The sequence below is a fragment of the Biomphalaria glabrata genome, chromosome 10 (assembly GCF_947242115.1).
Source record: "Biomphalaria glabrata chromosome 10, xgBioGlab47.1, whole genome shotgun sequence".
NCBI classification, from domain to species: Eukaryota; Metazoa; Mollusca; class Gastropoda; family Planorbidae; genus Biomphalaria; species Biomphalaria glabrata.
This window is the reverse complement of record NC_074720.1, coordinates 27149397-27293575: the sequence shown is the minus strand read 5'-3', so window position 1 is coordinate 27293575 and position 144179 is coordinate 27149397. Positions and strand designations below refer to the sequence as shown.

General features: G+C 36.5%; 7 protein-coding genes and 1 long non-coding RNA gene across 18 annotated transcripts; 6 read left to right on the top strand and 2 right to left on the bottom strand.

The window, feature by feature from the left end:
- Positions 1-3136: 3136 nt before the first annotated feature.
- Positions 3137-11984, top strand: LOC106063347 (procathepsin L-like). Of its 2 annotated transcripts, none has more exons than XM_056043366.1 (7): positions 3137-3295; positions 6340-6567; positions 7987-8260; positions 8633-8733; positions 8857-8961; positions 9052-9218; positions 11723-11984. In XM_056043366.1, exons 2-7 carry the CDS (start codon positions 6340-6342, stop codon positions 11820-11822), a joined length of 975 nt encoding a protein of 324 aa, XP_055899341.1. In that variant the 5' UTR covers positions 3137-3295; the 3' UTR covers positions 11823-11984. The 2 variants fall into 2 exon arrangements, with proteins under 2 accessions (XP_055899341.1, XP_055899342.1); XM_056043367.1 differs by lacking the exon at positions 3137-3295 and adding an exon at positions 5305-5444.
- A 31222-nt stretch (positions 11985-43206) lies between these two features.
- Positions 43207-47935, top strand: LOC106052443 (procathepsin L-like). The gene is made up of 7 exons (XM_056043368.1): positions 43207-43363; positions 44523-44750; positions 45187-45460; positions 45640-45740; positions 45910-46014; positions 47288-47454; positions 47710-47935. The coding sequence occupies exons 2-7, from the start codon at positions 44523-44525 to the stop codon at positions 47807-47809; spliced, it is 975 nt and encodes a 324-aa protein (XP_055899343.1). The 5' UTR covers positions 43207-43363; the 3' UTR covers positions 47810-47935.
- A 4162-nt stretch (positions 47936-52097) lies between these two features.
- On the top strand, positions 52098-76936 carry LOC106062833 (ethanolamine kinase 1-like). Of its 2 annotated transcripts, none has more exons than XM_056044429.1 (9): positions 52098-52683; positions 61602-61753; positions 68686-68945; positions 69189-69335; positions 70562-70704; positions 71325-71408; positions 71534-71706; positions 74453-74526; positions 74673-76936. In XM_056044429.1, exons 2-9 carry the CDS (start codon positions 61625-61627, stop codon positions 74746-74748), a joined length of 1086 nt encoding a protein of 361 aa, XP_055900404.1. In that variant the 5' UTR covers positions 52098-52683; positions 61602-61624; the 3' UTR covers positions 74749-76936. The 2 variants fall into 2 exon arrangements, with proteins under 2 accessions (XP_055900404.1, XP_013076593.2); XM_013221139.2 differs by having other exon boundaries at positions 52098-52924; positions 74673-76934.
- LOC129928725 (uncharacterized) lies at positions 68796-74435 on the bottom strand. The gene is made up of 4 exons (XR_008780213.1): positions 72330-74435; positions 71617-71723; positions 70208-70581; positions 68796-68932 (listed from the first exon to the last, which is right to left on the bottom strand). It is a non-coding gene; the product is annotated as an uncharacterized LOC129928725 (long non-coding RNA).
- Positions 76937-84768: 7832 nt separating the features above from the next.
- On the top strand, positions 84769-98708 carry LOC106062835 (ethanolamine kinase 1-like). The gene is made up of 9 exons (XM_056044092.1): positions 84769-84882; positions 88919-89061; positions 91404-91663; positions 92794-92934; positions 93975-94117; positions 94982-95065; positions 95155-95312; positions 96193-96266; positions 97620-98708. Exons 2-9 carry the CDS (start codon positions 88939-88941, stop codon positions 97690-97692), a joined length of 1056 nt encoding a protein of 351 aa, XP_055900067.1. The 5' UTR covers positions 84769-84882; positions 88919-88938; the 3' UTR covers positions 97693-98708.
- A 1530-nt stretch (positions 98709-100238) lies between these two features.
- Positions 100239-108036, bottom strand: LOC106062832 (mitochondrial inner membrane protease subunit 1-like). 2 transcript variants are annotated; one of them, XM_056044093.1, is made up of 6 exons: positions 107889-108036; positions 106935-107082; positions 106063-106151; positions 102211-102325; positions 101444-101554; positions 100239-100653 (listed from the first exon to the last, which is right to left on the bottom strand). In XM_056044093.1, exons 2-6 carry the CDS (start codon positions 107034-107036, stop codon positions 100564-100566), a joined length of 507 nt encoding a protein of 168 aa, XP_055900068.1. In that variant the 5' UTR covers positions 107037-107082; positions 107889-108036; the 3' UTR covers positions 100239-100563. The 2 variants fall into 2 exon arrangements, with proteins under 2 accessions (XP_055900068.1, XP_055900069.1); XM_056044094.1 differs by having other exon boundaries at positions 107800-107914.
- Positions 108037-112526: 4490 nt separating this feature from the next.
- LOC106050367 (calumenin-A-like) lies at positions 112527-123782 on the top strand. Of its 6 annotated transcripts, XM_056043805.1 has the most exons (9): positions 112614-112794; positions 114437-114556; positions 114930-115060; positions 115365-115558; positions 115894-116060; positions 118469-118529; positions 118988-119218; positions 119835-120043; positions 120416-123782. In XM_056043805.1, exons 2-9 carry the CDS (start codon positions 114443-114445, stop codon positions 120518-120520), a joined length of 1212 nt encoding a protein of 403 aa, XP_055899780.1. In that variant the 5' UTR covers positions 112614-112794; positions 114437-114442; the 3' UTR covers positions 120521-123782. The 6 variants fall into 6 exon arrangements, with proteins under 6 accessions (XP_013060778.1, XP_013060775.1, XP_055899780.1 ...); XM_013205324.2 differs by lacking the exon at positions 119835-120043 and having other exon boundaries at positions 112527-112631; positions 118988-119214; XM_013205321.2 differs by lacking the exon at positions 119835-120043 and having other exon boundaries at positions 112555-112666; positions 118988-119214.
- A 1060-nt stretch (positions 123783-124842) lies between these two features.
- LOC106053944 (kelch-like protein 24) lies at positions 124843-142305 on the top strand. 3 transcript variants are annotated; one of them, XM_056044801.1, is made up of 12 exons: positions 124843-124958; positions 127422-127662; positions 129617-129814; positions 131670-131810; positions 131925-132077; positions 134837-134991; positions 135223-135352; positions 137659-137775; positions 138570-138675; positions 139013-139182; positions 139295-139453; positions 139659-142305. In XM_056044801.1, exons 2-12 carry the CDS (start codon positions 127441-127443, stop codon positions 139806-139808), a joined length of 1701 nt encoding a protein of 566 aa, XP_055900776.1. In that variant the 5' UTR covers positions 124843-124958; positions 127422-127440; the 3' UTR covers positions 139809-142305. The 3 variants fall into 3 exon arrangements, with proteins under 3 accessions (XP_055900776.1, XP_055900775.1, XP_055900777.1); XM_056044800.1 differs by lacking the exon at positions 124843-124958 and adding an exon at positions 124996-125777; XM_056044802.1 differs by lacking the exons at positions 124843-124958; positions 127422-127662 and adding an exon at positions 124997-125777.
- Positions 142306-144179: the final 1874 nt, after the last annotated feature.

The following is a 144179-nucleotide window of genomic DNA, read 5'->3' as shown; positions in this document are numbered from 1 at the left end:
AAATATGTCTATTGTTTCAATCCTGTCATCCATCCAAACATGAACAGCTTAACTAAACCTTTTTTTTTATCTCTCGATTTCTGAATGAACTTGATAATAAGTTTAATTTTGTTTATCAATACAACACCTCGTGCTACCTTCATCGTGCTACCTTCTCAGTTCTACAACTTTCTACCCACGAAATTCTCAGGTCACTTGAACCTATGTCTGCAGTCAATGTCCGATGTACACACGTGAATGCAGTCAATGTCAGATGTACACACGTGAATGCAGTCAATGTCAGATGTACACATGTGAATGCAGTCAATGTCAGATGTACACACGTGAATGCAGTCAATGTCAGATGTACACACGTGAATGCAGTCAATGTCCGATGTACACACGTGAATGCAGTCAATGTCCGATGTACACACGTGAATGCAGTCAATGTCCGATGTACACACGTGAGTGCAGTCAATGTCAGATGTACACACGTGAATGCTGTCAATGTCAGATGTACACACGTGAATGCAGTCAATGTCAGATGTACACACGTGAATGCTGTCAATGTCAGATGTACACACGTGAATGCAGTCAATGTCAGATGTACACACGTGAATGCAGTCAATGTCCGATGTACACACGTGAATGCAGTCAATGTCAGATGTACACACGTGAATGCAGTCAATGTCAGATGTACACACGTGAATGCAGTCAATGTCCGATGTACACACGTGAATGCAGTCAATGTCAGATGTACACACGTGAATGCAGTCAATGTCAGATGTACACACGTGAATGCAGTCAATGTCAGATGTACACATGTGAATGCAGTCAATGTCAGATGTACACACGTGAATGCAGTCAATGTCAGATGTACACATGTGAATGCAGTCAATGTCAGATGTACACACGTGAATGCAGTCAATGTCAGATGTACACACGTGAATGCAGTCAATGTCAGATGTACACATGTGAATGCAGTCAATGTCAGATGTACACACGTGAATGCAGTCAATGTCAGATGTACACACGTGAATGCAGTCAATGTCAGATGTACACATGTGAATGCAGTCAATGTCCGATGTACACATGTGAATGCAGTCAATGCAGACGTGATGTACATTACTTTTTAACCTATTCTCTAGACGTGATAATGTTTTAGTTCATTAGAATTCAAAACCCTAACCATAATTACAACTACCCAAGTGTGAGTGAAGAGAAACATATTTTTATTACCCTAAGATATTTCTACATCATTTGAAAGATCTTGTAGACATACTTTTACATAACTAACCAGTGAAGTGTATTTACTTTTGAAATCTACCAAGTTTTAATCATCTAGGCAATACGTAAGCAATAATTTTGGAACGAAATATTTGGTTCTAATTTATTTAATTTGATGACCCACAGAGATTTACAATGTAAATAGTAAAAGCTTAGTAATAAGGAGAGAGAGAGAGAGAGAAATATGAGAGAGATCTGTTGAGAGGGTGAGGGATGCGTATGTTAGGAATAAAATTATACATAAATATTGAATTCTAACTATGACAATGCAACTTTATTTTGGTACAACTTTTGTTCCATATTAATCTACGTACATCATTTGATAACACTTTCGTCCAATGTTACTACAGTTAATGTGATTTAATTGAAGGCTACTGCATAGGTCAGTGTAGATAGTCTTTATGTTTGTAAAGTCTGTGCAATTAACAACTAAAGGCTTCAAGTCCAAAGAACAGCCTAGAGACAAAGCGTGAAGTATTGACGCCCCGATGAATGTTGACATGTAATATACTAGCCTTACCCAGCCGTTGATTGACTTTTTCCCCTCCAAATGATCACAGTGTAGACTACTCATGTTGGTTCGGAAACCAATTCGAACAGAATTCTATCTCTCTTAATGGGTTTATTGCAAGCATTCCATTTAATAAACAGTATTTAGTGTGTTTCTCCATGGAGTAGTTCTGTACACACATGTCTTATCATCATTCAATGGACATCTCTGAGGAGAACGTTTAGTCTACTAATTGGACCTGATGGAAGGGATTGCTGAGGCTGGAGCCTCGCTGGAACAAGTGCAGAGGATTAGGTAGAGACACTCAATTGAAAAACAAAAAAAAACACGTTTCATTGTTAGGTCAGACGCCATTTTGCTCTCATTGGCATGGAGGAAAGGATTGTCAGCTGATGGCTTCTGAAAAAGATACCTGGAGAGCTCTTACGAACAGTGCTGGATAAGCAGCATTAGCTCTAGCTCCGCTTGCTTGGCCCCGCCCCCCCCCCTCGAAATTGTTAAAAGGATATTTTCAATCTATTTGAAGAAAGAGCAAAATGAAAAAAAAAATTGAATAACAAAAGGCCTGATATCTCTGATAGTTTAGTGTCTTAGCTTAATCCGGTCCTGCTCACGAATGTGGCGGGACACACTTTGGAGATCCAAAGAAGAGTTCTTGCAGAAGACAGGCGCAGATGACGACAAAAAAAAACCTAGTGTAAAGACGCCGCTGTCTGCATTAGATGTGTCAAATATACAACTGGATGTGTGTAGTCATATGAAACACTGGGTTTATCCTTAACCTTCGAAATAGAAGACAATGTCTTATTGTTGGATATACATCGTCGAATTTCTGGCTTATTTAAGACATGTCAGAATATCAACAAAACCTTTGGCCAATTGACTTTCTTAAGTTCTAAAAGAGCAGAACTAAATGGACTATTATCTAACGTAAATAGTATCTAACCGGAAACGACCACACTTTCAAAGGTGTACTGCATGGCATCATCCATGTTCATATTAGCAATGTTTCGTCAGGTGTGCAACTTCTATTATAATTTTAAACGATATATCTGTACATGACATTTGAGATAGTTATTCCGGCTTCGGTCTCAATTAAGTCTCTTATATGCAAATATATGTAATATTCATTTATATTTAAACTAATTTATTAATATTAATTTAATCAAATGTAATTATTAAAAAAATAGCTAATATTTAGATTTTAGGAAGGTCTCACACAAGACAGTAAAATAATCCTAAACGCTGGATTACATAGCCTTCCCTTTTCAGTTTTACAGTACCAGTGTAGTACCAATGTTTATAATTAGATGTATGTTTTCCTTGTGGTGTTAAAAAAGCAAACATAAAAAAAAACACAAGTGTAACTTAGATACTGTTATCTACACATGATTGTCACAATGTGATCACGTGGTCAACGCAGTTGTACATATAAACAAGCCAGAAACCTGGACGGTTGTCTTCTGCCACAACTTTCACAATTCTCCTCGAACCGTTGGACTTCAACAACAATCAACGGTAGGATTGTATTTTATTTAAAACTAGTCTATCATCAACAAGACTTGCATTGAGTAGATTAGCTCTAAGTAGATTAGCTCTAAGTAGATTAGCAGACTAGCACAAAGTAGATTACCACTAGATAGAGTAGCGCTAAAGTAGATTAGCACCTGATAAACTAGCACCAAGACTAGAATTAAGTAGATTAGCAATAAATAGACTGCCAACAGATTACTAGTATTAAGTAGATCAGCACGAGATAGACTAGTACGTAACTACGACAAATTAAACTAGTACCAGATAAACAAACATTACCGTAAGTAGATTAGCACGAGATAGACTAGGTACGTAACTACGACAAATTAAACTAGTACCAGATAAACAAACATTACCGTAAGTAGATTAGCACGAGATAGACTAGGTACGTAACTACGACAAATTAAACTAGTACCAGATAAACAAACATTACCGTAAGTAGATTAGCACGAGATAGACTAGGTACGTAACTACGACAAATTAAACTAGTACCAGATAAACAAACATTACCGTAAGTAGATTAGCACGAGATAGACTAGGTACGTAACTACGACAAATTAAACTAGTACCAGATAAACAAGCATTACCGTAAGTAGATTAGCACGAGATAGACTAGGTACGTAACTACGACAAATTAAACTAGTACCAGATAAACAAACATTACCGTAAGTAGATTAGCACGAGATAGACTAGGTACGTAACTACGACAAATTAAACTAGTACCAGATAAACAAACATTACCGTAAGTAGATTAGCACGAGATAGACTAGGTACGTAACTACGACAAATTAAACTAGTACCAGATAAACAAACATTACCGTAAGTAGATTAGCACGAGATAGACTAGGTACGTAACTACGACAAATTAAACTAGTACCAGATAAACAAACATTACCGTAAGTAGATTAGCACGAGATAGACTAGGTACGTAACTACGACAAATTAAACTAGTACCAGATAAACAAGCATTACCGTAAGTAGATTAGCACGAGATAGACTAGTACGTAACTACGACAAATTAAACTAGTACCAGATAAACAAACATTACCGTAAGTAGATTAGCACGAGATAGACTACTAGATACACTAGCACCAAATACTCCAAAAGTAAATATATTAGCATCCATCAGACTCTACACTAGCACCAACAAATGAAAAATGTAAAAAAAAAAGAAAAATAATAATAAAAGAAAAAAAAAAGAAAATAACATTAATATAATACAAGTTTTACAAAGTAAGGTAAATCACTATCATTAGTGTGTATAGAGACCTTTCAGTCAGATGTACACAGTCTCTGTGTTTAGAAGTGAAGTCTGAGAACTTTTCAATCGCTTTCAATTTAATCATCTATAAAAGCTTTCTTGTCGAAGTGTATTCTCTGTATCTGAGAGTACCAGGTTACAAAATTGGAATTTGTAAAAAAAAAATACAATCAACTAGATCTATGTTCTTTCACACACACACAAATATGCAATAATCTTTAACCGTCGTCCCAACACAAATTCAAACTGTTTTGGATAGTTCTATTCCACAAAAACACGTAGAATTCTGTAAGTCTCAGGCACTCTCGGGGTCTCCTTCAAAAATATATTTGAAGAAATCTTAATGTCCAGTAATAACATAGGCCTTACTTTGCAATCAAATGAAGCTCAGGTTGATCTCAGATTCAGATCCTATTAAGCTCAGGTTTAGCTCAGCTCATTGTGTCAACAGTAAGCTTGTTAGTTTATCAGATCAAAGACTTATGAGCTATACGAGGGACAACAGAACAGCGAAACTGAAAGTGTTCGAGTCATTGGGTTTTCGAGACTTCAAGGACGATGTAACGCACAATTCAATTGACCCTTGTGTCTGTCAGCTACTAATTGGAAGGAGAGGCACATTTCCTTCCTTCTTGGAATAAGTTTTCATTACTCTTTAAACTCTGTTCATTACACTTCCTAGTAAGAATAGCACTATATAAAGTGTAGCTCTAGATGGAAACTATATTACAAGCTTTACATCTAGGTTTTTTTTTTAAATTACCTTATCACATTTTTTTGTCTGTGTCTTTAAAGTTTTCGTTCGAACAATTTCGTTCGTAGAAAAAGTTTAAAGCTATTCAACGAAAGGAGATTGGAACTTGACCGACTGAAGTATGGATGTATAGCAATGTATAATGATATTTTAGAATGATGTCTTGAAGATGCTATTGATACATAATATCATGTCTTCAAGATGCCGACTTACAAGTACAAAATTAAAATACAATAATGAAATGTTTAGTTGTACCTCTGTGTTTTAACTGAAAAGTCTCTGACCTAGACAAACTATTTCGCAGCGATGTTGTTCGATGGAGATCTCAGACAAGGTCATCTAAAGGTCAAGTCACAGGGCGGTGGGCCACCTTTTTATCGGAACTAAAACTTCATTTTTTTTGCGAAATGTATTTTATTTTTTATTGTTTGCGTGATGGAGGGGTGGTAGGCTTGGACATTCAGGAGAGTGGAATGTCTGACCCTGCGTTAATTTAATGGTTTTCATTAATAATGATCACCATAAAATTGAAGATAATTTTATATTGTCTGGCAAGATCTCGATTTTAACGGGACTCTTATGAGAGTATCTGTAAGAAAATTGACTTGTATTCTAGGCAAGTATTTCAATAAAGGATAATAACCCCCGACACCAGCCTGCAAGCACGTATACAAATGTTGGGCCCACTACAGCACGAAATTGACTTGATGATAAGCTATTTATAGACATATAACCAATTCCATTGCTCGATTCAAACTTTCTATTTTAATTGGCGATTTTCATAATTAAGTTAATCACAGTAATTAGACCTTTGTTTACATTTAGGTAAAATAGATTATGTTATCATTGTTGTCAACTAAAATAAAAGGCTAACAAACCATTTGTTGAACAAACTGGAAAGCGTAAAATACAGATAAAAAATACATGTATAACTCTAGTTCTAGAAACATACACAAGGTTTGTTTACGTTTCCTATAGCTAGAAGCTGTTTAATTGTTTCTCTTTTGTCTCCAGATGTTCAAACTCACACTACTCGCACTAGCCCTCGCTGTGGCTTCAGCCAGCACTACAGCCAACTGGCTTATCTTTAAGTCCAAACACAACAAGACTTACAGTGGAGATGAAGACGTCATCAGGAGATACATCTGGGAGTCTAACCTGAAAGTGATTGAAGAACACAACGAGCGTTACGCCCAGGGACTGGAGACTTACTACCTGGGAGAGAACAAATACGCCGACATGGTCAGTTGATAGGGCAAGAAATATAAATAAAACACAATACACAAAAATGGTCAGCAGATAGGGCAATAAACATGAACAAAACACAATACACAAGCCTGAATAAACATAAATAAAACACAGTGCAAAAACATGGTCAGCAGATAGGGCAAGAAACATGAATAAAACACAGTGCAAAAAACATGGTCAGCAGATAGGGCAAGAAACATGAATAAAACACAGTGCAAAAAACATGGTCAGCAGATAGGGCAAGAAACATGAATAAAACACAGTGCAAAAAACATGGTCAGCAGATAGGGCAAGAAACATGAATAAAACACAGTACACACAGTGACGTGGACAACTTCTCGGGACTAGATTTTCACTTCTGTGTAGGAGTTAATGCGATGGATTTAAAACGACATGTTTGAAACTAGAAGATTGATATTTTAACTTTGCATTTGGGATTTTTATAATTAATGTAATCACAGTAATCAGCTCTTAAGTTACGGTTTCACTTTTTTAGATCCAGTTCATAGTCCAAGGGCATCTCTTAAACAATAAATTAAAGCAAGAAAGAACAAGAATAGAAAGCGAAAAGAAGTATGTAAAAAGCTATGTACCCCATTACACAATGTGTGCACCCCATTACACAATGTGTGCTGTTGCATTGAGCCGACGGTGAACGTCTGTTTAGTCTCTGGTCTCTGCTTACATTTTGTCTTTAGAATGACCGCAGCTTGATCTTGTCACTTCTCTTTGGTTTGAGTTCTAACGGAAAGTTGCTCTCAACATGAACTGTCCAGCCATTAGAAGTCAGTACATCACATGGTCATAAGGTCACATCGTTAGTTGATGACGTTATATTCATTTCTCTACTTTCGAAATAGTAATGAATCGAACCCAGAATGTTGAGAAATGTAGCTTGTTTCGTGTTTGACCAAACCTCTTACAGACCGCAGGGCATTACCGGGTTCGAACTCGGGCAAATTGAGTCGACACTACGAAGTGTATACCTTCCGACCAAGTAGCTTACCTTTGATGAACGAAAGTCAAGCGGTGATTTATCTTTGATTTCCTTATGTCCCAAAACCCAGTTGAGAGATATTTACAAAGGACATTACATTCTTTTTGATATATGTATTTTTATATGTGTACATGTGCATTGTTTAATTTTAAAGAGTTTACGCTAATAAAAGAAAACATGTAACATGTAATGGACTTCATTCACCAATCGTAAACAAACAACATTTAGTCGCTTGATAATATTGATAATACAACGTGATAGCCACTGTGTATTAAAATTAGATCGTAATTTGTATAGAAGAGATATAGAATCACGTGGCTAAATGTTGTTTGTTTACGATTGGTGAATGAGGTCCATTGGTTATATCTTTTTGAAAAAGTTCATCATTTTCTAATGTTTGTTCTATTTTCCAACAGACTCACGAAGAATTTGTGAGAACCATGAACGGTCTCCGTGTGAATAGACCACTGACCCCTGGAAACTTTGCTAGTGGATTGTTGAAGAATGCTCTACCCGACTCAGTGGACTGGAGAAAGGAGGGCTACGTCACTGACATTAAAGATCAGGGTCAGTGTGGTTCCTGCTGGGCTTTCTCTACCACTGGATCTCTGGAAGGTCAACACTTCAAGGCCACCAAGAAATTGGTCAGCCTGTCAGAATCCAACTTGGTCGACTGCTCAAAGAAGTTCGGTACGTACTTTGTTTATGTACAGATTGGACGGGCCTGAAGCTGACCTATCAAACTTCTATCACCATCATTCAACTGATATTTTTTCTTTAAAATATCAAGACTCTAGGAAATAATTAAATATGAATGTCTGTTAGAAGCTGAACTTTCAAACTTTGATAGAAATATTTTGCTAAGAACATCACAATTACTCTTAATGTACTTTTGTTAAAGACTTGTTTCAGTACAGGCATGGACTATTTAGTATTTATAGAAAAAAAAATAAAGCATTGTCTTCCAGACAGAAAGATTAGTTCAATAATTCTCCCGCTGCTGTGCTGTAGCGTTCTCCTGACTCAAAAAAATATTCTGTAAGTTTTAATTTACTTTTTCAGGTAACCAAGGCTGCAACGGCGGTCTGATGGACCAGGCCTTCCAATACGTCATTAAAAACAAGGGTATTGACACTGAACAGAGCTACCCCTACAAACCTGAGGTCAGCTTAAACTTTGTGAACTTCAATACGTTCGTTAGATGCAAACATTTTAAGTCATAACGTTAAAGACCAATCTAGTTCTATAGATATATCAATATATTCTTTTCGATTTCCAAAATGAAGGACCGTAAATGTACCTTCAAGGCAGCCAATGTTGGAGCTACTGAGAAATCTTTTAAAGACGTGACCAGTGGAAGTGAAGACGCATTGCAAGAAGCTGTTGCCACCGTGAGTAGTTGCTTTAACTATGGACTTAGATGATTGGTTTAATGTAGGGATGAGAACTTCAAACACTCAGCCTGATATTCCTGATTTCAGATTGGCCCAATCAGTGTCGCCATTGATGCCAGCCACAACTCTTTCCAGCTCTACTCTGGAGGTATCTATAACGAGAAAGCTTGCAGTACTAGTGAGCTAGATCACGGTGTTCTGGCTGTAGGATACGGCACTGAGAATAACAAAGACTTCTGGATCGTCAAGAACAGGTAACTCTCATACAAAGTGTTGTTTCTTAGCAGCCACCGAGAGAAACAGAAACGCTATTGTTTTTTTTTTCCTCTCTGTATGTCTGTCCGTCCGTTTTAGTCTGTCAAGCTGATAGGATAATACTATTCTGAAATGGTCACTCAATATAGTCCAAAAGGAAATAATTAGACTGTTTTATGTTATAATTAATGCATAAATATTTTATCCTTTGTCTAATAAATGGAAAAAAGTTACTAAGGAGGTGCGACTGTTACTTTGGGTCACCCGAAATAAAAAAGTATACATTTAAATTGCATTCAAACACTTAAATTATTTTTTGCAATTTGAGTTGATGAGAAAACATTTTCATTGTGTGATGAGTATTTACATCTAGTCTACTAGGTCCTCACTATTCATGTCATACAATGCACGACGATTAATGCTATAAGTTGGCATGTACAAACGTAGTTCAGTGTTCGGGAATGATCCAATGGGCGTAGAATGTTGACAAAGTACAAACACAAAAGTCTTTAACGTTATCTGTCGCATTGGTTTTGTCCGTTCCTGGCCAGACAGATAAATACATTCACATTTAGATAAACAAAAAAAGATAGACTGAACTTGGTCAGTAGGTAAAACGCGATAAAAACTGACCTCGGAAAATAAACAACGAAAGAAAGTATGGACAGTTTTGCTATATCATCCTGACCTGTGAGATTAGAAACGGGTTGAATTGGGTTATCTTATAGACAGCATAGGATTTGGCTATCACAATGATGGTCTAAATAAAAAACAAACTTTGATGAACTTATATTAAATGATACATCAATGCTGGTCTCTTGTTACGTCAAGTAGAAAGATCGGGAAAGAAAAGGAGTGTCTCAGTCTAAGTGGACCATTGGCCTGCCAACACTATCCCTTCGTATCGCCTGACTTTTAAAGACCCGTATCACTTTTATCTCTAAGTAGTCTAAGACATACACACACACACACACAAAGCTCATGTCTTAGATAAATGACTTTACTATGAGATAAAGAGATAAACGTCAGTGTGTGCAGCCACTTGGAAACAACATTTGTCACAAGCAAATATCAGCAAATAAAGGAGAATGACATGAATTGTACAAGTCCACTCTTTCCTCACAAACATGAGACATGCTTTTAGACTGATTCATTAGTGCATGTATATTGACACTTGAAAACCCAGGCCTTCCACTAAAACCCAGGCCTTCCATTAAAACACAGGTCTTCCACTAAAACCCAGGCCTTCCACTAAAGCACAGGTCTTCCACTAAAACACAGGCCTTCCACTAAAACCCAGGCCTTCCACTTAAACTCAGGTCTTCCACTAAAACCCAGGTCTTCCACTAAAACACAGGCCTTTCACTAAAACACAGCCCTTCCACTAAAACCCACCACTGAATAGAAGGGTCTGGATGCGCGATGGCTGACTGGTAAATCGCTTGGCTTCAGAAAACGGGTTTGAATTCTGGTGAAGACTAGGATTTTTAATTTCGGGATCTTCCCATTAATTTGGAAAAGGTGAAGGCTGTTGGTCGTTGTGCTGGCAACATAACACCCTCGTTAACCGTGGGCCATAGAAACAGATCATCTGCCCTTTAGACCGCATGGTCTGAGAACTTTACTTCATTTACTAGGAGGGTCTAAGAAAAAGATATATTTGGATGGCGAGCTCTCTCGTTCTCTCTCTCTCTCTCACACACACACACACACATACACACACCACACATACATACACTAAATAATGGGGGAAAATGGGTGGTTTCTCAGTTACATGTCAGGTTTAACATGTTACATGCTTTATGTCACCATTTGTAACAGAGAACAGCAACGTCTGAAAATACTTTCCTTGGAAGTTCTATGCTCTGTAGTAACACAAATAATCTAAACATATAATTCTCTACGTCGCCCAACCATGCGGGGCTGCACGCACGCACGCCGACTCTCTAACACTCGCCGAAAAAGTCATGGAAAGATAACTCTTTTATTTTCTGCAAGTCGGACTAGAATTACCCCACGTAAGGTTCGCGGCGACAGAGAGCGCGGCTCCGAAAAAAAGAGGAGGGGGGGGGAGAACAAGTAAGAGGTCTCTGTGGGACACCACGCACGCACGCCGACTCTCTAACCTCCTCGCTCTCCAGGCATGCGCACACAGTCGTTTGCCCAAACCCACCCCACTAACCAACCGCGGGTCGGTTCGTAATCTTAATTATCCTTAAGGAAATTTGTCTTACAATTTGTGCATCACACCAAACAAAACATTATAACTATAGAAAATCAAAATATACATTCCCACCAGACTGACTCATAATTTACTTGTGAAATGTTTATATGAAAGAGTTAAATTGTATTTAATGATCTAATCCATGTTACTCCAGTGTACACTTGATAAGACTTGTTTACTATGGTGGCATGGTCAAACAAATGCCTGTTGGTATAATCAAGTCTGTGCTGTACGGATCGGACTTTATGTTCTTACAGTATCACTGTTTCTCTGTTTCAGTTGGGGCAAATCCTGGGGAGAGGAAGGCTACATCCGTATGACCAGAAACAAGAACAACCAATGCGGTATTGCTACCATGGCCAGCTACCCAATTGTCTAAACGAGGACTTGCGGCCTGATTAACAGATCTAGTCAACTCTGACCTGGACACGAGTAACTAGGTCAAACATTGTTCCTGACCTATGCGTTACAACTGAAATGTTTACAAAATATGTTGATTGTTGTATTTTTATTCTATAAACGGTTTTTTAAATAACAAAAACGAACTTGTTTGACTCTTACTTGAAGCTGTAGATCTATGTGCAAATCTAAATAGAAAATAAAAAACCAATGCGAGTGTGTGTGTGTCATAAAAAGAGAAATGGAATAAAAGAACAACAGAGATGAAGAGAGAGACAAAAAAAAAAAAAAAACAAAGCCAAAGTATATTTTTAACTTCAACTCGAATTTAATGCTGAACAAATTGTAAACACACTATTTAAATTGTGCTGCTTTATTTGTGCATAATAAATTATAATATTGAAGTACAATCACATTCAAATAAACACACACACACATACAGAAACAAACAGAAATGTAAACTTGACCAGTCAAAGCTTACTTCTTGCACTACAACTGTGTAGACCTATCAATAAGAAAGATTTGGGCAAAAAGTAACGTTTCTTACAAAGTTCCAAGATCTTTTATGTATTCAGACTTCTGCTTACATTTAATTTTTCTGTTGTTTTTTTCCCCATGACAACAGAATAAAGTATATAGATTCACACACTTTACAAAATAACTATTACATTTGAATTAAAATCATAGCGTAAGTATGTTTCACCATTATAATACAAACTGAAATCAAATCACCCTCAATGAAAGGATTGTATAACAACACTAGTTTAAGTTAGATAGATAGATAGATGGATGGATAGATAGATAGATAGATAGATAGATAGATAGATAGATAGATAGATAGATAGATAGATAGATAGATAGATAGGTAGATGGATGGATGGATGGATGGATGGATGGATGGATGGAGAGATAGAGAGATAGATGGATAGATGGATAGATGGATGGATGGATGGATGGATGGATAGATAGATAGATAGATAGATAGATGAATGGATGGATGGATGGATGGATAGATAGATAGATAGATAGATAGATAGATAGATAGATAGATAGATAGATAGATAGATAGATAGATAGATAGATAGATAGATAGATAGATAGATAGATAGATAGATAGATAGATAGATAGATAGATAGGTCTACACTTGTAAGTTGAAGTGAAGTTTACTTTGACTTTGTTGTTTTTTTTAGTTCATTTGCTTTTCTTCATCTCTGTATTTCTTTCATTACATCTCTTCTTTTTTTTTTTGTTTGGACACAAGTGGCCAACTCTAGAGTCATCAGTAATACCAACATTACTTTCATTGTTTACCTTCTAAGCATCGGCCATTTCCTACTTCCTTTCGCCAGTCTCTGTCCTGTGCCTCATGGTGCACAATCTCGCACCTAATGACAGTGTGCAATGCAGGGTCACAACCCTGCCCCCTTCTTAAGACTGTCTCGAACAGAGTTTGCTGCACCACGGTTACAATGAAGCCGATCTACGTGAACAACAGTGGACTCTTCTGTCTTCTGTATTCCATAGGCAAGGACACATTTGTACTAATGCTCCTTCTCCCCTAGTTCTATTAGAGCATGGAATGGGTTGCCTCAGCCAGCCAGGAAAACCAGTGACTTGCAGAATTTAAGTCATTGGTTAACATGCATGACTAAATGCATGACGCATATGACGTAATCATCTTCCTTTTTTTTGAGTAACGTCTGTATTATATAAGATTCTGAAGACCATATTCTTTAATGACACGATAAGGACCTTCTCAGTCTCTTTGAAGCTTCGGCGCTCTTCTTTTTCGTCTCTAATTCACATGCTTGAGTAGATTAACACATGGACGTAAATATCTATAAGGATAAGACAATAAAATTGTTTTCACTCGAGATAATTCACTGGCAAAACCTGTAACATCACTGATCCCAAACTGTAACGCCACTTGCGTGAAGAAGGAAGAATTGCTGAGTGGAAGACATCGTTCGACCAGAGCGCAAGCTTTCAACTCATGTCTGTCACGTGATCGATATTCGCTTTGTGTGATTGAAGGAAATTATATATTGAGTGAATTGGACTTGCTGTGCATGCGTGCGTATGTGTGTGTGTGTATTCTCACACTGGCGGATCCAGAACTTTTGAGTGGGGGGGGGGCGATTTTTTTCCAAACAATAACCCTAATGCCCAGTAAACCCTAACCCTATGCATAAACGTGCGTAAATATATATATATATATATATATATATATATATATATATATATATATATATATATATATATATATATATGTATATATATATATAGATAGATAGATAGATAGATAGACAGATATGAGAATTTTTAAAAAGCAGCATTTCTCAACCTTCGGTGAAAAACAAAACAACTGGGGCAGCGCTATAAGGTTTTCAAGTGGGGTTTTCTTGCTTTTTTCACTGCAGAAAAGTATTCTCCTGATATTTACAGCTCATTATTCATCAATAGAGTTCGGGGAGAAGCCCCGCCGCCAAAAGCGTTTTCTTGCATTCTTCACTGTAGAAACGCATTCTCCTGACATTTACAACTCATTATTTATCAATGGAGTTCGGGGCGAAGCCCCGACGACAAAAGCGTTTTCTTGCTTTTTTCACTGCAGAAAAGTATTCTCCTGACATTTACAGCTCATTATTCATCAATGGAGTTCGGGGCGAAGCCCCGACGCCAAAAGCGTTTTCTTGTATCCTTCACTGTAGAAACGCATTCTCCTGACATCTACAACTCATTATTCATCAATGGAGTTCGGGGCGAAGCCCCGCCTCCAAAAGAGTTTTTTTGCATACTTCACAGAAGAAACGTATTCTCCTGACCTAAAACTCATTATTCATACTATTAAAAAAGGACCTTTTGAATAATGTTATACTTGAAAAATATTCTAATATGAATTTATAGGCCCTTAATACATTGCAAAAAAATCCGATTTGTTCCTTGAAAAGATAAGATACCCCACATATTTAGATTTTGGCTTTGAGGATCTTCGCCGCAAAAAAAATTATTCGATAAATAATATTCAATAAAATCAAAGTATAAATTGTGAGTTATAGTCCCAAATTTATTTAACTAGAAAAATATCAGATTGAGTAAAGGTTAGAAAAAGGCGACTATGAAAAAATGATTTGGGTTTAGAACTCATCTCAATCGTGACTCCATAGACATATATATATAGACTGGACGATAAAGAACACATTATTATCGGAAATATTTGGGAAAAGATAAGTTTGTAGATCCACATCACAAACCTATATATATTTGCCTATGTCTATGATTTTGAAACAAAGACAAAATATTGGAATATGGCAGTTTTGTACTTTTTCAAAACTAAAGATCAAAGGTATATATTGGCTGAAATGTTAGTCCTAGAATTTATAGCTCAATCGCCGCCATTTTTTTTCACATAGATATAGTACATAAAACATATTGACTCCCCCCAAATAAAAATAACTTCCTACTGCCAGTCTATATTTATTTATGTCTATGCGTGACTCTTATACTGAAAAATTTCGTTTGAATTCTAATTTTTTGAATGCAAAGTCTTTCTTAAAATAGTTATGATAAATTCATGTGAAATTACATAAACTCTGTCTGGAAATGGGAGGGGCGGTAGAGTGAAAACGATTAATCCTCGCTCCTTTAATAATTTCTGCTAAAGATTGCATTTGGCATTAAAGAATAGGGGTGTGGCGACTCGATATAAGAATTTAATTTATAGTATATATAAATTATATTAGTGACAGATATTTTTGTTTTGTAATTTCCTAACTGTAATACAAAAAGAAAAAGTATTGGTTTGTCCGATGGGGGAATGGCGATTGCATGAATCGCCCCTCCCACCTGGTACAACCCTTTTTCATTTAAATTTTACTAATGATAAAATTTGAGATTATAGTGTGGTACGTCATAATATACAATGAGTTCACATATCAATATGTAGTTTATATTATATAGATATTCAACTAATTTTGTTCACAAACTATGATTCTCCATAAAAATAGGACCGCCCCCCCCCCACTCAGAGGGCTAGAGTGGGGAGGGCAGTACATGCAATTTCCCCCTCCCCCAACCTCACCGAAACGGCCAAGATACAAGAAGGCGAGCGACATAATATAAATATATATATTAATTCAACTAATTTTGTTCACAAACTATGATTTCTCCATTAAAGTAGGACCGCCCCCCCCCCTTCAAAAGGTTTAGGTGGGAAGGGCAGTAGAGATAAATTGGCAAACAGGGAACGACATAATACAAAGATCGGTTAAAATATCAGTAACAAGTTTTAATCACATAGAAATTTAATTGATTCTGTTAGCAAGCTGTGACTTCTACAAAGAAATTGGACCGCCCCCCCCACTCGAAAGTTTATGGGGGGGGGGGGCGGGATTGATACCATCGCCCCCTCCCGACCCCACCAAATCGGCCAACATACTAGAGGGGGGGGGCGAAATAATCTAAAAATAGGTTGAAATATAAATAATTAGTATATATTATTAACATAAGTAATGAATTCGTATACAAATTGTGTGAATTATATACTAAAATTCGCCCTCCCCCCACGGGGGGGGGGGGGTCGGCCGAGTGGGGGGGGGGGCGATCGCCCCTACCGCCCCCCCCCTGGATCCGCCAGTGTCATGTGCTGTGTGCTAAAAAAATGCATTCAATTGTGTGATTCTATACATTCAGTTGACATGCACAAAACAAAAAACAATAAACCTGCTCATTACAGAACAGTGCAGGCCTCCGAACAGGGGCGGACTGGCTATACGGGCTGGTCGCGAGCAAAGAATTTTTTTGTTCAATGCAGACAACTTTTTTAAAAAAGTGACAGCAGCAAGACACAGATGCCCGAACACGTTTTATTTTATTTATTTTTTTACAGTTTTTTTTTTTATTCAACAAGAATATTTTTTTTTTAATTACGTTATACACTATACGTATTATCATTTGCAAAACGTTAGACCGTAGGCCTACTTTTTGTATGTTCGAGCGGAATGGACTTCAACACTGCTTTGATGTCTTCGAGGTTGTGTTTGGCCTAATCATTGTGCTGGTCGGCATGGGCGTTTGGTGGCACTCCCATTTGTTTTTGCTTCTTCGCTCCCCGTCTTTTGATGTTTCCATTGACAATGTTACCGAAAACGAGGGATGAGAGAGGTTAAGCTAGAAAACATTGATGTAACGCAGCAATACAAAAAAAATCGACAATTAGCTCAACACACAGCCGCGAAATTGTAAATTACTCATGTTAATAACCGCTCAATGTGGATAAAGAGTTCTTCTTTCTGCGATTTGTAAAAAAAAGTAAGCTTCCTCTTTTTGTAATTCTGAATGAGTGAATGGGTCAGCCATCTATGTTATTGTTTTGAATGTATTCTTATATCTTGGGTTTTCTCTCAGATTTGGGTTTTTTGTTTTGTTTTCATTTTAGTCGCTAAAAATATGCTACATCTAGATCTATCATCTTGACTTTTTTTCTAGACCTAAAGCCAGGGATGGATTTAAGGGAAGGCTTCAGCCCAGGGGTCTCCACAAAAGAGATAAAAAATATATCCGAATTTCGACGGGCCAGAAACATTAAGTTTTTCTAACCTTTTTTAGCATTTTTACGGTTTGCAAAAATGCTCTGATTAAGAAGTGTTGTAGCATGCTGGGAATAAGTCAATACAGCCTTGACAAGTGTTGCTTGTAGCATGCTGGGAATAAGTCAATAAAGCCTTGAGAAGTGTTGCTTGTAGCATGCTGGGAATAAGTCAATACAGCCTTGACAAGTGTTGCTTGTAGCATGCTGGGAATAAGTCAATACAGCCTTAAGAAGTGTTGCTTGTAGCATGCTGGGAATAAGTCAATACAGCCTTGACAAGTGTTGCTTGTAGCATGCTGGGAATAAGCCAACACAGCCTTGAGAAGTGTTGCTTGTAGCATGCTGGGAATAAGTCAATACAGCCTTGAGAAGTGTTGCTTGTAGCATGCTGGGAATAAGCCAACACAGCCTTGAGAAGTGTTGCTTGTAGCATGCTGGGAATAAGTCAATACAGCCTTGACAAGTGTTGCTTGTAGCATGCTGGGAATAAGTCAATAAAGCCTTGAGAAGTGTTGCTTGTAGCATGCTGGGAATAAGTCAATACAGCCTTGACAAGTGTTGCTTGTAGCATGCTGGGAATAAGCCAACACAGCCTTGAGAAGTGTTGCTTGTAGCATGCTGGGAATAAGTCAATACAGCCTTGACAAGTGTTGCTTGTAGCATGCTGGGAATAAGCCAACACAGCCTTGAGAAGTGTTGCTTGTAGCATGTTGGGAATAAGTCAATACAGCCTTGAGAAGTGTTGCATGCTGGGAATAAGTCAATACAGCCTTGAGAAGTGTTGCTTGTAGCATGTTGGGAATAAGTCAATACAGCCTTGAGAAGTGTTGCTTGTAGCATGCTGGGAATAAGTCAATACAGCCTTGAGAAGTGTTGCTTGTAGCATGTTGGGAATAAGTCAATACAGCCTTGACAAGTGTTGCTTGTAGCATGCTGGGAATAAGGCAATACAGCCTTGACAAGTGTTGCTTGTAGCATGCTGGGAATAAGTCAATACAGCCTTAAGAAGTGTTGCTTGTAGCATGTTGGGAATAAGTCAATACAGCCTTAAGAAGTGTTGCATGCTGGGAATAAGTCAATACACCCTTGACAAGTGTTGCATGCTGGGAATAAGTCAATACAGCCTTGACAAGTGTTGCTTGTAGCATGCTGGGAATAAGGCAATACAGCCTTGAGAAGTGTTGCATGCTGGGAATAAGTCAATACAGCCTTGAGAAGTGTTGCATGCTTGTAATAAGTCAATACAGCCTTAAGAAGTGTTGCTTGCTGGGAATAAGTCAATACAGCCTTGAGAAGTGTTGCATGCTTGTAATAAGTCAATACAGCCTTAAGAAGTGTTGCTTGCTGGGAATAAGTCAATACAGCCTTGAGAAGTGTTGCTTGTAGCATGCTGGGAATAAGTCAATACAGCCTTGAGAAGTGTTGCATGCTGGGAATAAGTCAATACAGCCTTGAGAAGTGTTGCTTGTAGCATGCTGGGAATAAGGCAATACAGCCTTGAGAAGTGTTGCATGCTGGGAATAAGTCGATACAGCCTTGAGAAGTGTTGCTTGCTGGGAATAAGTCAATACAGCCTTGAGAAGTGTTGCATGCTGGGAATAAGTCAATACAGCCTTGAGAAGTGTTGCTTGCTGGGAATAAGTCGATACAGCCTTGAGAAGTGTTGCATGCTGGGAATAAGTCAATACAGCCTTGAGAAGTGTTGCTTGTAGCATGCTGGGAATAAGCCAACACAGCCTTGAGAAGTGTTGCTTGTAGCATGCTGGGAATAAGTCAATACAGCCTTGACAAGTGTTGCTTGTAGCATGCTGGGAATAAGTCAATAAAGCCTTGAGAAGTGTTGCTTGTAGCATGCTGGGAATAAGTCAATACAGCCTTGACAAGTGTTGCTTGTAGCATGCTGGGAATAAGCCAACACAGCCTTGAGAAGTGTTGCTTGTAGCATGCTGGGAATAAGTCAATACAGCCTTGACAAGTGTTGCTTGTAGCATGCTGGGAATAAGCCAACACAGCCTTGAGAAGTGTTGCTTGTAGCATGTTGGGAATAAGTCAATACAGCCTTGAGAAGTGTTGCATGCTGGGAATAAGTCAATACAGCCTTGAGAAGTGTTGCTTGTAGCATGTTGGGAATAAGTCAATACAGCCTTGAGAAGTGTTGCTTGTAGCATGCTGGGAATAAGTCAATACAGCCTTGAGAAGTGTTGCTTGTAGCATGTTGGGAATAAGTCAATACAGCCTTGACAAGTGTTGCTTGTAGCATGCTGGGAATAAGCCAACACAGCCTTGAGAAGTGTTGCTTGTAGCATGCTGGGAATAAGTCAATACAGCCTTGAGAAGTGTTGCTTGTAGCATGTTGGGAATAAGTCAACACAGCCTTGACAAGTGTTGCTTGCAGCATGTTGGGAATAAGTCAATACAGCCTTGACAAGTGTTGCTTGTAGCATGCTGGGAATAAGTCAATACAGCCTTAAGAAGTGTTGCTTGTAGCATGTTGGGAATAAGTCAATACAGCCTTAAGAAGTGTTGCATGCTGGGAATAAGTCAATACACCCTTGACAAGTGTTGCATGCTGGGAATAAGTCAATACAGCCTTGACAAGTGTTGCTTGTAGCATGCTGGGAATAAGGCAATACAGCCTTGAGAAGTGTTGCATGCTGGGAATAAGTCAATACAGCCTTGAGAAGTGTTGCATGCTTGTAATAAGTCAATACAGCCTTAAGAAGTGTTGCTTGCTGGGAATAAGTCAATACAGCCTTGAGAAGTGTTGCATGCTTGTAATAAGTCAATACAGCCTTAAGAAGTGTTGCTTGCTGGGAATAAGTCAATACAGCCTTGAGAAGTGTTGCTTGTAGCATGCTGGGAATAAGTCAATACAGCCTTGAGAAGTGTTGCATGCTGGGAATAAGTCAATACAGCCTTGAGAAGTGTTGCTTGTAGCATGCTGGGAATAAGGCAATACAGCCTTGAGAAGTGTTGCATGCTGGGAATAAGTCGATACAGCCTTGAGAAGTGTTGCTTGCTGGGAATAAGTCAATACAGCCTTGAGAAGTGTTGCATGCTGGGAATAAGTCAATACAGCCTTGAGAAGTGTTGCTTGCTGGGAATAAGTCGATACAGCCTTGAGAAGTGTTGCATGCTGGGAATAAGTCAATACAGCCTTGAGAAGTGTTGCATGCGGGGAATAAGTCAATACAGCCTTGAGAAGTGTTGCATGCTTGTAATAAGTCAATACAGCCTTAAGAAGTGTTGCTTGCTGGGAATAAGTCAATACAGCCTTGAGAAGTGTTGCTTGTAGCATGCTGGGAATAAGTCAATACAGCCTTAAGAAGTGTAGCATGCTGGGAATAAGGCAATACAGCCTTGAGAAGTGTTGCATGCTGGGAATAAGTCAATACAGCCTTGAGAAGTGTTGCATGCTGGGAATAAGTCAACACAGCCTTGAGAAGTGTTGCTTGCTGGGAATAAGTCAATACAGCCTTGAGAAGTGTTGCATGCTGGGAATAAGTCAATACAGCCTTGAGAAGTGTTGCATGCTGGGAATAAGTCAACACAGCCTTGAGAAGTGTTGCATGCTGGGAATAAGTCAATACAGCCTTGAGAAGTGTTGCATGCTGGGAATAAGTCAATACAGCCTTGAGAAGTGTTGCATGCTGGGAATAAGTCAATACAGCCTTGAGAAGTGTTGCATGCTGGGAATAAGTCAATACAGCCTTGCAATTACGACAAAGGCTTTACCCTACATTAACTAAAAAAAAATACTTTTTAAAACTAAATTATGTGCATATTAAATATTTTAAATATTTTTTTCTAAAAGGGATTGAGATGAAAATTAAGAAGAACTTTCTTTCTTCTTAATCATATAGCATGCTTCTAGATCTAACTTCATCTTAGTATTTACAATTCATTCATAGATGTATTTTTATAAAAGCTTTTGAAAAATTGTAGGGGCCTCTAAAAATTCTTGCCCCAGCACCTCCACATATTTACTCCGGCCCTGCCTAAAGCATATACCATAAATCTAACTAATATATCTTCTTATCTTATATAATACCAGTGGCGTAGCTAGGGTATTTGATGCCCTGTGCGGGAGCTTCTCATGATGCCCTCCAAAAAAAACCCAAACATAACAGCAAAACGACGTCTCTCCTACCCTCAGAGAGTGTTCAAGTATTGCTAAAGTATTGCTAAAGTATTGCTAAAGTATTGTTCAAGTATTGCTCAAGTATTGCTCAAGTATTGCTCAAGTATTGCTCAAGTATTGTTGTGACAAGTCAAAAACTCGCTGTCAGAGTCGCTCTAAATTATCACAGCATTAATTATTATTTTTCATTATTTATTTATTTTATTTCAATTATTTCCCCGTCCTAACCCCAAATTCTCCACCCGCCCCACCTTTTCCTCTATACCAGGCTAGACTTAGTCCACCACCTTGGAGAAAACTAGGCCAGTCCTTTCATTTATCTGCCCTTGATCGGGGAAAGATAATCACACTATCTCTTTTGTCTTATCCGCCGGATGTCTGACTGACGGTCGCGGTTGACACCACCTTGGTTTGAATGCAAGCTAATCCTTCTCTCCCCCCCCCTTCTCTCACGTCTCTCTTTGATCTAAGAGATTACCCTGGTCAACACACCGCGTGATATTCCAAGGTGCGGCTCCCACCTCGAGTCAAATCCACCCACGTGTAAGATAAATCTTAGCCTAGGACACTTCCTGCTTCCGCTCGCATTTTCCAGGCCTATATAAAGTAGATCCAAATAAAATCAGACTCTTTCATTCTCATTCGAGCTGAGCTATTGAGTCTGGACTACTTCATACATTCTTTCTCCTAGAGGAATACCTGGTGGTAAGCCGAACTTAATCACAAGTTCCATCTTAATTACTTTTGTATATTTCCATTGGATTTTATCATGTGGATTTTGCTTAGTTCATTTATATTTCATTAGTGCATTGTGTATTTCTCACTGGCGTAAGTAGAAAACATAAACATGTCCTATGTATTTATTTGTATACTGCATTACCCTGTTAATGCTACGTTGCTCAATTGATAGTTGATGCAACCATGTATATATTTGTACATCTTATTTTATTTCCTTTATCTCGGTTGGCCGCCTTGATAATCTTACTAGCGCACTGATACTGCGTCTAGAAGAGAGATACGAGTTATCTCCCCTGTAACGAATTATCTCCCCTTTACTCATTTTACTCTAATGAGAGTTGCGACGCTTGAAGGGACATTCAAGCACGCTCCATTGTTCTCGACCCACGGTCATATGTAAACAAACCATCTGGATCGCTGACCACCGCCCATTTCATTCCCCCCCCCTTTCTTTCTCTATCCACCTGTGTTGTTTATTTGAGATTATTATTTCCCCTTCTATGTACATTCTTATATTATTATTTCCCCTTTTATGTACATTTCTATATTGCTACTATCTGCCATCTATTTTCCAAATCCCATTTTTCATCATCTCCCCTTTATGCTCTAAAGCAATTTTACCAATCTGACGAATGCACCTCAGTCGAGGGCATCGATAAGATGTATGAGAGACATGTCCTAACTTGTCTTTATTTATCCGCAGCCTCCCTCAGGTGTCTGCCTATTTATCGGATCACTTACCTGCCTATTTGCCTACTGGCCTATCTATGTGCTTAGTGCTAATCAGCGCTGCACTTGCCTAGTTGCTATCAAGAATCACCTATTGCCTATTTACCTGCCTATTTATTCATTGGATCAACGATCTATTTACCTGCATCTGTGCTTAGTGCTATTCAGCACTGCACTTGCCTACTGAGATCTACTCAACTCTACCACTTGGCGCTATCGGCATTGCCCGCCTATTCGACAGCCCACCTGTCAACTTCCTAGGTGAGACGTCCCTATAGACCCAGATCTGTGTGAGACGTCATAGCTACGCCAACCCTCTGCAACTCACTGGACATATCCTGTCAATTACACTGCCCACGGCAGATCAGCTCTGCCCGCAGTAACCTTGTGCCCACGGTATCCGGCCACCCGCCATACTGTGCCCACTACAGATACTAGAACTTGGGACTGAGACTCCACAAGAACTATATCGCCGGCGTCCCTCTATCCGCTAGAGCGCCACCTCCAGCTGCAGAACCTCAAGCCAGGACACAGCCAGCTGCGACATCAACAGGAAAAACCAGCTAAGTCAGAGGACAAAGTGACATACTCTCTTATTATGTGCAAGAGTGATGATTAAACATAGAATATACTAGAGATAGATGCAAACCCTCCCCCTTTTTATTCTTATATGTATATTTATGTAAATAAATATTCTTCATGTTAACTTTTGTATCTATCTTTCATTGCTTTGTCTCGTTGCGTGTCTGCTCCCGATTCATATGCTGATAAGTGGGGGTGTGATAGCTTTAAAAATAATCATCCCCTAGACATAAAACGTGCCAAACACACGTCACATTTCCCCACCTGTCACATTTTGGCGAGCCCGTCCGTGGATTTAACCCATTAGTACAGCAGGCACGAACAGGCAGCAATAACTAAACTCCATATCAATATTTTTTTTTCTAAGAATATTTATAAGTATCATCACTTCGCATTATCAAGAGTGTCACTTCTGTCATATTTTATTTATTATTATTATTGCATCTTATTTGTAATATTTCATTGCAGGAATTTTGTGATTGACGTAGGCAGACACCACATTCCCCTTTTACTCTTTTTTACATTCAGCGGCTCCTTTCTACATTTTACCTCTCACTATCTTCCACCTCATCCTCTTCCTAATCCGGCCTCTATAACCATGGACTTAGCGGAATTAGCTTCCGATTTCGAGGCTGAAGGAATATTAGGTGGATTTGAAGGTCTCGAGTTAGAAGACTACGTACGAAGACGGATTGAAAGGGCACAAAGAATGGAAGAAAGGGAAGCGAAGTTCAAGCAAGAGATGGAAGAAATGGACAAAGCGCATGCGCAGGAAATACTAGAAATCAGACATCGCTATAGACAGCAGAGTTTGGAGCTGAACGGCACACCCGCCAGACTAGACCAGGAAACAGAGGAGAGCGAAACCACAACTCATGTCCAAATTGAGGACACTGCCCAAACGGACTCAGAAGTTGCTGCTAAGGATGAAACTTTCATACGTGATATCCCTCCTCTCGACAATTCCACATTGTCTACCCAGCCCAACTCTCCTGCTCAGTCCAATAGTCCTGCAAACTGCGATGCCCCAATCCAGCCGATGCCCTCAAGCAAACCCCAACCTAGAAAGGCACCAACCCAACAACCAGCCTTGCACGAAAACTGCAACTACCCAGCACGTAAGCCTCGTCATAACCAGAACAATCAAGCCCACCGTGACTGCAACAACAGCACGCGTGGCAACAAAACTAACCGTGCCTACCGTGACTGCAACGACAGCATGCGTAACCACCAACCCAACCGCCAAAAGCAGCAGGCCTCACAGCGCATTTCAGTAATGACCGCGGTCCCCAAACCCTCTGTGTCTAATCAGCAAACACGCACTGATAGAACAGCGGGCGACCCACACGTCATATCAACACTGACTGTGGCCCCTGAACACACTGCCCTTGGCCCTACGAAAACGGAAGTCCTACCGGCACTCCCTCACCCTGTCTCGTCTTCCCCCGGGATAGAGACCATTCTGGTTAACGGGCGGTACGTCCGGTCCCTATTTAACACAGGCTGTGCGGTAAGCTCAGTTATCTGCAAAACACTGGTTGATCCACCTGATCTCACAGATAGAACTGTGACGATTCAGTCCCTTGACCGTGAGATTCCTCCAAAGGTTCTTCCTATTGCTAGGGTCCACGTGGAATGCAAGTACGTACATGGCACCATTGACGCAGCCGTCATGGACACGCCAGTGTATGACTTCATTCTAGGCTCCAAATATGTCCCTCTTGGAGTAGTCCATAAACCATACTTTTCTCTGCCCGTCGGTAGATCGACGAAGCAGAAACGTGGCAGCAACCAGCAGGTTGGAAGCCCTGGTCGCCACACTCACCCGCCTAGTCCCGACTCATCAGCGAAGCTCAAACCACTTCACCCTGGCATTGACACTGCTAGGAAGTCACGAGTTAAAGTGTGCCCGCGCACTCGTAAGGGTCTACTTGACCCAGGCTACTCAGCCAAAATTAAACGACATTCCTCTGACATTGACAGTGTCAGAATGCCCCGAGGTAAGATGAACCCTTGCTCTCGCGGACTCACTCCTCTTCATGGCTTTTCAGCCACCATTCCGAATCAACCTCCCACTGGCATTGATAGTGTCAGGAAGTCACGAGGTAAGCCGAACCCTCGCGCTCGTGAAAACACTTCTCACCATGGCCCCACAGCCGCAAATCATTATCAACCCTGCCCTGGCATTGACCGTGTCAGGAAGCCACGACGTAAGCCAAATTATAGCACTCGTGGGGACGTTCTCAGGCAGAACTCCACATTCTTTATCAGGCCACTCTTCCCTGACATTGATCATGTCAGACGATACCGAGGTAAGCTGACTACTTACTCTCGTGAAGAAGCGCCTCACAGCGGCTTCGGAGGTAAGCCCCAACGAGCACACGTGCCTTGGGCACCCCGCCTAAGCCCCAATCACACTCCCCAATCCGCCCCAGGAAGGAATGATTACTCACCCAATCGCCCAATCTACTCTCCCAAGCAACCCCATATGTTTCACTCAGGTGACTACATACACAGGAACGGAAAGTAGACCACGGACAGACTTGGACGGACCATCCTCCTGGCATGGCTACCCCTTTATTTTCCAGATTTTTTTTTTCTAATGCTGTGATAACAACTGATCTTAAAGTTAGAGTGACATCAGTCTGCTCGCACTTTATGGATCTTTCTGCGATAGATCCATCTTGGCGGCGGCGTATGTGACAAGTCAAAAACTCGCTGTCAGAGTCGCTCTAAATTATCACAGCATTAATTATTATTTTTCATTATTTATTTATTTTATTTCAATTATTTCCCCGTCCTAACCCCAAATTCTCCACCCGCCCCACCTTTTCCTCTATACCAGGCTAGACTTAGTCCACCACCTTGGAGAAAACTAGGCCAGTCCTTTCATTTATCTGCCCTTGATCGGGGAAAGATAATCACACTATCTCTTTTGTCTTATCCGCCGGATGTCTGACTGACGGTCGCGGTTGACACCACCTTGGTTTGAATGCAAGCTAATCCTTCTCTCCCCCCCCCCTTCTCTCACGTCTCTCTTTGATCTAAGAGATTACCCTGGTCAACACACCGCGTGATATTCCAAGGTGCGGCTCCCACCTCGAGTCAAATCCACCCACGTGTAAGATAAATCTTAGCCTAGGACACTTCCTGCTTCCGCTCGCATTTTCCAGGCCTATATAAAGTAGATCCAAATAAAATCAGACTCTTTCATTCTCATTCGAGCTGAGCTATTGAGTCTGGACTACTTCATACATTCTTTCTCCTAGAGGAATACCTGGTGGTAAGCCGAACTTAATCACAAGTTCCATCTTAATTACTTTTGTATATTTCCATTGGATTTTATCATGTGGATTTTGCTTAGTTCATTTATATTTCATTAGTGCATTGTGTATTTCTCACTGGCGTAAGTAGAAAACATAAACATGTCCTATGTATTTATTTGTATACTGCATTACCCTGTTAATGCTACGTTGCTCAATTGATAGTTGATGCAACCATGTATATATTTGTACATCTTATTTTATTTCCTTTATCTCGGTTGGCCGCCTTGATAATCTTACTAGCGCACTGATACTGCGTCTAGAAGAGAGATACGAGTTATCTCCCCTGTAACGAATTATCTCCCCTTTACTCATTTTACTCTAATGAGAGTTGCGACGCTTGAAGGGACATTCAAGCACGCTCCATTGTTCTCGACCCACGGTCATATGTAAACAAACCATCTGGATCGCTGACCACCGCCCATTTCATTCCCCCCCCCCTTTCTTTCTCTATCCACCTGTGTTGTTTATTTGAGATTATTATTTCCCCTTCTATGTACATTCTTATATTATTATTTCCCCTTTTATGTACATTTCTATATTGCTACTATCTGCCATCTATTTTCCAAATCCCATTTTTCATCATCTCCCCTTTATGCTCTAAAGCAATTTTACCAATCTGACGAATGCACCTCAGTCGAGGGCATCGATAAGATGTATGAGAGACATGTCCTAACTTGTCTTTATTTATCCGCAGCCTCCCTCAGGTGTCTGCCTATTTATCGGATCACTTACCTGCCTATTTGCCTACTGGCCTATCTATGTGCTTAGTGCTAATCAGCGCTGCACTTGCCTAGTTGCTATCAAGAATCACCTATTGCCTATTTACCTGCCTATTTATTCATTGGATCAACGATCTATTTACCTGCATCTGTGCTTAGTGCTATTCAGCACTGCACTTGCCTACTGAGATCTACTCAACTCTACCACTTGGCGCTATCGGCATTGCCCGCCTATTCGACAGCCCACCTGTCAACTTCCTAGGTGAGACGTCCCTATAGACCCAGATCTGTGTGAGACGTCATAGCTACGCCAACCCTCTGCAACTCACTGGACATATCCTGTCAATTACACTGCCCACGGCAGATCAGCTCTGCCCGCAGTAACCTTGTGCCCACGGTATCCGGCCACCCGCCATACTGTGCCCACTACAGATACTAGAACTTGGGACTGAGACTCCACAAGAACTATATCGCCGGCGTCCCTCTATCCGCTAGAGCGCCACCTCCAGCTGCAGAACCTCAAGCCAGGACACAGCCAGCTGCGACATCAACAGGAAAAACCAGCTAAGTCAGAGGACAAAGTGACATACTCTCTTATTATGTGCAAGAGTGATGATTAAACATAGAATATACTAGAGATAGATGCAAACCCTCCCCCTTTTTATTCTTATATGTATATTTATGTAAATAAATATTCTTCATGTTAACTTTTGTATCTATCTTTCATTGCTTTGTCTCGTTGCGTGTCTGCTCCCGATTCATATGCTGATAAGTGGGGGTGTGATAGCTTTAAAAATAATCATCCCCTAGACATAAAACGTGCCAAACACACGTCACATTTCCCCACCTGTCACATTTTGGCGAGCCCGTCCGTGGATTTAACCCATTAGTACAGCAGGCACGAACAGGCAGCAATAACTAAACTCCATATCAATATTTTTTTTTCTAAGAATATTTATAAGTATCATCACTTCGCATTATCAAGAGTGTCACTTCTGTCATATTTTATTTATTATTATTATTGCATCTTATTTGTAATATTTCATTGCAGGAATTTTGTGATTGACGTAGGCAGACACCACATTCCCCTTTTACTCTTTTTTACATTCAGCGGCTCCTTTCTACATTTTACCTCTCACTATCTTCCACCTCATCCTCTTCCTAATCCGGCCTCTATAACCATGGACTTAGCGGAATTAGCTTCCGATTTCGAGGCTGAAGGAATATTAGGTGGATTTGAAGGTCTCGAGTTAGAAGACTACGTACGAAGACGGATTGAAAGGGCACAAAGAATGGAAGAAAGGGAAGCGAAGTTCAAGCAAGAGATGGAAGAAATGGACAAAGCGCATGCGCAGGAAATACTAGAAATCAGACATCGCTATAGACAGCAGAGTTTGGAGCTGAACGGCACACCCGCCAGACTAGACCAGGAAACAGAGGAGAGCGAAACCACAACTCATGTCCAAATTGAGGACACTGCCCAAACGGACTCAGAAGTTGCTGCTAAGGATGAAACTTTCATACGTGATATCCCTCCTCTCGACAATTCCACATTGTCTACCCAGCCCAACTCTCCTGCTCAGTCCAATAGTCCTGCAAACTGCGATGCCCCAATCCAGCCGATGCCCTCAAGCAAACCCCAACCTAGAAAGGCACCAACCCAACAACCAGCCTTGCACGAAAACTGCAACTACCCAGCACGTAAGCCTCGTCATAACCAGAACAATCAAGCCCACCGTGACTGCAACAACAGCACGCGTGGCAACAAAACTAACCGTGCCTACCGTGACTGCAACGACAGCATGCGTAACCACCAACCCAACCGCCAAAAGCAGCAGGCCTCACAGCGCATTTCAGTAATGACCGCGGTCCCCAAACCCTCTGTGTCTAATCAGCAAACACGCACTGATAGAACAGCGGGCGACCCACACGTCATATCAACACTGACTGTGGCCCCTGAACACACTGCCCTTGGCCCTACGAAAACGGAAGTCCTACCGGCACTCCCTCACCCTGTCTCGTCTTCCCCCGGGATAGAGACCATTCTGGTTAACGGGCGGTACGTCCGGTCCCTATTTAACACAGGCTGTGCGGTAAGCTCAGTTATCTGCAAAACACTGGTTGATCCACCTGATCTCACAGATAGAACTGTGACGATTCAGTCCCTTGACCGTGAGATTCCTCCAAAGGTTCTTCCTATTGCTAGGGTCCACGTGGAATGCAAGTACGTACATGGCACCATTGACGCAGCCGTCATGGACACGCCAGTGTATGACTTCATTCTAGGCTCCAAATATGTCCCTCTTGGAGTAGTCCATAAACCATACTTTTCTCTGCCCGTCGGTAGATCGACGAAGCAGAAACGTGGCAGCAACCAGCAGGTTGGAAGCCCTGGTCGCCACACTCACCCGCCTAGTCCCGACTCATCAGCGAAGCTCAAACCACTTCACCCTGGCATTGACACTGCTAGGAAGTCACGAGTTAAAGTGTGCCCGCGCACTCGTAAGGGTCTACTTGACCCAGGCTACTCAGCCAAAATTAAACGACATTCCTCTGACATTGACAGTGTCAGAATGCCCCGAGGTAAGATGAACCCTTGCTCTCGCGGACTCACTCCTCTTCATGGCTTTTCAGCCACCATTCCGAATCAACCTCCCACTGGCATTGATAGTGTCAGGAAGTCACGAGGTAAGCCGAACCCTCGCGCTCGTGAAAACACTTCTCACCATGGCCCCACAGCCGCAAATCATTATCAACCCTGCCCTGGCATTGACCGTGTCAGGAAGCCACGACGTAAGCCAAATTATAGCACTCGTGGGGACGTTCTCAGGCAGAACTCCACATTCTTTATCAGGCCACTCTTCCCTGACATTGATCATGTCAGACGATACCGAGGTAAGCTGACTACTTACTCTCGTGAAGAAGCGCCTCACAGCGGCTTCGGAGGTAAGCCCCAACGAGCACACGTGCCTTGGGCACCCCGCCTAAGCCCCAATCACACTCCCCAATCCGCCCCAGGAAGGAATGATTACTCACCCAATCGCCCAATCTACTCTCCCAAGCAACCCCATATGTTTCACTCAGGTGACTACATACACAGGAACGGAATGTAGACCACGGACAGACTTGGACGGACCATCCTCCTGGCATGGCTACCCCTTTATTTTCCAGATTTTTTTTTTCTAATGCTGTGATAACAACTGATCTTAAAGTTAGAGTGACATCAGTCTGCTCGCACTTTATGGATCTTTCTGCGATAGATCCATCTTGGCGGCGGCGTATGTGACAAGTCAAAAACTCGCTGTCAGAGTCGCTCTAAATTATCACAGCATTAATTATTATTTTTCATTATTTATTTATTTTATTTCAATTATTTCCCCGCCCTAACCCCAAATTCTCCACCCGCCCCACCTTTTCCTCTATACCAGGCTAGACTTAGTCCACCACCTTGGAGAAAACTAGGCCAGTCCTTTCATTTATCTGCCCTTGATCGGGGAAAGATAATCACACTATCTCTTTTGTCTTATCCGCCGGATGTCTGACTGACGGTCGCGGTTGACACCACCTTGGTTTGAATGCAAGCTAATCCTTCTCTCCCCCCCCCCCTTCTCTCACGTCTCTCTTTGATCTAAGAGATTACCCTGGTCAACACACCGCGTGATATTCCAAGGTGCGGCTCCCACCTCGAGTCAAATCCACCCACGTGTAAGATAAATCTTAGCCTAGGACACTTCCTGCTTCCGCTCGCATTTTCCAGGCCTATATAAAGTAGATCCAAATAAAATCAGACTCTTTCATTCTCATTCGAGCTGAGCTATTGAGTCTGGACTACTTCATACATTCTTTCTCCTAGAGGAATACCTGGTGGTAAGCCGAACTTAATCACAAGTTCCATCTTAATTACTTTTGTATATTTCCATTGGATTTTATCATGTGGATTTTGCTTAGTTCATTTATATTTCATTAGTGCATTGTGTATTTCTCACTGGCGTAAGTAGAAAACATAAACATGTCCTATGTATTTATTTGTATACTGCATTACCCTGTTAATGCTACGTTGCTCAATTGATAGTTGATGCAACCATGTATATATTTGTACATCTTATTTTATTTCCTTTATCTCGGTTGGCCGCCTTGATAATCTTACTAGCGCACTGATACTGCGTCTAGAAGAGAGATACGAGTTATCTCCCCTGTAACGAATTATCTCCCCTTTACTCATTTTACTCTAATGAGAGTTGCGACGCTTGAAGGGACATTCAAGCACGCTCCATTGTTCTCGACCCACGGTCATATGTAAACAAACCATCTGGATCGCTGACCACCGCCCATTTCATTCCCCCCCCCCTTTCTTTCTCTATCCACCTGTGTTGTTTATTTGAGATTATTATTTCCCCTTCTATGTACATTCTTATATTATTATTTCCCCTTTTATGTACATTTCTATATTGCTACTATCTGCCATCTATTTTCCAAATCCCATTTTTCATCATCTCCCCTTTATGCTCTAAAGCAATTTTACCAATCTGACAAATGCACCTCAGTCGAGGGCATCGATAAGATGTATGAGAGACATGTCCTAACTTGTCTTTATTTATCCGCAGCCTCCCTCAGGTGTCTGCCTATTTATCGGATCACTTACCTGCCTATTTGCCTACTGGCCTATCTATGTGCTTAGTGCTAATCAGCGCTGCACTTGCCTAGTTGCTATCAAGAATCACCTATTGCCTATTTACCTGCCTATTTATTCATTGGATCAACGATCTATTTACCTGCATCTGTGCTTAGTGCTATTCAGCACTGCACTTGCCTACTGAGATCTACTCAACTCTACCACTTGGCGCTATCGGCATTGCCCGCCTATTCGACAGCCCACCTGTCAACTTCCTAGGTGAGACGTCCCTATAGACCCAGATCTGTGTGAGACGTCATAGCTACGCCAACCCTCTGCAACTCACTGGACATATCCTGTCAATTACACTGCCCACGGCAGATCAGCTCTGCCCGCAGTAACCTTGTGCCCACGGTATCCGGCCACCCGCCATACTGTGCCCACTACAGATACTAGAACTTGGGACTGAGACTCCACAAGAACTATATCACCGGCGTCCCTCTATCCGCTAGAGCGCCACCTCCAGCTGCAGAACCTCAAGCCAGGACACAGCCAGCTGCGACATCAACAGGAAAAACCAGCTAAGTCAGAGGACAAAGTGACATACTCTCTTATTATGTGCAAGAGTGATGATTAAACATAGAATATACTAGAGATAGATGCAAACCCTCCCCCTTTTTATTCTTATATGTATATTTATGTAAATAAATATTCTTCATGTTAACTTTTGTATCTATCTTTCATTGCTTTGTCTCGTTGCGTGTCTGCTCCCGATTCATATGCTGATAAGTGGGGGTGTGATAGCTTTAAAAATAATCATCCCCTAGACATAAAACGTGCCAAACACACGTCACATTTCCCCACCTGTCACAATTGTTCAAGTATTGCTCAAGTATTGCTCAAGTATTGCTCAAGTATTGTTAAAGTATTGTTCAAGTATTGCTTAAGTATTGTTCAAGTATTGGTCAAGTATTGCTAAAGTATTGTTCAAGTATTGCTCAAGTATTGCTAAAGTATTGTTCAAGTATTGCTCAAGTATTGCTCAAGTATTGTTCAAGTATTGCTCAAGTATTGCTCAAGTATTGTTCAAGTATTGCTCAGGTATTGCTCAAGTATTGCTCAAGTTTTGCTCAAGTATTGTTCAAATATTGCTCAAGTATTGCTCAAGTATTGTTCAAGTATTGTTCAAGTATTGTTCAAGTATTGCTCAAGTATTGCTCAAGTATTGTTCAAGTATTGCTCAAGTATTGTTCAAGTATTGCTCAAGTATTGCTCAAGTATTGTTCAAGTATTGCTCAAGTTTTGCTTAAGTATTGTTCAAGTATTGCTCAAGTATTGCTCAAGTATTGTTCAAGTATTGCTCAAGTATTGCTCAAGTATTGCTCAAGTATTGTTCAAGTATTGCTCAAGTATTGTTCAAGTATTGCTCAAGTATTGCTCAAGTATTGTTCAAGTATTGCTCAAGTATTGTTCAAGTATTGCTCAAGTATTGCTCAAGTATTGTTTAAGTATTGTTCAAGTATTGATCAAGTATTGTTCAAGTATTGCTCAAGTATTGCTCAAGTAGTACTCAAGTATTGCTCAAGTAGTGTTCAAGTATTGCTCAAGTATTGCTCAAGTATTGTTCAAGTATTGCTTAAGTATTGCTCAAGTATTGCTCAAGTATTGTTCAAGTATTGCTCAAGTATTGCTAAAGTATTGCTCAAGTATTGTTCAAGTATTGCTCAAGTATTGCTCTAGTATTGCTCAAGTATTGCTCAAGTATTGCTCAAGTATTGCTAATTCACAAAAAAAAAACAATTTAACAAAAAAATAATAATAAAAGCTTCCAAAGAATTCTACATTTTTTATTTGCTGGCGAAATCAATTTTTTTCCACCAATTATTGATTAATAAATGAAATTTCCAAGTCAGTGGTAATTTTGTCATTTTTGGTTGCAAATAATTCTTGATCAACTTTAGTTTTTCAAAAACTTCCCTCTTATGTCTACACAAACATCTGATCTATGCGAATCAAGATGACGAGATGAGGGACAGAGCTATCAAGGCGATATTTTTTTTTAACTCGTGCTCACCTGTTGTTTTTTTTTAAATTGGAACTTCTGATGAAACTTTGATAAATCGATGCGGCCTCTTTCACTCCAAACGAAATTTGATTTTCGCTGGAAGCAATATCAAGATTTATTTCAATCTGAGGATCCAAAGATTGGGATGTGATATAAATTCAAATTTATCAGCCACATCTTAAGGTGTTCAAATTTGGTGATAATTTGTTCAACACTCCAGTACAACAAAAAATAAATTTCCCTCCGTAGCTCTTTCTTGTGTGTTAGTACAGAATCTTCATTGATTTCGCCAGGCAACTTTTTCTTGTGTCAAATACGTAGAGCTTATGCACTAATCCCCAGGTTTGAGCATATGCTTTCAGCAAAGGTAATACTGGTTTCAGCGATGCCCTCCAGAAACGATAGAGTATATCAGAAAATATAACTGCATCGACTTCATCTAACTCTGCCAGATTTAGAGAATGGTTTGAGCAGGCAATAATTCTGCTTTAGGATTTTCTTATAGAATACGCATTTGGACACCCTAGTGTTGACCTTTCATGACAGCAGCAATATCACAAAGCCTTGACCTCCGCAGTCCATTATTTCTGAGCCATACGAACGTAGTTTCTCTCAAATAAGTGCAGTGATTCCAGAAGCTGTCCATGAAGTCCACGAAAGACTCACAAACATGTACTCGTCATTATACATTACCGTCAAGTTTCTAAGGTAGATCCAACTTTTTAGATGCCAGGTATAAAGTAGAAAATAATCGAGAAATAGTTGGCTTGTTTTACTTGCTGTATGATTTATTTTCCTTACCACCTATAATTACAATAAATTCTTAGATATTTTTGTAAGTTTGGTTCGAACCCGATGTGCCCTCATGACTGGATTCCACTAGAATAGTAATTTCACTAACTTCAACAAATTGACAAATTTTGTTCTTTAAATTCTTCTTTTACTTTTTCGTGATCCCACGATATCAGATTCTGATCTGAGAGAAAACTAATGATGTCCTAGACTCTGTTCTTGTAATCTTTCCACTTTTGTTCTTCTTGTTTCAATAAATCTTGACCATCACTGTGAATAATGCTCTTTACACGAAGACAAATTTCCGAAGAGAAATGTGAGCTCTGCTGGTCTCTTTGTTTTCAGTTATTGGTGATAACCTCCATCTATCGTTTAATCCATTTGGTTGGATTTTAAATGCTGATGTAGCTTATACTAGATCTTGTACAAAGAGTATGAAAGGGAAGCAATAAAGGGATTTTTTTTGTGTTCTTTTTTGGTGCTTGTAACACTTTTCTACAAACTTTTTTTGCCGTTTGGTATTTTCCTTAGAAGTAAGTCACGTGGACGTGTAAACGTGCGTTTCCTTTAGAGATGTCAACAAACCTAGTCAGGTCAGGCTAGATGTCAACAAACCTAGTCAAGTCAGGCTAGATGTCAACAAACCTAGTCAGGTCAGGCTAGATGTCAACAAACCTAGTCAGGTCAGGCTAGATGTCAACAAACCTAGTCAGGTCAGGCTAGATGTCAACAAACCTAGTCAGGTCAGGCTAGATGTCAACAAACCTAGTCAGGTCAGGCTAGTCTTCAGGTCATACTTAAGTTTAGAGAGAATAGAGGATATTAACAAAGTAGCTAAAAAAATATTTAAAAATGTTTAATTTACATTTCCGATAGAATTGTCTGTGTACGTAATATGTGTAGTTTTTACTGACAAGGTTAAATTGTTCTTAGTTTGATGCCCTTCATCACTTGATGCCCCGTGCGCCCGCACCACCCGCACATGGCTAGCTAAGCCACTGTATAACACAGACGTTACTTCAAAAAAGAAGATGATTACGTCCTACGCGTCATGCATTCAGTCATGCATATTAACCAATGACTTAAATTCTGCCAAGTCACTGGTTTTCCTGGATAGCTCAGGCAACCCATTCCATGCTCTAATAGCACTAGGGAAGAAGGAGTATTTGTACAAATTTGTCCTAGCATATGGGATGAGAAATGTGCCTTTATCTCTTTGAGTATTTTATTAAATTTTGTTTTTGTATTTGAAGATTATGATTCAGTGTTTTATGTATAATTGCTACTTTACTTTTGAGTCTTCTGTCCTGAAGGCTTTCTAAATTTAGTGAGTTTACTAAATGTGTTACTCAAGTCAAATGTTTGTTATGAATCTCACTGCTCTATTTTGTGTTTGTTCCAGTTTCTTAATGTTATCTTGAGTTGAGGGGTCCCAAACAGAGGATTATTGGCCTAACCAAGGTTAAATAACTTTTTAGTTTTATGTTCTTATTTGATTTATAGAAATTTCTAACAAATTAATATGTTGATATATATTGTGGGAAGCGTGGCCGAGAGGCTAAGTATACTTGAACTTTTCTTGTCTTGGCTACCTATGAAGGGGTCTCGAGGTTCGACATCCGACTCGAGCAGAGCTGTGTTTACTGAGTACCTAAAGGCATTAGACCTAAGCGCTCTGAGCATGCAAGTCTTTGCATTATAAAAGGTATATTTTTTTAATGACATTTGAATTTTGGTAATAAAGGGTACCATTTAGTCCTATTTATATTTATATTGTTTAGAGAACTTCCAAATTATTTATCTAGCAGTGCTAAGAACAGAAAATCATAAAAGCATGTATATATTTATACTAAGAAAACAAAGCAAATTATTGAACATAGACATAAATAAATATATGTCTATGTTATTGAACTTGTTAACTTGAAAACATGAACTAATAAAAGTTTCAATGGACTATGTTGGGCTTGTGCGTTTCGTTACTTTGATTTAAAACTAGAATTAGAAATTGGGCCGGAAGTACCCTTTTCCCTATATTTCTTTTGGATTTTTCAGTTTTCTTTTTAAATTAAACTGACATTATTATGCTATAATTTTAAGTGTGCCTGATAGAAAAGAAATCCTGCACAAAAATACGGGTAGTTAGGATCAAACCCGATAGAGGCTATAAAAAGAAAACACCTGAAACAAGAGTGTGAAACTACGCATTTACAGTACTCTCTTTGATGAGTCTTTTACCCAAGATCTTTGTATTTTTTTTAGGACTAGCCTACTTCAGGTACCCGGCATTTTCCGATACAAAATTTCACCAAAAAAAAAAAAAAAAAAAAACAATTGTAGAAATATTATTTTTGTGATTTTAACATTTTTAATGATTTTTTAAAAAGTGTTTTTAAAAAGGTGTTACTGTAATCAATTAATAATAATAATAATAATAATTTTATATAGCGCTACTTTCATGCTTATAGCAATTGTGAATATTCTTTTGTTATGAATCTCATTGTCAATTTCGTGTCTGTTTTAATTTCTCAATGTTTTCTTGAGTTAAAGGGGTCGTGTTTTCTCCTGATGTTTATACCTGATTTCTCTTATCAGCCGTTGTGAGGCATTGGTCCAAAATATTGCTAAGCTTATAAATTTTAAAAAATCGCGTGAATATATGAATTAATTTGTTTTAGACTTAGTCCATTAATTATTTGCTTTGAAAAATTGGTCTCACACATGCCATGGGCCTTGTCATAATATTCATAGATCTATAAAATCTAGTTATAATCTGTATTCTTTATAAGCATAAATATTCACGTTGAATTCGAATTGTAACTATAGAATCAGTATAGATCTACTTCTAGAATATATATCTAGGTTATAAATATAGTAGAAATAGAATCTAAGATAATCAGAATTTACTCTAGACTGTAACTCTAGGCAGTCTAAATCTAGCGTCTTGATATTAGACTAGATTTAGGTCTAGTACACTGTATAAACCTATCTATACGCTGCCTTCGTGGACCTCACCAAGGCTTTCGACACGGTCAATGATTTATGGAGGATTTTGGCCAGGCTCAGATGCCCGACTACGCTCCTATCTATTCTCAAGCAGTTTCATGTGGGACAAAAAGGCCAGATCAGACACAATGGTGACCTGTCGATCATTTCCCAATAGAAAATGGCGAGAAGCAGGGCTTTGTACTTGCTCCTACTCTATTCGCTATCTTCTTTGGCGTAATGCTTAATAAAATGAGGCAGTGATTACACGAAGGCATCAACATCAGGTTTCGTTCGGACGGCATTGTGTTTAATCTTCGACTTCTACTATCCCATACAAAAACAAAAGAAATGGTCATATCAGAGCTTCTCTATGCCGAAAATTGCACCCTTTTAGCTCACAATGAACATGATCTCCAAATCGCGGTCAACGAATTTGCATACGCTGTCGCCTCTTTGTGTTTATCTACTTCTAGATCCAGAATCTAGCTGAAATCTATGTCAGATTTACGTAAAAATCTAAGCAAATCTTATAAACTTCAATAAAATTTAAAGCAACTTTATATTTACTGTTATCGCATAATACGCCTGACTTCGCCATGTTTGCTGTTGACCTTGATATAGTCTCCTGTCAAATTTACATTTATTTATTTATTACTTTGAAAAATTATAACGGTCAAACTAAAGTTATCCTCATGTGCACAACGAGCTAGTTATTCTTTTCTCAGTGACATACATCAACTGTTACATTTCTAGGAAAAACGTTAAAGCCATTTATGAGATCAGCTGTCCAGGTTCCTGGAACCAGGTTTCTGACATGAATAAAGGTATTGTAAAAAAACAAAATAGAAATGTGATTCTATGATGCTGAAAAGTGCAACAAAAATTATTTTCTAATTTATGAAACTACTTCGCTTCTCAACACTTGTGTTGTGTGCATCAAATAGCTTGCGATATACACACCTCCCTTCATGTCTGACAATCTCCAAAGTAGTCAACATCATTTCAATATGTCTCGTGCAAGCTCTCATTAAAGGTCACGGTATCAACTGACCTGACTTAATGTGGAGTGTTACAGTTAAGTGAAGACAATTAATGGTGATCGATATCTTGGTGTGCGCTACAGATAAAATCAAATCCTGACCTTGTCGCAGTAGAAACCTATAATGTTGTTAGACCCTAAAGTAGATCAGTGGTGACCAACTTAGTTCGGCCTAAGGTCATAAGTTTCAGACATCTGTCACGGACCACATCACCAGTCCAGTCTCATGAAACCAATCTTTTGTGGCTTCATTATACAATGTATGCAGAGGGGCATCACGGGCAGGAAATGGTCCGCGGAAAGTAGTTTGGGCAGCATTAAAGTAGATCATCGTATCTACAATGTTTTCAAAACAAAACGATTTCTTTGATATTATAGTATTCGTTAGAAAGCCTCGTGGTAGATGTTTATACTCTAGATAGCAAATATCGTGGTAACTATGAAGAGTGTGACCGCATTTAATCTTAGTCAACTGAGTCGCACCGCAGTGTAAAGTGGTGAATGATGTGACACTGCAGTGTAAAGTGGTGAATGATGTGACACTGCAGTGTAAAGTGGTGAATGATGTGACACTGCAGTGTAAAGTGGTGAATGATGTGACACCGCAGTGTAAAGTGGTGAATGATGTGACACTGCAGTGTAAAGTGGTGAATGATGTGACACTGCAGTGTAAAGTGGTGAATGATGTGACACTGCAGTGTAAAGTGGTGAATGATGTGACACTGCAGTGTAAAGTGGTGTATTATATGGTCTTGTATAGGGCCTCTCTTTCATACTATAAACTGACCAGTAGGCTATAGCCCAACTTCTTTTGCGATTATGTGAGAGAAGGGGGTATCTGGGCGGTGCTGCCTTTTGGTGCTCTGCCAATACAACTTCGCTCGAGTCAGGATTAAATCTCGAGTTCCTTGATAGGTAGCCAAGCGGTTTCTACTACCCAGCCTTACGGTACGTCTTTACAGCTTCACAAATGTTTATACTTGACCTATCTTTACATGTTTCACGTCTTCAGACTTTTCATTAATACTTTTGTTTTTTTTCATTCTTTCACTGACGTTTAAATGTACAATGCACAGATGAACATGAAAGGGAAACATGAATAAAAAAAAAACTCAGAAAAGACGAATGTAGTTTGAAGTCAGGGAATTCCAAGTTTGTGACACAACACACACACACACAAATATGTTACCTAAAGGTCATCACAGTAACGGGAAAGAAATGTTTAACTTGACCTTTTGACACGTTTCTAGTATCTGCTTCTAAAGATAAGATATTCTGGACTTTCCAACTTGGAAACTTGTAACAGGTCATTACGTTTAAAAATTGTAACGTTTCAAATGTACAACTTTTTTTTAACAATTGTAAAATGGTTTGTACTCTCTACTCTGATGGTCTGACGTTTGGGTTCCTGCTGGAGGTTGAAACGTTCTTTATTCCTCTTGTCTCTGACCAGTAGCTCGCAGCTAGAAACGTTCTTTATTCCTCTTGTCTCTGACCAGTAGCTCGCAGCTAGAAACGTTCTTTATTCCTCTTGTCTCTGACCAGTAGCTCGCAGCTAGAAACGTTCTTTATTCCTCTTGTCTCTCACCAGTAGCTCGCAGCTAGAAACGTTCTTTATTCCTCTTGTCTCTCACCAGTAGCTCGCAGCTAGAAACGTTCTTTATTCCTCTTGTCTCTGACCAGTAGCTCGCAGCTAGAAACGTTCTTTATTCCTCTTGTCTCTGACCAGTAGCTCGCAGCTAGAAACGTTCTTTATTCCTCTTGTCTCTGACCAGTAGCTCGCAGCTAGAAACGTTCTTTATTCCTCTTGTCTCTCACCAGTAGCTCGCAGCTAGAAACGTTCTTTATTCCTCTTGTCTCTCACCAGGAGCTCGCAGCTAGAAACGTTCTTTATTCCTCTTGTCTCTCACCAGTAGCTCGCAGCTAGAAACGTTCTTTATTCCTCTTGTCTCTCACCAGTAGCTCGCAGCTAGAAACGTTCTTTATTCCTCTTGTCTCTCACCAGTAGCTCGCAGCTAGAAACGTTCTTTATTCCTCTTGTCTCTGACCAGTAGCTCGCAGGTAGAAATGCGCTACACAAAAAAAAAAAATTATCAAGCAATAATATCTAGTGAGTTTTACAGTTGCATTTAAAACAAAATCACTTTTCAAATTTCTAGGGATTTTTTAATACAGATTCTGCGTAGAATAATTCGTTTGAAATTCCAACTGACAAATGGAGAATCATTAGAATATTAGCTTTTCATTCACAAAGTACGAAGATATCAGGCCTCACTAGAATTTGTTCATTAGGATCTGTTCATTAGGATCTGTTCATTAGGATCTGTTCATTAGGATCTGTTTATTAGGATCTGTTTATTAGAATTTGTTCTTTAGGATCTGTTTATTAGGATCTGTTTATTAGAATCTGTTCATTAGGATCTGTTTATTAGGATCTGTTCATTAGAATCTGTTTATTAGAATCTGTTTATTAGAATTTGTTCATTACAATCTGTTCATCTTTCATAATCTGTTCATTCAAATCTGACTTTAGAAATTGCTCATCAGAAATGCCAAACAGAGAGAATGCTTTCATTCTTTAAAGGGTTCAGAAACAATGGCGTCCTTCACTGGGACTTGCAGACGATTACAGTACAGAAGTTTATGACTTTGACCTTGACACGAGAGCCTAAAGTACACCTATCATCCTTTTCTTTTGTGACGCACTATGTAGTAGTGAAGTCGATGAACAAATATAAATGATCTCGAAATTGATGCACAAGCCATTTATATATATATATATATATATATATATATATTATGTTTGGCACCCCCCACACACACACACACAGCGCAGCTTCATGAAATTGAGAGGTCAGATTCTCAGGTAGCCGGTCTGTGACTATGATACTACATAGGAAAGAGCCTGGCAACAAAGAAATTTAAATCTAAGTGCATACATATGTCTCTAAGTGCATACATATGTCTCTAAGTGCGTACATATGTCTCTAAGTGCATACCTATGTCTCTAAGTGCGTACATATGTCTCTAAGTGCATACCTATGTCTCTAAGTAAAAAAAAAACGTCGACCGGGCCTATGATATCCAAGTAAATATAGAGACGACGGGCTTCACACATAACACATTTTCATAACCAAAAGAAAGGAACTGTATTATTAGGGATTATTCTAAAACAACAATAACCATACAGCCTTAGCGTGTTGATGTATAGTGTTGCTACTCTCTCTACTGCATGTTAGTGTATACAAAATATGCAATCTCATGGTTACCAAAACAGAAACATTTACTTCCAGGAACATTCATTCTGGTCTTGAAGATAATTTATCACACATACATATTTAGAAGTTATTACATAATGGAGAACAAATATTGTTCAATGCTATTTTAAATCTTCTATTCAATCCCAAAATTATTATTTTTTTAAATCTTGAAATGTTGGAGTTTCCAGATGACATGTGTTTTGTATATATGTCAGTTCTCAGACAGAAATTAGTTCAATTAGTGTGTGTGTGTGTGTGCGTGCGCGCGCTTAAGTTGTAAACTGATAAAGACAAAATGAATTTAGGTTTGTAGTTATGACCGCTGCGATTATCCATTTACTGTAAATACTCTTTGTCTTTGGACTTCAATTAACAATTTAAACATTATCGATTAATTATGTAGGCCCTACTTACATTTTCAAAATGAGGCAACAATGCTGAAAAAATAAATACGCTCCATAAAGGCCTATAATTATTTATTTTTATTGATATTATTGTTGGGGGTATTTGCTTTATGTTGTTGTTGTTTTTTTTTACTTATTTTAGATGTTCCTTCAGCTTTGAAGATTATTACATCATAGCCCAAACCCTCCTCAGGTTGAAACCCAGTTCCATCGAGATTGCAGTACAGAGCGCATTTCAGCGCATACCACATGACCATGAAGCCATCTATATAAATGTTAATATAACTTTTTAAAAAATATTAGAGAGTCATCTGTTAAAGTATTACAGTAACTATTATACATATGTTTTTTTTATAATTGAGAGTGTAAAAATGTGACTACAAGATATGGTTAGCTTCACATGATCGTCATCAGGCCACGTGATAGTTTTCCGCCTGATCAACAGAATCCATGTATATAAAGATCTCTCAGACTATACCATCGATACTTCACTTCAAAAACCGGAGTTGAATCGTGAGACCTAACCAAGTTGGAAAAGGTAAACAGAAAACTCTTGGTGCTACCAACATAATACTTTGATAGTTTCAGAATATGTTGATACAAAACAAACTCTATTTCGTTCACTATAAATCACTCCGAGTAGTATCAGCATTTTATTATCTAATTTAATTAGCATTTCTTAAGAACATTTTGAGAAAAACATTTTTGGACGAGACCTATGTTTTATTCTTCAGCTAAATAAGTGTGTGTTTGATATTTCAATTGCTACTCATCGATTACACATTTCATTAAAACTTTTGTTGGAAAAAAAAACTTAGCGCGCTGTGAAGTTTGAAACCATTGTGTGAGCACTGCGTGAGGCACTAAATGAACTTGTCTGAAGACATTGTGTGAGCACTGCGTGAGGCACTAAATGAGCTTGTCTGAAGACATTGTGTGAGCACTGCGTGAGGCACTGCATGAGCTTATCTGAAGACATTGTGTGAGACTTAGTTTTAAGAAACTGTAATCTACTTGTTTTACCATTGATTGTTTCATAACTTAGTCAATGTTCAATTGGACAAGTCTGAAAGTAGATAGAAATTGTTAAATATTTTCTGATTGTGTCACACAAAACTATTCGGTCTCTCTCTTAGTAACAAGTAATATACGTTGAATTTAAAATAAATGTATCTAATGGCTTCATTGGCTTCTAATAATGTAGACTATATGAAGTTTTTGCGAACAAATAATTCTGTATATTAAAAACACAATTCACTTTAAGTTATAGCAGAATCAATGCTCGAAACTATATTGTTTTTGTTTTTTTAATTTAAGAGCTCAGTTAGTTCTATGTTAAGTTAGTTCTATGTTAAGTTAGTTCTATGTTAAGTTAGTTCTATGTTAAGTTAGTTCTATGTTTAGTTAGTTCTTTCTTCATCACCAAATGTAGCTGCTGGACGTGCTGGTGCTATGTAGTGGTTACAACGTAGTATTTCTCGATGTAAATCTAGTGACACAATGTGCGAGTGTAGCCAGGCAGCCGTGACATCGGATATTCAAACAGCACAAACCACTTTAAAAACTTAAAAGACTTTCACGTGACACGTCTTCTCAAAGGGCATATACCCCTGGTGTATGGCAAAGAGTTTTTATTCGAAGCAAATATCCAGTTTGTCTCTATTTAATCTAACAATCTGCTATTTTTGTCTTTCCAGATGTTTAAACTTACACTACTCGCACTAGCCCTCGCTGTGGCTTCAGCCAGCACTACAGCCAACTGGCTTATCTTTAAGTCCAAACACAACAAGACTTACAGTGGAGATGAAGACGTCATCAGGAGATACATCTGGGAGTCTAACCTGAAAGTGATTGAAGAACACAACGAGCGTTACGCCCAGGGACTGGAGACTTACTACCTGGGAGAGAACAAATACGCCGACATGGTCAGTTGATAGGGCAAGAAATATAAATAAAACACAATACACAAAAATGGTCAGCAGATAGGGCAATAAACATGAACAAAACACAATACACAAGCCTGAATAAACATAAATAAAACACAGTGCAAAAACATGGTCAGCAGATAGGGCAAAGATAAATGAATTTAAGACATAACACAGAATTTCTCTTTTTGACATCACACTCTTTGACCCCAGTCTCTTGACTAGAACTTCCTACGCCTTCTACGGCCTGCTGGTAGGATGAAGTTTGAAAAATAAAATTAAAATGCTTCATACCTTCATAATTATGATTTTCAAATTGGAGAATGCTAAAACAAAAACAAATGGATATATGTCTCATTATATTCTGTCTTGAAGTTTAACTTATTCATTAAATAAATTACAAAATTTTAACCAAATGTATTCTACTTGTCAACAGACTCACGAAGAATTTGTTAGAACTATGAACGGTCTCCGTGTGAATAGACCACTCAACCCTGGAAACTTCGTCAGTGGATTGTTGAAGAATGCTCTACCCGACTCAGTGGACTGGAGAAAGGAGGGCTACGTCACTGACATTAAAGATCAGGGTCAGTGTGGTTCCTGCTGGGCTTTCTCTACCACTGGATCTTTGGAAGGTCAACACTTCAAAGCCTCCAAATCATTGGTCAGCCTGTCCGAGTCAAACTTGGTCGACTGCTCACAGAAATTCGGTAATTATAGCTTAAAAATAAATAATGTCATGCCTGATATTCTTCAAGTATTTGTGTAAAAAGAAATGTCATCTGTTTAAAGAATTGGTTTTAAAACTGGTTCAAAAGTTAAAAAGAAAACATACAGAAAACTTCAAAGAAAGCATTTTAAAACTTTATTCTTCATTCTTGTATCCCAGGTAACCAAGGCTGCAACGGCGGTCTGATGGACCAGGCCTTCCAATACGTCATCAAAAACAAAGGTCTTGACACTGAACAGAGCTACCCCTACAAACCTGAGGTTAGTTTCGTAATTGAACACGTATATTATTTTGTTGTTTACGTATTTGCATATAGGGCATTAAAAATCTATATAATATCAGTGGCCTATAGGGCCTTATAGATCCTTATATTATCAGTTACCTATAGTTAGTACAGATAATGAAATGCTATTGTATTTCATCTCTCAGGATCGTAAATGTGCTTTCAAGTCAGCTAATGTTGGAGCTACTGAAACTTCCTTCAAGGATGTAACAAGTGGAAGTGAGGATGCCTTGCAAGAAGCTGTTGCCACAGTAAGTATATGTAGCTAACAACAATCTACAAAAGTAATAAAATATTGTTTTTATTTCAGTGGATTAGGTTAATTTATTACGCATAAGTCAAATAGGTTTTCACTATATATATATATATTCCCTTGTCTTGGAGGAAGATCCAATGAATTCCATTGCTACATCTTTCCCATCGTTTGTTGTGTTTTTACTGTATACTATTATTGCTCTCAATAAATCTGCGAATGATCAGAGTATTTAGCAACTAGTTACTTTCTTCTTGTCATTGTCTACTGTGCAATGTAGAATGGTTTGAAAACTTTAGTGAGACTATTCTTTTTACTTTCACAAAACTAAACGTATTATCAAAAGGATTCTTTAAAAGATTGACTCTTTATTACAAATTTATTGATTTTTTATATGCATGACATATTTCGAAGTCCCCAGAAACATCTGTCTGTGACGTAGAAGCTTCAAATCGTTGTTTAAAAAAGATGTGACAAATGATTTTATAAGTTTGATTTGTTTTAAAAGGTATCTTTCTATCAAGCTCATTGTCCTAATTGTTGAAATAGTATTGACAACTGGCAATATTTTGAGACATTTGTCTTATTAGTTGGCACCGACTTCGTAAATATTTGAAACAGCCAAACTTTCTAGTGTCCCTTTAACTGTTCGTCTGCCAGTACTTTCTCCAGTGTTCATCTATCTAGTTACCGTACTTTCTCCAGGGTTCATCTATCTAGTTACCGTACTTTCTCCAGTGTTCATCTATCTAGTTACCGTACTTTCTCCAGGGTTCATCTATCTAGTTACCGTACTTTCTCCAGTGTTCATCTATCTAGTTACCGTACTTTTTCCAGGGTTCATCTATCTAGTTACCGTACTTTCTCCAGGGTTCATCTATCTAGTTACCGTACTTTCTCCAGGGTTCATCTATCTAGTTACCGTACTTTCTCCAGTGTTCATCTATCTAGTTACCGTACTTTCTCCAGGGTTCATCTATCTAGTTACCGTACTTTCTCCAGGGTTCATCTATCTAGTTACCGTACTTTCTCCAGGGTTCATCTATCTAGTTACCGTACTTTCTCCAGGGTTCATCTATCTAGTTACCGTACTTTCTCCAGGGTTCATCTATCTAGTTACCGTACTTTCTCCAGGGTTCATCTATCTAGTTACCGTACTTTCTCCAGGGTTCATCTATCTAGTTACAGTGCTTCATTCATCATCTAGACTAGTGCATTCTCATTGCCGTTCTCGAAACCATAAGCTGACATTTTTTTTCTATTGCTTCCAGATTGGACCAATCAGTGTCGCCATCGATGCCAGCCACAACTCTTTCCAACTGTACAAGGGAGGTATCTACAACGAGAGACAGTGCAGCAGCACTCAATTAGATCACGGTGTTCTGGCTGTAGGATACGGGGCTGAGGGAAACAAAGACTTCTGGATTGTCAAGAACAGGTAATTCAAAACTTTTACTTGAATATGTTGGTTTCGTGTTACAAAAAGGTACACTTTGGTTGATAGTAATCAGTTATGTACACAAATCTACATCTATTTAACTTCACTATTTTATTGAATAAATACAGTAGACCTAAGCTAATGTACAAATAACAAAGAGAAGTATAAGTCTATGCCCACTTATACTTGAATGCATATATTTATTTCTTTACTAATAGTCTTTAAATTTCTTCAAATGTTTCTTTTCTGTTTCAGTTGGGGCAAATCCTGGGGAGAGGAAGGCTACATCCGTATGACCAGAAACAAGAAAAACCAATGCGGTATTGCTACCATGGCTAGCTACCCAATTGTCTAGACTCTAAAATAAATAATATTCAAATACCTTGACATACAGGCCCATTGATCCAAACTTGAGCTGTCTGTAAACAAAAAAATGTTGAGACTGTAAAATATTTGTATATAATAAACTATTTTTATAATACTGTATCTTGTTGTTCTTCAGTATAAAGTAATAACAAATTACGTGTACAATTAGGACTATAACTTAAAAGTTAAATATAGATATTAAAATGGTTATTAATTTAAACAAATGAACTGTTACGAAAGGATTACAGACTCATTGACACACTTGAAGGCATAGAATTTGATTTTTATTGAGCTGAAATAAAGAAAAACAAAGTATAAGTTAAGCACAGTTAGTTTTTTTTTTTACTTAATTGTCTAGTTTCAGCACACATTAGACAACCCCCAAAAGAATAGAGTGGGTCAAAAAAGTGGGGGGTGGGGGGGGGGCAATGGTATCTACCATCCTTCTCTCTACTGCCCTACAATTTCTGATCTGGCCAAACATTAAGAAGTTCAACCTTCGCAATGAAGTTTTGGCTTTTTTCCACAAATTGTTCCAACAATTCTGTAGCAATGTAGGAGAGCTCGAGCTGTTCACCAGGCTTCGTCATGCTTTTCAAATTGTCACATAAGTATACAACATAACTTTGGTGAAAACGCAATTGAAAAGTAAATAAATACAAGTCATAGAGACAAAAATGTAATGTATTTGTCATTTACCAATAAGTAGAAATAAATAGGCCTAGTGTTTCGCGATTAAACATACCGCCCCGGTAATTCATACAAGAAATTTATATCATTATTTCAGTTTTTAACATTAGCAAAAACACAGATGATCTTACGGTTGGGATCGCAGCATTGTGGGTAATTGCATAAAGGGGTCGCGAAGCTAAAAAGGTTGAGAACTACTGTTCTAGGGTCTACCCACAGTCTCAATGTGGATTCATGTGGTAGATCCACTATAGACATGATATCTTCTCTAAGACTACTGCAGATGAAATTCCGAGAGAGATAAAGACCACTATACATCGTAATTGTTGATCTGACTAAAGCCTTTGACATGGTCAGCAGAAGTGGCCTTTTCAAACTCTTATGGATAATAGGATGCCCTCCAAACTACACGAGTAGAAGTTGAGAAAGGAAAAGATGTAGCCACGGAAAGACTCGAAGAACTCTCGGGTGTTTCCTGAGAGGAGCTAGGAAAGTTGATGAACAACCAGATGGTTGGAGGCGTACTTTTGGGGTAATAGTCGCCTTTTTGGAAACTCAATAGTTGAATAATTAAATCACGAGACTTTTGCCTACTTTCATTAACTGAGACCCGTATCTAAAGGATGAACCTGTGAAACTTCCAGTCTTTTTTAAAAGGCTTGAGTAACATTCACATTTTTTTGTCAAACCAGTTTTCTAAGACTCATGTAGTTCTAAGTCAAAACAATCTGTTTTGATCTTCTTGAATCTTCCATGTAACAGACCGCTAGGGACACTTGTCAAACCTCCTGACAGATTACAGTCCTCATTCCTTACGTAGATAGGTACTTTTTTTTTTCTATCTTGTTGTTTGTTTTGATCCAAGTTTTGTTTGTCCATAAAACAGACAGAATTAGGTTTTTTAACGCCCCACAAGTACAACAATACACAATTTGTTATTGCTTTTTTTTTTATCTTCTAATGAAACGACACACATTATAACGCCCCTGCCGTTACAATATTTCTCTGGTTCATCAGTTCTTGATGGAGACTCTTGAAGGTTCCACGACACTTGGTTCAAAGATGATTCGTCCACGTCAATCACCCGACATTTGGTTCACCCGACAATGGTAAAAAGTTTAAATATGCAATGCTAGACTCCAGCAGATTTTTTAATGTAAACAAACTAAACACGTAAGCTCAATGTTAACACTATAGTATTATCATGTGAACCAACTGAGCCAATAGTGAGTAACTAGAGTTGTGTGAACCATTTGTCGTGAGCCAATAGTGGGTAACTAGAGTTGTGTGAAACATTTGTCGTGAGCCAATAGTGAGTAACTAGAGTTGTGTGAAACATTTGTCGTGAGCCAATAGTGAGTAACTAGAGCTGTGTGAACCATTTGTCATGAGCCAATAGTGAGTAACTAGAGCTGTGTGAACCATTTGTCGTGAGCCAATAGTGAGTAACTAGAGCTGTGTGAACCATTTGTCATGAGCCAATAGTGAGTAACTAGAGCTGTGTGAAACATTTGTCGTGAGCCAATAGTGAGTAACTAGAGTTGTGTGAACCATTTGTCGTGAGCCAATAGTGGGTAACTAGAGTTGTGTGAACCATTTGTCGTGAGCCAATAGTGAGTAACTAGAGTTGTGTGAAACATTTGTCGTGAGCCAATAGTGAGTAACTAGAGCTGTGTGAACCATTTGTCATGAGCCAATAGTGAGTAACTAGAGCTGTGTGAACCATTTGTCGTGAGCCAATAGTGAGTAACTAGAGCTGTGTGAACCATTTGTCATGAGCCAATAGTGAGTAACTAGAGCTGTGTGAACCATTTGTCGTGAGCCAATAGTGAGTAACTAGAGTTGTGTGAACCATTTGTCGTGAGCCAATAGTGGGTAACTAGAGTTGTGTGAAACATTTGTCGTGAGCCAATAGTGAGTAACTAGAGTTGTGTGAACCATTTGTCGTGAGCCAATAGTGGGTAACTAGAGTTGTGTGAACCATTTGTGGTGAACCAATAGTGAGTAACTAGAGCTGTGTGAAACATTTGTGGTGAATCAATAGTGAGTAACTAGAGCTGTGTGAAACATTTGTTGTGAGCCAATAGTGAGTAACTAGAGCTGTGTGAAACATTTGTCGTGAGCCAATAGTGAGTAACTAGAGTTGTGTGAAACATTTGTCGTGAGCCAATAGTGAGTAACTAGAGTTGTGTGAACCATTTGTCGTGAGCCAATAGTGGGTAACTAGAGCTGTGTGAACCATTTGTCGTGAGCCAATACTGAGTAACTAGAGCTGTGTGAAACATTTGTCGTGAGCCAATAGTGAGTAACTAGAGTTGTGTGAAACATTTGTGGTGAACCAATAGTGAGTAACTAGAGTTGTGTGAACCATTTGTCGTGAGCCAATAGTGAGTAACTAGAGCTGTGTGAAACATTTGTGGTGAACCAATAGTGAGTAACTAGAGTTGTGTGAACCATTTGTCGTGAGCCAATAGTGAGTAACTAGAGTTGTGTGAACCATTTGTCGTGAGCCAATAGTGAGTAACTAGAGCTGTGTGAAACATTTGTCATGAGCCAATAGTGAGTAACTAGAGCTGTGTGAAACATTTGTCGTGAGCCAATAGTGAGTAACTAGAGTTGTGTGAAACATTTGTGGTGAACCAATAGTGAGTAACTAGAGTTGTGTGAACCATTTGTCGTGAGCCAATAGTGAGTAACTAGAGCTGTGTGAAACATTTGTGGTGAACCAATAGTGAGTAACTAGAGTTGTGTGAACCATTTGTCGTGAGCCAATAGTGAGTAACTAGAGTTGTGTGAACCATTTGTCGTGAGCCAATAGTGAGTAACTAGAGCTGTGTGAAACATTTGTGGTGAACCAATAGTGAGTAACTAGAGTTGTGTGAACCATTTGTCGTGAGCCAATAGTGAGTAACTAGAGTTGTGTGAACCATTTGTGGTGAGCCAATAGTGAGTAACTAGAGTTGTGTGAACCATTTGTCATGAGCCAATAGTGAGTAACTAGAGTTGTGTGAAACATTTGTCGTGAGCCAATAGTGAGTAACTAGAGTTGTGTGAACCATTTGTCGTGAGCCAATAGTGAGTAACTAGAGTTGTGTGAACCATTTGTCGTGAGCCAATAGTGAGTAACTAGAGTTGTGTGAACCATTTGTCGTGAGCCAATAGTGGGTAACTAGAGCTGTGTGAAACATTTGTCGTGAGCCAATAGTGAGTAACTAGAGTTGTGTGAAACATTTGTCGTGAGCCAATAGTGAGTAACTAGAGTTGTGTGAACCATTTGTCGTGAGCCAATAGTGAGTAACTAGAGTTATGTGAAACATTTGTCGTGAGCCAATAGTGAGTAACTAGAGCTGTGTGAAACATTTGTCATGAGCCAATAGTTAGTAACTAGAGTTGTGTGAAACATTTGTCGTGAGCCAATAGTGAGTAACTAGAGCTGTGTGAAACATTTGTCGTGAGCCAATAGTGAGTAACTAGAGCTGTGTGAAACATTTGTCATGAGCCAATAGTGAGTAACTAGAGCTGTGTGAAACATTTGTCGTGAGCCAATAGTGAGTAACTAGAGCTGTGTGAACCATTTGTCATGAGCCAATAGTGGGTAACTAGAGTTGTGTGAAACATTTGTCATGAGCCAATAGTGAGTAACTAGAGTTGTGTGAACCATTTGTCGGTGAACTAGATGTCGTTGAACCATTTGTCTGATGAAAATAATTGTCTTGGTGAACCTATTTTCTTTGACCCATTTGTTGTGACCCGCTCTAAAGCAAGTTTTAATCTATTGCCTCTCCACACACTCAATTCTTTTCCCGCATTATCAACACACATACACACACACACACACGCTCGCGCGTTTAGGCCATACAGCTATTTTGTATTTGGAAAAGAGAAAAGAACTATTGATTTGTTGTCATTGTCAGGGGGAGGTATTGCGAGAACATGTTACTTTGTTAATATGTTTGGTATGCTAGTTATATCTCTTGTTTATGTACTCCCAGGCCCAGGTTATGATTGTGAACAGTCTGCACGTGTTATGAGCTGAATTCTTTAGACTTCCTTGAATGTGTGAGAGGTCTTGCTCCCGGTCCAGGAAGGTTGGACGGTCGCTTCCTGGACTGGTGCTTGTGTATTAATATTTACTGAGTGTTGATTTCATTGTGCGCTTTATTGAATATTAGAGTATTATTGTTTTTCATGGATAGCTGGATTTGAAGTTTATTTAGTAATAATTTGTTCTTATTTGAGTAACCTCTAATGAGCCACGCAAGAAAGGAACTTGACAGTCATAAAGAGCTTGTTTAAAAAATCCGCATTAAATTTAAAAAAAAAGAAGATAATTTTCTACTTTACTACACGACAGCTCTACATGAGCGTTGTATTTAGGCAGTAATAATACTAAGGCTTGTCTTCCAGTCCGAAGGTTAGTGAGAAATGCAGTATTTCCCGTGGCTGCACAGACCCAACTGTGACCTACATATTTTACCACACATATGACAAGCATAACCATAATAACAATGGTTATTTACGCATTAGTAGGTCTAATATTAGTATAGTTACAACATTTAAACGCCAAACAGATGGTGCGAGTCAGTATTTCCTGAGAAAATAGTGGAAGTATCATTTTGTGTTATATAACCAGTTCCATGATTTAATATTTGTGTTTTCGTATTTAAGAAACACTTAATGAGAGGAATGAAAACATATTAAGAAAAAAACATGTAAAATACTTTTAAAAAATAAAAAGCTTATATTAAGAGAAGTTGTATGAATTAGTTTGGATCAGTCATTTAATTAAATTAGTAATAGATCTAGAATCTACGCTAGCAATAATAAATATGTGCCATTAGAAATATTTTTACCTTGCTTTTAGCTTTCTCAATACGCTATGGTCATATCACTTGTCTGGACCAGTTGGAATTGGGGAGGGGGTAGCATGGGGTATCTGGGTGATCGCTTTTAAAAATTAAAATTGAAGGTTTTATAGTTATCTATTGTTAGTCTCAAATTTTTCTCTCTACAAAGAACAAAGGGGACTAATTCAGCATATACCGCCTTATCAGCCCAGTGCAACTTCTGTTGTCACAGATAAATATATAACATACTGTAGACATTAATCAATAATAACAATAATAACAGAGACTTTGAGTTTATACAAGTAGACATTAAAGGCTATCTTTTTTTAAAGCGTTCCACGTTGACTCTGATATGACATTAGCTTGTGCTCCTGTGTCAATCTTCATTTTGATTATACTATTTTTCCCATAATATTAACCTCAACCATCCAAACTTTGACATTGTTGTCAGTACCAATTGCCTCAAACCACAACTCATTTACTTGGCTTGCTTGACTTTGAATCAGTGAATCAACAACCTTGAAGTGTCTCGAACGACATTGTGCGGCAAAATGATCTTCCTTTTTACATTTTAGGCGTGTCCGTCGAAATGCTGGGCAATTGTATTTTCCATGAGATCTACCACAAGATATGCAATCTCTAATCATACTTGTTACATGGTTCTTTGTCTTTTTTTCCTGTGAGCTTTTGACTGGCTTTCCATCTTCTATCTTCCTTAATTTATAAGCAGCATCTACATGTAGTCCTTTCATATCTATCATTTGGTTCTGGGTATGCTCGTCAGCACGAATTATGCTTGCTGCTTTCTCTAAAGTTAAGTCTACATCTCTCAGAAGTCTCTCTCTCACTCGATCCGACTGTATGCCACATACAAATCGATCTCTGATGAGTTCATCTCGAAAGTTGTCAAACTTGCATTCTTTTGCCAAATTCTTCAAATCAGTATAATACTGTTAAAAAGTTTCACCGTCTTTAGAATTTAAATCTGTCATACACAGTGTTCGACTTCAGCAATAAATGATTCTCAAAGCTTTCAATTACTTTGTCTACAGTCTCATCTTCACATACTTGAAAAGTATTGTAGATGTCTCGAGCGGGTTCACCGATCAGGTGTAACAATAAAGCTTTCTTCACTGGCTCGGGCTTCGTATTTTTTTAAGTGGCGATGGGTTCCAAAGGACTGTCAATGCCGGGGGTGAAAGTGGGGATAAGCACCCACTTTCCAAGAAATGCTCCCATGGCTTGCGTCTCTAAATGCCTCTGACAGTCAAATCCAGCTCCTGGCCTTCACGTGTGATTTTCTCAAAAATCCGGCGGAACCTGTTCTTACAAACTGACAGGAGAAGGGATGAAAGGCGGAACACTGGCGCCTCAAAACCAGTTTAGCTTCGTGTTGATGGGGCACGTCAGCCTAAATAACGCAACCCATCTAGGAGAAGGAAAACTCTGACTCCAAACCTCCACTCTGTGGCGATACTCCCCCGTGTGGGTATCGGGGCTTGGAAATGACCAAGAGAAATAAATAACCCCACTGCCTTTCCACTTGCATTTCACTAAGTGAATAATAGTGGACCTTCCCCCCCTCTAGGTGCTTTTTGACAGAGGTCTGGATTGCACTACACCAGACGGAGGTCCTTGTCTCACTACATTCTAATACTAGACATAAACCCAACATGAAGTGTTTTTTTTCTAAATCTGGTGAATGTGATATCGTGAAGGGGCCTGGATCCAGGATGTGACGATTCCACAGAGCATACCCAGGGCACAGTCCACTTTAAGCTTTCTACTGCAGAAAAGTTCCATTTGGAGAGCTCTATGGATGGCGGAGAATGGACCATTGGCCAACCCCACCTTGTCCCATGGATATTCCGGTTACAGTCTTCAGACCTAGATGTTTCCTTTTATGTCAGTATTGGAGAAAATTGCCAAGACCGAAAACTCCCTTAAAATGCGGGGATATATATTTATATATTTTAAAAAAGCCTGAGGAAACACCCAGCCTACACTAAATGCCAAGGAATTTAACGAAAAATCCATACGAGCTCAGACGTCGCCTCGTAAAAGGTCTGCGCATGGCAGTTTCTTCCAGGACTGCCTGTGATAAGTCAGCTACTGGAAATAAAAAACAGACTAGCAGCAAACACCTAAACCTTTTGCAACTCAACATCTTAGGCCTACAAAACAAGACAACAGAACTCCAACACATACTCAAGAAGCATGATATACACATAGCGCTACTGCAAGAAACACTACTGCCCAAGAAAAAAATAAACATCACAGGCTACACACAGTACAGATGCCTTTGCACCAAATGCCAGGGAATTATGACCCTCATAAGAAACGACACACAAGCCACAGTAAAACAAATACAGAACAATACAGACATCGACACGCAGGAAATACTTCTTTGGAGAGGAGGAACAAAGTACACCATCAAAAACTACTATTGCCCACCATCATCAACAGCAGAAATAGACATACAACTACCACACTACACAAGGACAATAATAGCTGGCGACTTCAATGCACACACACCTTCCCTAGGCTACCCACACTACAACAAGCGTGGCAAAGAAATAGAGGATGTAACAAATGCCTCTAACCTACACCTTCTGCAAAACAAAACTACACCTCCAACTTTCCTCCACAGAGCACACAACACAACTAGCATACCTGACCTAACTTTTATCTCTACAGACATTACCGACTCTTCTAAAATAACAGTACTTGAAGACATAGGTAGTGACCACAGGCCTATACTCCTCAATATTGGAACGCCAGGTAGATACCAATCCAACAAAACAACTAGATGGAACTATAAAAAAGCTAACTGGGCAGCTTTTTCACAAGAAACAGACACAAGACTATCAAGCGTAATTGAGACAGACATCAATTCAACCTACACAACTATAGTCTCCAACATCTTACAAGCAGCAAAAAAATACATCCCTCGAGGCCAAGTTAAGAAATACAAACCTTTTTGGACACCTGAATTAGATAAATTAGTAAAAGAAAGAAACATGGCCAGGAAGACTATAGAAAAAAATCCTACTAGAGAGAACAAGACAACGTACAACAAATTGACAGGGCTTATAAGATACAAAATTAAAACAGAAAAAAAGAAAAAGTGGACCACAACATGCGAACAACTAGATCTAAACAAGGATGGTCGAAAGGCCTGGACCCTTCTGCACCGGCTAGCAGGAAAGAAACAAATAACAAACCCCCAACCTATAAAAGACACTGACGACATAATAACAGAAAACCTTAAAAAGGCTGAAACCTTCAATAAATATTTTGCCAGCATTAACAAGTCAAAGCCAAGAAAACAATTGGACCAGGCCTTCAGTAATATCTTAAAGAAAGAAGAAAAAGCTCCAACAGTCAACTGTCAGATCTTTGACACTCCCTTCACTCTACATGAGCTCAATACTGCCCTAAAAAGCCTCAAGTCAAGAAAATCCCCTGGACCCGATAAAATAACAAATGAAATGATTCGGGGACTAGGACCACAGGCCCAAAACTGTATACTTAACTTTATCAACCATACATGGAAAACTGGAGACATACCACAGGAATGGAGAACCGCAAACATAATACCCATCTTAAAGAAAAATAAACCACCTGGAGACCCAAAAAGTTATAGACCAATCTCTCTAACATCCAACATTGGCAAAATGGCAGAAAAAATGATCAATAACCGACTTTATTGGTGGCTAGAAAGTACTTGCTCACTCCACAATGCACAAGCTGGCTTCAGGAAAGCAAGTAGAACAGAAGACCACCTCTTTCGTTTTATCCAGGACACAGTAGAAGGGTTTCATGAAAACAAGCACACTACAGCAGTATTTATAGATTTGCAGCAAGCCTATGACAGAGTGTGGAGAAAAGGTCTATTTTTGAAGATGAAAAAAATGGGCATCCATGGAAAAATGTACAGCTGGATCAGAGCATTCTTAAAAAACAGAACCATCCAAACCCGATTCGAAGGTGCCATCTCTAGTCAAAAAAGTTTGGAAGAAGGACTACCACAAGGTTCAGCCCTTAGCTGCACTCTCTTTCTAATCTTCATGAATGACCTCCCGGACCTCATTTCGGTCAATAAGGCACTTTATGCAGACGACCTTTTAATTTGGACTACAGAGAAATATCCAGTGCTGACTAGATCCAAACTAAATAGAGCCCTCACAACTATCTCCACATATTCAAAATTATGGAAAATGGAAATAAACAAAGAAAAGTCAGTTTATTCAATCTTTAGCCACAGCAACAAAACAGCAAAAAGAAACTACATCCTAAAAATAGACTCTCAGCCAATAAATAAAGAAGAAAATCCAACATATCTTGGTGTAAAACTAGACCAAAGACTGTCTCTAAAACACTTTATGGCAGATTTAAAAGAAAAGGCATCACAAAGATTAAACATAATAAAACACCTAGCAGGAACATCCTGGGGAGCTGAAAAGAAAACCTTAAGACAGTTATACACTGGATATGTCAGATCTGTAATGGATAACTGTCTCTCCATACAAGTAGCTGCCAACAAAACCTATCAATCATCATTAGATACAATCCAAAACCAAGCCTTGCGGTTAATTAGTGGAGGTATGAGAACTACTCCCACAGCAGCCTGTGAAATAGACTCCAATATTGAACCTCTTAAGTTAAGGCGCAACAGAGCAGCATTAGAAGCTATTGAGAGATACAGAAGGTTGGAGGACGATCATCCAAATAAATTACTAACACAGAGAAATAGGAAAAACAACCAAAAAAAGCAAAGGACTCTGATCCAACTTACTGACGAACTAGCCCTAAAACACCACCTACCCAATAACAGAGAAAAAATTACCAGGTTCTCAAACATTACACCCGGACTAAACTACAAACAACCAACCATCAAAACACATTTACTAAATAACACCTTAACAAAAGAATCAAATCCACTGGAGCTCAAAGTAGGCACGCTTGAAGCAATCGAAAGCTATCCAAAAACAGCTATCCATATTTATACAGACGGATCGGCTTTCAAAGCTACCATCAATGCTGGTCTTGGTGCCTTCCTGGTCTTCCCTAATAATAAACACTTTGAGATAAGCGCACCCTGTGGTGATTACTGCTCAAACTTCCAAGCCGAAATTGAGGCAATTACCATAGCACTCCAGACAGTAGAAAACAAATTATATGAAGGAGTGCAACCACCATCAGATATTGTTGTCTTTACAGACTCCCAATCTACTCTGGAAGCACTTAACAGCAGCACCCCAAACAGCCCAAGAGAGTTGACAACACTCAGTGTGATAATCCACCAGATGATATCAAAATTAAATATCAATATTACACTACAGTGGATCCCTGGACACATTGGCATCATGGGAAATGAAAAGGCAGATAAGCTATCAAAGGCAGGTTCAACTATGGAACAACCAGATAGACCTGTTAACTACCTCACCCTAAGGTCAATGTTAGTCAACAATCACAAAGAGGAGTGGCTCAACCAATGGGCATCAGGAAACACAGGCAGAGCCATGTACAGAGAAATGACTACGCCTAACAAACTGGACAGTATTAACTTCCTCCCCAGCAAAGAACAATCTACAATCTTCCAACTAAGAACAGGACACACACCACTATTAAATTACCACCTGAACAAAATAAACTCCACACAACTACCCCTTTGTAGACACTGCACCCACCCCTCTGAAACCGTAAACCATATCCTCTTTGAATGCCCCTCCCTAATCCACCTTAGGCAGACCCTACTTCCACTACAGCCCAACATAACCAACACCCTGTACGGCAGTGCTGAACAACTGAAGAAAACAGCACACTTTTTTTCCTTGGCACAGTCTGCAAAAGAGCTCACAGCTCAGCAGCAATAAAGCTGGCTAGAAGAAGAAGAAGAAGAAGTGGCGATCATAAACAGTTCAAAACTTTGTCTCCATTTTTTCCATCTTTCAGATAGATTACCGTCTAGTGACAACGGTTTAGGAGGATCGAATAATTCCATTATTCGTATAGATCTAGATTCTATGTCTAGATCTAGATCTAAACCAAAATGAACTAACAACGCCACTTGATACAAATAAAATGTACTTTTAGCAATTTAGAAACCACTACCTGTTACCAGCGCTTTAAACCAATCTAATACTAGATCTGACACTTAATTTGACATCAAATCTGACACTTAATCTGACACGATGTTCTGTTGTCACAGATAAATATATAACATTTATTTGCATTTTTAATCTGTTTTATCTGTGACTACAGAACAGCTTCTTTCTCTTGTTTGAGATACCACACAAAATAATTAGTTAATTAACTAATTATTGTTTTTTATATTGATTTTTGTTTTGTCAGGTAAAAAATAATAATTGTGCATAATTTCAGTTTGATCCGAGATTGGGTTTGGGAGAAATAACGTGTCAAACTTTTCACCATACACACAGAGTGAGTTGATGTCAAACCTTTCACCATACACACAGAGTGAGTTGATGTCAAACCTTTCACCATACACACAGAGTGAGTTGATGTCAAACCTTTCACCATACACACAGAGTGAGTTGATGTCAAACATTTCACCATACACACAGAGTGAGTTGATAGACCCTAAGCTTTGTAAAAAAAGAGCCCTTGGCAAATTGTTTTTTCAAACAGGAAAAGCCATCAATTATTCCAAGTACAAATTTAAACTAGTTTAAAATGTTAAAATTGCGTGTCTTTTCGTCCTCCCTAAATGAAAGAATTAGACCTAGAATTATATATAAGGTCATATGTAGGCCTCAATAAGGAGTGTCAGCTACATTGCTGTATATTTTTATTATTATAATTTATATTCCTCAGATTTATATAGCCTATAACAAGACCTCGTATAATATCGTTTTAAATATTTTAAAGAAGAAAAATAAGTTAAAGAAAAAAAGAAAACTTTTTTTCTAAATAAGAAAAGACTCATACTTTTCAAAACATTTTCGAATTTTATGGTAGCTTTAAAAAATTTAAAATGTAATTATTAGCATTTTAAAAAAGACTTAATATTACTACGATACATTGAAAGTTCGAAATCTTCAACTTCAATATAAGTTTTTTTGTGGAAAAAATACATTCGCGCCCACAGTTTGAGAGGCCATTATTTCTTATGTTGGAGTAGGTAATATTAGGAGTCTCTCGGGTTGACAAAAGTCTCAGCATAAGATTGAATTCCAGATTGGTGGGCCTATTTATACAGTTAAAGCTACATCATTACAGATCTAAACAACATAGACCTATCGATTATTGAAAGTATAGTAGAATCTATAGATGTAGACTTTATAGATCTCAATATTATTATGCCCTAATTAACAACAGTACGTAGGCCTAATAATAGAAACTGTTACCCACTGATACATAGGTTCAGTTTTATGAATACATCTGTATTTTGAGAGTTACCCCTTGCATCAATCAATAATTAATAGAGCAGCTGGTAGAGTCCAAAATCTAGATCTAGATCATAGATCTATCTCTATAAATCTAGGCCCAGCACAGATTGCGCATAGATGTAGATCTACGTCTAGATTTAGTAGACCTTGCGATCTATGGAACAAATGATCTAATGGTATATATATAGGCCTACATCTATAAGAGATATCAGAGATTATATTATAGAATAGATTTGAATTTGAATAAAATATTATAATATAGGCATAGGGTGTACTCTATATATAGTCTATACACATCATGATCATTCAAAATCATACATCATACAGCAACTGAGTACATATCAAACACAGGTGATCATATCTATTCTATTTCTATTTAAATTCTATGTCTGTAATTTAAGTCTTCCCTTCACTTTGAGTAATTAATCAAACTGTGTCAAATTCACCACACATTGATCTACCAATTAGATTTATAAGCAGATCATCATCCAGACTCTTTATGTGTTTTAAAATTAATAAAGTCTACATTTCTTTAGGATGTAATGATTAAAATAAAATCTTATTTAAACAAATATAAAGTATATACTCATAGTACTTAAGATGTGCTAAATTGCAGTTAGATCGAAATATAGAAATAATAGCCTACTAGTATAGGGGTAGATGTAATTATCTTCTTTTTTTAAGAAACGTCTGTAATTTAAAATATCTAGTTATATCCATCTATTTAAATATCTATCTCTAATATATATCTAGTGTTATAGATTTAAAGATTTATATATTTGATATATAATATATTTTTGTTCTACATCTCTATTTTTTTAACATCTAGATCAATCCAATCTTCAAACGATAATGTTTTCTAGTCAAATAACGAAGCTAGATCTGGACATTTCAGCAAGTGTTACAAGTTTTGAAAAGGACTCTAGGAGAATATTGAAACAAATCAGACCAAACTGGGATACAGATAAGATTTGTTTCAAAGTAAGTTAACAGAACACTGAGACAACGTCATTGACATAGACAGACCCATTCAAAGGTTTTTGTTCTTTGTATTTTCAGAAGTTAAATCTGATGATCTAATATGATGGGGGATTCTAGTACTGTCATAGCACCAACAGAACTCTTCTCTTTTTTGTAAATAGAATATTTCATTTTCCAAGTTGAAATCATAAAACAAAAGAATACACAGTGTACTGGATGTAATAACCACAGATTATAACTTTACATGGACAGATTAGAGCCTTGATACAAGTTCGACTCATTTCTTTGTTTTCTCATTTCTTAACTTGAAGAATACAATAACTTTGTTTTTCTTTATCCCTAGGAACAATTTAAGAGAACCCCGTCTCCCCACAATACACACACACTGGCATTTCTTTGGGTTGTAAGTTACCTTTTTTTTTCTCCTCCAAAGAATTTATCAACTTCACAAGAGTCAGGGCTTGAGAGGCTCAAAACCTCTCTCTTGCAAATGCCCTGGATAAAAGTTAGGCAGTTATGTACAGTGCATTTAATGCATTATCTATTTGGAAGCAGGAGAGCCAATCACACATTGATCTTACTCAGGCTTTTCAGAACTTTTCCTATTAAGTTTCCTATATATATATATACTCAGGAAATAGTAAAGCTCTGTTTGATGGCATTAAAGCGGCCATGGGTCCAACAGTGTCTAAACCTGCCCCCATTCTATCCAAATCTGGAGAAACAAAATTCAGATCAAACCAAGCAGCTAGAACGATGGATAATGGACAGAACACTACCTCGATGTCTATGCCACACAGAATACAGTAGACGATGTCGCCCTAGCTTCTCTACCACATTTCCAGTATTGGAATGCCTAGATGAGCTTCCGAGCCTTGGTGATCTCAAAAAAGCAATTAACTGCATGTAAAATAGAAAATCTTCCCAACGGAAGTAGTTAAAGTCAACGAATCACTCCTCTGCCTTTGCTGGGAAATAGGTCATGCCCCACATGACATGCGTGACGCAACGATAGTTACAATATATAAGAACAAAGAGGATCGGAGTGACTGCAATAATTATAGGGGTATCTCTCTCCTCAGTATAGTTGGCAAAATCTTTGCTAGAGTGGCACTATCCAGGCTGCAAGTGATAGCTTCTAGAGTCTTCCCAGAGTCGTCTCAGTGTGGATTCAGGAGTGGTAGATCCACTATAGACATGATATCCTCTCTACGACTACTGCAGGAGAAATTCAGAGAGACATACAGACCCCTTTACGTCGTTTTTGTTGATCTGACTAAAGCTTTTGACATGATCAGCAGAAGTGTCCTTTTCAAACTCTAAAGGAAAAATAGGTTGCCCTCCCAAACTACTGAAGTTCATTGAGTGCTTTCATGAGGAAACGAAATGTACTATCAAATTCAATGGAGCCCAATCAGCACCTTTTGAGGTTAGCAGTAGTGTCAAGCAGGGATGTGTGCTCGCACCTACTATATTTGGCATATTTTTCTCCTGTCTAATGCATTATGCGTACAACGACATCAACCAAGGTGTATTTCTCCATACAACATCCTCTGGAAAACTATTTAATGTATCAAGGCTGCGGGCAAAAACCAAGGTTAGGAAGATACTTATCAGGGAACTCCTGTATGTTGATGATGCAGCTATTGTGGTTGATTCTGATATTCAGCTTCAGTCCCTGGTTGACAAACTATCTGCTGCTTGCCAGAAGTTCGGCTTTAACATTAGTCAAAGCAAGACTAAGATACTAGTCCAGAACACAAATACTGCACCTCAAGTAAATATTAATGGTCAACCACTAGAAATTGTTGATCACTTTTGCTATCTCGGCTCCATCATATCCAACAAAACTCTACTGGATAAGGACATTAACAACAGGATAGCCAAAGCAATGGGCACCATGTCACGGTTTGCAGAAAAGAGTCTGGGACAACATCTTGCTGACTAACAATACTAAAGCCTTAGTCTACCGGACCTGTGTGTTGAGCACTTTGCTATACGGAAGTGAAACATGGTTAACCTACTCATGGCAGGAAAAAAGCTGAATGTCTTCCACCTCCGATGCCAAAGGCGGATCTTTAAAATAAGGTGGCAAGATAAAATAACCAATGAAGAAGTGCTACGAAGAGCAGGGTGCCAGGACATCCGCTCTGTTATCAGCAGCAGACGCCTTGGCTGGCTTGGCCACGTTCATTGAATGTCAGTAGGTCGACTTCCACAAGTCATTCTGTATGGCGATCTAATAGAAGGCAGGAGAGCCGCTGGTCGCCCACTTTTACGGTATACGGATGTATGCAAACGCGACATGAAGCTCTTCAAAATCGACACTAGAAGCTGGGAAGAGGTGACACTGGATGGATCCACACGGAGAGAGAGCATAAAGGAAGGGTCACGGATTGCAGATGTCATACACAACAGAGGCACAACGAAGGGTAAAAATGCAACGGAGCCTGGTGATTACATATGCCCAACCTGCGATCGCAGCTGTTTATCAAGGATTGGCCTCTTTAGTCCCACAAGAAGCTGTAAAGGGAAAAGATCGTCTCTCGAGACGTAAAATGCCTTAGAATAAATTAATAATAATAATAATAATAGGCTTGTCTTCGAGTCTGAAAATTAGTGATGCAGTATGTAGTATTTCCCGTGGCTGTGCAGCCCCAGCTGTGACCTACATATTTTGCCACATCCAGGGCAAGCACAAACATTGTCCGTTGAAAAACAAATACCGGTGCTTACCGTCATAAAAAAACAGTGTGTATATATATACACTATATATATATAGTTACCTAACATAAAAACAACAAGATTACAAAGAGAGTTTGTGTTGCCACACAAACTCAGAGGCGGCCCCCGTGGGAGACGGATCCCTGTCGGATCTGCAAATTCGCTGGTCGACTGTGGATAGCATCGAGCAGGGTATGAAACCGAGACCGTAGAGATAATCAGTCCTGCGCGTAAACCTCACGACCAGGCATTGCTCTTAATCTAATGACAAACTGGTTACAAACTAATAGCCTACTATTGATAATATACCTACACATAACGGAATGACAACTACCGGATATGTACAATATGTCAGAAGAGCGATTTTAGAAAATCTTTTGGTATTGAGCATTTTCATTTAGGCCTAAATGGAACTAGAATGAGGATATAAATCTACTTAAATTAAACTACTAATTTTGCACTCTCAATATCTATATCTACTAGATCTAGATCTAAAATATATATTTGGGATAATGTAGATGTAAGTTAGATAAGATTTATATAAAAAAAACAATCAATTGCAATATGAAATATTTAAATAGTATATTAGTTTTAGTGTTTTATAACATTGCAATATTGACATATTGACAATCTAGACTTAAGAAATAAAAATCTACACTTTAAGCCTAGAAATTAAAATTATAGATCTTGATCTAGTCTAAATCATGGCTGTCTGGTAGTGAGGTTTGCGCGCTGGACAGTCGTTTGGATTCATCGATAATCCCAGGTTCAAACCCTGCCCGCTCCTATCCCCCGTCGTCCTACGGGAGGTTTGGACTACAACTCTGAAGGAACATCCGAAACATGTAAAACAACAAACATTCTAAACTAGACCAAGAAATTCTAAATCTAGATTTTATAATGATTTTAATTAGAACTTAAATCTAAATCTAGTTTTTAAAAATCTAGCTCGTCTAAGAAAAAAAATGTCTTTTTAAAATGCGAGTCACATTACGAGGTTTAATAAACATTACTATATCGAGTTGTTTTAGCATTTAAAGAATTTATTCCATATGACGTCAAAGGAAAAAAATCTACTACGTCACACGGCCTAGTTAGATAGACTAAAAAATATCATCTATACGAGCAGCGTGTTGAGGGTTCATAGACATTGGTGCACCGAGTGATTTCTTTTAGCATTTCATTTAAAGAATCAACTCCATGTGACGTCAAAGGAACAAAATTCCATTACGTCACACATTCTAGTTAACTAAAAAAATGTCTTCTATACGAGCAGCTTGTCGAGTGTTCATAGACATTGGTGCACCGAGTTTGTTCTTTTAGCATTTCATTTGATGGGCTAGTTAGACTATATATATATATATATATATATATATATATATAAAAGGATAAAAGACGCTTTTTTTATTTTGTCTGTCAGTCTGTCTGTCCGTTATGTTAATAGCGAGAAAAAAAAAAGACTAAAAGCTATTCAAAATCTGATTAAAATTTAATTTCCCTTCCGAAACATCGCATTAGTTTTAAGTTTCTATAATAGATTGTTCCGGATGTTTATTTATTTATAGTGAGAGAAAATAAGAATTCCAGATTAATCAAATGCCGTTAATTAAATTTGTGGGATGGTCTGTTATGAAAATTAGATGTACCATAGCCTTATGGAGATTTTTTCAAACCATACTTTGGTGTTAGGAAGTTGTTTTCCTTAAAAATCGGAGCATAATATTAACGATAATTAGATTTTCTAACGTTTTAGCTAGAAAGTTAAATGTAGTGTAAGAGAGAAGTGCGATTTTACATAAATAGAGTTAAACTATTTTTCATAAAAAATCCGGAACAACCAATTTTCGTAAATGAGAAAATTATTTGTTTTATTTATTAGAAGAAGGAATTCAAACATTTATTAGCGTTATTAGATTTTTCATATACTATTCCGATCATTTTTGGCGACGATTTGTAAGAAAATTAAGGTAATGTAGGTCGATTTCTTTTTCGAAACAAAATCCGGAACATTATTTACCGATTAAAAAACTTTTATAATGTTTCGGCAAGAAAATTAACTGTAAAATAAGTCTAAAAATTGATTTTCAATAATCCTTTCTAGTAAATTACTTTCTTATTTTAAAATCCTGAATAACCTATTGTCGATATTTTTGAAAAAAAAAATTATTTGACATAAATTTGTTTTAGATTAAAAATTCGGAACAATTGTTATTGATAAATAAACTATAGTGATGTAGTGTCAAAGAATATAAGTGTAATATTATGCAATTATGCGATTTCAAACAATCATTTGACATAATTTATCCGGAACAACTTTATAGTTAATGAAATATAAATCAGTATAGATATTTTTATTTAGCATTTATATGCTATCTACATTAAAAAACCGGAACAATATATTAAAGATCATGTGTTTCTTGCAACGTTTAAGCATGGAAATAAAATCTCATATAAGTTAGAAGAGCAAACAAATATTCATTGGCATTGATTTGTTTTTCACAAAACATCCGGAACAATCTATTATAGATACTTAAAACTATTGCAATATTTCTGAATGAAAAATTAAAGGTTAAATCAGAATCACAATAGCCTCTAGTATTATTTGTTAATCTAATCGTGACGGACAGACCAACCAACAGACAAAACGCACAAAGATAATCTTCTTTTATTCGGATAGGGGCACTAAACAAAAAATAAATAAAATCTGATTTTTTAAAAAAGTTTAAGGAAATGGTTTAGCACCTGATATGTAGCGACGTTACGCTACTGCACGAAAGTCGCTGCATAAAAAGTCCATTTTAAAAAATGTGCGTGATATTTACATACAAATTGCATTATTAGTCTTTATAAACAAACAGAAATGTTTTCTTTTAATTTTAGTAGCTAGTTGACCAGAAAAAACATCTTTAACTATTATTTATATTTGTTGTAAACATTTCCTGAACATTTTATAAATATATTTGACTTAGTGATACTGAAAATACACAGTCATTGTCCATCTTTGTTAGCATATTGTAACATTGTCTCCCTTACATTTACGTAATTGTTTCAGAATTGGTGTATTTTTATGAAAAAATCGCTTGCATAATTAATTTTATAAATTAAACGGTTTGCTTTTAGAAAACCAAAAGTAGCCGTTGCACCTAAACTTTTCAAGCCGCATTTAATGATGAAATAATATTTTTCAGATCTCTTCTAGTTTTCGAGATCTGAGTGTGACAGACGGACGGACAGACAGACAGACGGACATTTTGCACAAGCCTAATAGCGGTTTTTTCCCCTTACGGGGGCCGCTAAAAATGCACTTTAATGCTATCTAAATTAATTGAAACAAGTAGCACAGAATACAAACTTGCCTTTATTGATTTGTCAAGTTTTTTCTGCTTATTTGTAAACCCTCTTAATCTTAACTTTTTTCTATTAGATCTAGACCTTGAAATAATATTTTTAGACTTCTATTGCATCTGCACGTCACTAAAATTAACAAGGATTATTTTCATTTGCAAGGTTTTAGTATTTCATCATGATTCTGCCAATTAATTCTTGATTTAAACATGTTGCAGCTTCAAGTTTGTTTTGCTGATATTGTAGATATGAATGCATAAAAACATTATACTCCTGAAAAGAAAATTTGCTATCAGCTGGTTGTTATTTTAAGTTATAATTCATTTTTAACTACATTTTTTTTTGTGTCAATTTTTTCCATCACATATTTTGTAATAATAATTTAAAATAACAATAATACCAACAATGTTTTTTAAAAGTTGTTAATACAAGTTGAAAAATTGGGGCCATATGCATATTTATATTTACATATGGCACTTTACTGGCTATAACAGCTGACTTAATACTTTAGCATCTTAAACATAGTTTTTGTATCAACTGATATACAATAAGTTCTGTTTATTTTTTGTTTGTTTGTTTGAATCTGGTTATTCACAAGTTAAATTGTCCAAACCAAACCATGTTAATACTATTCTATTCCACAAACTTTCAGACTATTTCAAGAATTCTTTAATTCTATTTGAATAATAGACAGACAGACAGACAGACAGACAAACACACATACATACATACACATATATATATTTATTTATTTATTTATTTATTTATACACAAAGATAATAATGCCAAAAATTTTTGAAATGTGCTACAGTCATTAACAAGCTATTAATTGTGATTGGCTTTTATTATATTACAAACTTTAGGTCTTTACAGATGGCTTCATGAACAGCATGTTTGGGTGCTATGTGGAGGATAATGTCGATGACATAATATTAATACGTATCTATGGACAAGGAACAGAAATTCTAATCAACAGGGAAGAGGAGCTTGAAGCTTTTGGCTTGTTGAGTGCTGCTGGATGTGCTCCTCCATTGTATTGTGCTTTTAATAATGGCATGGCTTATGGTTTCTTCCCTGGAATTCCTTTAGATTCAGAGAGTGTGCAGGATCCTAAAATTCAAAGGTATTTTGTTAGTTAGTATCTCAATACATATACCTGAATAGCTTGAAAATTGGAAATTCTTAATAAGCAGTTTGAACCTTATGTTTGACTGAAATACCGATAGTCACAGTTTCCAAGATAACATGCACATTCCTGAAGAATGCACCACTGCACCATTATTTATTGTTTTTTGTTTTCATGCCAATTAAATTACTTGTCAAGGGTATTTACTTTATTGTTTATTTGTAATGTTATTTCTTGTAGATTGATAGCCAAAGAACTGGTCAGAATACACACAGTTCAGGGTCCCAGAACTTCAGAAGTGCCTCCCAAGTCAGAGTACAAGAAAAAAGCTTTATCATGGTTAGAGGCAATACCTTCCCACTATGACGATCCAACACAACAAATTGTGTGAGTTTCTTAAGTTTATTTCTTAATGCAATAACAAATCTATTCAATTGTGCTTAGCTTATAAATAGAATGTTAAATCCTTTTATTCTAAGTTTCTAAATAAGGTTATAGAGATGAGAATTAGGATGAATAGGTATATAATATGTTTTTCATAACCCAGCAGTTGTTGTAGACATTTGAAAGGAACAGACATTCAAACGTGATCATTCCTAAACGTGAATGTAAACTCAAACACGGAGCTCGCTAGAAAAGTGAACTATTTCTCAAACAGCTATTTATTTTTTTACAAAGAATAACTTTTACAATTTTTTTAAAGGCATATGTTATATTTCATTCATAGATGCACAAAATGTCATCTGTTCAGTGTCAACCTAGAAATCCAAGCTTGTAAATCATTTTTAAGGATAACTTCTGAGATATTGTTCCAAGCTCTTGCCAAGCAAGTTTTCAAATCATAAATGTAGTTTCTGTCATGTGGACAACACTAAAGCTCTGTTAGCTCCAAATCAAAATAGAAATGAGTAAGCACGCATTTAGTCAACATCTCATCTGAACCTTAAATAGTCCATTTTATCTAGTGACCACCCTCTAAATCAAAAAGCTCCTAAATGTTTCTAGTGTACAGAAGAAAGAAAACTTTGGTCAGCCATGTTTTTCAAAAGTCTTTGAGAATTTGTTTAGAACTTCAGAATGACATTTTCTAAGCTATTCAATTGTAGCACAAAATAATTTCAATGTATGTAGGAAGTATTAGACAATCCCTCTTTGAATTAAAAACGTATTTAGAAATAAATGGGCAACTAGCTAGCTAAAGTAGATTTGAAGATCAACTGCTAGGCATTGAGATACTGTTAACAATAGTTTTAACTTACATGATGTGTATGTGTATATGGTCACTGCACTGACTGAAATTCAAGAATTTTATTCACTTTATATTTCTGGGTTTTCTGACTTATTGATCATTCCTAGTACAGTAATGTAACCTGTTTGTGTGTGACTGTTAATTCTTGGATCACTCTAAGTCTGGAAGATAGCTTGGTGTTGGTTTCTCTTTCAAATTAGATGCCTTTTTGTATCGTCTGATCTTTTCACACATTGACCAAAGAGCAAAAGTTGTATTAGTGCATCATCTGCTCCTTCTAAACCCAAACTCAGAATCACTTAAGTTCTCATTCTGCTGTAACCCTAGAATCAACTTATACTTCCTTGTTCACTTTTCATTTCAGCTTTGAGAAGGAGATTCCACCTAAAGCAGAGTTGAAGAATGAACTTGATGAAATAGTAAGAACATTGGAAGGTTTAAATATGGATGTTGTGTTCAGTCACAATGACACATTCCTAAAGAATATCATTTATAATGAACAAGAAGGTACTTATAATGTGATTGTCAAATATCAAACATATTGGCATATAGACTGGAATCATTTAGTTGGTCCAATGGATGCTAGGCTATGTGGTATGCGCTCTGGACTGTTATTCAATCTTATCAATGGGCGAGATGTTTGGGCTAGGTTGTAATAATCTTCAAATCTAAAGGAACATTTGAAACACGTAAAACAAAACAAAACAAAACACAAATTATGAAAGTAGGTAATGAGATATAACATTGTTAACTACTCATAGAAAGCATATACTATCCCAAGAGCTCAATAAGATCTCTTTTCTTTCTATGGTCTCTGTGCTTGTTGTGTTTGGTCAAATGATACTTCAAATGCTTTCTCAAAACAGTTATATTTTTTAGAAATATGAGTGTAAGCAAACATCTAAATGCTGTGATTCATGTGACCAAACAATGAAATAAAAAGCTAGTTGTTTTTATTTTTATATAAATATATATGTGTGTAAATGAGCCATATACATGTATTAATTTGTAGAAAATGCTTATTATCTTTAAACTTTGAGTTATAATCATTTTAGCTAACAGCATACTTTTTTAAATATATCATTTATAATTTGATATGATGAACATTTAATTATTTCTTGTTTTAGAAACAATACACTTTATCGACTATGAATATGCTTCGTACAACTATGAAGCCTTTGATATTGGAAACCACTTTGCAGAGTTTGGTGGTAATTGTCTTTCATGTTATGTTCTTATTGATTCGTTAACAAAGAATTGCTTCATATTATGTACTTAGGTATACCGGTATGTCAATTAAATACACTTGTAATTAATTCATATTATAATTCTTCAGGGGTAGACAAAGTGAACTATAACCCGTATCAAGGTCACCAATACCCAGACAAAAATGAACAATTTAGATGGCTAAGGAATTACCTGGAATATAAGCATGAGGCAGAAGGAAGTCCAGCCATCACAGAGCAAGATGTTGAACGTCTGTATGTCCAGACCAACAAATGTGCCTGTGTAAGTCTCTTACTCAACTGCAAAGTTTAAAAAAAAAAGGTGGCAATCATTTGTAGGTTTTAGTACCCACTTTATAGGTTTTTCAATCAATAGTGTAGAAAAAAAAAGATATTTGGGTTGTAAACAATTTATCACAACGCAGATACTTGCAAGAGCATGTTGTTGTCACAAGTTGCTTTTGTTGCTGCTCTACTATAGTCTTGTTGTGATAAGGACATGAGACTATTATAGTCCTATACATCCATTGTTGTGATAAGGACATGAGACTATTATAGTCCTATACATCCATTGTTGTGAGAAGGAAATGAGACTATTATAGTCCTATACATCCATTGTTGTGAGAAGGACATGAGACTATTATAGTCCTATACATCCATTGTTGTGAGAAGGACATGAGACTATTATAGTCCTATACATCCATTGTTGTGAGAAGGACATGAGACTATTATAGTCCTATACATCCATTGTTGTGAGAAGGACATGAGACTTGAAAAGATGAAGGAAAACTTGATCTTGTTTTCTTGTCAAAGTTCAGTTTTGAAATATATACTAGAATCTGATTAATCATACCTGCTTATTAAATTAACTCCTAAAGTACATAAACATTTTTGTAAAATACTTACATGTTTATGTAGAATCAAACCAGACAGTCAGTTGGGCTAAAATATTAAAGCCTAAAATAATAAATCCAACCTTTTCATCTACCTTCTCTCTATTTCTTTTTAAACTGATATATTGTGTGATGATCAATTTTGCTGTGTATGCTATCAAAAGTTTTTAATAAATTGTGTACAATAATCAGTGTTAGTCAAGGTTCAATTATGCATTTCATTTATTCATTTGGTGATGTTAATCAAGCATTCATCAGTTGTGAGAATCAGACAAAAATGGTAGTTAGGATGAATAGTGATTACCTTCTAATACTCAAAGGATGACCAAGACCAAAAAAAAAAAGTTGTGCAATTATGTTTTCAATGTTTATTAACTCTACCAAGCATGACCCTTATTTCCTGGTATTCCTTTAAATTTCTATATATCCACGAGCCCTTTAAAGTGAGAATTTCTGGCTATATGAAGAACTATTGCATCAGAATCTAAAAATAGTTAATGAAATGTGATGAAACATTTTGATTAGCCATTGCAATTGACTGCCTGCAAGTTATTAAATTAATTGTGTTGTTTTGTTTAAATTTATTTCAACAATAAACAAAATTGACAATGGAGCGAGCAATAGTTAGTCATTCGTCCATCTCGTCTCTGCATGTGGTCCTGTCTGGGGCATAGGTCAGCTTCCTCCATGTGGTCCTGTCTGGGGCATAGGTCAGCTTCCTCCATGTGGTCCTGTCTGGGGCATAGGTCAGCTTCCTCCATGTGGTCCTGTCTGGGGCATAGGTCAGCTTCCTCCATGTGGTCCTGTCTGGGGCATAGGTCAGCTTCCTCCATGTGGTCCTGTCTGAGGCATAGGTCAGCTTCCTCCATGTGGTCCTGTCTGGGGCATAGGTCAGCTTCCTCCATGTGGTCCTGTCTGGGGCATAGGTCAGCTTCCTCCATGTGTTTTGGTTCTAGGAGAGTCTCTCTGACAGTCTTGGCCATCTGCTTGGCATCTACTTTTATACTCGGTGCCATGTTTCAAGATGTTGGATGCAGGTTTGCCAAGTCTGAACGTTCCTTGTACAGATGATGGTGATGGTCACACCTTCCAGCTGGGGGTCCACCTTCTCCCACATCCCTGACATCTATTGTTTTTTGGCTGTTTTTTTTTTTAAGTAGCTGTTGGTTTTTAAACAGGGTAGGCCAACCCTCTTTCTTTTTTTTCAGCCAGGTTTGGGACCATCCTTGATGGAGTTGAATGTTCATTAGCTTATAAAATATAAATTTGGGGAATAAAAAGGCATGGTAATAAAGAAGTAATGATAATCACAGATTTCTGTAGGGTTATCATAAACAACATACAGGTTTAGGTTGAATAGCATAATTTCCCTCAAAATATTCAAGGAGGCGTTAACAAAAAAAATTGTGTTACAAAGAAAATTAACTTCTAGTGAGACCTGAGATGAACTCCTATTTAAAAATCAGAGCAGGAAGGACTCAATTCTCCCGTAGTGCTCTGGCAAGAAACTGGGCTGTTCGGCGTAATGCCTCGTAGCTACCATACAAGTCGAGTGACTGCTCTGACACGTCCCCCCTTAGCTCTCGGAGCTGGGGACACTCGTACAAGATATGCGACACTGTTTCGACGCTCTCTCCACAGTGACGGCATCGGGATTCGTAGTTCGGACGGAACCGGGCAAAGTATGCCCCAACGGGACAATGACCTTCTTAACCGCCACCACGGATCGTCGCGATCTGGGTGACGCATATGCTACCAGACACTACGTGTTCTGTCGGATTCCCCCAGGACTTTAACCATTTCTCATAAATGAGTGCTCGGATTTCTGCCGTTGCTTGTAAAATTTGCTTGGTGCTTCGAGGTGAGTGGCTGCCAAAGCTCTTTCTCTTGCAAGGGTATCTGCCGTTTCATTGCCCCTCACGCCGCAATGTGAGAGCGCCCACTGCATGAAAACGACAGCTCCAATGGCTCGGTTGATGTTATATGCGGCGCCGACTGCCTCTTCTATTACGGGCGATTCTCCCCCGCCGCCACCCTGTCTAGTGAGACAGAGTAGGCCTATTTAGGTATTATCTATCACAATAACATTTAATACAACAGATACTTATAGAATAATTGTTTTTTATATTGTTTCAGGCGTCACATTTTTTATGGACCCTTTGGGCTCTTGTGCAAACACAATACTCATTGATTCCTTTCAACTTTCTTCAGTAAGTCTAGCTAAGCTTTTCTTTATTTCTTTTGTAACTGTGAAATATAAATGCTAAAACCATAGAACTGTTGAACAAACATTTATACATTTAGAAACCATTCACATTTTGTTTTTTCTCCAAACATTTCGTTTTTTCTCCACCAGATATGCCAGCTCCAGAATGACTGAATATTATAAAAGAAAGAAAGAATTTTTTCACCTAGAATTACCAACAACATAGTGATTCTCAGTAAGAGCTATGTGGTAATGTGTGAGATTGTCAAGAGAAATTGAATCAAATGTTAGCAATATGGCAATCAATACACTTTGGGAATGATCATTTAGTGGGATTCAAAATTGAGGGAGTATGGAGCAATGGAAGAAGTAAATAAACTTAGCTCAAGGAATACTACTCAAAAAAAGGTTGAGAAACACTGTAAGGAGTCATTTCCATTTGGATTGTTTGATTACACAAATGTGTAGTGCTGCGATTTGTAGAAGTGAAAGTTGTAGTGCCTTCATAGGGAAGATCCATTATTGGTTTTGTGGTGTCATTTTGTCTGTATGACTGTCCTTTTTAATTGTCGAAAAATGTTGAAATCTATTTCACTCACCCTCATTGTTCTAAGAATAGGTAGATCTATTGTTTGGTGTTTCTGAAAGTGAACTTTTTTGTTTGCGTGTTAAATTTAAACACAAATGTTTAGCTTTTTAAATAACCTACACCATTTTCAAAACATCATTCAAGAGTCTTAATTAGAATATACTACTGTATAGTGATCATCTCTACATGTACTCCCCTCCTGAGTCTTTGTCTCTCTATTCCTCATCTTTATTTCTCTCCCTCTCTGTGTCTTCACACTCTCTGTCTCTATTTGTCTCAATCTCTCTTTCTCTCTCTCTCTCTCTGTAGCTCCTCTTTAATCGCAGTCTCTGTCTCTCTCTCTCTGTCTCTTTTTTTTTCTCTTTCCTCTCATTCTCTGTCTATTCTCCTATTTTGTCTGTCTTCGTCTCCACCTCACTTTTGCTCTCTCTCTGTCTTTCCCTTATCTCTTCATCTTTCTCTATGAATATATGTATACCGGTATTTACAAAAATAACCTTTCTCTGTGAATATATGTATACCGGTATTTACAAAAATAACCTTTCTCTGTGAATATATGTATACTGGTATTTACAAATATAACCTTTCTCTGTGAATATATGTATACCGGTATTTACAAATATAACCTTTCTCTTTTTTTATGTCTCTCTCCCCTCTTTGTCTGTCTCTGTCTTTCTTCATCTCTCTCTCCATTATCACGTTCCCTTTCTATCTGTATCACCTCTGTACCACCTCTGTCTCTTCCACCACTTTCTTTTTCATAGTCTAGCTTTCTCTCTCTCTCTTCCTCTCTCTCTCTCTCTGTCTGTATCTCTCTGAGTCTCTCTCTCTTTATATGTTTGTATCTGTCTGAGTCTCTCTCTGTCTGTATCTGTCTGAGTCTCTCTCTCTCCACTCTTTCTCTCTGTTACATTTATATGTGTATGTATGTATGTTGTGTGTGTGTGTGTGTGTTTGTTTACTTGATGTTTCTCTTGTTCTACTGTTCAGTGTGTTCACGCGCTCACGTCTGTTATTAGTGTGTATTTAAGTCTCCTGTTAGTTTTTTCACTTTCTTGTCATGTCAATAGAATGGAGTTGTAACTTAAACAGCAGTGTTGTTATTATATCATAATTGATAATACAATACTCTCTTTTCCTGCCTCTCTCTGTCTCTTTTCGTTTCACTCTTCCTTTCTGTCTCACTTCTCTCTCTCTTTTTCCACTCTCTTTCACAGTCTCACTCATTGTATTTCTCTCTGGAGCTTTGGTCTCCGTCTCTATGTCTCTCATCCTCTCTCTCCCTCTCCTCTATATTTCTCTCTGCCCCTGTATTTTTATCTCGACTCTTTTATCAGCTGATTTACAATTTGACTTAGTCCTCCAGGTCGCAAATGCCACTGAACAAAGAAAGGTGAAGAGTTGGGATAAGAACTTTAAGGGCACGGTGAACAATGATGTGTCATAATCAAAGAATAAAGCCAAGTCTTGATGTATCTTTTTACTGTGTTTCTCGCGAAGATTTTCCTAGCAATTGAAAGAAAAGATATTCCTCTGTGGTTATCGCAGATTTAGCGTTTGGTTGATATGGTGCGCAAAGGTGCACGCGTTCAATATAATAAAGTATCATTCTGCGCCATCATTCTCCGCCATGACACTAAAGGTTGTTGTTGGTTTATTGCTGACTGTGAACCTAGATCTCAATTAACATGGTGGAAGCGGTGTATTAATGATCAGAGGTAATCATTAATCAGTATATAAAGGTTTATTGCTTGCAATAATAAATAGGCAACAATTCAAGGCTACGCCGTGCAATGGCAGCTAGAAATTTCCTTCCTGTACCCGAGCCGCTCGAGGTAGAAGGTAACATGGCGCTAATTGGCAAAAGTTTCACCGGAGCTGGCGAAACTATGAGTTAGCCACTAAATTGTCGGAAGAATCAGAGGAGGTCAAAGTGGCCACCTTTCTAACAATTATAGGAACAAAAGCGATGGACATATATGAAGGTCTTGAAATTGAGAAGGGAAAAGAAAGAAAGATCGAAGAAATAGTGAAGAAATTTGAAAGTTTTTGCCTTGGAAAAACGAATGAAACTTATGAGCACTATGTTTTCAATACTCGTGAACAGCAAGAAGGCGAGGACATTGAAAAATACATAACAAATCTGAGAAGACTAGCAAAAACGTGTAGTTTTGAACGCCTGGAAGATAGCTTGATTAGAGACAGAGTAGTTCTTGGTGTTAGACATGAATGCCTCAAAATGAAATTGTTACAAGATAGTAGTCTCACATTGGAAAGGTGCAGAGACATTTGCAGAGCATACGAGACCACCAACAAACAGTTGAGACAAATACAAGCCGACCCTCCAATCATTGAGAAAGTATCAACACCCTCAATAACAAACATTCAGAAAGGTTAATGCAGGTATTGTGGAAGGATTCACGAATACATTAAAGAAAAGTGCCCTGCATGTGGTAAAATGTGCCTAGAGTGCAAGGGGGAGACATCATTTTGCTGTGATGTGCAAAAAGAAAATTCAGCAGGTGTCAGATGATATGTCTAACGATGAAAGACAGCTGCAGTCGGACACAAGAGATGATGTCATGATGGTAAAAAAATGAATGGGTGATGTCTTTGGAGAACCACAAAACGAAAAGGATGACAGCAGTTATGACAGTAAATGGTCACCGTGTAAGGTTTCAAATGGATAGTGGAGCTGATGTATATACCATCCAGGAAAAATACGTAAATAAGAATCAGATAGAAAAGGCAACGCAAAGTTTACTAATGTTGAATAAGACTGAAATGAGCCCCATAGGGAAAGCCACTCTAACGACGGGAAATGAGAAAACTAACGAAACATTTGAGGTGGAATATATAGTTGTACCAAATAATCTAGCATGCCTTCTAGGTCATGAAACTTTAACAAGAATGAAGTTAATCAGTCAATAAAGTTAGATTCATAGCATCAGTAGTGAATAACCAAGAAGAAGACTGTAGTCCAATGTTTACTGGTGATTTGTGTGACTTAGGAGAAGTGTCTTTAAAGATTGATAGCATCATTAAGCCCAAGGTTCTGCCGTGTAGAAATATCCCTATTGCTTTACAAGAAAGAGTTAAGGAGGAGTTAAAGACCCTAGTGCAGAGAGGAATCATAGAACCAGTAATAGAGCCTACAGAGTGGGTGAGTCAGATGGCAATTGTGGAAAAAGCTAATGGAAAAATTAGGATCTGCATAGATCCACAAGCCCTGAATAAAGTTTTACTAAGGGAATTCTATAATCTAGCTACTTTAGATGACATATTGGCAGATTTGAACGATGCCAAAATATTCAGCAAATTGGATGTGCAAGAAGCTTTCTGGCATGTCAGACTAGACACAGCGTCATCTAATTTCACAGCAATGATAACCCCTTTTGGTAGATACAAATGGAAACGATTACCATTTGGTCTGAAAGTGAGTTCAGAAATTTTTCAGAGAAGATTAAATCTAGCACTAGAAGGACTGAAAGGCTGTTTCAATGACATTGATGATATTATAGTGGTAGGAAGAGGAAGAACGAAAGAAGAAGCACTTAGAAATCATGATATTAACCTAAGAGAGCTGATGAAGAGATGTCAAGAAAAGAAGATTAAACTGAACAACGAAAAGTCTGTTTTTAGAACAGCTGCAATTATTTTTTTGGGTCATATTATTACAGAAGCAGGAATAAAACCAGACCCGAACAAAGTATCTGCGATTTTGAGTTTGAATGCTCCAAAAGATATTTCATCAGTCCGAAGATTCTGTGGCATGGTTCAATATCTTGCAAGATTTGTTCAAGACTTGTCAACAGATTTACAGAGTTGATCAGAAAGAACACACCATTTGTTTGGTCTGATCAATGCACACGAGCTTTCATCAAGATAAAACAGAAAATATCGACTCATGGCACACTGATATATATTGACCCTAACAAAGAGCTTACATTACAAGCAGATAGTAGCCAAAATGGGTTGGGAGCAGCATTATTACAAGATGGCAGTCCAACAGCATATGCTTCTAGATCATTAACTGATACTCAGAAGAGATGGGCACAGATTGAAAAAGAATTGTTGGCAGTGGTTGTTGGTTTGGAACGCTTTGACCAGTATACGTATGGCAGGACAGTTATAGTTCAGAATGACCATAAACCACTGGAAAACATCCTTCAAAAACCACCCAGTTCTGCCCCGAGAAGGCTACAAAGTCTAATGATGCGTCTTTATCGTTACGATATCCAGTTTCAATATGTCAAAGGCAAAAATTTGTTTATAGCTGATACTTTGAGTAGAGACCCATCAGAGGAAAAGAGTGATATCCCTGATGTTTGTGTCAATACAGTCGGACTGGCAATACCAGATGCAATGCTGGAGAAAGTCAGAATCGAGACAGAGAAAGATAGAACAATACAAACACTTATTCAGTATATCCTAAATGGATGGCCAGACAAACATAATAGTTTACCTGAACTCAAACAATATTTTTCACTAAGAGACATGTTAACATACGAAGACGGACTCTTGTTGAAAGGAGAACAAATAGTCATACCGATATCACTTTTTTATTCGCAAGGAAATAGAAGAAAAACTCCATGCAGCACATCTGGGAGTAGATTCAATGTAAAGAAGAGCAAGAGAAACAATTTTCTGGCCTGGATTGTCAGCTCGAATAAAGGAAATAGCCAACTCATGCTACATTTGTCAGAAAAACAAACCAGCAAATCAGAGAGAAGAATTAATACAGCACGAAATAGGTTCTAATCCGTGGGACAAGATTGGAATTGATTTATTCCAAATGTGTGACCAACAATATCAAGCTATAGTGGACTATTATTCAAATTTTATAGAGGTAGAAAACATGCAGTTGACAACAACACACGCAATTATAAAGAAACTGAAAGTTTTATTTGCAAGATATGGGGTGCCCAAAGTCTGTATATCTGATAGCGGACCTCAGTTTACATCGGAATATTTTTCCAAATTTATGATGGAATGGGGAGTGACTCATTTGAAATCTTCTCCAGGACACCATCAATCCAATGGAAAGGCTGAGTCAGCAGTTAAAATGTTGAAGAACATAATGAAGAAATCTAGAGAATCAAAGTCAGATGCTTATGAAGCTCTTCTGGAATTTAGAAATACTCCAAGGCAAGACACAAATCTAAGCCCAGCTCAGATGGTTTTTGGTCGGATGACTCGAACACTGATACCAAACAAAAGGAGTAACATTAAGATTTCTACATGCCAAGAGAACATTATGAGAAGGGAAGAAAAACGTCAGATGAGTGTAAAAACATCTTATGATAAGAGGTCAAGAAATTTAAGTCAGTTGAGAACTGGACAGATGGTCTATTTCCAATCTCCTAATGACCCTACATGGAGACGTGGAAGAATCCAGTCTCAAGTCAATCAGAGAGCTTACATTATTCGAGGTGACAATGGTGCAGTGTACCAAAGAAACAGAGTGCATATTAACTCGAACAGAGAAACAGAAGAAGATATATTCCCCGATACTGATGACAACTTACAGGACAATAGAACTCATAATCAACACATTCGCCACTCATCAACTCATCATTCCCTGAGACCAAGGGATCAGTTGAAGAAACCGACAAGATTCAATGACTATGTCTCTTAATGAACTATTGAATGTTGATTTTTAAATGTGATATGTTTCATATTCATTGAAGCGTATATATGCATGTTATGTTTTGTTGTTTATGTTGTTGTGGTTTTGTTTTAAAATTGTTTTCTATGATAGGCCTATTCCACGAAATGTTTTATTTTTTTAATTATTTTTTTTTAAGAAAAGGGGATGTTGATATGGTGCTATAATAAAGTATCATTCTCCGCCATGACACTAATGGTTGTTGTTTGTTTATTGCTGACTGTGAACCTAGATCTTAATTAACACGTTTCCTTTGAGCTTGAGACGGTATCGATGCCGACACTGTGTAGAGTCAGTGGAAACAGTGGCGCATATTTTGCAAGTGTCCGCAGCTCTGAGAGCTTCGGGGGAATGTGTCTGCAGAGTCACTTGACCTGTATGGGAGCTATGAGGCACTACGCCTAACAGCATAGTTTCTCGCCAAGGCTCTACGGGAGACTATCCCTTCCAGCCTTGTTACCAATTTGAGTTCATCTCTTGATTCCGTATAAGCTAAAACTCTGGTGTAGAATATGAGGTAGCACTGCCCTCGACCACTTATAGCGAGTAGGGCCTAGGAGCGAGGCGCTGTGTACGCGGTACGGTCGCCTTACTCGGTCCACGGCCGTTACTGCTGGGGGCCCTCAGAAAAGGTGAATAGCGCCGGGTCCAAGCCTGTTCGTTGGATAAAAGCCTTTCTAACGATCAATGGGATCATGGCGCCTTCAGCGCCGATTCCCTACTGGACTTACAAAGGCGTAGTCTTTCTATCAGGGTTACAACTTTTTTTCTAGACCTCTGAGGGAGTCAGCTCTAGGGGCTGCGAGCTGTTGAATTACAGTATAGACTTGATATTTTCTCTACGACTTCTGCATGAAACATTCCGAGAGGCAGGCCGCTCGTCATCCTATTTGTTATTCTGTCAAAAGCTATTCTAGTGGTCAGTTGAGTGGCCTTTTTTAAAATAATAGGATGCCCTCCCAAAACACCAGATCTTATTGAATTTTTTCATGAGTAGCCTAAACGAAATAAGTTTAATTGATTGAGTCTGAGTCTACTTTAACGTCAGCAGCGATGTTAAACAGGGTTATGTAATTGCACCTACACTGTTTGGTATAACCTTTTCCTACCTACTGCGTCATGATTACGACATCAACGAAAGTGTATTTCTTCAGACAAGATCCTTAGGAAAATTCTTCAACGTGTCCAGATTGAGGAGAGAAAATAAAAGTTTAAAAGATTTGAATCCTCTGCGCTGATGGCGCAGCTTTTATTGTTGAATCTAGGCTTACAGGACACAGTTGACAGACTGTCTTCTGCGTGCATTTAGTTAAATAACTACCCCCTCTTCCCACCAAAAAAAGAGCCCGTTAATGGCCGATCCCTTAAAATGGTTTATTATTTCAGTTCATTTAGCTCCATTATCTCCAATGATATGCTATTGATAAAAACATTTTTAAAAAGAGCTAAAGCAATGAGCACCATGTCACGGATGCAGAAAAGAATCCGTTGTAATATTTTACTGATTATTAATACTAATGCAATATTCTATCGCACCCGAGAGCTGAGCATTCTGCTAAATCGCAGTCTATCTGCTCTTTGCAACTGCTTTAAAATGAATTATGTAAAGTGTCAAGATAAAATCACAAACGACGAAGCTCCTGCATCTGCATTGTTATAGAATCATCATTCCCCTTGGCTGGCTTAGGTATAATCATTGAATGCCACGGGGTCGATGTTCACAAGATATATTGTATTATTCCACTATAGACATGATATTTCAGCAGAGATGCAGGTCGCCTACACTTTACATACATTGATGTAGGCCTATGCATGCGCGACATGAATCTTTTAAAGAATAACTCCAAAAGTTGGAAGAAAAAAAGCCCAGGCTAAGGCCTGACTTAGTCCTCTAGGAGAACGGGCAACTTTAGGGAATGGCGAATGGGGCAATCACAATAGGAGTTTCCCTTGTCAGTCAGCTTTGGAAGCTTGAACAGTTCTTATAGACGAGGAGTTAATACAATATTTTGGAAGCCTTTTCAGTGTTCAGCACTTAGGGCCTAGTTTAGTTTAGTTAGAGACGCACTTAGTTAGACTTTGAACACGACATTTAGTGACGTAACAGCTAGTGGGGTTGAGATTAACTATGTAGAAATTTGTTTTGGTTGCTTGTAGACTCTTGAAGGAATAACATCGAGTGTGACCTATTCTGCAATAAAGTGAATTATTATCTTGTATCCGTTTGGGCCTCGTGGTGATGTTCACGTTCATACTCCTATCTAAATAACACCCCAACAGTAGTTCAAGCATCTATAGGGTTCTAGGTACTGTAGAAATACGTTAACTTCCGCCAATACATCATTACACCCGGCATCTACATGAAACCAATTTACAATAAAAGCTCGTAACATTACATTTTTGGTTTCAAAATACCAGATTGAATGTCAATACCTACTTAAGGTAGCCTACTATGTATAGGGGCAGAGTGGATAACAAAATCGGCCCTAGCATCACTTAGGCCTACTATCGGTGCACATCTTGCGTATCTGTCTTTATAATTTGTAAAATTTGATAAAGCATCAAAAGCAAACTGAACTCACGCATACATTAGCTGACGTTATATATTGTACATACAGATAGACTCAGAAGATATATGAGATAAAAACTCAATAAACAGTACAATCGCTATCTTAATACGTCCGAATAGAAAACTTTATGACATGACTTTGAAATGATTTGAAATGACTAAAAGAGTGAAACAGAACACGTTCTAAAGGAGCGACATGAACACTTAACTTTCTGTCGTACACATCAACACACTAGTCGCTGACACATTGCTTATGATTGTGTCCTAATCAATTTCTTTGATAACGTTTTTATCAAAATGAAAAGGAAAAAGACATATATGAACTCATTTACGGACTTACTGTCATACAAAGTGACCCATTTGGCGACGTCCCTACGGCCCATTCTGTGCCGGACCATCGGGCATTTTTCAGAATGGCAGTAGCCTATAGCCAGTCCGCCCCTAGTAGCCTAATATGTTTTGTAACAATAAGGCTTGACGAGTCCGCTAGCATGACGTGTTACGGTATGCTTATGGCTACCGGCCCCGCGTGTGACACTCGGCCGTGGCCTTTCGTTCTGCAAAGGCTGCCTCTGGGGTCCAGTCTAAGAGAAGTTCTTTATCACATAAGAAGTTGTAAAGACAAAGCATTATTTCTTGAGATATATAATTCCACAGACAGAAATGCCGTAATAAATGACTCACTAGCACACTTCAAGAATTGGGCCTACTCATCACTCCACTAACACACTCATTCACATTCAATTATATTGGTCTAAGTCTATATATAGGCTAGATCTAGATTAATTTTAAAAAACAAAAAAACAAGTGCACCCTATAAACAGAGCGGTACTAAAACGATTATGGCGACAAAAAATATTTTATTTAAATATAAATAAATTATGGTCTTTTATTTTAAGAAATCAACATTATGTCTTTATTTTTATATAGGCCTAACTATAAAATTTATGTTTAAACACATGCTTGTAGCAGCTTTTCATTAAAAGAAAAAATGTGCCGAAAAAGGCAAAAATAAATAAATAAAAATTTCAAGTTGCAACACCACTGAAAAACATCATTGACAACAAAATGGCAGCGCGCTTCATCGCTGTCTAAGGCATTTGTGGAGTATTTTAAGATATAAAGGTTTTCATTTTTACAACCAAATCTATTAAAACATTATTTGTATTTATTGAATGTAGGCTATTTAAAATTATTATTAAAAATTTCCGCTATCCAATCACGCCCTGTCGCTAATTTTTCTGATTACCAATACGCTAAGATCATATCACTTATCTGGGCCAGTAGAGAGAGAGAGTGAGAAATGGATATCTGTAAGTCCCAGGTGGCTAAGGTAAAAGTTTTAGAAACAATGCTCTAGTCATGTGTTTCACAGACCTATACATTGTGATTTAGACATAGAAATTATATAGGTTTGTGGATCTGTCTTTTTTTTTTTTCTTAAGTGGGAGAGTTAACAGCAGTCAAATGACAACACTATTAATATTATAACTATCGTCTATATAGATCTAGATCTAGGCTAGGCCAATCTAGGGTAATATCAGGAATAGTATAGTTATAATAGTATAATCTATAATTCTATATATATTATAATATTACTATAACTAGTAGATCTATAATTCTATATAGATGTAAAACTTCTAGATCTAGAATTATCTATATTATATTTTAAACAGAATTTTAATTTTTTATTCTAGTCACTCTAGCTCAGTGTTTCTCAAACTTTTTTGTCTGCCGGCACACTAAAAAAACTACAAAAATTTCGCAGCAATAGTTACTTTATAATAAAAAGAAAAAAAAAAGATTTGACCTGTTTTTAAGTATTACATTTAATGTGAAGGGTGTACCTGTTTTTGAGAGCAAATGCGATCTAATCGAGGCTTCAAAGTCGACAAACAAACTCGTATTTCATCGTCTATTGCAAGAAGTCTCTCTCTTCGTAGACTTGATTTCAGTCAGTGCTGAAAATCCAAACTCACAAAACCATGAAGATGCAAATGGAAGAATTATTTTGATTGCTTTTAAACTGATTGCAGGATATAACTTGTTAAATTGAAATCCAAAACACATCCAGGCTTTTCTCGGCAAAACTTGACTTAAGAACTGCATCGTTTTTTAAAATCAATGAGTTGCTCTTCTTCTTCAGTTGTAAGATTTGTAGCTTCATTGTTTCCAAATGTATAGCTGACCCATCCATATTCATTACTTCAAACTGTTGGTAAGTAATGCTGCAATTCTGACTGCAGGTGTGTCAAAGTGTACAGCATTTCTAGGATAATTTATTTAGTTGAAGCACATTCATTGTAAGTAGGAGAAGCGAAGACACCTTTCAAGATCTTACTTTGCCACAAAGACATTTTTTTCACCAAATGACTTCAGTTTTGAGGATGCAGTGATGATGGTTTCCGATGGTCCTTGAAGACTAAAATTCAATGAATTTAATTTGTCAAATAAATCAGAGAGAAGTGTCACCTTAACCCACCAGATCTCGTCATGAATAGAATTTACAAAGTCTTTTTTTTTTCAGCCTGCAAGAATAAAATTATCTCAGCCTTGAGTTGGACGCTTTAACACTTTTACCCTGGAGAGTCAACGAATGTTGGTGTGTTACAGGAGACATTTGTAGTCTGAATCCACAAAGCTCTGAGTTTACAACTTCAATCACTTGATCCAGAACAGACATCACATCTTTCGGCAAAGATTTGAAGGCAAGAGCTTCTCTGTGGATCATGCAGTGAACAACTAATTCATTTGGATTTTCTTGACGCACAAAAGTGACGAATCCCTTTCTATTTCCCTGCATGGAAGGACACTGACACAGTTTTTCTCCACTGTAGATTGAATAGCAAAATGTTTTCGTTCACCACTTTGAAAATATCCTCGCCTTTGGTCGTAGTTGGTAAGTCTTTTCAAAATAAGAATTCGTTGACACATTTTTCTTCCTTTGTGAACCGAATAAAAGCTAGCAGCTGGGCCTTGCCGCTAACGTCAGTGGATTCATCAACTTGAAAAGACCACAGCAGAGACACTTCATCGTCAGTCACGTCGAAGTGTTCGCAGATTTGATCTTGTAAATCTGACGATAAGTCTGCGCGAGATAGTATCATTTAACAAAGGAACTTTTTTAACTTTTTCGGCGGCATCGGGTCCAAGGATAGTTTCAACAACTATTGCTAAAGCTGGTGCAATGACTGATTCAGTCTCTGTGTGTGCTTTCTTGCGTTTTGCTAATAACTGAGACTTGCAATCAATCCCTTTTCTAGCAGCTTTAGGTAGTTCGTAAGTTTCTTAGCTTGTTTATTTTGTTGAACCCAGATATTTTCAAAGTATTCCTTCGGTTGCGCTTTTACTGCTGCATGTTTTGTTTTCAAGTGCCTCTTCAATTTGCTTGGAACAAGCGTCTCATTCGACAGAGTTGCATTGCAGATCAAACAGAATGGTAATGGAGAATCTTCAGGTCCAGAAGATATGAAAGTTTATGAAACCATATCCGATTAATCTTTGTACCTTCGTTTGGTCCATTGCTTTTCATTTAACACTTTCGCAGTTTCATTCTTGCTACCGTATTTCTCCATGGATAACAATGAATAATGCATATTTGTTATTATTAGCATACACCTAAACAAATTTACATGAAACACATCGCTTATTATTGTCGTTACCAATTCAAGAACTGCTGTCAGTGCTGTGCGTCTGCTAAGGAGGCCAACATTTGAGTCATTATAATAATATATTATGTATAGTGGACAATTCCATAACCTGAATGGCTAACACCCCTTTCCGTCAATATGGAGCGATCCACTGCCATTGCTGATCGTTCGAAATGTGGATATCATCGCAACGTAAAATAAAAATTTAATAGTAGGCAGACCTGTGTAACGTTACACGGGTGGTGTTCTGAAAACTCCCGCGGCACACCAGCAAATCTTCGACGGCACACTAGTGTGCCGCGGCACACAGTTTGAGAAACACTGCTCTATCTAGACTAAGACTCTAGAGTCTAGTTGTGAGTCTAGAGACTCTAAGACTAAGTGTCACTAAGTCTAAGAGTCTAAGTCTAAGATTAGTCTAGATAGGTACTTTGATAAAAATTTCAAACTCAATATATTGTAATGAAACTGATATAGTTATATAGAGCTCTTTAAACTGAATTTATTGATAACTAATTTATTATTTATGTTTATAAGTTTATAAGATAATTATGAAAATTTCACAAGAAATGCATGATTATGTCCTGATATTTATTTTACTTTCAAACAAGGGATAGACTTTGACTAGACTCTGGTCTGGATTTCTAATTTTAACAACAAATGTTGACTGTTGTGTTTGTAACTAAAATTTAGCCAAATGAAATCTTAAACTTAAGTTAAGTAGTCTAAAGTCTAGCACTACTGACAGTCAGTGACAGTGACTGACTTAGTGACTACCTTCTACTCTAGGCTACTCTAGCCTAGAGGCTCTACTTAATCTAGAACAGTGTTTCCCTAAATGGGGAAGAGTTTGAAGGGGGTACAAGCTGCAACTCATGAAATATGCAGTTGTTTTTTTTTTATCATAATATGCACAACTTTCTTGCAAGTATGTGAAGACATGGGAAGTAGTCATACCCAGCTTTTTTTTCATACTGATGTTCACTGGTTATCTTCTCATGCAATAGCTGCATTGTTTTCTTAATGATTGATTTGAGCTCAGAAATAGTTTGCATGGTTGGAAATGGCTTTGTAACATTTATTTAGCATATAATAATACTGTTTTAAATTCCTTCACTTTATCTTAACAAGGCAAAGAAATTTGTTTCATATCAAGATAAAGAAAATGCTTCCATTGCAAAACTAAATTTATGGGAAAAGTAAGTTGGTAATGGAGAAGTCATTTCCCTCTCTCTATGAGATTTTATAACAAGTTCTGCTACTAAAATTGATGCTGATACTCTGAAATACATCTTGCCCTTTCAAACATTTTCAGCATTTGTAAACATTAACTAGGAAAAAAAAGGAACAATATTAAACATAGAATCACATCATATAAATATTTATTATATTAAAATTAACAATCACTGAACCAAGTTATAATGACCTGTCTCATAGATGAAAGTACATTTATATTAATAATATAAATTTTATAAATATTTTATTATGATCAACTTTATTTTTTTGTTCTCTTTACTTTTAATTTATTTATTATTATCCTTTTTGTTTTCCGGGCGAGGGGTAGGCCTACTATGAGTTATGGAAATTATTGAAGGGGTACAAATATGTCAAAAGTTTGAGAAACACTGGTCTAGAACAAATAAGATAAATAATTATAACTAGATCAAGATGTTCTGTAATTCTGTGTTCTATAATTGTTTAATATTATTAGATATATATGTTAACTAGAAAGAATGTAGACTTAGCTACTGACAATCTAATCTTTTATTTCCATGGTACTTAAAACCAATGCAATACACATATACTTTACTTATAAATCTAGATCTAGTAGATCTATATTCTAGCTATCTATATACCTTAGATCTATATATATACAACTCAAATATATACATATGTGTTGTTCTATGAATACATTAACAGTACTTACAACACTTGCGACTATGTTTTCTAGTGGAATAAGAAAGCTAGAAATTTCAGCAAGTGAGTTGAGTTTTGAAAATGATTCTAAAAAAATTTTGAAGGATATTCGACCAAACTGGGATGCTGACAAGATTTGTTTTAAAGTAAGATTTTTTAATATAGTTCTAGTTCTATTGTCTAAATCTGCTATAGATCTAGAATATAGAATAAATGAGACATAGATTTATATAGATATCTAGAATCTATAACCTATTTATATATATTTTAATCTTGATGAAGATCAATAAATAAAAAATATTGTTCACTAAAACATCTAAACTTGGCTAAATTTGAATCTATAATTTACTAACTACCTCTTAGTTCTGGCTGAGCGGTAAAGCGCTTGGCTTGTGAACCGGGGGTCCCGGGTTCGAATCCTGGTGAAGACTGGGATTCGGAATCCTTAGGCGCCTCTGAGTCCACCCAGCTCTAATGGGTACCTGACATTAGTTGGGGAAAAGTAAACGCGGTTGGTCGTTGTGCTGGCCACATGACATGACACCCTCGTTAACTGTAGGCCACAGAATCAGATGACCTTTACATCATCTGCCCTATAGACCACAAGGTCTGAAAGGGGAACTTTACTTTTTTTTTTTTACCTCTTAGTTCTAAGCCTTAAAATAAAAATCTTGATTTAGATAGATAGATTCTAGGTATAGGTCAAAATTAGGCTTTGTAGCAATATTCTACAAATACTCAATTGGTTCATAAAAAAAGATTCAAATTCTCCCTAAAAAACAAAAAAACAATTAAGATAAAAACAGTGCTAAATGAAAACTCTCTCAGTACCTGTAGAGACTAAAGCAATCAATAAACAACTTAAAATGTATCCAAAAAAGTATCCAGTGATTAGAAGGCATTGTGGAGAATTCATGCAGCAGTCCCTCAACTTTAAAAAAAATTAAACTAAAATTTTTTAGGTAACCTAAACTGTCACAAGAATGTATTTTCTCAGCTTTATTAAATATATTTCCAAAGTATATCTGAGTATATGTGCTGAAGAGATTTAAAAAAAAAACAGAACTGCATTGTCAATATTCCATCTTAAATTTGTAAATAAAATCAACCTCATAGTAGAAATAGCTTCCTGATCGAATAGACTCTAAGATCTGCTGCTGTTGTGGAAAAAGTTGGTATTATAAAAAAATTATCTGTGGCCAATTAAATACAAAAATGATGAGAAAAGCTTGATACCCAGGTATGGAAGAAAGTCAATACAATCAAGTAATAATAATAAGGCTTACAAGTCTTCGAGTCCGAAGATTAAAGGAGTGCAGTATTTCCTGTGGCTATGCAGCCCCAGCTGTAACCTACATATTTTACACATCCAGAGCAAGCATAACCATACAATCAAGTTTATAGAAATAAAAATTTTGTCTACGCCTTGGCTCATCCATGTTTAAACGTAGAGCTGCATGTGAGTTTCTGTCATGCACTGGCAACAGTACCAAACATGTAAAAAATGTTTTTTAGTGCTGGGACAAGTCCCAAAACGTCACAACAGAGTCCATTCAGTAGGCTGCCCAGACTTCTACAGCACAGTGCAAGATGGGCCACTGTCCCGTTTGTTTATATCTCATGCAGGCTTTGATTCACAATGCCTCACTGCAAGGAGGAAGAGGAAACCATGTCTTATATTCTTTTTGACTGCCCCAGACTTGCTAAATGCTATCTGTACAGGTCTGAGAAGCTATAAGTTCTGTAGGGTGCTATTGTGATATTTGCATTGTAAAAACACAAAAGCAAGTTTTTTTGCAAGAGAGGATTTTAGCCTTCAGTCACTTACTCAAGTGGAGTTTGATGATGATCATATGGAAGAGTAACTTCAGCTTCCATTAAAAAGCAACAACTTTTCTAATCAATAATGATTTCTACAAGTTTTATGATTATAAAGTTGAGCACTTAATGCAAAGGTGCACAGGAACTTAAGGATTTGGGAATAAATGTGTTTGATTTCTTTGTTTGTCAACCACCAGGAAATGAAAACAGATGAGTTAAGTCATTCCATAATTTGATTGATCTTACTTGTAGATTCTGATGGCTAGCTAGTCTTGGGATATAGTCAACACTAGTAAATGCTATAGGTCTGGGTTCACCCCCTCTCCTTTACTCTTTGCCTTATGGTTTGCTGAAAAAAAAAATTTTCAGTTCTTTATTTTTCAGTCAAATATTGATTGTATTGGGAAATCTTGAGTGCATCTTTGTATTTATTGTTCTAAGTTGAAGAGTTCATCTGAATGACAGCTTATAAAGCACATGACTATTTATTGCACTTTAGGTTGTTCAGACGTCTTTGGTCCATTCCTTTTCATGAAGTCAGATGAAAGCAGCATTTGCATTGGCTACACAGAAGTGTTACTCCTTCATCAAGTTTACCATTTATTATGAATTATTGTAGGAATGGCTCTTTAACATACTAATTTGTATTGTCTAAACATAATTGCAGGTCTTTACTGATGGCTTATCAAACAAGCTAATTGGCTGCTATCTAGAGGATGACAGGAATGATGTGGTATTGGTACGTATCAATGGAAGCGGCTCTGAAATTGTTATCAACAGGGAAGAGGAGCTTGAAGCTTTTGGCTTGTTGAGTGCTGCTGGATGTGCTCCTCCATTGTATTGTACTTTCAATAATGGCATGGCTTATGGTTTCTTCCCTGGAGTACCTTTAGATGTGGAGACAGTGCGGGAGCCCAAAATTCAAAGGTATTATAGTAGCATAGCTTAGAAGTAGTGACTTAAAATTGAATGCATCTTTTTAGCAGGTGTGAACTGGACTATTATAGTATCCCAAGCTTCAAACTAGTGGTCAAGTTTCAAAGTTCGATAAAGTGTTTTATGTAAGCTAGAGTTGACAGGCTTCTCAGATTCAAAGTATGGATGCTGTATGAGGAATGCACTACTATGTTAATTGCTTCTCATTTTTGTTTTTTATTGTGCTTGAATGACAGTCACACATTCATGTTTTTGTGACATTTGTACAACTCCCTGTATCAGGCTGTAAACTCTTCATGGGTTAAGGGGGGTGGGTAGACACGGATTTCAAAAAGGGCTCTGAAATTTTCCTAAACATTTGACAGTTTGGGAAAAAAATTACTAGCTAATTAGCCACACAGGGAAACTCTGATTTGACTGTTAAAATTTGTCAAAATATTATTTTTTAATATTAAATTTGATCTGTAGGTCTTCATCTAGAACAAATATACATCACCGGGTATTCCTACATGTATTCATTTAAGAGTTAAATAAATAAATAGATGTTCAGGTACATTTTGTGTACTATATTCTAAGTCTGAATCTATAGGCCTATCACCAAACAAGATCTTCTATAACTATAACTCTTCTGACAGTATTCCATATATGTATATACATACAGGGCTTTTTTTGTGATGGTACGCACTGGTTCGGCATACTGGCACCTTTTTGAAAAAATTATTACTTTTGTTGTATTTTAACATATTTTTAATTTTTAGTAGTTAAAAGTTAGGCAATCAACTACTGAGTACCGGCACCTATTTTTTTTTTTACAAAAAAAGCACTGTATATATATATATATCACCAAACTAGAATCTTTTATATCTTATATCTAGATCCAGTATTCTAGACAGTCTTTTAATGTTGCCATGTCTGGATTTGTATCTCCAAAATAGAATTTTACATACTTGAGTAGGATTTTTGTTCCGGGGGGGGGGGGGGGGTAGATTTTTTAAAATCTATTCTTAATTAGTTATTAAGAGCAAGGTAATCACTCTTAGAAAAAGTCATTAGCTTCATAAAGGAGGGATTGTCTTTTTTTTTTTTTTTAAACTTTTTTTATGTTACTTGTTAAAATTAAGATTGATAGCTAAAGAATTGGTCAAAATACACAAAATCAAGGGACCATCACAAGTGCCTCTCAAGTCAGAGTACAAGGAAAGAGTTTTATCTTGGTTAGATGCTTTACCTTCACACTATGAGGATCCACTGAAACAGCTTGTGTAAGTTTGTTCATTTGTTATAAAAATAAGAACATTTATTTCTTTTTACAAAATAAATTATTAAAATTTGGGAACGATTTTAGATTGGATTTTAGTAGAGCGAAAAGAATGTGTCAGAAGATTTTTATATTTGTTCCAACCCTGTTGGGAAAAGCTGCTGTAGTGTTTTTGTTTTACCTTTCAAATCTCACAAACTGAAAATGTTAAAATCTAATTGCACTTTCTTTTCTATTGTTCTCAAAGTCTTTCAAAAGTGTATGGCTGCCTGCTATTGTGGTATGTGCTTTGGATTGTCATCACAAATAGTGTTCAAGAATTGAAACATTGCCTGCTGCCAAGAAAGTTAATCTGGGTGGATCATGTCACCATTGACCTCTGAGTTACTAGAACTGGTGAATGCCAGAAAACAAAACAAAAATTTATTTGGTGTTTGTGAGGGGGTGGGGGGTGGGGCGAGGAATGTGTATTTTTGTTTGCCTGGTCCTCTTTTGCTGCTAGTCAGTTTTTGAGCAGGAGGGCACGTGGTTCAGATCAGGACAGTCCAATGTTTAATACTTTGTTTCTCTAATTAAAACTTTGGTACCAAATGCTGAATTTATGAGTGTAACATGTATGCATTATTAATCATAAGAATGAGTACTTAAAAGTCTTTTACTACTTGCTATAAATGTTTTATTTCTTTAAAATTGATTTTTTCTTTAGTCACTGACTATATTACCTTAATTGTTTGTTTGTTTTTCTGTGATGTTTCTCATTAAAACTGTTCTCACCTAGTACTCCATACACTTTGACCTAATACTGAATTAAAGATTAGTATTAACCATTTCAAAGATGCTTTGATTCTAGAAAACTTGTATTCAAACTCTAAAATGTAAGTTTAATATACTTCAATTAAGGTTCAGTCTTGGACTGTCAGTGAAATCATCACATGCATGGCTTGATGTTTTGGATTTTTTTTCCAAATGATTAGTCGACTAGATTTATTGGTTATTGATTTCCAAACTTTGTCTCACCTATTTAATATTAGCTTTTGGTTTCAGCTTTGAGAAAGAGATTCCACCTAAAGCAGAGTTGAAGAATGAGCTTGATGAAATAGTAAGAACATTGGAAGGTTTAAATATGGATGTTGTGTTCAGTCACAATGACACTCTTCTAAAGAATATCATTTATAATGAACAAGAAGGTAGGTAAAGTTTGAATCACAAGTAACAAACATTTTTGTACTAATTAAATCTATTCAGCTGGTTCATTAGATTTACTAAAACTATTCACATATTAAGACATCTGGGGCAATAAGAAAGGGAATGTAGATGTCATCCATTTTTGTGGTCAATATTTATGAGCTACTTAACTTGGACTTAGATCCTGACACGCTGTTCGGCACATGGTGGCAATAGTCTCCATAGAGATTGGTCTCCACCAATGTATGAAGCCTTTCCCCAACTGGTATCCACTGTCACTTAAGTATGACACACAACTTTTTTTTGTTGAATCCCCTTTGTTGTCATGCTTAAGCTTATATAGCTCTACTGTGCTCTGGCCCTATTTCTTTTGTGGACGTGGAGAAAGTTTTCTTGCTGCCTTTCACTGCTCTGCAAAGATAACATCTCTCAGGTCAAATCCCTATTAAAAATTCCTAACCTACTTTATGTTTTGAAATATTAGGTAGCCAAGAGGGTTATGGTTTCTTCTTTAGGAAGCACACATTCACCTATACCTTAGTCTGTTGGAATGTAGGGCACCATACAAAATTTGTCAACCATCTTTCTCCATTCCTCCATTCCATTTAGGAATAGATCTCAATAAACTTCAATCTGTTTATCAATATAATGTTGCTTTTTGTGTTGTTTCAAATCTACCTTAACCATTCAATTGATTTTTTGAACCTGCTCTTCATTTAAACCTTCCATTCTATAATGATAAACATTTTTGGATAAGAGCAGAGATTTAATTTATAATCTATTTTTTGTTTAGAAAAAGTGAATCTTATTGACTACGAATATGCCTTTTACAAGAGATTTAATTTATTATCTATTTTTTTGTTTAGAAAAAGTGAATCTTATTGACTACGAATATGCCTTTTACAACTATGAAGCCTTTGATATTGGAAACCACTTTGCAGAGTTTGCAGGTAACTTTCTTCTTAATTCATAACTCAGTCTAGTAGTGTTGCTATAGCATGTGTCACTGACATATACATCTCTACTGATCATTTCTCAGGGATAGATAATGTCAACTATGACCTGTATCCAGAAAGAGATGAACAATTGCGATGGCTAAAGTATTACCTGGAATATAAATATGAGGCAGAGGGAAGTCCAGCAGTAACGGATGAAGATGTGGAACGTCTTTATGTACAGACAAACAAATGTGCCTGTGTAAGTCTTTTTTTTTATTTTGAAAAATGTGTAAGAAATATGAAATGGTTGCCAGATAATTGTTTAACTGTAGTTTGTAAGTGAAGAAATCTGAAATGGTTGCCTGATATTTATTTAACTGTAGTTTGTAAGTGAAGAAATCTGAAATGGTTGCCTGATATTTATTTAACTGTAGTTTGTAAGTGAAGAAATCTGAAATGGTTGCCTGATATTTATTTAACTGTAGTTTGTAAGTGAAGAAATCTGAAATGGTTGCCTGATAATTATTTAACTGTAGTTTGTAAGTGAAGAAATCTGAAATGGTTGCCTGATAATTGTTTAACTGTAGTTTGTAAGTGAAGAAATCTGAAATGGTTGCCAGATAATTGTTTAACTGTAGTTTGTAAGTGAAGAAATATGAAATGGTTGCCAGATAATTGTTTAACTGTAGTTTGTAAGTGAAGAAATATGAAATGGTTGTATAACCTTTGTTTGTAAGTGTTTTGGTAAAAAAAATAATTAAAATTGTTTATTTTTATGGAAAAATTAAGATAGTGGCTTTATGTAGGTTATATTATTGTGAGGAGTTTTTATCACATAAACTAAAATTGAAAATTGTAGATAATGATATTTGTTAAAGTTAGCATAAATTTTTTTTTTTGTGGTGAGATATGCCTGTAAATGATTTATACATTAAATGAGCCATGGTAACTGCAAAGTGATTGAAGTTTCCAGGGTGGCAAACAGGAATTCATTTTTAGTCTTTTTATTTTAAATCACTACCATGTGTAAGGTGGAGTGTCCAATGACATCACAACTAAACTTTTTTAAAAAATATAAATAAGTTTGTGAATGCCAAACAAAAACATTTCGCTCAAAAATTTTTCCCCTTTTTTTTCAGGCTGCACATTTTTTCTGGACTATTTGGGCTCTTATTCAAGGCAAATACTCTTTGATCAATTTTAACTATGTTCAGTAAGTGTAGCTTAACATTTTTGTGTTTCTTTGTTGCTGAATCGTCCATGGAATCTTAAAACTCTTGATTTGCCTATTACTTTTCTAACAAAATACTAAACCCTTAAATTGTCAATGCAACTTTATGCAAATTTCACTTGCTCATTATTTTTTTAACAAAACACAAGCCTATTTATATTTTTCTATGAAGAACTCATTATATGTAAAAGCTAAATACCAATATACTTATAACAGACCTGCCTACCAAAAAAAAAAAGTCCAAATGTGTAACGCTGATGGTCAAACTGCGTATTTTGGCACCAGAATGTGTAACACTTACGCGATCCACTATTTTGTCATATATATATATATTTATATATATATATATATAATATTAGATCTAGATGTCATTATTAGATCTACAATCTAAATCTAGATCAATACCACAATAGAGATGATATCTAGTAGGTCTACTCCAAACTTTTGTAGGCCTACCTTCATCCTTGATCTATTCTATACTAAGACTAAGAATCTAGACTAGATGGTAGTAGATGTTATTGATCTCGATCTAGTCAATCTAAATTCTAAATCATACTATAACTACATTGGATCTAGATTGTAGAGTAATGTAGAGAATCATAACGTAATGACTAGCTAGACTCTAGCTAGATCTATTCCTGTATAACAAGTTATCTAGATTCTAGATCTAGAATCCAGATCTAGACTAGATATCTACAATGTTACTCAATGTGTTTTGAATCGATAGCACTTCAATATTTTTTTCTATACAAATGAATACGGGAATCAGGGATTCAACATAATTAATTTCTACTAATGAACTTACAAAAACAAAAGTTACGTTGGTGTATCAGCTAAATGATGGTACCAACCCGTCACTCCCTCACTCTCGCGTTCTTCATTTCTAGATTAAATCTAATTGCTATTAAGAACCAATCAAAATCTAATTGCTATTAAGAACCAATCAAAATCTAATTGCTATTAAGAAACAATCAAAATCTAATTGCTATTAAGAACCAATCAACGTATAGATCTGGACACAATGTGTTCCCCCACCTTTTCTGTTCCACCCCCCCCCCCCTCCCCCAAACAGGACGACTTAGCGTGACCGCTCGTAAGCTAGTCAAGAGAGGGGGGGAAAATATACGAAATGCGTAACGCGACGGGTTAAATACGTATTTTCGTACTGACAGTCATTTTGGGAGATTTTGCGTAACGAATACACATTTTGCGTAACGAATACACATTTTGCGTAACGGTAGGCAAATCTGTAATAATACAACACTTTAGTAAAATTCTCAAATTTTAAACCTATGACTTTGGAAATCTATTTTGGTTTTCACTTCTTCTCTCCAGGTATGCCAGCACCAGACTGACAGAATATTACAGAAGAAAGAAAGAGTTTTTCTCCTTAGAATTACCCAGATAATAGATTTTACCATTTAGATCCATGTTTCAAACCTGGGATAGCACCTGGAGATAATTGATGGGGTTTTTAAAATAATTTTAGTGAGAGATAACTAATCAACTTTGTAAATGTTTATATATGTAAATTGGGATGAACAAAAGGACTACACAAGACTTTAAAACTCATTCAAAAGGTAGCCTTCAGATTCAATGTTGAGAAACACTCCATAAGATATTAAAAAAAAAATGTATAAACCTTAAGAAGATAAAAGTTTCTTTTAAACTTTTGGGTAAAATCTATGTTTAATTTGTTCAGTTTTACAATGTAAGTTTCTAAAATTGAAGATGTGTGCAATAGTATTGTTTAAATTATCTACTGACTAGATTTTACTTGTCAGTTCTCAGTTTCATTGCTAATATATACCACTAGCTTCTTAACCTTCAACTTGAACAAATTTACAGGACTGTTGTTTTTCATGTAATTATTTATAATGTATTTTGCCTGCTTACTTCTAGAAACTTGTGTGGGGATTGCTTTTGAAAATACTCAGTTTTACTTTTTGTTGACTGCTTATTCAGACCATTAGAACAGAGTTTGTGTGATTCATAAAATTAAAACAATATTACAACATACTTTTGCTAGATTTGTTTCTTCATCCACGGCATTGTGTCAAGCCATTATCCTGCTGTTGACATTCCACTATTTATTATTTTTACATTGGCTTCATTAGTCACAAGACGTTCAAATTAGAATATATTGAAATCATCCTTGATTGTTTTAAGTTTAGGAAGGATGCCAGTTAAGTAAAACAAGGTGATTTTAATAATAATAATCTTTATTGTCGGTATGGAAATTAGTCTTACAATTTGTGCATTACACCAAACAACTAACATTATGTTGTGGATAGGCCTACATCAAATTTCATTTACCATCAGATTACACCACTGGTCATAGGAACCTATTCTCTACTACATTTATGAGACCTTTCATCTAGAGTAGAATCTGTCCATTCCTTGAGATTGCTTTGCAGTTGGTTGGTTGTTTGTTTATTCAACCCACTGCTGCTCCCTTTATATTAATATTTTCAAGTATGGGGGAATTTATTTTTTTTTTATTTCTACGATCATGCAAGTTACAATTTAAACTAGTGTTGTCTAACCTTGTCATATCAATTACATTTATTTAAAGTTCCAGGTAAATTAAATTTTTGTTTTTGTACTTTTAAAATATTAAATGAGATTTTTATTTGGTTATACTAAGCATTTTATTTTGAAACATTTATTGTGACCGCCACTGAAAGTTTAAGTAAATGCAGTAAGTCTGCAATTGTTCATGCTTCTTTGAAACATTGCCTGCACATTGACTTGTCTAGGGTTACTTGGTATCTGGCAAAAGTAGGGCATCTTCTTTTTGTGGGGGGGTTGTGTTATCTGTCATACAGGCATCATTCTAAAGCGTGAAAATGTTAGCTTTCACTGTAATTAAATAATATCCGTTAAATCCAATCCAATCCTACATATTTTCTGGTTTAAACACATTAGTTAAGTTGGAAATATAAAATTAGTTTTTTTTTATTAGTTTATCCATGTTTTGCAAAAGAAACCAGTTACACTGTGATTCTTAGATCAGTGTGGGGGGGGGGGGGGGTGCCTTTACAGGCATAATGCTAACTTTGAAAGAGTATTTATTGGGTTTATTGCTGCACAGTGGATAAAAGAGAAAAATAGACTTTCCATTGGCTCAGTGAGTGTGAGGCTTTTTCTCACACAAAGTAGAATTTAAAGAAAGAGTTCTACACAATTGTTTGTCAGAATGATGAACTAATGCGAAATTACCTTCTGAGAAAATGTGATCCTCTATATTTTACAACCCTTCATTTAATGGCATCTTCCAACAAATACATTAAAAGTGCATGGCTCTTTTTTTTTTTATTTAGTTCACAGTGTTGTTTTCTTTTGTTTTTCTTTCTCTGTCCAGATTTTTGGTAAATCTACTTTGGTCATGAAAGTAAGCTTATTGTTATTGCCTTCTGTACAACTTGCATTTTGTTGAAATCATAATGCTGCTAATAAATACAAATGGGTCATATATATACATGACTTTCTTCTGGCCAATTGTGAAATCTATGTATTACCTATCAAATGTTTATCTACTCGGGCATCAAATAAATATTATACTTTAATTTCACATAGATTGGTTTGGAAAGATTTCTTTAATTGCTACTTATTTTTTTTTACATCTTTTTCTATTTTATGTATTATTTTACTTATTATACAGATGGTTTAAACAAACTGCTTTAGAATTTAGTCATACCATTGTATAGATTAGCTTCAAATGTTGGTGCTAATTTGAAGGGCATAATCATTACTTTGTTAAAAGTAAATACATTTTGTGTATAATTAAAGAAAACTAATACAATAATGTTCTTTATGAATTGTTATTTATTTCAAGTTATTGCTCTTTAAAGTTTGTTTATTATTATCCTCAGTGTATTTTAAATACATGACATTTCAAAATGAACCAAAGTTAGTCACTATATAAATCAAAGAAAACACTCAACAACATAATATTTACAAACATATTTATTTCATTATATGCCACCATACATATCAATGTGAATGACCAATGTACTACACCAATGACCGAATATCTGAGCTCATACTGGTCCAACAAACACATGAACACAAGTTAACAAATCTCCAAAGGCGACTAAGAATGGTGTTTAGTAAAGAACTGGACTAACAGATTCCAAACATCTGTCATATCAGAAAAAACTTTAGCATATAATTATAATATATTACCAAACCATGTATAATGTAACAATATAAAACCAAAACATTTTTCAAAATGTTGAAAATGAATAATAACTTTCAAAATAAATACTTTGTAAGATCACAGTTCATTTAATTTGGCAGGCTGTTCATTTAAATTGGCAGGCTGTTTTCCTGGCTCAATGAAACCAAATCTGGAAAGTGGCCAGAGCTGAAAAGAAGTGATGCATCAAAATGACACTAGGCCTCAAGATTTTCAATTAGTCAACTTATCTTTTATATATAGTTTACATAAACAAAGTTAGAATGAAAATCTAAACAACTTTAATGAAAATGAACCTAAAGCTGATATATACAATTTAAAAAAACTTTGCATCAGTATTTTATATTATTCATGGTCAACTGGTTAGTCAGAACTAAAAATTCTAAATTTGTAGGTGTTATACTTAATAAAAAGAGCCATATTGCTGAAACAAATTTCAAATTAAAATTAAATGAGGCATTCTTTTTTGTTTGTTTGTTTTGTTTTAAAAATGTAATTAAAGCATAAAACTATTTAAACTTTATACCAATAGTACATTAGTAAAGTCCTCTGATGAGGCTCACACAACTTAAGAATCAAGAAAACTGGGCCAAACAGAAGAGTAATGTATGAATATTCACATTTAAGAGTACTGATCAAATCACAAAAATTAAGAGGCTTCAGAACACACAGTAAAAAAAAATAAAAAATACCTACATTAAACCTTAAATACAAATACAAAATTACAATAAATACTAAAAAGGATTATGAAACATTTCTTGTTCTATAAGCTAGGGCAAATTCATCAAAGTACGCATTTTCCTTATCAGTGCAAAAAGTGCATGAATAGACATAAATATCCAATTAGCATGAATAACAAGTTTGACACATGGATAAGTATAAGCTGTATACCCCTCCTTTTTTTTTTTGGAAGTTATGTCTGTAAATTCTACAGTAATTAAAGAAAAAAAGTACTCACTCTGAGAGCAACTTTACTAACAATCAGACCATAAGGTAAAGGTCCATAACTGCGAGAATCTATACTGTAATCTTTGTTGTCTCCCTCTAACCAGATCTGACCATTGTCCACCTGTTGAAGAAAGAGAATAAAACTTTAGCCACTTCTGATACAAAACTTGTAATGACTGCATGACTCAAATGATAAGAAAAAAAGTGTGATATAGGTCAGTTATATTTTACATGAATCCTACATGGGCCAAAAAATGTCAGTTCAATACTGGTAATTAATTAAAGTCCTAGTTATCATTGTTTGTTTTTTTTGCCTAGCAAATCATTTCAGGCTAAATTAACTCTGGTCCAATCACTTTTGTGAACTACAATCTCTGGTAGGTTTTTGTCCTTCATTTAGGTGCCCAGCAAACCTAGCTCAATTTAGATTCAGTTATCTATTTCAATTCCTAGCCTACATTGGGATTTAATCATTTTAACTTGAGCCTCCAAGAGATTTATGCCACTCAGTTCATTTCAGAACTAAAGTAAAGAGTTGTTTATCCTGACTTTCTTTTTTATTTTTGTTTTACAGCACTGTATCTAAGTGTTCTTGCTGATGTGTGACATAGTCTATCTTTTGATACTGACATTAAAGCAAGAAAAAGATACCTTAAGTAATGTGAGCTCCAATTTAGTTGGAAGCTAAGGTGCTCATTTAGAACAAAAAAACAGTAAACAGAACATTTATCTTATTTATGAACTCTATTAATAATTGAAAACTACCGTACTACATACATATTCTTCATAGCCTTTTTCATCGTTGAACACTGTATCCCCCTCCATGCCGATCAAACGTTTGCAGATAATTGCCTTTGGACTCTTAGGGGATTTGCAAAATACTACATCTCCTCTGAAAAAGAATGTAATAGTGATTTTAAAAAACTGTACTTTGGAGTAAAATTATGTTCTTGCTAGAATGGTGGTGCTCCACCTTTTTTTAATGGCCCAATTAAATTTAATAAAGATCAAATCACAACCCTTCAAAGTAATACTTCTGAATTAGACTTTTACAATCCATTAAAAGTAGTAACATGGGCTAGGAAATGCTAAACTAGGAACATACTGATAAAGATTATTATTTTCAATGCTAAGGACTCTTTTCTAATCCTATTATGTACTCTATAAGTGGAAATGTAGCTTTTATAGGTAATGTGAAGTAAAACACACAAGACAGTATTGGATCTCAATGACTAGTTTAAAATTCTTATGGCTTTACAACATCCCACATTTTAATGGGCAAAGATTATATGGAATACAAGAAACCCAACAAATTACCATAAGAAAAGGACAATAAATACATGATTGTAAAAATGACATTATTTGAAGATGATAAAAGCTCCTATTTTTTTTTATTTTGAACTTCACTTACAACATCTTAAAAGGGAAATTTCAGCAAACAAGGAAAAAAAAAATTTTAAAGTATACTTTAGTACGTTTACATTAGAACTCATAAACAGACCATTTTTTATGCCAACTGAACAAGTTGTTTTCCTTTAAGTTCTCACTGTAAAAATAAAAGTTATTGTTTGTGTCTTAGCTCTTAAAAAACGTAAATTTTTTTTCATTCTACCATAATTTTTTTTTTCCCACAATTTTTATCACATATGCCTATTTATAAACATCATACTGTTTTTTCTGTTTGTTAAAACATAGACATGTTATATAAAATTTTGTTGGAAATTGAATGTACTACAATATAATTTATCTTTTAGTGTTATAGATAGTCAATGGAAAAAAAAATTAGGTAATTTCAGAGATGAAAAAAAAAATTTTTTTTTAAATTTTAATATGTAAAAATTGACTTACCCAAGTAATAAAGAATATTGCAACAGTCCTTATTCATTATTATAGTATGAAATATTAAACTCTATCCAATTATCTACTGAAAAAACATAACACTGTAAAACTTGATCAATATTTACACTTTTAGTTATCCTTTTAATCACAGTCTCATTCCAAAACAAAATTATGAAAATAACAAAAAATGAAACTAGAAGCTATATATATACATTTTGTACACAAAATCAAACTATTTACAAGTACTGTGTACACCAGATTAAAAATTAACTTTGGTGTTCCATATCTCAAAACAGTGTTTTGGATGGAGATGAGGATGACCTTCACAGCCTTTGCAAATAAAGTTGCAGCGTTTTACTTGTTTAGACGTGCTGCATACCATACATCTTGTCTTGTTCGGTGTAAGCAATACAGTGTTTGGCTCCTTCTGGGCGTTCAATTGGATTAGACAATCGAGGACGTCCAGGTTTTGTGAAAATTGTTCTGGTTGGATCAGGCATGATTGCGGAGGCTTTGCAGCACAGCTCGTCGATGACTCGTAGCTTGAAGCTTTTCAGAGTCAACTCATGTTTCTTCATTGTTGGTGGTCTTGTAAGGCACCAGAGGATATAGGCATTTACTGTGGTTATCTCTAAAGTAAAAAATCTTTTTCCACCATTTTTTTGTTCTAGGAGTGTGGATGCCATAGTAGCCAATCATCTGATCAGCACGATCACAGCCATTCATGCTGTAGTTATAAGCATGGATGGCTCCTGGTTTTATTTTGCCCCTTTGCACTGTGACATCCTCTGCTGTAGCACTTGTTGAAGCAAGGATGACTGGCTTTTTTGCTTGTTTGTCCTTCCAGGTTAAACACAAGATTTTATCCTGGAGCATCCAGTATTTGCTTTGCATGTGTTTGAGCACTATGGTTTTCAGAGCTTTGGGGAAGCCAACACGGTTGTTTTGTACTGTCCCTGTATAGTATTGTCCTTGATCCAGAAGATGGTCAATCAAAGCCCTTGTTGTGTACCATCTATCTGCATAAATATGGTAACCTTTACCCAAATGTTTCAAGACGGTGTCAAATATTTTGACTGCCATCCCACCATTCGGATTAGCTTCGGGATCGTATGATGCATTTGCTCCATAGTATGTAAGGAGGTTCAATACATAGCCAGTACCACTGTCTACTAGACCAAAACTTTTAATATCGTACTTGTAGGGTTTAGCAGCATTGAACATTTTGTACCTCCACCTTCCCTTCCATCCAATAATCATCTCATCTATAGAGACAGACTGATTTGGAGTAAATGCAAACTGAAATCTTTCAGTAAGGCTATTTACAAATGGTTCTATTTTGTTTTTGTCTTCAGCACCTGGCTCTCCCACATGAAGCATTGAAGAGTAAATTGTTTCAAATCTCTCCCTTTAAAACATCTTGTGATAAAAGCCTGTGTAGAGGTTGTCAGCGGTTGAGAAGTAGTCTCGAATTGATGGTCTCTTGTCAATGCCCATGTTGATAATGACGGCTAAAAAATTTGAGCCATTCGTACTCTGTGAAATTATGCCAATTGTCTCTGTTGAACCTTGATCTGGACAATGCAGTGCTATTTTTTACAATCATGTGTTCTGCATAATTGTTGACAGATCTAATAAAATCATCAGTAATATCAGATGTCATTTGAGTACCAAAAAAAGAAGGGTAGAATTTTCATCTAGGCCAGTAGCAGGATTTATTCCTGGCTGACGACCATCTTTAGGCAAAAACCTAAAATTATTATGAGTAGATGGTGCTGGATGCAGATCTAGATCTACTTCTTCCCATTCAGTTTGTTCTACATGTAGTACATCAGCTGTAGCAATGCGAGGTTGCTTACTAGATCTATTAGGGCCTGGCTGGGACGACGCCCCCTTTCGTTTACTACTATTACTAGATCTAGGGATATCTAATTCACTATCAGACTCGCTTGAAGGCTGAAAATCGCTTTCAGAGCTTCCAGGATCACTTTCTAAGTCACTCAAGTCACTATCACCCATATCTAAGAAGATGTTTAGTGCCTGATCAGCTGTAAAACGGCGAGCAGGCCTAATGCCAGACGAAGAACAAGAAGGCTTGTCAGCCATGATGTAAACAAACAAAAAATTCACAAGTCACTTACGATAAAAAATATTTAAAACAATAAAAACAGAGTAGATCCACTAAGTATCAGAAGAAAAAAACTTTCAAAATGGCCGCTCTAGCGTTTCCTTAGACCATTTAAGGGATTAAAAACGTGGATTAGAAAAGAAAAAGAAGTAAATAGGGAAATAGTGATCGGACGCTGTCAGCGTCATTACGGTCTTGAAGAGTTAATGTTCCTTATAAGATCAGAAGAAAAAAAAACTGTGTCTCCTTCTCATTCTACTGTAAATATATTATTAAATTAGGAGTTAATGGTTCCTTTTGTTTATTTTATAAGCTTCTGACTTTTCTTCAAGGATAGAGAATAGGGTTTGAACTCTGGACCACAGAGCTGACAGTCTGATGCACATACCACATGATAAGGCAGCCAGAGACTAGAGTGGAAACAGTTCTAGGGAAGGGTTGTTTGGGACAGAAGCCTATCATTATCCCTTATTAATATAAATTTAGTCTGAAACAATTTTTTTTTGTTTAGAAAAATACCAATCAGACTAAATAAAATTGATTTTAGTTTTTATAAATCAGTAAAAAAATCTGATATATTATCTTTCACAATAATAAAAATGATAAATAAGTGTTGAGTTGAAGATGCAGCAATTTGAGCAGTCTGTAGAAATAGCACTTACTTCTGTAATCGTTGAAAATTGACTGAAATAGGAGATATCCAAACCAGGTCACCATGTTGTATTGTAGGTTCCATTGAAACATCTTCGCACTAAAACAAAGATACAAAATACTAATTTTAAAAAATTACCCTGAAAGAACATCAGTATTTCTTGGCCAATCTTCTGAACAAGCCTCTTCACATGTACTCTAAACGAATATGTACAAGTATCTAATATTTATATATCAATAATTTTAAAAAATAATATTTCATTTTAATATATATTGTCTGTTATTTGACTAACTCTAGTCTATGACTGAAATGGTTTAATATTCATAAATATTAGGACATGGACTCTTTTTACTTTTATTACTCATTGATTTGCTATTGAGTCTTAGCTGTTGAACAGATTATGCTACTGAGAGGCTCAAGCCCTTCCATTCTGCTACACAAGATGACATAGGATGACTTTGAGCATGTGGCTGAACAAACTGAAGTAGATGTCTTGACTATTCACAAAAATGGTTTTTTAAAATGATGGAAGACTAATTTAGCTTATAACACCTTATTAGTCAAGTACATTTCTTTCCCTTGTTTGAGATACCAAACAAAACAATTAATTAACAATAAATAAATAAATAATATAATTGTTTCAAAGTTTTTTTTTATTGACTCTTGCTTTGTCAGGTCAAAGAAATGATTGTGCAAAAATTTGGCTTGATCTAAGATTGGGTGATTACACATGTACAAACTTTTTACCAGACAGACAGACAGAGTGAGTTGATATAAGCCATAAGCTTTGAAATCATTGCAAACATACGAGTTTAAAAAAAAAATTCTGAGCTTACAATAAAAACAAAGAAATAAAAATCTTAAAACAAAAACTTAAAATACCCTTCCAAATCCTCCAATAAACTTTAAAGTACAGTACAGGGTACTAAAGCCTGATACAGTGTATATCACACTTTTTCCTAGTACAACAAATGGTGAGGCCATTGCACTTTAGTCATACCTCTTGCTCACTAATGCATTTTTTTTCCTTCTGAAATGATAAAAATATAAATGTCTTTTTGTTTGTTATATCTTTTTAAACATCTAGAGCTAGAAAACCATTTAGAAAAAAGTAAAATATGATTAAAGCTCAAAACCTATTAATTTCACAACCATTTTCAGCTGTGTGTAATATTTGCAAAGCTACCTAAGCACATTAACATTTCCATATGAAAAAAATATAAAAATTTTAGGTAAACATGAATTCTTTATAACTAACTAGATCTAGAATAATCTAGATCTAGATGGGCAAGGGGTCTAGAAATAGTTCATAAAACTTTTTCTTGGATTCAATTCGCAAAAAAAAAAAAAAAACTGGAAAAATTTAATTACATTAAGTTGGCAGTGATTAAGTCAAGTCAAAGTCAAAGCCAAAGCCTGTCAAAGGCAAAGGGCTGAAAGGGCAAAATTAATGTGACTTAGTTTTAAAAAAAAAATTAATGATTTTATTTAATGTCTCTTAAAATTAAGTTAACTTAAAATGCAGCACAGAAACTTTTTAGAAAGTGAATATAGAAAAAAAAAACATCAACTTCAGTAGATATGAATAATTAAATATGAGTATGAGTACTATGAGTAGATCTAGAATCTAGTATTAGTATTGACAGTATTGAATAGTATTGATTATTCTAGATCTAGATTATATAGATTTTCAAGAGTATAGTAGTATAGTTATAGTCTATCTACTAATCTAGTAACAGATATCTACTATAATTATAATCTAGATCCTAGAGTGACATAGAGCTACTAGGTCTAGACTCTAGAGGCTAGATCTATGCCTAGAGTCTAGAGTCATACCAATCATCTACTACAGTGACAATAGTCTATAGATTCTAGATCCAATGCAATGGGTCGGGTTTGTTTAGGTGCGTTTCCGTTTATTTTAGACTCTCGGCAACAGAGATTACACTATTTATCGACTACTTTTTTTTTTTTAAGCCAAGATTTGCGTTCGATTAGAGATTTACAGTAATGGCGGGAAAACTAAGATACACAAATAGCAATCTATTTGGTGTCTCCTGTGTACAAGAGGACGTGTTGTTTTGTAAAGGTAGATCTAAATCATCAGTGGTTCCCAAACTCTTTTGTCTCTCTTTTGTAGACCCCTTGCCATGTTTTCTGGTTCTCGGTAAACCGGGGACACGACAATTCGTTCACTGACATTTCGTTCACCGACAAATCGTTTAAATTAGCCTATATTGTATTTTTGCAAATTCATCAAACTCCAATTTTTATAAAGTAATTTGTAACTGCAGTGAGTCAAACTGTGAAAAAGTAATTTAAAGTTGCATTGTAAGTTAAAGAGATCTTTTTTTTTTCAATTCATAAGATTCAAATGTAAACCATTAATAAATATGTATTACTGAAATCACCAACACCTTGAAAATGGGATTTGAAAATATATGTCATAACTAATTAAATAAAATCGATAGACCCCTAATTTATTTTTTCAATTTTTTCGTAGATCCCTTGGAAGTCTTCGTAGACCCCTGGGGGTCTATATAGACCACTTTGGGAATCACTGATCTAAATGATTGTTCTTGTGCACTACTTAGCATTGCAGAATCCAATTCCATTAGTAGTTTTTATTTAGTTGGCAAAATTGAAGTTCAACTTAACATTTAGTTAATTTTGAAAATCTCCAATATTATATAGATCTAGAGTGTTTCCCAAACTGTATTCAGCAGAACATGGGTCGGAGTTTAGTGACTGATTTTTTGCTTTCATTTTGTTTATTTTAGGTGAGATTTGAATACTAAACCATCACTTGCTCCAGCACAGCCAAGATGTTTTGAGTTTAAAACCCCCTGCCCCCTACCATGGAGTTTTGCAGTTAAATCCCCCTCTTCTATAAAACAAAATAAAAGATGCAAACGACAATCCCCAAATTCCAAGAGTACAGCTAAGGAAGATTTTGATTTTTCTTCAATATAAAAAAATGGAAATTGCACACTCAAATTCTTTGAGCGTAGCCATAAAGGGGTTCTGAGTTTAAACCCCTCCTTCAACGGGGTTTGATGCTAAAAAAATATCACTTCAATATAAAAAAAAAAGCAAATTACACACTCAAATTATTTGAGCGTAGCCAAGCCAATGGGGGGGGGGGGTGTTAAAACTCCCCTCCTCCAAATGGCTTTTTTTTTAATTTTAAAACCTCTCCAGATGATTTTGAGTTTAAAATCCCCCTACAGAGAGTTTTGAGGTTGAAAAACTCTCTTTTCAATAGTATTCTAAAGCAATTAAACTACAGTCACCAAATTCAATGAGCGTAGCTAAATGTGGTTTTGAATTTAAAAAAAAACAAAAAAACTCCAGACATTTTTTAGTTTAAAATCCCCCAACAGATGATTTTGACGATAAAGCTTCCCTTTTCTATATAAAATCTAACGCAAACTACAGTCACCTAATTCCAAGAGCGTAGTTAAGAGAGGTTACACATTTCTACCAGTGGCAGGGCTCCATTAATAAAGTGCAGTGAATAGTCATCTGCCGAAATTGAAAAACACTGGCTCAATAAAGATGGCTGAGACGGATTTAAGGAGACAGTTATAGAGATCGGGTCTCAATCAAGGAAATCCTATGTCGAACTGGGAGTCGACCCCTTAGTAAGGTTGTAACAGAGCGTCACATGAGGTTTGCGGGAAATGTTTTCCGACAAAATGAATTACGCATAATAAGAGTTGCGATGACATCCTAGTACAACTGGGCGCCAAACTTTTATGGAGGTCCTCAGAGCAGGTGGGAAGAGGCTCAGACATTGCCAGTGACAGATTTTTGTGGAAACAGCTTGCCGCCCAATGCGCCGAACGACGCGGGAGGATCTAAGTCCTAAGTAAGTAAGAATATCAGAATAGGTTTTTGAACTAAAATGTTTTAATAGCAGGATAATGCATTGTAGAATAATATTGAAGAGGGGGGGGGGGGGAGTCAGCCTGAAAACTATCTGTAGGGGGATTTTAAACTCCAAACCTTCTGAAGGGGTTTTTAAAAAGCCCTCTAGACTTAAACTCAAAACCCCTCTTGGCTACGCTCATAGAATTTGAAGAGGTGGTTTTTAGTTTCGAACCCCGCTGGAGGGTGTTTTTTAAACTCAAAACCTTCTTGATGGGGATTTAACTTAAAGCCCTCTGGAGGGAGGTTTTAAACCATAAAAAAAAACACAAACCCTCTATTGCTATTGGTGGCTGATGTATGCTTTAGTTTGATATTGAAGAGGGGTTTTTATCGTAAAAAAAAAAATAAAATTCGGAGGGGGGTTTTAAATCAAAATCCCCCTTGGCTATGCTCTTGCAATTTGGGGATTTTCGTTTGCATTTTTTGTTTATATAAGAGGGGGGGTTTAATCGCAAAAGTCCATGGAAAGGGATGTTTTAAACTCAAAATCTCCCTTGGCTGCACTGGGACAAGTGATGAATTAATATTAAAATCTCACCTAAAATAAAAAATTAAAGCAAAAAATCAGTCACTAAATTCCCTACCCCCAAGAACCCCCCCCCCCTGGCTACGCCCATGCCACGGAACCCTATTGTACTACGAAGCCTGAATGGATGTTCCACGAACTACTGGAATAATGAACCAGTAGACCACCACGTGAATTAACCGTAATTAACCTCTCTAAAAATAATACTCAGAATGTGCAAAGTGTTCCGGTAAGGAAAAAGTTAGGTAAAAACTGAACTGTCCAATCGAGTCTCGATCCAATGAGTGAGTGTGATCTACTTTCAGACCTTTAGTAGCCTATCGGTATTTAGATTTGAGACCTTGTTATGGAGAGTATGTGCGTGATGTAACCATTAGAAAATGTCTCTTGCTAATCTCCAAACTTTCACACCAGTCCTGTTTTAGTCACTTCAATTACGACAGACTACCTCTTGATTTCAACAGAAACTCTTCACAACCTTCACAATCAAAACACCCGCCCTACTTTCTTCATACATGGTTACATCACTAAAAAGAACACATATTTCATGCCCTCCCCCGCAACGCCCTTTTGTCACATGGTAGGAAATAATTAAAGAGCTGAGCTAAGTGCCAAGGCATGTAAACAACACCTCATGTCCATTTTCTAATTATCATAGAATAGATTTAGATTGTTTGTTTGTTTTACATGTTTCGGATGTTCCTTCAGAGTTGAAGATAGTTTAATTACTTCCTAGTCCAAACCTCCCGCAGGACGACGGGGGATGGGAGCGGGCAGGGTTTGAACCCTCGACCGTCGATAAATCCGAACGACAGTCCAGCGCGCAAACCGCACGAACAGGCAGCAAGCACATTCTCGGCCCCAGCAGACAAAGACATATTGCTTAATTTGAACCAAGTAGACAACATAGGAGATATAGAAGTACAAGAAAAGGGAATCCAAAAACTATTAGCCAACATGAAACCGAATAAAGCATCAGGACCTGATGGTATTCCAGCTAGATTACTCAAAGAACTAAGCGATGAGAAAAATCTGACCCAGGAAACTACAGACCAGTATCACTTACCAGCATCACATTTAAAATCCTAGAACACATAATGAATATATAATATGTAGCAACATCATAAACCACTTAGACAAACATAATGTCCTTACTCCATACTAATGTGGCTTAAGGAAATATAGATCATGTGAAACACAACTAATAGGACTAATTGATGATTTTTTAAAAGGTTTAGATGATAGTGAGCAAATAGATGCTATCTTATTAGATTTTTCCAAGCCTTTTGACAAAGTTCACCACCATAGTTTGCTTAAAAAATTAAAATATGTTGGCATTGATGGGTCATCGCATCAATGGATTAAAGATTTTCTGATAGGGAGAGAACAAACTGTAATAAAATCACTAAATTTAGAAAGCCTTCAGGATAGAAGACTTAAAAGTAAAGTAGCAATTATACATAATACACTGAACCATAATCTTCAAATACAAAATTTAATAAAATACTCGGAAAGACAAAAAGATAAAGGCACATTGCATGTTCCATATGCTAGGACAAATTTGTACAAATGCTCTTATTGGAGCATGGAATGGGTTGCCTGAGCTAACCAGGAAAATCAGTGACTTGACAGAATTTAGGTCATTGGTTAATATACATGACTAAATGCATGACGCGTAGGACGTAATCATCTTCTTTTTTTGAAGTAACGTCTGTATCATATAGGATTAGAAAATTATGTAACAGAAGGCATACGACTAGTATGTAATAGAATTATCGGGGATGCGTGATGTTCATTTCCATGATTTGAATTAAACTGTACAACTGAGGGGATGAATACATTTGGGAACCTAACTTACTTATCTTTCAATTTATTTAGGGGTGAGGTAGAATGAAGACTCGATTACGTTTGACAATGCGGAGAAAAAATCGTGTTTCCTGCCACGCAGCAGACTCCGTACACTATTTTTCTTTGGTTGGCTGCTGAAACATACAGGCCACGTTGGCAAGGCTTCTATTGGTTTTTTAAAGTCACGTGTAATTTTTGAAGTGATTTTATTGGTCGGAGCTCTTCTGCTGGTAGCAGTGGAAAATAAATTTGTTATTTTATTTTACGCTTTAGTACGTGGAATCTTCTGTACAACGACCCACTTAGTGTGATTGATTTTTGTATTATCTAACATAAGATTCTTTACTGTGATCGATAAATCAAACCCAGTTTCGTTATCGCTAGATCTATATCTCACAAGGATTTAGCAGTGTTTACATTAACTCTATAAAGCAGGTTTTTATAAATTGTACCGGTACCTTCATTAGATCTAGATCTACTAAAATCTACTTGTTGAATGACAGTAGACCAGACGTAGTCATAGTACTACTAGAATACTAGATAGATGATAGATCTACTTACTACTAGAATGACTAGATCTAGATCTAGTAACTAGTCTAGTAGTCTAAGACTCTAACTCTACTCTAGAATCTTCAGTCTAGATATATCTAGATCTAGAATATAGACTCGATACGATAGACTAAGATTTAATTAGAAAAGACTTAATTTTAATATAATTATTATAATTATATATAATAATAGTAATATATTTAGAAATCTAGATTAGATTTTAGATTGATTAGATTTATTTTTTTTTATACCTAGGTCGCCTAGGACCTAGAAATTGTATCGTAATGACAGTAATGTTAAATGTATAGATATAGTATATTATTAATTATAGATTAATGTAGATTTATCAAGTATTCAAGATACTAGATTATAGATCTCTACACTTTACTGATATTTACTTCTTACAGTTTACAGTTAGAATCAATAAATATAGTGTAGTGTTACTATTAGCATTCTCATGATTCTGGAATCTAGTGAAGAGTCTAAAATTCAGAGAATTCACTTACAAATTTAACTAGATGATAGATATAGTCTCAAGATGTAAGACATCACAATGAACATAAATGTCTATCTTGGCTATGAGCTCATTTAGATCTGGCCTTCAGGGTTTACTGTCGCTGCCACTGCCTTCCACTAACGTACAAGGTTCACATTTGCAAAATTGCCGCCAATGTCTTAAATGTTCCTACAGGGGTCACTAGCTTGCCACTAACATAAGTTATAGTACGTGCCACTCTCTACCTTCTCATAGTTTCCAGAACGATAGTCTTCTACATTCTTCTTCTTCTAGCCAGTTTTATTGCTGCTGAGCTGTGAGCTCTTTGATAGTCTACACTACCAGGAATGTCCCTTTCCACAGTTTCCTCACAAGACTTCTTCCTGATCAGACAACCTACACTGCTTCTCACCTGCTGGCCACACTGGCAATGATCACTTCTATAACTCATGCGGTTTTAGCCTTTCTCTATTTCTGTTTCCACATCCACTTAGCTGAAATCAACAGTCAACTATTTTGTTTCTACTGCAGAGTAGGAGCAGAGATATATATATTCAATATTATATCTATTCTGAAATAGTGCCAATAGACAATAGAATCTAGATTCTATATCTAGTAAATATAATTAGATCTAGATTCTAGATCTCTTGTCTAGATCTAGTGTAGTAGTGATAATTTTTAAAAAAAAAAAGATGTACGTTTGTAATTTGATATTGAATGAATATGGATTTAGTCATCCATGTCAGTTAGTGAGCTAAACCATGATTGACTTTAGTCGGTTGTTTTTTTTTGTTTTTTTGGCTTGTCACTAGTCTTTATATATATATATAGCATAGTGTCTAGGTTACTAATAAAGACTATTTTTTTTAGATTGAATGATTTATGTCAGAGGTCTAAAACATTTATTTGTGAGGCTTATATTGTCATACATCACAGTCACATCAGTCTTATGTTAGTAAACACTTGTTGTCATTATTCAATAATATCAAGTAATCTTCTTGACATTTCATTTATTCTCTTTATGTTTCACAGGTGAAAATGTCCAAGTCGAATCAATCCTTGGAGCTGTATGTATTTGTTCTTGTTGTTGTGACACTTGCCAGCGTACATTGCAGTGCCATACCTGACAAGAAACAGCGTGTTCAGGATAAGGTGAAGCTCAATTAGATTGCTTAAAATTTCAGTAGCTTGTATGTTGAGGAAGTAGATTGCATGTAATATTTGTAAAGTGGGATTGCCTGAAAAAAAAACTTGCAATATAACTGCTTTAAAAATTCAATGTTTGAATAACTTTATTAAAGTTAATCATCATTTTTCTTTTATTCCATTGAAAGTATTTTGTGTTCTCAAAGATTTACTCCAAATTTTTTTTCTCAAAAAGAATTCAATTATTAAAAAAAAAAGGTAATGTTGTTGTGCAGAATTATTATTAAAATTATATAATAAATAAAAGTTTCTGAGACTTCGTTTCTTACTGAAGTTGACTCCGCTTTTAGAATGAATCAGTGTACTTTTATTTGCCCAGCCTCTGAGTAGTGAGCCTCACGAAGTTCATGGAGAACATAATCCTGACTATGATCATGATGCTTTCTTAGGCCATGAAGAAGCAGAGACATTTGATCAGCTGTCTCCAGAAGAAAGCAAGCAGCGTCTCTCGTAAGTTCAAATGTTAACTGTATTTCAGAGAGGAAGTATGTGTGATGGGGTGTCATTTATTGAAGGAAGTCTCCAGACTTATAAGTTCTAATCTATTGGGTGTTTTTATTGATTGAGTTGTTCTGCAATCAGCATGCTTGTTCCATGGGTTGCCATTATTTTCAACACTAATTATTGTCTTTTATTGTTGTCCAAATAAACATGTTAAAATGTTATTCAGAGTAAATTTTTATTAATTTTGTTTTTTAATATATATATATATATATATATGGGTTGTAACATTATTTTTTTTTTATGTTAACAGCATTATTGTAGACAAGATTGACAAGGATAGAGATGGGGAAGTAACAGAAGCTGAGCTTAAGGAATGGATCCAGTATGTCCAGAGAAGGTATATTGTCACAGACACTGACAGAATGTGGAAAGACCATGAACCAGATGCTGAAAATACACTCACCTGGGAGTCCTATCAGAAACGTACTTTTGGCTACAGTGATGGTAGGTTATTGCACTCTGGTTGATTTTATTTATGTAATTGTTGTAGCACTGTTAATAATTTAGAATTTTTTAAAAGTATAATGAGTCAAGTTAAACTCTTATCAAATAAGAAAGCCATTCATATATTCACAAAACTTATCCTCAACATGTAATAGAAGAGTGGCTTTAACATAATTTTGTAATTTACTATGTTTTCTTTAATATTATGTGTAAATTATTTAAACATGATATGACTCTGAAACAGAATATACATTATGGTGCTTATAACACAAATACGATAAAATATTAGCAAATTTTTTAAGGCATAGTTTTTTATCTTTTGAATTACTTGTTAGACCCAGTGGAAGGCTCCCCAACCTTTGAATACAAAGACATGATCCAGAGAGACAGAAGAAGATGGCACCAGGCTGATAAAAATGGAGATGGGAAACTGACTAAAGAAGAATTTCAGGATTTTCTTCATCCTGAGGAAGCTGAACACATGAGAGGCATAGTTGTTGATGTGAGTATGTTATAGAAAGGTATAGTTGTTGATGTGAGTATGTTATAGAAAGGTATAGTTGTTGATGTGAGTATGTTATAGAAAGGTATAGTTGTTGATGTGAGTATGTTATAGAAAGGTATAGTTGTTGATGTGAGTATGTTATAGAAAGGTATAGTTGTTGATGTGAGTATGTTATAGAAAGGCATAGTTGTTGATGTGAGTATGTTATAGAAAGGCATAGTTGTTGATGTGAGTATGTTATAGAAAGGTATAGTTGTTGATGTGAGTATGTTATAGAAAGGTATAGTGTTGATAAGAATATACCATGAAAGATCTAGTTCAGATGAATACATACTTATGCTATGCCCCCTTCATCTGATTACCAATATTTATTATTTTAGTAACCATAGATACATTGTATGCTTTGATATATATTTAAAATATAATTAAACAATGATAATTTTTTAAGTAAAATTATAAGAAAGTAAATTATGTCTAATAATAAATTTAAAAAACAACAACAACATAGTTAGCTTATATTTGATTAGAGTTGTGTAGGTGAAGTTAAAAATATAAAAAGTATTGAGCATTTATGGATTTAATAGCCTTACCTTTATGTTTATACAAAAATAGTTGTGTAGTTAATGGGGCATTTTGAATGAGCTGAACGTGTCTTTCTTTAGTAATAAGAGGAATCCACTAAAATAGCATTTCTATAAATGTATATCTTTCTATTTAGTCTAGCAGTAAACTCAGGTGTACTTCAAGGAACAGTCTTGGGTCCACTACTATTTTTAATTTACATAAATGATTTACCAAATTGCATTAGTTCGGAAACAAAATTCAGATTATTTGCAGACGATTGCATAATATATAGAACAATAAAAACAACACAAGACACATATATTTTACAAAGAGAATTAGATGAATTACAGAAATGGGAATCAAATTGGAGCATGTCTTTCCACCCAGAAAAATGTCAGTTGTTAAGAGTAACAAAAAAACTAAAACAAATTAATTCCACTTATCTTATTCAAGGCAAACCAGTAACACAGACTAAAAACGCAAAATACCTAGGTGTTATAATAAATGAAAAACTATCATGGAATCCACATATTGATGAAACTACAAAAAAATCAAACAAAGCATTAGGATTTATTAAAAGAAATTTCTATAAATCAAATAAGAACATAAAACTAAAATGTTATTTAACCTTGGTTAGGCCAATAATAGAATATGCATCCTCCGTTTGGGAGCCCTCAACTCAAGAAAACATTAAGAAACTGGAACAAACACAAAATAGAGCAGTGAGATTCATAACAAACGAATATTCACATTTGACTAGAGTAACACCTTTAGTAAAATCACTAAATTTAGAAAGCCTTCAGGACAGAAGGCTCAAAAGTAAAGTAGCAATCATACATAAAACACTGAACCATAATCTTCAAATACAAAAACAAAATTTAATAAAATACTCTAAAAGACACAAAGATAAAGGCACTTTCCTCGTCCCATATGCTAGGACAAATTTGTACAAATACTCCTTCTTCCCTAGTGCTATTAGAGCATGGAATGGGTTGCCTGAGCTAGCCAGGAAAACCAGTGACTTGGCAGAATTTAAGTCATTGGTTAATATGCATGACGCGTAGGACATAATCATCTTCTTTTTTGAAGTAACTTCTGTATTATATAAGATAATATAACATCTTGGGAAGTTGTTAAAACACATTGTAACACATTTTCCTGTGATATGTATTGCATAAGAAGTAAAAAAAAGAAATAAAATATCTTGGTTTATTGAATGCCCCACTCCATTTATTGCAATACAAACTGTTTTACATTGGATTATTGCCCATTCAGTGGTTCAGTCCAAGTTTATTTTCTATGCTATGCTACTAAACTAAAGTTTAGCCAGAAATGTATGTCTCAATACTATTTTCAAATAAAACTTTAATTTCTATGAAATAAGTTTAAAATGTGCTATTATTAATGATATTTAAAGTGTAACCATATGACTTTTATTTTGTGGACTCTCTTCACAATAGTACTCTTTGGTCTGCTAATTAAAACACAAAACTTGCATATTAGATTTAGATGTGTTAACAAAAAAAAAATACAGCAAACTTAGAGTTGAAATTATGTCTTACCTTTACAAGACCTCTAGATATGTTTCTGTTTTAAGATCCTGATTGTTCCTACTGACTGAGAAGACAGAAATGCTTGCAGCCATCTAGTGCTTTCTAAAATGTTGGATAAACTTCAAGTCCTCCTCCTCAATGCAAACAGACATTTGATATCTCTGACAAACAAAAATCAGTACATGTTTACATAGAAGGAGCTTTGCTTATCACTGGTCTTTTTTTTTTTTTTTCAATTACTGAAGCTTAAATTGCTGTACTTTTAACAGTGACAACTTTTTTTTTCAGGAAACTTTAGAAGATATTGATAAAGATGGGGATGGATACATTAGTCTTCAAGAATATATTGGTAAGTGAGAAGTCAAATGTTTAACTAGTAGACAGTTTCAGTTCTTCTTAATATTCAACTTGTTTAGTACATATATATATATCTATATTTCAAACAGTAATAAGCTGACAGAAATATTTATATGAGGCATAAGTGCTAAACTATTACCCTGCTCATACTAAGCTTCTGGTTTTTTTTTTTTATCTTCTTAAATCGAGGCTCCTTAGTCCAGCCAGTTCTGAAATCTTTTGGTTTTGCTAAGCAAGTGACACATAAGTTATCAGACTCTAAAACTCTGTCTGTTTTAATGATCTTTGTCTTTATATTAAAAATGTGCTCTATAGCATCTTTTGAAGTTATTTTTTTGTTTTTTACTTCAGATGTAAAAAAAAAAAAAATTGGTTACACTTGAATTTCTAAATATTATATATCAATTTTTTTTTGTTTCCAAAATATTTTATAATGCATTTAATGTGTAGATGATATTTGGGGTGATGATGATGCTGATGAGGAAGATGAGGAGTCAAACAGAGAAGGAGAGCCTGAGTGGGTCAGGTCTGAGAGGGAACAATTTGTACAGTACCGTGATAAAAATGCAGATGGAAAGCTGGATAACCAGGAGATAAGAGACTGGATCATTCCAGAGGACTATGACCACAGCTCAGCTGAGGCGACACATTTGATCAGATCCTCAGATGAAAATGGGGTTTGTGACTTTGAATCAAGTTGTACTGCCCGATCATTCACATAAAGTTGTACTTGTATACTGAACTATTTCTTTGTTCTACTTTTAAAAAAAAAAAACTTGTTTAATACAATGATGCACAAAGCTTTTTTTAGTTGATGGACTAAGTTTATCAAAGCTAAATACATAAGCTTCCTTTTTTTTTTTTTATTGTAAATCATTAATTTGTTACTACCTATCATGTTGGCTGATAAGTTTTGTTTCAAAATTTAAATAATACTTGTCTAAGCAATCTCCTCTATTGCATTAAAAAATATCAAACTACTAATACAATTTAAAATAAATGCAGCCTTAATGGCCTTGATAAAATTACTTTTTTAATATTTATAAAGTAACATGAATTGCGTGTCAAAGCTTAGTGAAATATTAGGCTTTGAAGATGTGTATTAATACAAGTTTTTTGATATATGAGAAAGTTTGTTCTATAACAAGGTTTTATTGTAGGATAAAGTTTTAAATCCAAATTTTTTTTAAAAAGTCACTTCTTTATGTGGATGAGAATGTAGTACAAATCTTGCATTCATGTGAAAACACTAATATCTCTCATTTGGTCACACTTGCACATCCTCTCTTGTCTATAGGTGACATGTGGCCCCGTAGTGCTGAGGAAGAAGGCCAGGAAGAGCCTAGTTGGGTTAAGTCAGAACGCGAGCAATTTTCCAATTATCGTGATAAAAACAAGGATGGTAAAATGGACAAGGCTGAGGTTATGGACTGGATAATACCTCATGATTATGATCACTCTAAAGCAGAGGCTAAACACCTGATATTTCAGTCCGATGTCAATCAGGTAGATATATATACATAAGCTTCATGGCATGGCTGTTGTCAAGCAACTCTCTTAGTCTCTTTTTTGTCTGTTTTAGAATGAAAGACATTGCAGCTGTCTCACAGTCATACTTACTCTTAGGTCACTAGTCAAAGCACTCTTCATTTGTAATCTTTGTACTATTTGGTACAAACTCTGTCACAAGGCATGCAATCTATTTAGATAATGGCATTGTTTTGTAAACTACATGTCACCTATAGAAGAGACCACTGGATTATTTTCACCACTTTTAGTATTTCTTATCAAATATTGGTTAAATAATTAGAGAGACTAAGACATTGACAACAGATTATATTTGATCTCTTACAGTCAGACTATTCTTTCTATTTACAGGATGGCAAATTAAGTAAAGAAGAAATCCTTGACAAGTATGATTTATTTGTTGGCAGCCAGGCTACAGACTTTGGAGAGGCTCTGACCAAACATGATGAGTTTTGATGAGATATTTGAGATAGACATCTCACAAGACTTTAATTGATTGGAGCAAAAAAAAAAAAAAAGAAAGTGTTTGTTGTCTGCAGAATAAATGCTGTAGTATGAATATTGTTTTATAGGTCAGTGATATTTTAAACTAATCTGAAAACAAAGCCATAACACAATTTTACTATCCCCCCCCCCCCCCCTCCCAAACTTCATTGAATGGGAATATTATATCACACAATTTGAGTCATAAACCAGTTCTTATACAAGCATATTTGTATTTGTAAAATATCTGTGACATTAATATTCAACTGTGTTTGTTTTTTTTTAAATTAAAAACAAAAAAAGATTTGTGTTATGACTGAACAACAAATTTCTTTGGTTAACTTCTCTTTTGATACTTTTTTTTTGTTAGAATTTAGAAACATTTAACTTCACTTATTCAAAGATTGTATCCAAAGTTAAATTGCTTATCAATAATAGTATTTCTTTTTAAGTTAGCTCTCATGCATGTATTTTATGTAAATACAAGTTTAAACATTGCTGAATTCCGTCCTATAAATATTTCTTTATGCCCCAAACAATCCCTTTTCTATTCGTGACCATCGATTAAACAACTATACATTTTTATTTCCTAAGTAATTTTTATAATTTGTATGGATTGCACTGGTATAGTTGACATGCCACACACACTAGAAAACCTCAACTTTGTGCAATGTTTTTCATAACAGTATTTCACCTTGGTTTTAAAACTTGTTTTTCAAGATGTTTCTCCTTTTTTTTTTCAACATTGGAATAAATGGGGTGAAAGTGTAGAGTTTAAATGGGTTTATTTATTTTAAAAAAATGCAATTGTTTGATATTATGTTGGGGCAATACAAATAATGTTCTTGTTTTAGGTAAAGCCTTTCCCAGGACTTGGTCACCTACTTAAATGTTTGCTGCTTTTCTGTTCTCAAACTCTCACTTTCATTGGTTCTTATGTCATTTATACATTTTTTTTTTTTACACATTTGTATTTGTAAACTGATAACTATGTTTATTGTCAAAGTTGAACTTTGCACATTTTTAGGAGTGCTGGATACTTAAGAGTAGCATGTTACTTGCTTTAGCCTAATGGTTCACTTTTTTCACTTTTTATTGTTTTTTTTTTTTTTTGCTGTGATGATAGCCCACAAAATTAATGGTACTAAAGATGGCAAAAATGTTTTATAATTTGTATTTAATCAATAAGAAAAAGTAATTTTCTTTTGTGTCAACTTATACTTTGAATATCTTGGTTATTATGTATTAATAATGTTTTGAAACTTGAGATTTTAAAAGAAACTATTGAAAATATATATTTTTTTTTTAGCTATTTAGTAAAGAACAATAATCTGGATATTTTTGGGAACAATTACAGTCCCCTGTCCTTCCTTGTAACTTTCTAGACTTTTAAAATTTTTTAGTTTTTAAGTTGTTTTTTTACTGATGTGAAAAATTATAATAATGATTGTTTAAACAAAAAAGGCATCCTTAAGTTTAATATATATATGCTTGCAACCTTATGTATCCTGATGTTGGGGTAATTGGAAAGACCTAAAATGAAAATGATTTTTTAAAATCTTGTATGCCAACATTTGCTTGTCATAAGTGATCTAATGCGAAGATTTCCTATTCCTCTATGTCCTGTAGAGACTTACTGATCATTGAATGGGACAATTACATGTACACATATTGTGATGAAATGATGATGTAGTTTTAGAACAAAACATCTTTTCACATCATGATGGATCTATTGAAATGTTTATGCATGTTAAATTGTCAAAACAACCCTTACATACTTTCTGCATTTATTATTATTTTTTAGGGTCTTTTTATGAACAGAGCCATATCTTTATTGTTGACAGATTCATGATTTGAGATTGTGTTCCATTTGTTTTCACTGTACCCCAGAAGCTTCTAGAACAATCTTTTTACTGGGGAGCTCTGAGTTGACTTGCCAACCAAATATCTGCTGTTTCTGAATGAACTTCCTTCATTTTCAATGCTTCCTTTAGTGTACATCCCTTTGGTTTTGTTTTCTGGATTACATCCCTTAGTTGTTTTAAGATTATGCCCCTTTAATTTGGTGCAAATGTTTGTTATTCATAAAATGTACATATAAAAATTAGACCTTTTGCTTTTCTGCCTCATTCATGTTATCTAACACAAGTGTGTATGTCTACATACAATCCATTTTATATATGTCTTTGTCAAGAAGGAACTCTTTCTTAATAGACATTAATTGTGACCCAAATACATTAGGTTATTTTATTGGAACTTGATTAAATTAAAAAAAAAATATTAAAATGTATAATAATAATAATAATCTTTATTACCAGTAAGTAAATTTGTTTTACTATTGTGCATTACAAAAAAACAATACAGGACTAGAGCAAACATTTGTACAATAGCACACAAGAAATATGTTCTAACCCCATTAGATCTAGTTCCTAGTCTTCTAAAGCTATTGTTTTTTTTTTTAAATATGTAACAAAAGCTATGTGACTTCTGGATGACAACATCTTGTTGTGTTCCTCTTAAGCTGGGTAAGAGTTATCTGTCTCTCTCTCTGCCCATCTTGTAACTAACATATCTAGTTCTATAGAAATACATTTATTGAATATTGTATTATTGGCTGAATATTTTATGTATGGATTTTTGTAAGGCAATCATTCAATAACAAATTATTTGCACAATTAATTTTTTTTTTACATTTGTATTGGAATAATATTAACATGAGTAGAGTTGTGTGTGAATAGATTCCCATCTAGTCATCATATTGTGTTGGCATGTATATACCCTGCATTACTAAGACTGAACATGTTAATTGAGTAGAAACTGTTGTAAGAAAGGTACTGACTGGACTAACCCTTCTGCATGAGTCAAGAACAGGAACTCTGAAGCTTTTCTTAATCTTGTATTTGTTTTCTGTTTAGAGTAATGGCTAGAGTATTGGTTGGGGGAATGGGTCAAAGTTCATTTCAATGGCTAGACATGTACAGGTGGGACTAAATACAAGTTTGAGACAAGCTGCAGTAGATGCCCCTGTGTGTGTGTGTGGGTTTGTTTGTCCTTGCATGCTGCGCTAAATTCTTCCAGTACTGACCTATGTATGTATAATCTCATGTACTATTGTTGTATTCAGAATGTTAGAGAAATGAAGCAGCCAAAACATTGTGTGGCATGGCATCAAGATCAAAATATGTATTTGTTACAGAACAAATCTCAAAAATAAAGTTTGTGCTTTTTGAAGAGACTTCTGTCTTTGTTGTCTCATTAGTTGTGTCCACTCATGTCCACTTCACCTCCAGGTTTAGTCTAAACTGGTTCTCCATAAAGTCTGTCCAGCATCAAGTGTGAATGCATCGGTCTAGTTATTCTAGTTTCATCTAGAGTCCAAAACTTGTATGTCGCTGGTAGAATAATGCTCACTTTGTTTCCGTATTACGATTTGAGAAAAGTTTTGTTTGTTTTTTTTAATATAAATTTTACTACGCAATCCCTGGCTGTAATCCAACGTGAGAAGTGCTAATTGAAGTTATTCAGAAGACATGGTAAGGAAAACCTTTTTTAAAGTTCTAAGGGGGAAAATAAGTGCTGTACTAATCAGCTAATGGAGGCTTTGAATTGTCTCTCTTGCAGCTTGTGCAGGCCTGGGTAAGGGCGGAGGAGGGCAGAGCCTTCACGCTTCAATACATTTGAATACAAACTTGATCTTGTTGGCTTGGGAGCGCTGTGAGAGCCTTCAACGCAGTTCGTCTCAGAACCTCGAACACCAAACATTTCCAGCATTATGAGCTTCAGAATTGCATTCTTCTGGCAGAAGTCTGGTATTGATCATGTACAAATAATCAGATGTCAGTAGCCTCTAGGCCCCTGAGCGGCTTCACACTCTCCACATCTTGAGCCAATTGTAAGCGATGAAAACAGCTGATAAAATATCCATTATCTCTCTCTTTCTCTCTCTCTCTCTCTCTCTCTCCTCTCTCTCTTGCATAACACAGTATATGTGTAAAAAAAAAATGTCAGACGTTGAAAAGAGGCTCACGAATATATTTAATTATTTATTAACATTAACAGAGCATACACCATCAGGATGCTTGTTCATTTGCATTAAACAGGCTTCCACGAACTTTCACGAATACAAATCTCACCTTTCTTGCTCTCTTGTATCTAGGTCAGTGGGCGTAGTCCAACATTTATTTACAAACACTTTGATCTACTAATACGAGACTGTCTGGGCGAGACATAAAAAAAAAAAAATCAAATGGAATGTGTAGATGTATCTAATTATAGAAGTAGTTATCAAGACTCTAGTTATCTCCCCTCCACCCAGTAAATGATGAAATGATCGAGTCTGGTGAAACTAATCAGTGACACTGTCAGTGTGTTCAAAGAGATAAGTGTTGATATTAATAGGATTAACCAGCAGGTGAGAAAATGCAATGTTGGTGGTTTAGAACGTCTCTAGTTTGACAAGATTTGACACGGCTTAATTACTTTCTTTTTTGTAGGAACGTCCGTGGTATATAAGTGTGTTTGCAATGTAGGCTAGATCGTTAGTAAACTACAGCACCATCTTATTTGGGTTAAGTATATAATCTAGCATTGGTACATCATAGTCTCAGATTACTTCTATGAAATTTCGTTAGTTATCCTCCCTTATCCCCCTTCTCGTTGCTCTTTTCATTCGTGCTAGGTGTCTCAGAGTTGGAGGATGATGATCTAACGGTAATACGCCATGGCAGACACATTTGTTTGACTTCCTATTTTCTTTATTTACATTCACTGCACATAGTTGTCGTCTGCACTGTTTATTAGTCTCAGTTTGGGTACGCATGAGTTCAACCTTAAATCCGAGCGGTGCCTACATTATCATAGAAGACAAGACTGATAGCAGCATGTGTAGCTCCAAGTGTTACTTTTTGTATATGTGACATGAGACAGATCAATGTTAGTGCTGATATATCTACCCCCCCCCCCCCACCTTGGCAGCAGCACTGACGAGGCCACAAGACACATCGCTCAATAAAAGACTCTTGTAGATGTGTGTGGATCTCAGGACAGAATACAATCACAGCCACTGGGAATCATTGTCACTGAATATTAGAATTTTATTAGAAAGATGAATAGACTAAGATCGAGTAAAATCTAGCTGTTGTTTTTTTTATTGTGCTAGACCTACACATAGAATAAAATGTAAGGACTTTGCAGTTAGCACAGTCTAGTGACACTTTTATTTCATAGACAGGTGAGATTGTATTTTAACTTTCATTAATCTATCTATCTATCTATCTATCTATCTATCTATCTATCTATCTATCTATCTATCTATCTATCTATCTATCTATCTGTCTGTCTGTCTGTCTACCTACCTACCTATATCTGTCTGTCTATCTATCTATCTATCTATCTATCTATCTATCTATCTATCTATCTATCTATCTATCTATCTATCTATCTGTCTGTCTGTCTGTCTACCTACCTACCTATATCTGTCTGTCTATCTATCTATCTATCTATCTATCTATCTATCTATCTATCTATCTATTTATCTATTTATCTATTGTATCTATCTATCTATCTGTTTTAGTCTTTCTGTATATCACTATGTTTGTGCGTGCCTGATTATGCACAATGTTTAGGATAAAAAGATTTAGATACAAATCTTCTCTTTGAACGACAGCTAGGTCTTGATCTTTTTTTAGACCAGTCTGTTCAACTGTCTAGTCTGTGTTGTATGAAGACCAAAGTAGACCTAGCCAACGTGTGACATATAGGCAAAGTGTCTCACATATTATGACATGACAACAAAAAAAGAAATGTTTGTAACAAAAGCCAGACGCGAGAAGACTGGAATCGATGCTAAATTATAAGTGCATGTTGGCTGTGTGTGCGCGCGGGCGTGTGTGCGTGTGTGTATCCTATATCTGTGAATGCTGTCAGTTCTTTGTTTGGCGTTTACTATTGATTTTTTAAAAGTTAGTGGTATAATTGCAAAATTGATTCTCTAGCCTATAACAGTATGTCTGTATTTCTACCTATCTCATAGAATAGAAAAGTTGTCATTGTGTATTCTACTAGATTGTCGCTATTTTGTTTGTTCACCTTGTATTGGTTTCATATTCATATTGAATAACGTGATTCTGCTGTCATTTTCCTAAATAATATAAATATGTGTTTCGGTGTGGAACTCTTTATTATTGGCGTACAGGAAGTTTGAGTCGGGATAATGGTGACACCATAGACTTAAAATACTTAGACTGGAAAAAGGAAATAATTTCTTGTAACTTGAAAACACCCTACATCAACTGTTCATTATCAAAATTAATTAAATACTTTGCAAGTTTATTCGTTGCGGACATTATATAGGCCTTCTGACATGCCCGGTTAAAAAAAAAAGCAATAAATACTTAACAAAACACACAAAAAAATGTGTTCCGTAGGCCTATTTTATTGCACGTAATTGTGTGAATTTGAAACTAACAAAGTACTCTAGTATAACTTGTCAATTGACGCTTCTAAATAGTGTTACTCAATGATCTGACAGTTTTATCGGGATGTAGAGTGACGATAGCAGTAATAAGTTCTGGCAGGATTAAGAGTAGTCTTTTAGAGTCCAAAGCCTCGAACTTCAGGGGATATTGATTTCATAACTTATAGTTAGTACAAACCCGAGAGAAAAAACAGACGAAAGTAGGACCAGTCCCATGTTTCCCGGGAGAGGAGTGTAGGAAGGACCCCCCACCCATCCTCTCAACAAAATTAGGCAACTAAAAGAACTTGTAAATTCTTCACTTATTTATCTGTATAGTTCCTTGCATTTGTCTGTACTTAATGAGACATTACTAAAATTAAGTCTGTATATCACCAGATAGAAATGTTTCGTTCGCAGATCATAAAGCCTCATAACCATGACCTGGGCACAGATCGCTGCTCAAACTCTGCTGCAGGGACTGAATGGTCGCCTGAAGAGCGGTCAGTTTTGTGACGTCATGATCTACGTGGATGACGTCGAGTTCCCATGCCATCGCGTCATTCTGTGCGCCTATTCGGACTACTTCCAGGCCATGTTCTCTAGCGGCATGCAAGAGGCAATAACACAGAGTGTCAAACTGAATGACGTCTCACATCAGGTAAACACCAGGGTTAAACTGAATGACGTCTCACATCAGGTAAACATCATCAGCAAACTTTAGCTTCTTTGGACGAGAAAGAAGCTGACTATTAAATAAAAGAAACAATAGAGTCTATTTTGACGATGTTTCTTTTCAGCTTTCTCCAATAATGTGACTACAATTTCAGACAAGGAATTTACATTAACAATGCCGTGCGTTCTAAAGAAAACCGTTTCATTAGATAACTACATGGGTGTAGCAAGAAAATAAAAAAAAAATACTTTATAATAAAAAACAAAGCTTGTATTAATGGTACTTGTATCAAATAGTTTGGATCAGTCGTGTAATTCAATTTGTAATAGATCTAGACTAACAGTAAAAAAGCATTTATTAAAATAATAAAAAAATGGGGGAACGACCAGAATTCGAACTCATGGCTCAAGCCTTCTCGGGCCTCTCTGCTAGTGGAACATGGAAGAGTGTTAAGTTATCTATTTTGTTTCTATAGTGTCTTCCTTTTTTCAGGTTTGGGTTCACTTAGAGTACGACTTCTAAGGGGAAATAATTCAGCTTATACTACTTCAGTCAATTACAATTTCTTTTCTTTGTTCGAGATACCAAACAAAATAATATATTACCAATAGTTAATTAATTAATTGTTTTTGTTTTTTTAAATTGATTTTGTGTAGTCAGGTAAAAGAAATAATTGTGCAAAATTTGAGCTTGATCCTAGATTGGATGTTGGAGAAATAACGTGTACAAACTTTTTACCAGACAGACAGATTGAGTTGATATAAGCTTTAAACTTCAGTCGTGCGCATTCCCAGATTCAAAACACTTCTTGTACAGAGAATACATTATTCCATTCCTTTTTGTGCTGCGATAATAGTAGATGTAACTTACTTATACCTGCTGACTCTCGTCGGCTTTTAAAATGCATTTTCGAAATTGCATTACTCATTGATTCTGAAAATTCCATAAAGGATTTGTCCAGAATATGTGACTAAAAAAAGGCAGTAAGATTTACTCTCTGTTTAACTCAGACTGCAAAGTGTGTCTCGCTTATACCTCATGAATCATGATGGTTATAGAAATATTTAATTTACTTTCCCGTAAAGACCTAAATTGTAAATTGTTTCGAATATTAGTTCAAATTTACATTCAGATATTTACATCCTAGACCAAACCTCCCGTAGAAAGGCGGGGGATGGTGGCGGGCAGGGTTCGAAACCGGGACTATTGTGGCCATCTAACGACAGTCTAAAGCGCATACCACGCAACTAAGTACCTATAAGCAAAGTAACTCCGGTTTAGTAACCACATGCCTAGTAAATAGAGACCTGCTAACTATATACCTTGTAACTATGGATCTAATGGGCCTAACTGTGGACCTAGTGACTGTACACTTGGTAACTGTAGACCTAGTGACTGTACACTTGGTAACTGTAGACTTAGTGACTGTACACCTGGTAACTGTAGACTTAGTGACTGTACACTTGGTAACTGTAGACTTAGTGACTGTACACTTGGTAACTGTAGACCTAGTGACTGTACACTTGGTAACTGTAAACCTAGTGACTGTACACTTGGTAACTGTAGACTTAGTGACTGTACACCTGGTAACTGTAGACTTAGTGACTGTACACTTGGTAACTGTAGACTTAGTCACTGTACACTTGGTAACTGTAGACCTAGTGACTGTACACTTGGTAACTGTAGACCTAGTGACTGTACACTTGGTAACTGTAGACCTAGTGACTGTACACTTGGTAACTGTAGACTTAGTGACTGTACACTTGGTAACTGTAGACTTAGTGACTGTACACTTGGTAACTGTAGACCTAGTGACTGTACACTTGGTAACTGTACACTTAGTGACTGTACACTTGGTAACTGTAGACCTAGTGACTGTACACTTGGTAACTGTAGACTTAGTAGGCCTAACTTGCAATTATTTACTATAATCTTTCAGACATTTGCCTCCATCTTGGAAGCTATCTACAACGGGAAAGATATTCTGGACGAGAGAAATGTGATAGAGGTCTGGAGAGTTGCCTCCATGCTACAGATTGCTTGCCTCAGGCAATATTGTGAGGACTTCCTTGCGGATCACATTTCCAATGAGAATTGTTTAACCATTTGGCGCGAGGCCAGACTCAGCAGCTGTAAAGTACGAACTTTTTAACTACAATTTTAAAACTTATTTTATTATTGTTTATTTTAACATAAATCAAGTTTAGATGACGATCTAGTGTATGATTACCGGTGCAATCAATCAGTTAGAATAGTATTTTAAAAGTAAAATGCTATTTTACTTTATAGGCCTACCATTACTTCAATATGAATTCTCTCGGATTCTTTAACTAAAGAAAACCTGGAAACTAGAACAGTTCCAGAGTAGCAGGGTAATGCACTGTAGATACCTCAGAATAGGCATTTGTTTTTTAGGTTTAAATACCGGAAATAAATGTTGGAGCTCACAGCGCCATAGCAGGAGTGTCTACTGTCTTTCCACTAACTCAATGAAGAACCTATTCTAAGGGCGGAGTGTCTACAGTGTTTCCACTAACTCAATGGAGAACCTATTCTAAGGGCGGAGTGTCTACTGTCTTTCCACTAACTCAATGGAGAACCTATTCTAAGGGCGGAGTGTCTACTGTCTTTCCACTAACTCAATGAAGAGCCTATTCTAAGGGCGGAGTGTCTACAGTGTTTCCACTAACTCGATGGAGAACCTATTCTAAGGGCGGAGTGTCTACTGTCTCTCGGATTCTTTAACTAAAGAAAACCTGGAAACTAGAACAGTTCCAGAGTAGCAGGGTAATGCACTGTAGATACCTCAGAATAGGCATTTGTTTTTTAGGTTTAAATACCGGAAATAAATGTTGGAGCTCACAGCGCCATAGCAGGAGTGTCTACTGTCTTTCCACTAACTCAATGAAGAACCTATTCTAAGGGCGGAGTGTCTACAGTGTTTCCACTAACTCAATGGAGAACCTATTCTAAGGGCGGAGTGTCTACTGTCTTTCCACTAACTCAATGGAGAACCTATTCTAAGGGCGGAGTGTCTACTGTCTTTCCACTAACTCAATGAAGAGCCTATTCTAAGGGCGGAGTGTCTACAGTGTTTCCACTAACTCGATGGAGAACCTATTCTAAGGGCGGAGTGTCTACTGTCTTTCCACTAACTCAATGGAGAACCTATTCTAAGGGCGGAGTGTCTACTGTCTTTCCACTAACTCAATGAAGAACCTATTCTAAGGGCGGAGTGTCTACAGTGTTTCCACTAACTCAATGGAGAACCTATGCTAAGGGAGGAGTGTCTACTGTCTTTCCACTAACTCAATGGAGAACCTATTCTAAGGGCGGAGTGTCTACTGTCTTTCCACTAACTCAATGGAGAACCTATTCTAAGGGCGGAATGTCTACTGTCTTTCCACTAACTCAATGGAGAACCTATTCTAAGGGCGGAGTGTCTACTGTCTTTCCACTAACTCAATGGAGAACCTATTCTAAGGGCGGAGTGTCTACTGTCTTTCCACTAACTCAATGGAGAACCTATTCTAAGGGCGGAGTGTCTACTGTATTTCCACTAACTCAATGAAGAGCCTATTCTAAGGGCGGAGTGTCTACATTGTTTCCACTAACTCAATGGAGAAACTATTCTAAGGGCGGAGTGTCTACTGTCTTTCCACTAACTCAATGGAGAACCTATTCTAAGGTACAAAAAAAACGTCCGAAAGAATGAAGGTTCGGAATGTAATGAAAATTATTACATATACACACACACATACATACACACACATACATACGCACACATAAATCCTGGCTACGCCCATGTATTGGCAGCATTTTGTAGAATTGTTTAAATGTAAGAAGTTGATGAAAGTTAAAAATATTCTGAACCTATATTTCACATTGTATATTTATTGAAAGCGTAAGGATCTATTTTGTCGAGGTACTAGTCATCTACCTTAGAGCAATAGCAACTCAATGCTAAACTATGTATACTTATGTTTGAAAAGGTTTTAGCCAATGAAGCGTGGAACTTTGTGCATCGGGAATTCCCGTCCATCAAGAGTACTGAGGATTTCTTGGCTTGTGACATTGATGACATTTGTCTTATGGTTGCCAGTGAGGACTTGAATGTACCGAATGAGGAAGAGGTATACTGCACTAGTCAGAAGTTAATTGTCAATTTTCGTATTAGCCCTTGTTACATTCATAGTTATACATTATGGATAATAAAAAAATATATTTCTGTCTTGGCCCAACAAAAGGTTATAGACGCCATACTGTTATGGGTAGGGCACGAGGAGTCCAGGCGTAAACAGCTGTCTCGTCTTATTGCTCTGTCTCGGCTGTGTCTTGTTTCGGAGGACTTCATATTGAGGAGATTGCTAACTGAACAGATGATTTTAGAGAATCAAGAGGTAAGCAAATAATAGTCATCCTCATCAAAGTCTGGGCTTGAGGGGCTTACATTTTCTTTTCCAAAAGCACTGGACAAAAACTCTTCGATTGAGTGTTCTCAGTACCAGTACATCTATGTCTCCATACAATTAAATTTTACCTTTAGTTTATAAAATACATGCCATAATAATTAAATATTTGTGTCCAGTACTTTTTAAAATGCATTTACCCAAAACGTACAGAATGCATATGATCAATACTTATTAGAGCTCGTGTGCCTAAAAATAAAAGAAATATTTGTGCCCAATAATTATAGCAAACACATCCCATATGTAGGGCTATAAAATGTATTGCATTAACATTATTCATAGCATAAATAAGACTTATACTTGTATATATTTACTTATTAAATGAATGCTCAATAATTCACCTTCACCTATCCCTTTATCCGTTGAACCATTGAGGCACCACACATGATCTGTTGACTATCTTTCTCCTTTCTTCTCTGTCTTTTGTATTGGATAGAATCTCTTTTAATAGCAGGCCCGTACATTCGCCTATGTTGTCTTCCTATCGCTTTCTCAGTCTGCCTCTTCTTCATTTTCCTGGCACTGTTCCCTGAAGGAAGCTCTTTGCGAGCCCTGAGGACCTTGTCATATGGCCATACATTTTACATTTGTATTATTGACACTAGTTAGCAGGTCATCGAAGGGTCACAATTGCCGTTGTAATCATATTTCTAATCTCTTCGTTTGTGATGCGGTCTTTGTATGTGATCAATAGGATTTGTCTGTAACATCTTAATGCCATCGCTAGGATCATCCGCTCAATCATTTTCAAACCATTACCCATTATTTCCGTCAATCATACCCTCTTAGAATGTGATTCGCCTCGGACACACCTTATTCAAACCAAATCTAACCAACAATCTAAGTGGAAGTATCTACATTTTAGACTCTAAAAGCTCAGAAAAACATCATGCTACTTTTCCTAAGAACAGACTGCAAAGAGCCTACTGCTCAGCAGCAAAAGGCTGGCTAGAATAATAAAGAATAATATACATTACTTTAAGAATCTTAATATATATATATAAATAATATATATATATATATATATATATATATATATATCAGTCATCATTCATCACTATATCTCCCACTTGCCGTGGACAAAAAAAAAAAGGAACTAGGAACATTTTCACCTGTTATCACTTACCTTCAGCCTACGACAACTAAAATATTTGTATGAGCGAAACAGCCGCGATTAAATTTTTCAAACAAGAAAACCAAAAATTACTTTAAAAAAAAAGATTATGCGAAGTGTATCACTTAAATTGGATCAGCAGTGGCGTCACTAGGGTCGGCGTTAGCTAATGGATACCTGACATCAGTGGTGGAAAAGTAAAGGAGGCTGTGCTGGCCACATGACACCTTTGTTAACCGTAGGCCACAGAAACAGATGACCTTTACATCATTTGCCATATAGACCACAAGGTCTGAAAGGGAAACTTTTTTTTTATTGCTTTCTCAATGCGCAATGATCCTATCACTAATCTGGACCAATTGGGAAATGGGAGAGAGGGGGGGGGAGAAAGGGAGATCTGGGTGGATTTTACCGTAATTGGGGGAACGACCTGAATTTGAACTCGTGGCTCTCGTCTGCTGGAGCTGAATGTACTAACCACTCTGCTAGTGAGCTATTTATGACTAGAAGATTGTATAGGTATTGTTGGTATTGTTGTAATCAACATTTTAGAGCGGCGACTTATAAAGGGGATTAATTCAACTTATACCATCACTTCAAACAAGATGAATTTCTTTACCTTGTTCAATACACGTGTTATGTGTATTGAACAAGGGAAAGAAATTCTACTTGTTTGAAGTGATGATGGTTTGAAGGGAAAAGAATTGTAAAACTTCAGCTTGATCCGAGATTGGGTGTCGGAGAAATAGCATGTACAAATATTTTATCAGACTGAGTGGGTGAGTTGATATATGCTTTGGAAAATTCGCAGTTTCGACTCTACATAGTGAAAGTAAAGTAAAGTTTCCCTTTCAAAGCTTGCGATCTATGGGGCAGACAATGCTGAGGTCATTTGTTTCTATGGCGAACGGTTAACGAGCGGGGTGTCATGTGGTCAGTATACCGGCCAACAGCCTTTACTTTCCCCAACTTAAGTCAGGTACCCAATAGAGTTGGGTGGGCTCAGGGGCGCCCTAGAAACCCCAAATTTCAAAATCGCAATCTTCACAGAGATTCGAATTCAGGACCCCAGGTTGAGAAGCCGAGCGCTTAACAACTCCCCCCCCCCCCAACATATTGAAAAGTACAAGATTTTACTACCGTTTTTTAAGCACTTTATAAGGTGAGCGGTAAAGCGCTTTAGAATATGTGGGTTTGAAGGGCGTTTGATTTATTGTATTGTAATTGTTAAGGGGGGAAAGAAAGGGAAAACAAAGACCAAATATAAACTTAGACAAATCAACGGGCGTAGCCGGTGGGTAATGCTTGTAAGTATATACACAATACTTATACAATGCACATAGTTATTTGTTGTCAATGATGTATGCACTATTGATACAGATGTTTGCTTATAGTTTCTGACAGCAGAATCACTGACCTGCACATCCAGAACTAGTTGAAGTGAACACATAACAACAACTAGAGCCCGTTAACATGCCAACGTGCATGAAATGCTAATGTCAAAAATGTATCTGGCCAAACTTTACTTCTTATTTGAAGCTTGTTCTAGTCGTGGCATTGTATGTCTTTACGTCAGGTATTAGAGATGGTGAGACGGAGTCTGGAGTACCACATCCTACTGTCTAGGAGACATGACGAGTGTCCGCCCAGCGCCATGTATCGTAGAGCAAGTCTTTATGATAACGTCATGATTGTTCTAGGAGAGGGCAAAGACAACTTTTACGCTTATGTGTAAGTACAAAGTAATGGAAGCGTTTTTCTTAGATATATAGACAGATAGATAGATAAATAGATATATAGATAGATTAGATAGATAAATAGATAGATAGATAGATAGATAGATAGATTAGATAGATAAATAGATAGATAGATAGATAGATAGACAGGCAGACAGGACAGATAGACAGACAATTATAAACTATGTTTAACATCTAAGTAAAACTAATGTTTTCCCTTAAACAGTTTTAAAACTGAAGAGTGGTTCCAGTTACCTGCCTTGCCAGAAGACATGGGACTTGGTAGTTCTGCTTGTAGTTATGGGGACGACATTTTTGTAGCGGGAGGGAAAAATACGATGAACGCTTTATTTCAGGTAGATTCTATATTTATTTCAAACAGTAGCAACTCTCTGTACTACTTACATTTAGTTAACAAATAAAAGGATCTTACAGGATAGATCTACGTCTGACAATAGAGTAACTTTCTGTGAGAACACATGCTCGATGATCTACTTTTTGACACTGAGAATGTTGTTAAATAAATGAGCTTAATGAGGTAATGAAATAGAAACAATGGTTCTAAATCTGTTTATTGGGATGATGAATAACGTCTCTGTGATTGCTTGGTAATTTTAATTTTACACAGTGTAAAAGATGTGACAGTGTATCAAAGATGTGACAGTGTATCAAAGATGTGACAGTGTATCAAAGATGTGCTACCATCTAAAAGATGTGACTTTCTGTAATAAACGTAATATAGTTAAGTGAGACACAATGTGTCTACATGGGAACAATACTGTTGGAACGGTGTGACAAATTGTAACAAATGTATAACTTGAATTTAGTGTTAAAACCTGTGTTTAGTGTTAAAACCTGTGTTTAGTGTTAAAACCTGTGTTTAGTGTTAAAACCTGTGTTTAGTGTTAAAACCTGTGTTTAGTGTTAAGACTTATGTTTAGTGTAAAAGCCTGTGTTTAGTGTTAAAACCTGAGTTAATGTTTGTGTTTAGAGTTACAGTCTGTAAAACATTAAATAATACTAGTCGACCAACGGCGTAGCATATGACGCTATTTAGTGACAGGTGAACACTTCCTGAAAGACCCAGTTGTCCAAATAGGGTGGGAGTGGGGAAGGAACTCTGGTGAGAGCAACATACAATTGTCCAGGACTGAAAACAGGTTTTGAAAGATACAGGCATATCTTTTTGAACGTTTGGCCTTGAGCTTTATTAATTGTCATGACAAAGGCAAATCTAAAAGGAAATCGTCTGCGTGTAAAGGTAAAAGGCAAATTTGAATCTGATGGAGTCAGGGATATCGGGGAATAAGGACAGTTTGTGAGGTAGCAACTGCGATAGTTTTACACTCCAGTACGTTGCGGTGAATGCTGGTAACAGTCAGTCTAGTGCCATTACAGAGACCTCTTACTTGTTCTCCCCCTCCCCCTTTTATTTGTTCTGAGCCGCGCTCTGTCACCGCGAAAGTAACGTGGGGCAACTCTAGTCCGACTTGCAGAAATAAAAGAGTTATCTTTCCAAGACTTTTTCATCGAGGGTTAGAGAGTCGGCGTGCGTGCGTAATGTCCCTCATGGTTGGGCGACGTAGAGAATTATATATAGAGATTAACATTGCGGAACGATCAAGTCAAAAGTTTGTCTTTGATTCTACGAAAGGTGAAGGATGTAACTCAATCGGAAGTGACGTGATGCACGTGATATTGTGTGAGCGACGTGACATTGTGTGAGCGACGTGACAGTGTGAGTGGAGTGACAATGTACTAGTTACGTGAGAGGATGGGAATTGCATGCCACGGTATGAGGGATGTGACACTGTGAGGGATGTGACACTGTGAGGGTTGTGACACTGTGAGGGATGTGACTAACTGTGAGGGATGTGACACTGTGAGGGATGTGACACTGTGATGGATGTGACACTGTGAGGGATGTGACACTGTGATGGATGTGACACTGTGAGGGATGTGACACTGTGATGGATGTGACACTGTGATGGATGTGACACTGTGAGGGATGTGACACTGTGAGGGATGTGACTAACTGTGAGGGATGTGACACTGTGAGGGATGTGACACTGTGAGGGATGTGACTAACTGTGAGGGATGTGACACTGTGATGGATGTGACTAACTGTGATGGATGTGACACTGTGAGGGATGTGACACTGTGATGGATGTGACACTGTGAGGGATGTGACACTGTGAGGGATGTGACACTGTGAGGGATGTGACACTGTGATGGATGTGACTAACTGTGATGGATGTGACACTGTGAGGGATGTGACACTGTGATGGATGTGACACTGTGAGGGATGTGACACTGTGAGGGATGTGACTAACTGTGAGGGATGTGACACTGTGAGGGATGTGACACTGTGAGGGATGTGACTAACTGTGAGGGATGTGACACTGTGATGGATGTGACTAACTGTGAGGGATGTGACTAACTGTGAGGGATGTGACTAACTGTGAGGGATGTGACACTGTGAGGGATGTGACTAACTGTGAGGGATGTGACACTGTGAGGGATGTGACTAACTGTGAGGTATGTGACACTGTGAGGGATGTGACTAATTGTGATTGATAACGTGATTATGTTTGTGATAGGTGGAATTAAAAAAAAAAACACCATGATTATGCTATTTCATGTGCATGTGTGCATTTTTCAGTTTGAAACTCGCAAAAATTCTTGGGTCAAATTAGCTCCAATGAACGTAGGTAGAAGGAACCACGTGATTGTTGCTGTGGGTCCATGTCTCTACGTCCTGGGTGGACTCAACAATGAGGTACATATCAAAGTTGTGACTTGTAGTATTGTAGATCTATTCATTGCTTCTAGAATAGTAAAACATAATACATAAGTCGTTGGTAATGTACAAACTTATTCATAATGCAACCCCAACTCATCATTTATTGTATAAGTAAGTTTTCCATGAAGTCAAAATATTAACTTGAACATACGTAAGACCCACAACATTAGATCTAAGTCAAGATTAATAACTAGAAATAACTAAAATAGGATGTACATATAAACTTAATAAGTTATAGTGCGAAAACATAAAGAAAATGTCTAGACTTTGTGTACAAAACATTTATTTTGTTATCAAGAAATCAGAATTTTGCTGGTAAAATCATTGTCAAAAAACAAAACCCATTTGGGCAGTTGTCTGAGACAAACATCTATAAAAAAGCTAACAAGATTCTCGAAATAAAGAATCACACTTTGTGTCAGGATTTTGTGATTTTACCATCACAAAAGAGATACAAGACACCGATGGCAAAGACAAACAGACACAAACACTCTTTTGTTCCTCTGGCACTCAAATCATTAAATAAGAACAATCTGATATAAACTTTGTCACAAGTAAATTATGAGTAGTCTGGTGTACACTTTGGTTTCCTATAGTTACAATGGGTTTTTGTTTTGGTGTAATGCACAAATTGTAAGACAAATTTCCATACGGACAATAAAGATTATTATTATTATTATTATTATTAATTTAGTTAAACTTTATTACATTCTAAGACAGACATTTTTTGGCTTGTGTGTACAGTGTATGACATATTTCTTTGTGACCAGGTGACCACACTAAATAGTGTTGAATGTTATGATACTATTAAAGCTGTCTGGACAGATGTGGGGTTCTTACACACTGCAGTCAGGTCAAGCGGCTCAGCAGTCATAGGTCAGCTCTAGATTTCATATCTCATTTCTTTTTTTTTACATTGGTTCATTTTCTCAGGCATTTATCAAATCCTAGTTTCTTTAGACATGTTCTAATGAAGCAAGTGGGTGATATAATGTCTTTATAACGATCCCAAAAACTTACTATATAACAATTTTTTAATCACATCATCTACCAACCCTTAAAACAAATATAACGATTCGGGCCTAAATATTCTTATACTTTAATCATGTCATCAAGTTGTCTTTTTTTGGCTTACTTTAAGCCTGTCCTATTGTCCTTCCAATAGTGTCCTAATGAAACACTAAATCATGTCCAACGCACAAAAAATCCTCAGGTAAAAAGGTGATAATCTGTGGAGGTAAAGAAAACGACACGGTCACCTCCAAGACGGTCCAGTGTTTCAACACTGCCACCAACACTTCGTACATACTTGGTGAGATGCCATCGGAAACTTGCTTGCCGAGGACTATCATAGACATGGACAAGATCTACTTAATCACGCAGGTAACTTCCATGGTCTACCTGGTGGCTGATCTTGTGTACAAGAAGACTAGCTCATTACCCATTAGGTGTTGCATAAGACTTGTTCTAATCCATCACTTTTTCATTTCTCTAGGAGGGGTGTGTCTGGAAGATGAAGTTAAATGACCGAAGTTCCAGCATCCATCACAAATCACAGTTATGGGACTTTGCTCGCTACTGGCATGGCGCTCTGCTGCATGATGGGATAGTCTACATTATTGCTGGAGAAACACCCGATAATTCAGATTTACCGGTAAGCTAGCCGCATAGAGATCTATCGTCTGTGTAATATTTATCTATATTCTTTGGTTTCCAAAAAGTAATATATTTCATAAAGACAATGGATGTATATATATCTAAAGGAGTTGGTCGATTTTGATTTGGATTTCCTAATTCGATTTGAAAAATCACGAATTTTTGTTTTATTAACCACTAATTTGTTTGTGTGTCTGTGTCAGGATGTATGGCCTATTGAACTCCAAGGTGTGTTCCAGTCTGTCAGAAACTTAAGACCTGCTAACATAACAAGATGTATGGCTTGTATCAGAACCACAATGGAGAAATATATGTTGAAAGATTCTCTAGCTATGGACATCAGCAGAGTTTAATGCACTATATTTTATGGAAATCAGCAGAGTTTAATGTTCTTTGTTCTATGGACAGGAGCAGAGTTTAATGCACTATGTTCTGTGGACAAGTGCAGAGTTTAATGCACTATATTCTAAGGAAATCTGCAGAGTTTAATGGTCCATTTTCTTTGGCTTGTACTGTCTCGAGAGACGATGAATGGACAAACAACTTACCCTGCTGCTCTAAAGAAGCACCACAACTTCATCTTCGGGAAACATTCCTTGGTATTTAGATCAAAGGATAATGAGTTGCCTATGTATACTACGTGTATGTATCAATGTAGACATACTGCAGTGTGTGTGTGTGTGTTGATAAATATGTTGAAATATTCTCAGGTAGAGTTCAAAGTTGAATGTATTATGTATGGCATATACAAATAAATGTTATGTTGTTTTATTTGGAATTTTCGGAAAATTACATAGCTTTTATACAGGACTGGATTTAGACGTGATAAGGTGTTTGAGATATTGTGTCTCTTATAAACCTGCCCCCACATCAGGCAATTTTTCTTTTCTCTTTTTAAAAATTGATTGAAAATGTTGTTACTGGAACCTTTTTGGGGGACGCGGGAGGCAAGAAAATGGGGGCCGTAATATTTAGGTTGTGTTTACTATACGAAACTCCAGCATTGCTTTTAAATGTAAGTGTTGCTTTTAAAGTATATTGGAGGACATTTGAATAAAACAAAATCTTTAAAGGCCAGTAACTCGATGATTCACTTCATTGTTGCGTGATTATCCTCCTTGATAACCAAAAACCGTTTTTACCACTGCAGCTTCTTTTCAGATGTCACGTGATATTCGAAGAGGAGAAACAAGGGGAGCAATTCCAATGTATATCTAAATCTAAAGTGAAAGGAATTGGTTGTGCATTGAAGGTGTGTAAAGGAGTTCAATATCTTTCTGTCTAAAACTACAACGCCATCATTTGACCATTAAGTCATGAGGTTGTAGTGACGGTATGAAGTTCCGCCTGTTCAAAGTCATGAGAAATGCAAATGTACTGGGAAGAATTTTTCTTGACGCTTCAGATTCAGTCGTATCCAAACAACAACCAAGTCGAAGTAGTCTAAAGAAATGAGAACCTTTTTTTCTCAGCACAACAGACTTGAGACTAGTCATCAACACGTGTTAACAGGACTCAAGGCTTTAGTAATATTAACTTTGAGCCACTTTCATGCAGTTACATCAGACCTAATAGGTTTTGTGTTGTTTCCTCTAGTCTGGATGTCTAGAAATGCATTACATAATGCGCATTTTTTTTCAAACACCTAAAGATAAAGCTTTGTATCATCGGAATCTTTTCTTTGGACTTTTTGAGACTCGTTTTTTTTTCTGTTTCTAAATGTAATCATTTCTAGCACATATAAAAATCAAAATGGAACAGATCATTTCCTAAGAACTTTTGTTTTCCCTCTGTAATGTATTTGGATCGGTTCCGTATTGGGTTGATTGGTTCGAAGATATTGTGTTTTTTACGTTTTTTGTTCAATGAATCCATTTTGTAACCCACTTTTTAAACAATGTATATTCATCCACCGTACACAAACAAAACTTATAATGACATTTCAATAATAGATATTCTATCATAATAACGCAGACGCCACCTATGTATGCGCACCAACCTATTTAATAGAATAAGAATGATAAAATCTTTTATGAATTCTTAACGCAATCAAAGTCTGTTTACTTGAAATCTAGGCTGTTGTTTATCCGACATATTATATACACAGATTGTTTTTCAATGTTTAAAATATATGTTTATTTTTGTCCCCTGTTATTTTGAGAAGCAGCTAGAATGTATGCTGAGCGTTGCTTGTACTTTTAAATAATGATTGACGATCATGTGTAAAAAAAAGTGGAGCTAACTTTCTCTGTGCTATAGGCCTAATTAATATTTAAAAGAAACTACTGAGGACAAGATAAGCACGCATTAGAACTAGATATAATTGCGTTGGATTTGTGCTTCACTGTGTATACCATTTGTGGTAGTCTCTTCTTAATTTTAAGCTGGCTTTTAAGTCTGATATTCGCTTTAAAAAACAGGTTACACTCAAGGCACATAGAGATCTAAAGTTCTATTGCAGTATTGCGGCTTCTACTCTTGCTTTTTGTCTTCTCTGACGGCTTTGCCTCGTAACTCCACTAAGAACTCCACAAGAAGTGATCATACCAGCATTACCCAACCATGGGGGTAGATTCTTTGAGGGAGCGCGGGGGTGCATCTTTGTATCTCTTATGTTGACCTTTTTTTTATTCCATTGACGCATCAGTAACTGGTTTTCAAAAAAATTATTAACTGCAGAACTACATTTCCAGACATTAACACTTGCATATAGGTATGTGTTCGTGTGTTTGTTACATGTAAATAGATGTTATCAAAACCAAATGTTTTGCCTTTCAAAATGTTACATTATATGTGACTTTACATATTGTAGCTCCTGTTCTATATTAAATCATACACTACGCATTATAAGCCTACATAGTATTCTATCTTATTCCATATTAAACTTTATAGGCCTTACATACAGAGTCGTACCGTGCCAAATGCAGGGGACATCAAAGCCTGTCGGCGCCCGTCCATCAATGGCCCGTAGAGAATCTATCTTTGCATATTTGTGGGATATTTGACTAAGTGGTAAAAACTGCTTGACCACATATCAAAGTGTCTCGAGTTCGAATTCCGACTCAAAAACACAGCTTATCTAAGGGAAAGAACTCGGCAATTACAGCTGTGTATCTCAACAATGTAGAAGTTATTTCCAGTATTCGATATCAATCAAAATAATTAATTACCAAAATTAATAATATAATTGTTTAATTTTATTTTACTGATTGTTTTATTAGGTAGGCTTACAGTAAATAATTGTTTAAAGTTTCAATTTGATCCGACAATGGGTGTGGGAGAAATAACATGTTCAATTATCTTAGAGGACGACATCCTGCATATTTAGCCGTATCTCTAAATAATGAAGAATTTTTTATTTTTTTTTTATTCATGTCTTTCCTATGCAATGAATAATTGTGCAAAGTTTCAACTTGATCCGAGATTGGGTGTGTGAGAAATAACGTGTTCAAACTTTTTAACAGACAGAGTTGATATATGCTTGGTTAAAACAATAGCAACCAAACAAGTAATATTTTTAAAAAGTTAAAAAAAAAAGACTTTATGAAGCTGACGGCTATTTTGTAAGAGTGCTCTTTATAACTAGTGAGTGACAGATTTAAACAATGGAACAATATGCACCTTCCAATACAATCAAAAGAACGCCCTCAACATTACTGCGATTCGCAAGCTGGAACACACATACAATGTGTCCTGGCTTTAATGGTGATCCAGAACTCGTCATTGAAATGCTTTAAACTGCCATCTCCGACAGAGAACAGACTAAACGTTGTCGTGGCCTGTCTGCAAGAAACCAGACTGGCAGGCAGTGGATCTCTTACAGAAAGCAATTTTACATTCTACTGGCAAGGGAAACCAAAACAAAGCCCCATAATACATGGCGTTGGCTTCGCAATAAGAAATATCCTTGTTCCCTGCGATGTTCCCCGTTGCTCTACAGCAGTGATTCCCAAAGTGGTCTATATAGACCCCCAGGGGTCTACGAAGACTTCCAAAGGGTCTACGAAAGTAAAAAATATAATTGGGGGTCTATGAGATGTCCACGGGGGTCTACGATAATAGATTTAATTTAAGCAGGTCGTGACTTTAATTTTTACATCCCATTAATGTAATTCTTTCATACACTAATATATGATTTGTACCTTAATTAATCATTTAAATATTTATCCTGCTATTCAAACAAAAAATTGTTGTATTTAATTTCTAAACTTTTTTTTTAAATAGCTTAATTTATTCATATGTAACTAATGTCTAACAAAAAGAAATATGGGTTGTATAGCAATGATTATTTAAAATTGGGATTCATTCCTTAATAAACAAGCGGTTGCCTTTTTATGACGATATGACTGGAGGATCATCTGAGACAATGCCACCCTGTCAAAATAGATACAGATTTGAAAAACTTTCAAACACACAAAGTTAATAATAGATCCATATAGAAAAGATGATGGTTTGTGAGAGTCTTACAATATCTCTTTACTTATAACAAAATATGGAAAACACAAAAGGTAAAACTAGTAATATTACCAGCCGCTGTAGTTGTAAAAACTGTTTTACACAAACCTACATCTGACGTTATTAAAAGAATTTCATTAAGCAACAATACAGTTCAAGGGCACATCGGTTGCATGAATTATAAAATTAAAAGCTTATTATGTGATTCTTTGCAAATGACATATATATAGTTTGGGATCAGCGGCGTCACAGGCTTTGACAGGGTGTAG

What these genes read in the sequence shown, in the direction of transcription:
- LOC106063347 (XM_056043366.1), top strand. Translation starts at nt 6,340, where the DNA reads ATGTTCAAACTCACACTACTCGCACTAGCCCTCGCTGTGGCTTCAGCC. An exon ending in CGACTGCTCAAAGAAGTTCG is followed by an intron (nt 8,261 to 8,632) that starts GTACGTACTTTG and finishes TTACTTTTTCAG; the next exon opens with GTAACCAAGGCTGCAACGGC. An exon ending in TTCTGGATCGTCAAGAACAG is followed by an intron (nt 9,219 to 11,722) that starts GTAACTCTCATA and finishes TCTCTGTTTCAG; the next exon opens with TTGGGGCAAATCCTGGGGAG.
- LOC106052443 (XM_056043368.1), top strand. Translation starts at nt 44,523, where the DNA reads ATGTTTAAACTTACACTACTCGCACTAGCCCTCGCTGTGGCTTCAGCC. An exon ending in CGACTGCTCACAGAAATTCG is followed by an intron (nt 45,461 to 45,639) that starts GTAATTATAGCT and finishes CTTGTATCCCAG; the next exon opens with GTAACCAAGGCTGCAACGGC. An exon ending in GCTACCCCTACAAACCTGAG is followed by an intron (nt 45,741 to 45,909) that starts GTTAGTTTCGTA and finishes TTCATCTCTCAG; the next exon opens with GATCGTAAATGTGCTTTCAA.
- LOC106062833 (XM_056044429.1), top strand. Translation starts at nt 61,625, where the DNA reads ATGTTTTCTAGTCAAATAACGAAGCTAGATCTGGACATTTCAGCAAGT. An exon ending in CAGATAAGATTTGTTTCAAA is followed by an intron (nt 61,754 to 68,685) that starts GTAAGTTAACAG and finishes TACAAACTTTAG; the next exon opens with GTCTTTACAGATGGCTTCAT. An exon ending in CCACTTTGCAGAGTTTGGTG is followed by an intron (nt 71,409 to 71,533) that starts GTAATTGTCTTT and finishes ATAATTCTTCAG; the next exon opens with GGGTAGACAAAGTGAACTAT.
- LOC106062835 (XM_056044092.1), top strand. Translation starts at nt 88,939, where the DNA reads ATGTTTTCTAGTGGAATAAGAAAGCTAGAAATTTCAGCAAGTGAGTTG. An exon ending in CCACTTTGCAGAGTTTGCAG is followed by an intron (nt 95,066 to 95,154) that starts GTAACTTTCTTC and finishes ATCATTTCTCAG; the next exon opens with GGATAGATAATGTCAACTAT. An exon ending in ATCAATTTTAACTATGTTCA is followed by an intron (nt 96,267 to 97,619) that starts GTAAGTGTAGCT and finishes TCTTCTCTCCAG; the next exon opens with GTATGCCAGCACCAGACTGA.
- LOC106062832 (XM_056044093.1), bottom strand. Translation starts at nt 107,036, where the DNA reads ATGGCCTCACCATTTGTTGTACTAGGAAAAAGTGTGATATACACTGTA. An exon ending in AAAAAGGCTATGAAGAATAT is followed by an intron (nt 101,555 to 102,210) that starts GTATGTAGTACG and finishes TTTCTTCAACAG; the next exon opens with GTGGACAATGGTCAGATCTG. An exon ending in TTAGTAAAGTTGCTCTCAGA is followed by an intron (nt 100,654 to 101,443) that starts GTGAGTACTTTT and finishes ACTTCTTTTCAG; the next exon opens with CTCTGGCCACTTTCCAGATT.
- LOC106050367 (XM_056043805.1), top strand. Translation starts at nt 114,443, where the DNA reads ATGTCCAAGTCGAATCAATCCTTGGAGCTGTATGTATTTGTTCTTGTT. An exon ending in TACTTTTGGCTACAGTGATG is followed by an intron (nt 115,559 to 115,893) that starts GTAGGTTATTGC and finishes ATTACTTGTTAG; the next exon opens with ACCCAGTGGAAGGCTCCCCA. An exon ending in TTCAGTCCGATGTCAATCAG is followed by an intron (nt 120,044 to 120,415) that starts GTAGATATATAT and finishes TTCTATTTACAG; the next exon opens with GATGGCAAATTAAGTAAAGA.
- LOC106053944 (XM_056044801.1), top strand. Translation starts at nt 127,441, where the DNA reads ATGACCTGGGCACAGATCGCTGCTCAAACTCTGCTGCAGGGACTGAAT. An exon ending in CCAGACTCAGCAGCTGTAAA is followed by an intron (nt 129,815 to 131,669) that starts GTACGAACTTTT and finishes ATGTTTGAAAAG; the next exon opens with GTTTTAGCCAATGAAGCGTG. An exon ending in AAGCGGCTCAGCAGTCATAG is followed by an intron (nt 138,676 to 139,012) that starts GTCAGCTCTAGA and finishes AAAAATCCTCAG; the next exon opens with GTAAAAAGGTGATAATCTGT.